General features: G+C 44.1%; 4 protein-coding genes across 7 annotated transcripts; all 4 read left to right on the top strand.

Moving 5' to 3' along the window:
- Nucleotides 1-14,646: 14,646 nt before the first annotated feature.
- Nucleotides 14,647-25,022, top strand: pnp6 (purine nucleoside phosphorylase 6). The gene is made up of 6 exons (XM_056282450.1): nt 14,647-14,834; nt 18,245-18,414; nt 18,611-18,714; nt 21,564-21,739; nt 23,755-23,945; nt 24,826-25,022. Exons 1-6 carry the CDS (start codon nt 14,647-14,649, stop codon nt 25,020-25,022), a joined length of 1,026 nt encoding a protein of 341 aa, XP_056138425.1.
- Nucleotides 25,023-40,641: 15,619 nt separating this feature from the next.
- Nucleotides 40,642-67,414, top strand: calb2a (calbindin 2a). Its single transcript, XM_056282037.1, has 11 exons — nt 40,642-40,860; nt 48,629-48,705; nt 48,801-48,890; nt 49,577-49,657; nt 53,639-53,695; nt 57,448-57,525; nt 59,945-60,000; nt 60,597-60,636; nt 60,984-61,037; nt 64,225-64,296; nt 65,725-67,414. The coding sequence occupies exons 1-11, from the start codon at nt 40,767-40,769 to the stop codon at nt 65,839-65,841; spliced, it is 816 nt and encodes a 271-aa protein (XP_056138012.1). The 5' UTR covers nt 40,642-40,766; the 3' UTR covers nt 65,842-67,414.
- A 10,389-nt stretch (nt 67,415-77,803) lies between these two features.
- Nucleotides 77,804-88,355, top strand: si:dkey-12e7.4 (uncharacterized protein LOC558132 homolog). 2 transcript variants are annotated; one of them, XM_056281915.1, is made up of 6 exons: nt 77,804-78,083; nt 78,599-78,650; nt 79,770-79,957; nt 82,989-83,162; nt 84,895-85,005; nt 86,579-88,355. In XM_056281915.1, exons 1-6 carry the CDS (start codon nt 77,931-77,933, stop codon nt 86,690-86,692), a joined length of 792 nt encoding a protein of 263 aa, XP_056137890.1. In that variant the 5' UTR covers nt 77,804-77,930; the 3' UTR covers nt 86,693-88,355. The 2 variants fall into 2 exon arrangements, with proteins under 2 accessions (XP_056137890.1, XP_056137891.1); XM_056281916.1 differs by lacking the exon at nt 78,599-78,650 and having other exon boundaries at nt 77,835-78,083.
- A 6,982-nt stretch (nt 88,356-95,337) lies between these two features.
- Nucleotides 95,338-106,226, top strand: syt19 (synaptotagmin XIX). 3 transcript variants are annotated; one of them, XM_056282289.1, is made up of 8 exons: nt 95,338-95,532; nt 101,241-101,311; nt 102,415-102,534; nt 103,211-103,396; nt 103,840-103,989; nt 104,388-104,507; nt 105,042-105,147; nt 105,273-106,226. In XM_056282289.1, the coding sequence occupies exons 1-8, from the start codon at nt 95,340-95,342 to the stop codon at nt 105,578-105,580; spliced, it is 1,254 nt and encodes a 417-aa protein (XP_056138264.1). In that variant the 5' UTR covers nt 95,338-95,339; the 3' UTR covers nt 105,581-106,226. The 3 variants fall into 3 exon arrangements, with proteins under 3 accessions (XP_056138264.1, XP_056138265.1, XP_056138263.1); XM_056282290.1 differs by having other exon boundaries at nt 103,208-103,396; nt 103,882-103,989; XM_056282288.1 differs by having other exon boundaries at nt 103,208-103,396.
- The last annotated feature ends 295 nt before the right edge of the window (nt 106,227-106,521 follow it).

The following is a 106,521-nucleotide window of genomic DNA, read 5'->3' as shown; positions in this document are numbered from 1 at the left end:
GTATTGTGTATATAACATATGAATCACTGTGTACATAGTCTATTTTTTTTTAGGATGCCGTGTCCTTGTGTCCCTTGTGTTAAGGCAGAGAGAGCCAGAGCACGAGAATTTCATTGTATTCTAAATACATATGACAATAAAGTTGAACTTGAACTTGAGCATGGTATGACAATAACTTACTGAGTACCTTTTAGTGAAACACTATGAAATACAATTTTCCTAGCATATCTTTGTCCTTCTTTTGAGTTGAGTAAAGTGCAAATGAATTAAATGTGCCTCCCACTTTCTTGATCTCTGTCCAAAGTTGGAACTGAGCAGAAAGGAAAATGGAGAACAAAAGACCAAGAATTGCTGAGCTGTGCACAACAAAATAGTTAAGTCAGATATTGATTTCAGTTTGCTCCAAGATGCCAAAGTAATTATTAGGGTGATCTGTCATTTGGGGCAGCATGTTTTAAAGGCTGATATGGTGACAAAAAGCAGGTCACAGGGGCTAGGTCCTAACTTACCCTTGAGAAATGGGTGGCTTTGAGGGTTTTTTTAACGAGCCATTTCAGTTTTGCATGAGGTTGCAAGTTACAATACAGCAAAATATATTATTGCATAATGCCTTAAAGTCTTCACAAGTAGCTAGCTTACACAGTAGGGCACACGCAGTAAAATATTCAAGGAAAGAAGTTTAATAAATGGTAAATGGACTGCATCTTATACAGCACTTTTCTTTCTAGCTGCAACAGCCCCTTAAAGCGCTTAAGAATTAATGAGTGCCTCACAATCACCCTAACAAACACACACACTGATGGTGGTGTCAGCCATGCAAGACAACAACCAGCTCATCAGGATCAGATAGGAGTAAGGTGTCTTGCTCAGCTACACCTCGACAAGGAGGCAAGGAGGAGCCGAGGATCGAACCAGCAACCCTCCGGTTGGATGACCTGCTCTGCCTCCTGAGCCACTGTCGCCCCATAAATAACTAAATCTGGGTCACTTAACTTACACGTTGGCCAGCTTTGGACATAGTGTTTCCTTTAAAAGACAAGTCAAAGGGTGAGTATGGAAAAGACCCTTACCCTTCTCAGCCTCTTCTCCTTCTGGACAGTTTTGTTATTCCATGGGAGAGCCACTTTGCCTTTTAACCACTTTGTCCTCAAATGATGGGGCATCTGAGCATTAGAGGCTGCCATTTTAATATAACTCTGTAGCAAACTGATCTTTAGGAGAATAGAATAGAACAAGAAAACACGTTAGCATGGGTTTAGCATCAAATGTTCTACTTCATTATTGATAAAGTACACCCAGCGTGACATAGCTAATATTTGTTTGTAATGTTTAATGTTAGGATATCACAACATATCAGTGAGACCAGTGTAGAATAAAACAGACAACCAAAAGTTCCCAAGCTACGTTCAGACGGTGTTATTTAGTAATAAATCTGATGTATATCAGTGGTCTTCACCCTTGTCCTGAGGCCCCACCAGTGCGGCAGGTTTTCTATTCGACCAGGTAAATTCATTACATTCACCTGTTGCTCCAGGTGAAAACCGGCAGAACTGGCGGTCTGTTGCAGTTCTGTGGTGGTTCTTTTCAAACGAGTTCAATTATTACTTCCGGTGTCAACGATTTTCCCCCTGCTGACTCTAACGTCAGCTGGAAAGTTAAGCTAGTGTTGAGCGACCACTTTCGCTTTAGTAAACGCAACTAACCCACCAAATTAAGATATTACAAACGTATTAATTTTGTTCTCCTCTGCTATTACAATAGTGTAAAGCCTCACCAATTTATCAAATGAATACGCGGCTGTCACGTTGTACTTGGCCTCAGTTACTCCAGCCGACAGACTTCTGTGGTTGTCTGGTTGCTATGGCAGCGTGTGAGCGGGCCTCTCTGAACAACCTGGCTTCTGATTGGTCTTTGGCGTTGTTGTTATGGCAACGCGTCCCCGCTCTCTCTCTCGCTCTCTCTCTTTCTCGCTCTCTCTCTCGCTTCAAATTCAAATGGCTTTATTGGCATGACGTAACGATGTACATATCGCCAAAGCAAGCGTTTAAACATTGAAAAAAGCTAAACATGAACTGGAAAACATTATTGAAAACAAAATTCTCTCTCTATCTCTATCTCTCTCTCTCTCTCTCTCTCTCTCTCTCTCTCTCTCTCTCTCTCTCTCTCTCTCTCTCTCTCTCTCTTTCAGCAGCCTGGTTTCTGACTGGCTTGCTGCTTTGGTCAGAGAGAAAACGAGCAAACGGGTAAGGGAGAGTTCAACCAGAGGGTATACATAATCTATGCACGAAATACGAAACATTCAAGTATTTCGTGCATAGGTGATGTTAATGCAGAGTCAGCTGCACGTACTATTTCAATTCTTCAGTTTTCATTATTCCAAAGCTTGCCCAGCGCTGCAAACTTTCAACGTAGTATGTCGGTCTCTAAGACGCATACCACAGTGTTGTTTGTATTGTGAACAGAAAACAGTTAAAAAAATGTTGGTTGTTGTGTGTGCGCGACTGCATGGTGTGGTTTATGTTTTTTCTCCTAGAGCCTGCCATTGAACCAAATCTTTGACGTGTGTCAAAATGTCGGGGAAATGACAGGACGCAGTTAGCAGCACAGCAGCCTGGAGTATTCTAAAACGAAAGGCTTGTCAGCGGTCCTTTGTGCACATTAGTTGCAACATAGTTGTTAGCATCGAATAATAAAATTCAAATAATTTAATGTGTGATTCCTCCCAAAGTGCTTGATGACGTTTAATTGTTCAGAATAGCTGATTCTTTTGTAGTTCTTGGTTCCTCATTCTGCACAACACAGTGATTGCAGCAAATGGCTCCAAGCAATGAACTAAGCCTGGACGTTGCTTAAGCATGTCATGTACGCCTTTTATGATTACTGCGGTAAACGGTACATTTCAGGGCGGAGGATGGCTTAACTCTAGGCTATGGCGTTCATTCATTCATAACTGATGCGAGTCTTAGCATTGCATTCATTTTGATATTGTACTGTCTAACTTTTTCCCCTCGGTGTTTTCGTTCTTTTTCTACGCTTTATCTCTTCATCTTTCTGTCTTCAGCAACACCAAATACTGTTGTATGCCTTTGTCGTTGTCGCCCCGCTCTCTCTTTCTCTCTCTCTCTCTGTCACATTCTTTCTCTCACTGCTCCTTCCGTTCCCAGCCCTGCCTCGTTCCTGCACAGCTCACCGAGCTGCCCAGTCTAGTAGAAAATTGGATTTAGAGAAGGCGAGCCGTTTTCATAGAGACCGGTGTTGGGTCACATTTTGTATCCCCTGTTAGAGCTTGAGCAGAACTCGGACGTATGGAAATGAAAACTAGCAACATGTAGATCGTATAACGGACTCTTTTACCATTCTTTGGATCATCAACATCGAAAGCAGAATATCGAAAGGAGTTGTTTTCTGGCTCCTCTGCGTCTTGTTTAAATTAACACAAAGTAGATTTCCATTGCTAACCATCGTATGGGTTCAAGATGTCGAGCAAATCACACCAGTACGACGGACCTGTCTAACCTTATTTTAATTCCTCACATCGAATTGAGAACGTCAGCTCCCAAGCAAATGCGTCTTTCATGTTAAAACCGAGATAATCGCGCGTCCGGGACACACGTTTCACATGGGATACAAAGAGGGCCAATACACCGGCAACGTCTCTCCGCCCCGCCCCCTTTGACATCCACTCCTCTCATGACGTATGTGCGCAGCGTGACCTGCCCTGACTCCCGTAACAGTCCGCCGCTACTAAACCTGTATCCGCCGCTAAAAAATAAATAAATAAAATAAACCAAGCGCTGTAAACCACGTACGGGAGCCGCGACGTCTAACAGTTTGCCATCGGTAGCTTCGTCTCACTCATCAGACATGGACGCGGCATCCTCCTCCTCCGATCACTGCAGGTAAGATAACGGTGTATGGTCGCCGGACATGCCGCGGGGCTGCTGGGACAGAAACGCTCTCCTCTGGTCTGCTTCACGGTTGTCAAAGTTACGCAGTGGTCAAATCAATTAATCAATCAATCAATCAGTCAGTCAGTCAAACTGTTGATCGAGCACATTTCGTACATTAAAACGTAACGCGACACGCCTCACAAGGAATGGAAGTGCACCGTTTAAGTGGAAACGACAAATCAAAGCATATGGGGTAGGATAAACTTGGCACACTATCTGCGTTTTGACTTTGTGTGTGTGTGTGTGTGTGTGTTTGTGTGTGTGAGTGTTTGTGTATCAATATCTTTAACGTCTTGTAAGGGTGGATGTGGGGGTCGGTGGGACCCTCCCCCCATCTTAAACCATAATCTGATCAACTCGGGGGAATAAATTACACCACCCTCTTCCGGAGATTACGTAATTTCGCGTCTTGCACGCGTTGAAACGTTAAATCAGATCATGCAGCGCGCTGTGGTGCCCGAGGAAAACCGAAATCCATCCCGCCCTTCTGAGTCATGCTGCAGCAGCCACATAGCCAGTGCGCACACCTAATGGCAAAGACTGGCGTACCATCTGCACGCAGAGCTGGGTTTTGGCGTACGTAACGTCGTGTTATGTGTACGCAGATTCGTGAGACCGGGGTTGAAACTAAAGCAGGGACGGGCTAAAGAGACGGTCCTGCTGTTACCGGTTCAAACCACATTCAGACTGGGGAAGAGGTCAAGACTCATTTATATTCCGGAGAGCTGCGTCTCTTCCAGAAAAAGCGGTGATTTAGCGTGTTGGCCCGGTTCAGGAACGCGGGGGAGGGGGAGGGGGAGCTGAATAGAAAGCGCTGATTCCAGCTGGACTACAGCACCACGGAGAGCTCCGCACGCGACCTCCGCCAACGCCAGCGAGACGAGCTGCGTGCAGCCCGCAGCGAGGCGCCTGCCTCTCGATTTACTTCCCTAAAACCTGTTTTTTATTTTCAAAAGCTCTATTAAGTGGTCTACAACAAATATCTTAGCATAGCTTTGATCGTCCTACAAAATAAGTTTGATATTATAATGCTTTTTTTCTTCCTTTCTTTTTCTTCTTTCTTACAAAGCTGTAACAACAAAACGTGATGGTGATGACAATTTTCCCTTTTTGGAGAAAAAGTTGGCCAAGTCTCAAACTTGCTAACCTGACTTGTTAGCTAGCGTACAATGTACACGGAATAAACGTGAATAACGTGAAATCTCTTATTTCTGAACTAAACTCCTCAGTTAGTAACTTGTGTGGTAATGACGCCTCATAAACATACTCTCAGATCAGGACATATAAACCTTACTTACATCTGTGGACATGAAGAAGCCACGCTTCTGCCGTGACTGCTCGTGCGCCTCTGGCGCTTCTCGTCTCCATGGCAACCACATTGTTGTTGTTTGAAAACCCCGTTGTTGCTATCTGCAGTGTTCGGTGTGACGGTGATGACAGACGTGTGAGGGGCGGCGATGTTTAACTCTTAAAAATATGTGCAAATCGCACATATATAAACCATATGAATATGAAATATGTATTTTTAAATTATCACGAGAACATTCAGAGTAACGCTTTAATGAAGTTAACCATTTGTATTACTTTATTATAGAGGGGAAGTTGGAACGTTAAACATATTACTTTATTAGAAAGGGGAAGTTAAAAAGTCTGGGTTGGGGACAAGCCAAAGACAGTGAAATTCCGGGACATTTGAATTTTCATCATACTGGAAAAGTATTAAAATAGCATCATTGAGACACAAATCTGCGGTGTTCTTGACACAGGAAAGTTCATTTCAATGTATACCGGTAATGGATTGGTACTCTTGGTCGTTTCTCCACAACTGGTGGCACAGACTGTTGTTCCCACCCATCGTCTGCACTCAACTCATCAAAATCCCAACTTGTTCCTACACAACAAGAGGAGGAATCCTCCCCCTGACTCAGCTGGGTTTGCTTTCCCTTGGTACCCAGCATCTGATTAACATGCCTCTTCACACAATTCCCATTCACCTCCACACTGTACGTTACTGGACCCAACACTTCACTTATAACTCCCTTCAGCCATTTCTCCCCTCCCCTGTAATTCTTTACTAACACCTGTTGACCAACCACCTTCGTAACATCCTGCCAGTAATGGCTCAGCTGGAAGGTTGGTGCAGAATCTTAAGAAATCATTAGCCAACAACAGAGCCATTGGTGGTATGACGCTTGAACACTGTGTGGCTAATTTTTTGTTTGGTTACAGAAACACAACCCATACATACTAAGACAGGGGAGACTCCAGCTGAGTTATTCCTGAGAAGACAGGTGCGAACCAGGTTGTCCCTGATCAAACCCCAGTTCTGTCAGAGAATGCAAAATGAAACAGAACCAAATCTTCCTCGTGTCAGGTCTTTCACGGTTGATCAACAGGTGTTGATAAAGAATTACAGGGGAAGGGAGAAATGGCGGAAGGGAGTTATAAGTGAAGTGTTGGGTCCAGTAACGTACAGTGTGGAGGTGAATGGAAATTGTGTGAAGAGGCATGTTAATCAGATGCTGGGTACCAAGGGAAAGCAAACCCAGCTGACTCAGGGAGAGGACTCCTGTTGTGTAGGAACATGTTGGGATTTTGATGAGTTGAGTGCAGACGATGAGTTGGAACAACAGTCTGTGCCACCAGTTGTGGAGAAACAACCAAGAGTACCACCGCCGCAGGTTGTGGAACTGAACTCTCGTCCAGTGAGGAACACACGCCCTCCTGAAAGACTAAACTTGTGATTGAGATGTCTGATTGAAAAAAAAAAAGAATTGTAAGAAGTGATGTCTGATGTATTGTTGAAGAATACATACGATTATCGGTTGCAAGAAAAGGGAATGTTTGGGCACCCTTAGTACAGATACATAAAAATTAAAAAAGAAGAAGTATGGGTTTACAGGGGAGGAGCTGTGGTGTTCTCAACACAGGAAAGTTAATTTGAATGTATACCAGTAATGGATTGGTGGTGGGGCTCACTCATTGGTTGATATGTGAGAGATAAATATGAAGTACATGCCTCTAACGGCGCACCCCAGCTCTCTGGCACCAGACAGGATAGACAGTGTGTGATCGTGTTCAATAAAAGTAACTTGAGTTTTCGCGAGTCTGCCGTGTGGACATTCCTGTTATTTACTCTAACCTATCGAACATATTGTGTTGTGCGACAAAATCTTTTTTTTTCATAGCTAACACAACCTAGCTCTAACAAATACAATAATTGTTTCTTAAAAAAATGTTTGTTTTTTTTTTCTTGAAAATTCACCCTGGGGACTTAAAAACTCCCTTTACTGAATGGTAAACGTAGCCCATGATGTACTGTAAAGTGGCTGGCATATAAAATCGCCTTTATGACTTTAGCGATATACACAGTGTCGTTATCGGTACGACTGCACTTACAATATGATTATAAAGTTAAGGTGGACTCAGTTGAAGCTACTTTGCAGAGTTTTTTTTAACTAAACCAACACAAGACTGCCTGTTTTTTTTTCTTTCCACTCAACTTAAAGTTTTACATATGATCCAAAAAAGTGAGTTTTGCATTAAATTTTCTAATCCACTTGCACTGTGGAAAAGCCATAATATCTGCTGCAAAGATGCAGTTTTCATAACCAAGCTAGGAGGGAAGTCCATCTGATGTAGGGACCAGAGGAGCAAGGATGGGGTCGAAAAGGGGTGGAAAGCCACATTTCACTTCTCACAAACTATGAAAGTCGTTGGGTTTCAGCAATGCATGACTTTGTCTAAGTCCCAGAGATGGAGAAATATGCCATGGAGATGGGGAGATGAGCCACGTTCACAGTTGGCAACGGATTAGATCTATTAGATTTCCCCCCAATTGTGAAATAGAAATATGAGACAAACTTGGACTTAAAGTACCATTTTATTCCCCTATTATCCACTCACCCACTGTGCAAAAAAGCCTTATATTATTCATAGCTGTACAGTAGTAATAAGAAGAGGTGAAAACTCATTTCAGATCTGGTTTGGTTTGAGACAAAATCAAGTTTTTTTTATGATGGAAATGTCTTAGTGCATGCTTAATAATCCAGACAAGAAAATCAAAGGTTGAATCAGTTCATCTGAACCAGACGAACTGATTCAACCTTCTTTGACAAGATGAGACTGGTTCGTCACTTCTGCCTGCATGGTCTGGGTCACTGGTTAATGTATGACTCGTTTAAAAAGGAAATGTAAGGTTATTTAGCTTACCTTAAAGCTTGCACCACACCTTTCACACACAGCATCCACAAACCAAAAGTTACACACCTCTTGCATTTCTGTGCTTCTGTGTGTGTGTGTGTGTGTGTGTGTGTGTGTGTGTGTGTGTGTGTGTGTGTGCGCATGTGTGTGTTTCTTTGAAGCTGTCATTGCTAGCTGTAGAATCTGGTATCTGTGTGAATGCCAGCTTTTGTAACTGACAGGATGGTCGTGGCATCCTGTCATACAGAAGGCCCGTGCCATCTTGGAGTTTGTATTCACCATTGTCACCGTGGTTACCAAGGGGTGGTGAAATTGTTTGAAATCCTCCATCCGGGTAGCGTAGTGGTCTATTCCGTTGCCTACCAATGCGGGGATCACTGGTTCAACTCCTCGTGTTACCTCTGGCTTAGTCGGGCGTCCCTACAGACACAATTCCCAGATAGCATCCGGATGCAGGCCACTTCAGGCATTGATACGGCACTGATGACCTTCTTCTGGCCCTGACAAAATGGATGTGAGCCTGAAGTGGCCCACATGTATAATAGCAAATATGCCAAATCAAATGTGGGCCTTTTTTGGCAAAGATGCGATGCTCTTGGCAACATGTAATCTGGATGTGACCGTGAAGTGGCCCGTGTGGTAAATGGTGAATGTGGCCCAAATATCACAAAACAAATATGGGCCACCTTTGGCAAATATGTGGCACATGCGGCATTGCTGGCTTGGTTCTGGCCCAGATCTGGCAAACAGGAGTGGACCGCCTAAGTGCCATCATTCCACGCAGTATGTGGGCTGGATGAAAGTGTTGGGTGTGGGACGGGTCCGGGTCACAGCCGTATCTGCAGGTGGGAAGTCGCTGCACTCAAATCCTCTGGTTGGTCGGGGTGCCTGTTCGGGGGGGAGGGGAAACTGGGGGGAATAGCGTGATCCTCCCAGGTGCTACGTCCCCCTGGTGAAACTCCTCACTGTCAGGTGAAAAGAAATGGCTGGCAACTCCACATGAATCGGAGGAGGCGTGTGGTAGTCTGCAGCCCTCCCTGGATCAGCAGAGGAGGTGGAGCAGCAACCAGGACGGCTCAGAAGAGTGGGGCAATTGGCTGGATACAACTGGGGAGAAAAGGGGGGGGATCCAAAAAAAAAAAGAAAGAAAGAAATCCTTCTCACCATAAAGATGTATTATCCCTGTTGGTAATATAGCCATTACTATGGAGAAAATCATGATTATGATTATGACTTTTTTGGGGGAAAAAAAGGTGCTAAATAATTTACCTGCTTATTTCAGTCTCCCTTGTTCTGCTTTGAATGAATTCCCCACTGGCTGCAAAGTAGTGCCTTTGTTGGCTGGAGGATAGCTGCAGCACTCTCCACTCTAGACGCCGACTTGAAATGCATATTTATCCGTTTCAACCCAAAGTCCCGGGGCAGATATAACCACAGGCACGTTGGGTTTCCACCTCTTTTTCATGCAGATTTTAAATAATAAACAGGAAAAGCTGTGGGACAGCTAAGACCCGAGGCTACTCCTACTCCGATAGACTCAGGTTTCAATGGACTTTGTAAAATGGGATTAAAGTTATCAGGTTAATCCCCGCTGCAGGCTGTGCAGCCGAAGTATAATCATTTATCACAACACGGCGCGTGTAGAAAGACCGAGCATTTACGGAGTTATAGCTTTACTAGATGTGTATATAACCGGGGTGTTACAGATTGACTGGTAGAGGTAATGTGTAATGTACAACAAATCCTCCAACCAATACGACCACATAGGCCGTTTGTCCTCTAATACGACCCACAGGAACGTTTCCTACATTAGCGGCCCCACCGGCGGCAGGAGATATGCCACAGATACTTTTCGCCTCTGCATTGTGGGTTTTTAAACAATATGAGAACAACAGAATATGTAGTCAGTGCGTTTTTGTGTTGTTTCCCCGTCTAGTATAGTAACTATGTCCCTTTCCACTACATGGTACCGGCTCGACTCGACTCGCTTCTGTGTCGTTTTCCATATCCGTAACAGTACCCCCTCAGTGTAGCTGGTCGTCATAGCGACGCCTGGCTTTCAATGTCAACATGAACTTTTAAGATAACTCCCATTCGACTGCTTCGGTATTTAAAAATGGTTGATGCTAGATCCAACGGGGTGTAGGCACCCCGGGTGATCTCCAATGCGCGCATTGATGACGCAGTGACGCAAAATTACGCAGTAAGGCGTTTCCCTGACCAATCAGACATCTGCATTGATTTTGGTACCCGCTCCAGTTTGTTTGTTTTTTTTTAAACCTCGACAAATGTGGTACCAGAACGGCTTATGTCCCTGAGTTTAAAATATTGTAACGATCACGGATGAATAGGCTCGGTAGCCCTTGGCTAACGGGTCGGACCCTTTAGTCGACTGGTTAACGTTGTCGCCCGCGGTGCGGGAGTTCCGAGTTCGCGTCCCTGCTGTGACGGTACGGCCGGGCTGCCCCCCGAATTCGTTTCAATAGCTATTTCCAAAAGAATATCTGACCAGTTATCAGTATATACAGCAGAAATAGTGGCAGTCATTATTGGGTTACAATGGGCTGAAGAGGTCAGACCTGATAGGGTGGTGATATGTACAGATTCAGAAGCAGTCTTGGAGAGTATACAGTCAACAAAAACTGCCAGAGAAGATTGAATTGTTGAAATTTACCATAATTTGTTAAGACTACACAGAGGTGGTATAGATGTACAGTTCTGTTGGGTACCAGCACATGAGGGACCGAAAGGGAATGAGTGTGCAGATAAACTAGCAAAAACGGCGTTGCAAAAAGAAATAACAGTATCAGTTCCAATGGGAAAAGGAGAAGGAAAAACAATGATTAAGAGGAAAGGTATGGAGATATGGCAGAAAATGTGGGAGGACGAGCAGAAAGGAAGGGGGTATTACAAAATACAAAAACCTGTCATAACAAAGAATTATAAAGAAAGGAACGGAAGAGATGACATCATAATAACAAGACCAAGATTGGCTCACACAGGATTAAATGGCACTTTGTTTATCATGGGGAAAAGGGACAGTGACAAGTGTGAGAACTGTGGAGTTAAAGAAAACGCTGAACATGCAATATTACATTGTAACATGTATAAAGTGGAACGAGAAAGGTTACAGGATAAAGCCCGAGAGGCGGGACGAGAGTGGAATCTGATGGGGATACCGGGAACAGAAGGAGAGGGAGAGGGGATTAAAATCACCAGGAAGGCATTGTTTTCTTTCTTAAGTGACACAGGGTTGATGGGTAGAATTCAATAGGGTAAAATTACATGACGTTACACACTCCTGTACAGCAGGTGGCGGTATATGTTACAGGCACGTTAAGTGTGTCAACCAGGTTGCCATGACGATATATCCGGTATGTGGGAATGCTGGGATTTTCAATAAAATACTTTGAGCTGAAACATGGTGACAGAAGCGGTTTAGCTACCAAATAAACTAACAAATCCACGCCATGGCGAGTAATAGCAGTACGGTGCGCAAATGTCCGGGGATTTAGCGAAGAACGGGAAGTTTTTCGAGCAGAATTCGGGGATTTCTTGCTAGCCGGAAGACGTGCCGGCAGCCTCGCTGAGACGGCTAATGGGTAACGAGCGCCGCCATATTTACATGCACAACCTCACGTTGACCGAGGATCAGAAGAAAGACCCAACTGCTATCTTGGGTGCGTTGGGGGATTACTTCGAGCCGGCGAAAAACATCATCTACGAGAGGTACGTGTTCGGGTGCTGCAAACAAGAAACGGATGAACCAATAGGCAGTTTTCTAACGAGGCTAAGGGAAAAAGCAGCGTCATGCGAGTTCAGAGGGCTAAAGGACGAACTGATTCGAGACAGGCTTGCTGCGCGAACGAGACCCGACGCTAACTGCAGCAGCTGAAATCTGTCGGCTTGCGGAACTGACGGAGAAATGCATGAAAATTATGGAGGGCCCACAAGTGCACACAGACAGTGTGAATGCCGTGGACAAAACTCAAGGAAAAGTGGTGGGGAGAGACCCACATTGGACCTGTAAATATTGTGGAAACGGTCACAAGCGGGGCAGAGAGCAATGCCCAGCCTATGGTAAGACATGCCGAGCATGCGGCGTTTCAAATCACTTTGCTGTAGTACGTCAGGCTAGTAGCAAGTCTTGACAAAATCAAAAAAGTGAATGTGCTTGAAGATATTGAACAAGGGGAAGGGGACTCATACTGATGATAGACTGTTCCTAGCCACTGAATGCATAAGCACTGTGAAATCCCAGGGGCTCAAATGGTTTGTGCACCTGTGTCTGAATAAGAAAAGGCAGGCATGTCAGATAGATACAGGCGCTGCTTGCAATGTTATGAGCAGCAGGATCAAGGAGAAGCTGTCACCCGGAACAGCCTTACACCCGAGCTCAACCAAGCTGAAACTGTATTCCGGGAAAATTATGCCATCACAGGGGAGATTCCACACAGATTGTGTCATTCGAGGAGAAAAGCACAACCTTGTCTTTGAGATAGTTGAAACCAAGCAAGAGCCTCTCCTCTCCAGGGCCACATGCGAATGTCGGGGCCTCATGAGCTTCACAATTCCAGATGAGCTGAATAAAGTAGAAGCAAGTCAGGGTGGGCCTCTTACAAAAGAACAGCTGTTAAAAGACTACAATGATGTCTTTAATGACCCAATCGAGTCAATCCCGGGCGAAACACACTTTGAGCTGGACCCTAATGTAACCCCAGTACAATGCGCACCTCGAAAGTTTCCTGTAGCTTTGATGGCAAGAGTCAAGGAAGAACTAGACAAACACATCAGAGTTGGCAGCATCACACTGGTGACCGAGCCTACTGCGTGGATAAGTAATATGGTAACTGTTGCAAAACCAGAAAAAATAAGACTGCATTGACACAAAACCCCTAAATCAAGCACTGTTGAGGTCTCACTATCATATGCCAACACTGGAAGACGTGTTGTACAAGCTGCCCAAGACTCGCTTATTCACAGTGGTGGATGCTCACGATGCCTTTCTACAGTGCAAGCTTGATGACAAAAGTAGCCGTCTGACGACCTTCTGGACACCGTGGGGCCGAATGAGATGGCTCAAACTCCCGTTCGGAGTCTCAGTAGCCCCAGAGATCTATCAATGCAAGCAACATGAACTGCTATCAGGCCTGGCTGGCATTGAACCAATAGCTGATGACATTCTGGTGGTTGGGTGTGGTGACATGGACGCAGAAGCGGAACTGGGCCATGACAACAACTTGTGCGCTTTCATGGAGCGATGCAGGGCCGTGAAGCTCAGGTTGAGTGAGCGCAAGCTGCAATTCAAACTCCAAGCTGTCCACTTCCACAGCCACATACTGTCCTCGGAAGGACTGAAAATCAACCCAGAGAAAACACGGGCTATGTTGGAGATGCCAACACCCACTGGTGTGAAGGCGGTGCAACGCTTCATTGGATTTGTGATGTACCTTGCCAAATTCCTGCCAAAGCTCTCAGAGGTCTGTGAGCCACTCCGCAGGCTCCTGGATAAGGACACTGAATGGCATTGGTTGCCCAAGCATGAGGATGCAGTGCGTGAAATAAAGCAGATGGTCTCTAGCACTCCTGTTCTCAAGTACTGTGATGTCACAAAGCCTGTTACGATCCAGAGTGATGCTAGCATGACGGGACTGGGGTGCTGCTTGTTCCAAGGGGGGGCAGCCTGTGGCCTTTGCCTCGAGAGTGCTGACACAGACGGAGCAAAACTATGCTCAAATAGAGAGAGTGCTTGAGCATAGTTTTCGCTTGCCAGAGATTCCACCAATACTTACATGGCAGGGAAACAGTCACTGCGGAAACGGACCACAAACCATTGATCACCATCTTCAAAAGCCCCTCCTGAGCGCACCGAAACATCTCCAGGGCATGTTGATGCAGCTGCAGTGTTACAACCTCGATGTTGTGTACAAGCCTGGGCCTGAAATGTACGTCAGCGATGCTTTAAGCAGGGCTACACCCCTGTGCTGCGGGTCAGACACCCCATACGTGCGACATGCAGTGTGTACCATGGACAGCACTCAGATCGAGTATTCAGAGCTAGACCAAGCACAGCACCTGGATGTTGCTGCTTTCACATTCCGCCAAATAGCACAGCACACAGAAATGGAAGATGTACTTCAAGAGCTGAAATCAGTGATCCTTGGTGGGTGGCCTGACTTCAAGGAGGACACTCCATTGGCAGTGCAGGAATACTGGCCCATTAGGGATGAGTTGAATGTGCAAAACGGGGTGCTGTACAGAGGGCAGTGCATCATTATTCCAAAGGCCTTGAGAGACGAACATACACACTAGCCACATTGGTAGTGAGGCCTGTTACAGATGGGTCAAGGATACGCTCTACTGGCCAAACATGAAAGCTGAAATAAAGGACTCTGTGGCGACCTGCTCCGCATGCAATGAATACACACGGACCCAGCGGAAGGAATCTATGATGTCACATGAGATACCAGCACATCCATGGCAAACGGTGAGCATGGACATCGACTCATATGCTGGCAAAGACTTTCTTATCCTTGTAGACCATTACTCAGATCACTGGGAAATCGACCAGCTGCCAGATCTATCAGCAAACACTCTCATCATGCTTGCAAAGCATTATGAACAGCCAGACAGCGTGATCACTGATAACGGCCTGCAGTTTGCTTGTGAGCAATTCAGGAGGTTTGCAGTGAGCTGGGGTTTTATCCATGTCACATCCTCACCCCAACATCCAAAGCGAATGGTAAGGCCGAGTCGGCCATGAAAATAGTAGTCTCTCTGCAAGCGAGCAAAAGTGGATGGTACAGATGCATGGATGGCCATCCTCCACTGGCACAACACACCCACAGAGGGGTTAGACGGCAGCCCAGCCCAACGCTTAATGTCACGTAGGCTCAAAACTTCTCTGCCAGTCACGGACAGCTTGCTTCTACCACATGTGGTCGGAGTGACAGAGAAGTTGTGGTGGAAACAGCGGATGGCAAAATCAACCTACAACAGATCTGCCATGGACCTCCCAGCACTGAATGTGGGAGATCATATAAGAATAAGGCCTCTACCTGGTGATCGCATGGGACGATGGCCTCTGAGACAATGCCTCCAGAAAGTCGCTCCTCGTTCATTCGTGGTGGATGTTGATGGCACACTCTACAGATGCAACCATGTAGATCTGAGTGTAGCAGAGCACTCAGCCCAAACACAGCACTTGGGAATGCCTGAGCAGAGCAGTCCTGAACAGGGACATGTCAACAGAAAGACCGCCTCAGCCGAGACAAGGAATGTCTCAGGTCAGGGCAAACCAAGTGAGGTGGTACCTCCTCACACACCAAGTGCACCAGCGCAAGGACAGTGCTCGACACCAGGAAAACCCAGTGGCACAACAGGCCAGGCTGTCTACTCATGTAGTGGCCCCCTGTCATGGCCACCACAAAGACTGAACTTGTGACTTTGAAGTGGCATTGAGAGAACATGGGCACTAGGGTGTAGGCGGATCGCTGCCCTTACAAAAGCCCACTCACACACACATACACATTTACAGTACATACACAAAGAAACTTCACAAAAGACCGTTGGACTGCTCCGTGTTCATTGTTTAAAAAAAAAAACGTGATTGTAGAGACAATGCATTATGTAATACTATGCCATTATGCTAAATGTGTAAGTTCAAAGTTAATTCACAGAATTGCCTTGCCTGTTATTAGTGTGAAATGCAATACAATTGGTGGGGTGTTTACATGCACCTCGGAGAAGTTGGAGGAAATTGTATTGAGCATTTGATTGTATTTATGTTCCAGAGGTAAAGGAAAGGAGATGTTACAGGTATGTTAAGTGCATTAACCAGGTTGCCATGACGATATAGCCGGTATGTGTGTGTGTGTGTGTGTGTGTGTGTATCCGGTATGTGGGGGTTCTGGGATTTTCAATAAAAAACTTTGAGCTGAACCAGTATGCACCTTAAAGTTGTTTGCGATCCGTCAGTAAACCGACAGAAAAGAAAAAGAAGAGGAAGTCGAAGTAGTACCAGAAAAGTGGTAACGGTTACCAAAATGCCAGTACTTTCCAGTAATGGAAAACGAAAAAAGTGCGAGTCGAGCCGGTACCATGTAGTGGGAAAGGGCTATAAGATTGCTATTGGCAGTATATTTACCTATGCTATGAATAACGTTATAAGAGCTAGCTTAACGTTAGCCAAAAGTTAGAAAGTCAGCTTGCATGGACATTATAACCGCTATGTGACATTAAACTTTGCTTTTATTAATATTCATTCTCGCGACAGCTTATGGGAGGAGATCGCTTATTGTTACAGGGAAAGTAAAGTATTATAATTACGGTGGTAGCTATAATTATATTTAATTAGCATGAATGCAATACGTAACATTTATTAGTCAGAGGAGATATCTGCAATGACGTAATTAGATTTCTGCGACGTCATTTCGCCTAGTCAAAACTCTAATTCAAGATATCTGTAATTACATTTTGAGTAGTTAGCTTCAAACTGCATTTGCCATACATGTGTATGTGGTTTCTCATTACAGATATCACAAATTCATTTGCAGATATCCCCAATTCACATTGCAGATATCTTCAAATGAATTATGACTAGCTGTAATTCCAGTTTCAGATATCTCCATTCAAGATATCTCTAATCCCCCACCCCATTCAAGATATCTGTATAGTCCTAGTCAAAATGACATTTGAGATATCCGCAACTTTCCTTCTGCCTAGTCAAAACTGAATTACAGATATCCTGAATGAGAGTCTTGACTAGATGAAATGACGTTTGAGTTATCTGTAATTACATCATTGCAGATATCTCGTCCAGCTAATAAATGTTAAAAGGGCTCGCCATAGACCGCGAGGAAGTAGCTTAAAACGTGACTATAGGTCGTAATACGCTGCTCGAACAAACGACCTATGGGGTCGTTTTTTGGTGGAGGACAGTCTTGTAATGTAGCACCTCTAGCTACAGCGCAAACCAACATTATTCAATAGTTATTCCATACACCCCAAATGGTGCATCCGTGGATCTGGTACAGAAGTTTTTAATCATTTTCATATTTCATTTCTCTTTTCCCTCTTGTTTCTGTGAGCCAGTCAAATTCCCTACTTACGTTTAACGTGGATGCTGTAAAATATTCAAGAACGTTATCAGAGAAATGAGGATTAGTCCAATTAAGCCTCGGGGAGCTTTGTCAGATTAGCGCAAAAAAAATGATAACATTTATTTAAGCAGGAATTCGTAGCTGTGCTAAAATGAAATGCTTTTTGGTATAGCTGCGTCCTTTTTTTCTGGTCATTTACAGAGACCAACATAACTGGTTGGTTGGCTCTGCGAATGTTGAATTAGTATTCGTGAATAACATGGGTTAAATGATGTGATTATCTGAGTTGATGTGCAATGGTTTGATTGGTTGATTAATTTACCTGTTGCTATCACAGAGATGACTTGATAAAGATAAACATGACTTGATTGGGCAGCATGGTGGCGCAGTGGTTAGCGCTGTCGCCTCACAGCAAGAAGGTCCTGGGTTCGAACCCCAGGGTTGTCCAACCTTGGGGGTCATCCCGGGTCATCCGTGTGTGGCGTTTGCCTGTTCACCCCGTATCTGCGGTGGGTTTTCTACGGGCGCTCCGGTTTCCCCCCACCATCAGGAAAGACATGCATGTTAGGGTTAGTACTCCTGTCTGTGCCCGTGAGCAAGGCAATGGAAAAGAACTGGAGTTGGTCCCCGGGTGCTGCAGCTGCCCACTGCTCCTGGCTACACAGCTAGGATGGGTTAAATGCAGAGCATAATTTCCATATGGGGATCAATAAAGTATTTCAAAATCAAAATAAAGACATGTAGGTCAGGTGAATTGGCCATATTAAATTGTCCCTAGGTATGAATGTGTGTGTGTGTACGCGTGCGTGTGTGTGTCAGCTCTGTGATGGCCTGGCAGCCTGTCCAGAGTGTCTCCCCGCCTGCCACCCAATGACTGCTGGGATAGGCTCCAGCATCCCCACGACCCTGAGAACAGGATAAGCTGTTCAGATAATGGATGGATGAATAAATAAAAACGTATTGACATTGTTCATTGTTTTGTTTTTGTAGCTACAGTTATGAGGACTACAAGGAGACAGCAGAGTGGTTGCTGGCCCACACTGAGCAGCGTCCTAAAGTGGCCATAATCTGTGGTTCGGGGCTGGGGGGTCTGGCCGACCTCCTGGATGACAAGATTGCCTTCCCTTACAAAGACATCCCACGCTTCCCCATTAGCACCGGTAGGGCCTGCACATGTGTGTGTGTGTGTGTGTGTGTGTGTGTGTGTGTGTAAGTGTGTGTGTACTGTGGATGTTGGAGGGAGGGTGTAGAGACAGAATAGAGAACCTTTGTTGTTGAAGTAGGAATTGTGTGAGTGTGTGTGTGTGTGTATGTTTCCACTGTTTCTAAACACCTGGCATTACGTGTGCATTACAGTGCCTGGCCACATGGGGAAGCTGGTTTTCGGGACGCTGCAGGGTCAGCAGTGTGTCTGCATGCAGGGACGTTTTCACTTCTATGAAGGTTACAACATACAAACGGTAAGCTAACTCTGCTCAGAAAAGAGCTGAGAGTGACTGTACCTATAGTATCTTTATGTAAAGGTTTTTATTGCACACCATTGTCTGCTGCAATGTATTTACGCTAACGTTGGCTAGCTTCCTCTGAGGATGTGCATATTGAAAGCTGGCCAACATTAGCATAAATGCAATGCATCATCTGCTGCATATTTACGCTAATGTTGGCCAGCTATCAATACTCACATCCTAAGAGGAAGTTAAATCATATATGCACTGTATATGAAGACTACTGTTTGCACAGTTAATCAGTATTATAGGCTCAATTAGGCCCTATTTGCTGTCAATCACTCTGCACATTCACGAGGCAGAAGTGAGGGGCGGATCCTTTTGCTGTAGTATGTTTTCAAAATATAGCTATTTCTTGCTAACTTGTGCCTACGATTGCTTACCCCCACTTTAACTTGGATTATTACAATCATAGAATGCAGGAATGTGGACACATTCAGCTAATCCATTGATTGTAAGTTAGCGATAATATTGAATAATAGAAATCTCTCATAGTAATTTGTATTTGGCAGCACGGTGGTCCAGTGGTTATCACTGTTGCCTCACATCAAGAAGGTCCTGGGTTCGAATCCCAGGCTGCCCCAGGTCCTTTCTGTGTGGAGTTGGCATGTTCTTCCCATGTCTGCATTGTTTCCTCCTACCATCAGAAACACGTGTGTTAGGGTTAATACTCCTGCCTGTGCCCCTCAGCAAGGCAATGGAAAAGAACTGGAGTTGGTCCCCGGGTGCTGCAGCTGCCCACTGCTCCTATACAATAGGATGAGTTAAATGCAGAAGACAAATTTCATTGTAACCTGCACAATGACAAAATTAAAGTGGCTCTTGGAGTGGCTTTTTTCTTTCATATGAGTAACTAAGAAGTCGGCACATGTAATTTTGCACTTACATAATTTATACATCGTAAGAAGCTCTGACTGCTTTTCCATTTTATACTGTTGAAAGCAGTTTTTTTAATTACTCGGTACAGTTCTTAAAGTACAGTCGAAAGAGCAACAAACTGCCTTCTTTTATATGTTTGCCCCTTGTTGAACTGAGAGACTGACGAGGCAGAATAACAGAATGAAAGATGGAGGATTTGTCCATCAGGTGGAGAAAGTTTTCTCAGTGTCCTTGATGCTCTAGTTTTTCAGCCTTAAATCAAAAACAGCAACAACGAAAACAAAAATCCATAAACGGACTAAGTGTCATTCCAGACACTGACCTTGTTTGTTCGGAGGGATTTAGAGAATTGATCAGGCAGAGGTGTCAATCAAGACCAAGTCCTGGTATGATGCAATATCATTCAGTCTCGAACTGCCTATTAGAACTGACACCATTTTAAAAATGCTGCGACCTTCAAATCTAAACCCAGATAGCAAAGAATCTTTGGCCCGAATGTGGCCCACATCTGCAGTTATCTTACGGCCCACATTTGGCCTTGAATAACAACCTCGACTCAGGCTGAGTGTGGCTGCCTCAACTCAGCCACAGGTCCACCTTATATGGCCCACATCTGGGGCACATAGTATGTGCTGTAACCCAAGTCCAAGCCCGGTTCATTACATTTGGGCCACGTCTGGCCCACACAACAGTTGCTAATGCCGTAACTGAGCCGTAAGTACCAAAAGTGCCCCAGATTAGGCCCAAATGTGTCTGCTCTCAGGGAATGCTTGAGTAAGCTCAAAATTTACAGTGTCTTCCTCAAACGCTTACACGATGCCATTGATATTATGTGAAATTTTGAATAAATGCATTAGAGCCCCCATGAGAATGTGTGTTTCAAAACAGACCAGAGCAACTCCTTTTACATAATGTGTCAGCAGGTGAATCACAGACCAGTCCATTGCATCTCACTGTCGACGCACGTCTGTCCTTTGGCCTCATGTAGATACCGCATGCTGTTTTTATGCTTTTACTAGCGTCAATGTGTTGTGGCTGCATAAAGTCGCCCATATAATCCCAACTGAATCAATATACAGAGCCTTGCCAGGTGACATATAAAATGTCTGTGAATAAATCCTCCTCGTAAAACTACCACACGTTAAATTCAATTCAAATATTGTTTTATGGTTTGTTTAAATTATACTCATAAAAAGTTGACACAACACCATCTTCATGAACTTTTTTAAGGCACCATGATGTATGTTCCACATCAAAAATTAAGATCTGGGTAGTTGTGATAACTTGGATATCTGAACTCTTTCTCTTTCTCTCTCACGCTCTCTCCCTCTCTCGCGCTCTCTGTATTAAAATGCACTACTAGAAACTCTCACTCAATATTTCCCTTAAATCTCTGTTATACTGGGGTGTCCAGGTAGCACAGCGATCTATTCCATTGCCTACCAACGTGGGGATCGGCGGTTCAAATCCCTGTGTTACCTCCGGCTTGGTTGGGCGTCCCTACAGACGCAACTGGCTGTGTCTGCGGGTGGGAAGCCGGATGTGGGTATGTGTCCTGGTCGCTGCACTAGCGCCTCCTGTTGTCAGTCGGGGCACCTGTTCGGGGGGGACGTAGCGCGTGGGAGGATCACGCGCTACGTCCCCCTGGCGAAACTCCTCACTGTCAGGTGAAAAGAAGTGGCTGGCGACTCCACATGTATTGGAGGAGGCACGTGGTAGTCTGCAGCCCTTCCTAGATCAGCAGAGGGGGTGGTGCAGTGACCGGGACAGCTCGGAAGAGTGGGGTAATTGCTACAAGTCCTCCAACGACCACATAGGTCGTATACCCTGATACGACCCACAGGAGCGTTTCCTAAGTATCCTGTCATTCACTCTGTATAATGGTGTTTTTCTCGGCTCATGGTGTGACATGCTGCTGTCTGCAGGTAACCTACCCAGTGCGAGTATTCTTCATGCTGGGCGTGGAGACCCTGATCGTGACAAATGCGGCGGGGGGCCTGAACAGCAGCTTCAGTGTCGGTGACATCATGCTCATTAAAGACCACATCAACATGCCCGGCTTCGCTGGACAGAACCCACTGTGTGGGCACAACGACGAGAGGTTAAGGGCACACTCTTGCATTTACATACTGATCACTTTGAGTGCTGTGTAATTGCACATGATCTCACAACGTGTTATTCATACTATACTGAGTTTTTACTGTTGTCACATGACACACAAATTTTGATCATTTCAACTCATATAGTATCATTTACTATCATTTCCAGATAGCATCTGGATGTGGGCCACTTCAGGCAATGATGCGGCACTAATGGCCTTCTTCTGGCCCTGACAAAATGGATGTGAGCCTGAAGTGGCCCACATGTATGATAGCAAATATGGCCCAAATACACCAAATCAAATGTGGGCCTTTTTCAGGCAAAGTTGCGGTGCTCTGGGCAACATGTAATCTGGATGTGACCCTGAAGTGGCCCGTGTGGTAAATGGTGAATATGGCCCAGATATCACAAAACAAATATGGGCCACCTTTGGCAAATATGTGGCACATGTGGCATTGCTATGGCTTGGTTCTGGCCCAGATCTGGCAAACAGGAGCGGACCGCTCAAGTCAAGTGCCATCATTCCACGCAGTATGTGGTGTCGGTGTGGGACGGGTCCGGGCCGCAGCAATTTTGCTATCTGGGTTTGAACTGACATGATCACTAGGATCTTCATTTGGAAAGGTCAGAATAAGAGTCAACTGAGTGCTTACACAGAAGCCAGCACAAGCTCAGAATAAGTTTGTGCTAGCCTTCTGAACAGTGGCAGCCACTGGGCTCCAAGTCTCCACAGTAGCCTCACACTACCTGATCTGCAGAAACAGTACCCTTGATATACTCTACCAGCCAGGTGATGCTGTCCATGTAAAATTACAAGTGCTTGTTTGCAAATGAAATTGCACCAGCAAAAGTGCAAGCAGGGTTCGAGTTATAATCTGAGCTTCTTTTTTTGGGGGGGGGGGCGGCTCTAAAATAATAACTAACGTTAGGGGAGGAGATAAATAAATAAATAAATAAATAATAGCCTAATGAAAGCCAGAGAGAGATTTCACTGCTCATTACCTGGTCCAAGAATCTCTCGTGTGGGTGTGTGGGTGTGGGTGTGTGTGTGGGTGTCCGGGTGCGGGCTAGCAGCCTTTTTTGGCGGCATGGTAGCTGGTCTATACTATCCATCCACCCATTATCCAAACCACTTATCCTGCTCTCAGGGTCGCGGGGATGCTGGAGCCTATCCCAGCAGTCATTGGGCAGCAGGTGGGGAGACACCCTAGACAGGCCGCCAGGCCATCTCACTCACACACACACACACACACACACACACACATACACACACCCACCCCTAGGGGCAATTTAGTACGGCCGATTCACCTGACCTACATGTCTTTGGACTGTGGGAGGAAACCGGAGCACCCTCAAGAAACCCACACAGACACGTGGAGAACATGCAAACTCCACACAGGGGGCGACCCAGGATGACCCCCAAGGTTGGACTACCCTGGGGCTCGAACCCAGGACCTTCTTGCTGTGAGGCAACTGCGCTAACCACTGCGCGTGCCACCGTAGTCTATACTACTACTTTCTATTCAGTATCATAAAGACAATGTTTGCTGATACATGTAGCGGCTTCTTTTTCTTCCAACATGTGTTCGAACATTTGTAGCTCATGCACGCTCAACAGGCATAGTTCGCGCAATATTCTACAGCGCCCCACGGTGGCTTGGTGGGGAAGTTCAGCCACACTGTCAATTCACGAGGGAATATGGTGCGTTTAGTTCTTTTGCAAAACATGTTTCTTTTGGCGTATTTATCTCGTTGATGTAAATAACACACATTACATTGAAAAATGCATTATTTGTGATTAGTACAATGTTTGTTGGTAATGTATAAACGACCCCCACAGATCTGTGATTTTATTGTTTTCATGGGAGCTCAGACCCTTCCTCATGGGACCTCAGCCCCCACATAACTCGAACCCTGAGTGCAGGGCGTATGCATAACGTGGGCCTTGCACAATGTTCTCAGTTGGGTTCGTGGGGCTATCTTATGTATCATTCATTGAATATTGTGTGTCCTCAGGTTTGGAGTAAGATTCCCTTGCATGTCAGATGCGTATGATCGCAAGCTGAGTGCCCTGGCTAAGCAGATAGCGGAGGACCAGGGCTGTGGCAGCTTCCTACAGGAAGGGGTTTATTGCATGCTGGCTGGACCAACGTTTGAGACCATTGCAGAGTGCAGAGCCCTGCAGCTACTGGGTGCTGATGCTGTGGGTTAGTATGCTTACCTCTTGCTTGTACTTAGAGGGTCACTGACACAGTTAGGGTTTTTTCTCAGTAATTTCAACACTCCTACAACTTCAGTAGCTTTGTGAAGCACACTTCTGGTGATAAAGATGACAGGGTTGCAACAATAATCAGCCATTCCTGACGAACTGAGTACCTGCATTAACATCCTTTTTCAAAAGATTAGAGACAAAGATGTTGTCTCTATTCAGACGCAATATTTGATTAGTCCTCTTGGAACATACCTAATATCTCCAAAATCATTTATTTTGACCACCCAATTACTAACAATGCCTATTAATAACATCCCGAAATTCAGGGTATTACTATTTTTGACAAGGAATTTAAAATTAGTCAATTTGCAGATGACACTTCCATTTTCTTAAGAAATTATCCTATAGAAAGAAAGCCCTTAATACAATTTCATTATTCTCTAAGGCATCAGGATTATCCGTTAATATTAAAAAAATGTGAATTACTTCCCATTCATCATGCACATATTCTCGAATTGCGTCAACTAGAGTTGAGTCTGCAGTTAAATATCTAGGAATAACAATATCTAAAAATGTCAGAAGAGAAGACATTAACATTTCTAATCGCATAACTGATATGAAAAAAAAATCTGTCACTGGCTAACCAGAGATCTTATTATTTTTGGTAGAGTCATCTTATCTAAAGCAGAAGGTACCTCCAAATTAATTTACTAATTTAATTGTTAAATGGTGTATTCTCCTGTTTTTTGTCATTGTTTTCATCAATGTGAAGCGCTTTGGGTGTCTAGAAAAGCGCTATATAAATGTAATGATTATTATTATTATTATTATTATAAAGTGATTTTTAAGTTTGTGCCTCTCCTCTGTCTGTGTAGGTATGAGTACAGTCCCAGAAGTCATCATGGCTCGCCACTGTGGCTTGCGTGTCCTGGGTCTGTCCCTTATCACCAACAAGGTGGTGACAGATTATGCCAGCGAGCTGAGGGCAAACCATGAAGAAGTGCTGGAGACTGGACGTTACAGAGCCCAGGACCTCCAGAGGCTCATCAGCCACCTCATAGCCAAGATCTAGCTAGACCTTTGTGGTGTTCATCCAACATATGCTTTTTTTTTTGGGGGGGGGGGGGGCAACAAAAAACACCAGAATCAGAATCAGAATACTTTATAACTAACGTGAAGATGTGAGAGCTGCCAATTCAGTGGTCAGTTAAATGTCGTACTACAGGTAAATTTATAGTAAGTACAGATGGTAATCTGCATCCCGTTTAAACAAACTTCTTCGCCTCTTTGCCCTCAAATACTGTCCTGAGAATAAGACGTGGTTTAGGTACAAGAGCGTAGTGGGTAAGTGGTAAAGAGAAAGGGCAGACAATATGCTGTGTTGCTGATGCTTCATGAAAATGTAAGAGTCCAAATTGCAAAAAGTGAAAAATTGGAGGCATTTGTCATAACTGAAAAAAGTTTCATATCTAGTTAGCAATCCTTTAACTGTCTCTTGATGAGAAACAAGTTTGAATTAATTTGGTTTCTGGTACGGTGTGAAATCTGTAGACCGTGTAGTCTCCTGGCTCAGATCTTGACCCTCTATATGAGTCCTGTGTTTGAACTGATCATATATGAGCTCATATCCATAAAAAGGCGAGACAGGAGGATGGTGGTTGCTACTGTGGAGCCTCATTCTACAATGACAATCGACACTGACACCAACATTCATCCTGTAGGCGTCCGGGTAGCATAGTGGTCTATTCCATTGCCTACCAACACGGGGGTCGCTGGTTCGAATCCCTGTGTTACCTCCGGCTTGGTTGGGCGTCCCTACAGACACAATTGGCTGTGTCTGTAGGTGGGAAGCCGGATGTGGGTATGTGTCCTTGTCGCTGCACTAGCGCCTCCTCTGGTCGGTCGGGATGCCTGTTCAGGGGGGAGGGAGAACAGGGGGGATAGCGTGATCCTCCCATGCACTACATCCCCCTGGTGAAACTCCTCACTGTCAGGTGAAAAGAAGCGGCTGGTGACTCCACATGTATTTGAGGAGGCATGTGGTAGTCTGCAGCCCTCCCCGGATCGGCAGAGTGGGTGGAGCAGCAACTGGGACGGCTCGGAAGAGTGGGGTAATTGGCCAAGTACAACTGGGGAGAAAACGGGGGGGGGGGGGGGGGATCCAAAAAAAAGAAAAAACATTCAACCTGTGTTAGCATAGAAAAACACTGTTGTGTTGTGAGTTTCTTAACAATGTGTTTTAGGGCTGCAACATCGGTACAGCAAGCATGTAAAGCGTGGGACCACTAATGTCTGCATATGCACGTCTATGTATTTCTAATCAGTTGTGCGATAAGTTCACAACATCTTCCTCTTACAAGCCTTAACAGCAGAGTCACTGTATCCTCACTTTGGTGCTTGTGGTTGGTTTTGAGACTAATATGATCGTATGGTTTCGTCATCAGACCCAGACAGCATCCGGATGTGGGCCACTTCAGGCAGTGATGCGGCACCGATGGCCTTCTTCTGGCCCTGACAAAATGGATGTGAGCCTGAAGTGGCCCACATGTATAATAGCAAATATGGCCCAAATATGCCAAATCACATGTGGGCCTTTTTCAGGCAAAGTCGCGGTGCTCTGGGCAACATGTAATCTGGATGTGACCCTGAAGTGGCCCGTGTGGTAAATGGTGAATATGGCCCGAATACCACAAAACAAATATGGACCACCTTTGGCAAATATGTGGCACACTCGGCATTGCTATGGCTTGGTTCTGGCCTAGATCTGGTATGTGGGCCAGATGAAAGAAAGATGAAAGTCGGGTGTGGGACGGGTCCAAGCCACAGCAATTTTGCTATCTGGGGATAGAATAGGAAGGTCTTGCCCGCTGTGATGACTCAGCAGCAGCTTATGCCGTGTGAAGCTCTTGGACAAAGGGTGGTGTGCCCGCACTTCTCAGCAGGACTTTGGTATTTGCCTTGGTTCACGTACTACCTCTACTTGATTCGACTCTAACGATGTCATCATGGTGCAGTGGTCACAGTCGCACACTTACACAGAGAGTAAACAGGTTTAAAGTCACTTGCTTGTCATAGGACAATACCATAGGACATCTGTTGTGCGAACAGAAAAGTCTCATTTGCCTGCCGAGAGAGTAGTAGACACTCTTACCACCATGAATGTAAGCCATTACAGGCAGGTCACACTATCTACCGTCTGTACTGTATCCGCTCTAAAGACTTTGTGCACTTGTGGACTGGTCTCCACGTGCTGCGGAGAGACTCCATTACATAGATAAGTCTATATTTGTTAGTATGTTCAATCCGTGTCTGAGAAATAAGTCCAGGATAATGAGATATTGTCAAAGAGAATATGGAATAACTCTTAATCATGCATGCCTCCTAATGTCAGGCCGGACGGGATTTGTAATGCCCGCACGTTGTTTATTCTTAGCCATAGATTAAATTTACACTATTTTAAAATCTAAATTATCTATTTTTGAAGTAGACTGGCTTAACCTGCCTTTTATAACTAATATATTTAATGATGAGAGTATATAAGAAAATGATAGCGATGCTGGGCACAAGGTGCTGAATGAGGATCCATCCTGATCTTCTGAGGCTGCTTGAAGATCTATTGGATCTCTATACTGTAACTGTTATATCACTTTTTATGATTTGTGAGGTGCATTAAACACTGTAATCAAAGGGAGTTGCTACTCAGGTCAAGCGGTGGTGTTGTGTGAAGGTCTTTCTGCGGTAGCTAGCCTTTGGGCTCTTTTCATACACCAGAAGGCAGCGAAGCAGTAACACAAAGCACAGTTGTTATACCTTAGCCTGCATTTCTTGCTATTTTCTGTACTTCTGCACTACCGCCTGCCTGTTTGTCCCAGACACCAAAAGGCCAAAGAGACTGCAGGTCAGCAGTCCACCTCTGGCTTCAGGGGAATTGTTCGTGTTCACTTTGACCAGACTCCCATAGACTGTAATAACGTCAATGTTGCCCCAAATTAGGTGGTATTAACCTTTAATGGTGGAGGCTGGAACCCGGTGCACTTGTAACCACTGCTCTAACTGTTGTATTAAAACAATGTATTATCAGATATTAAACAGCTCTAAAATAAAACCTTACTGATGACACTCTTCTTCTGTGTTATTCAATTGAGGTTCTGAATGTCTGTTGTTTGATGTGTGGACCCGAGTCCAAGTCATATGACTCGAGTCCAAGTCATGTGACCCGAGTCTGAGTCGTGTGGCCCAAGTCATGTGACTCGAATCCAAGTCATGTGGCCCGAGTACAAGTCATGTCACCCGAGTCCAAGTCATTTGACCTGAGTCCAAGTTACGTAACTTGAGTCCAAGTCATGTGAGTCGAGTATAAGTCATGTGACCCGAGTCTAAGTCATGTGACCCAAGTCCAAGTCATGTAACTCATGTCAAAGTCATGTGACCCAAGTCCACACCTCTGTTGACACACTTACCTCGTATATTTCACTTTTTCATCAGACATCCAAGTGTCCAGATTCACATCCGTTTGTCTTCTTGGCTCTTTCTTTCTTGCTCTCTTACTCTTTAAAACACACAAGCACCCTAACTCTTGGTCCCTCTCTCTCTTCCTCTTCCTCTCTACCATTCTCTACCACTCACACTACAGCACGTAGGCTCATCTGTCCATTGCCCATCTCTCTTTCTCTGCCATTCTCTACTGTCTTGCTCTACTCACTGTGTGTGTGTGTGTGTGTGTGTGTGTGTGTGTGTGTGTGTGCTTTCAAAGTCAAATATACCTCGACGGACGGGGATGTAGTGAGATTAAGCTGAGTGGAAATGGCTGTTCCCATGCCCCAGTCCTGTCCATTACATAATGCATGGGGGTGGAGCAGACATGAAATATTAACACGGCGAACCAGGCAGTCTGACAAAGGAAACAGCAACACCTATAGCAGCAGACTGCTCCTGAGTGATGCATTGTATGACCACTCTTGCATTCACACACACAGTTTATAGGAGAAAATCATCCTTAGGTGTAACACACAAGTAAGTGCATTTTTAACATCATTGCAAAAAAAAATTAAAGTTTGGTGAGATTTATGTTTTTTTGTTTTTTTTACCTGCGCTGTTGGCAGGCTCGGCATACAACACAAGGAATTTGCTTGCCGATGTGTCCTAGAAAGCATAAAAATACCAGACTACTTGTTTTAAATGAATGACAGGTGAGGAGAAGACGGGCGGATAGAAAGACGGAGGAGAGGAGGTGAAGTGAGTCAGAAGAACTAGAGCCTGGGTGATGGAGAGAGGAAGAGACAGCTTGAGGTAAGAGATACAGGCTAAGGTAAAAAAAAATAAATAACACAGTGGAGGATTTTGAAGAGAGAGCTTATCGTCACACCGGGGAGAGGCCGGAGCTGTAACAGAGACTTAGGAGGGGAGGAGAGATGTGCTTCTGCAGCGCCTTCACCAATCTGAGGTTAAGTCTTTACATCTGTGTGTGTGTGTGTGTGTGTGTGTGTGTGTGTGTGTGCAGACCCCGCAGGCTGGCGACAGTGCTTATCTTTTGAGCAGTGATGATCTATCTATGGCTGCAGGGCCTGCTGTGCTACTGTATTGATTATTATGGGGTGGCAAGAGCAGCTGAGGAGACGGAGACAGATGTGCTGAGTTAGCGCTCGCTCTCACACCGTGTCATGAACCTTCACAGCTTTATTGCCCCGCCGTGTCACACTCACACTGTCTCGTGCACTGTCACGCACTACAGCGCACTCCTTCACCAGGACACCCCAGCAGCACACATCCTGAGAGACAGATGGACAGACAGATAGATAGATAGGACAGACAGACAGACATAGCTATAGATAGATAGATAGATAAATAGATCGACAGATAGATACACACAGACAGACAGAGACAGACAGACAGACAGACAGACAGACAGACAGACAGACAGACAGACAGACAGACAGACAGACAGACAGACAGACAGACAGACAGACAGACAGACAGATGTGTATCTCCACCCAACTTTCTATGTGACAGTCATTTTGCAATAAATTGCACAGGCCTTAAAGAAGAAAGATACACCTGCGTTAGTGGAAAAGAGCCTCCCCATCAGAGACCATTCTGTGCTTAGGATTTTAGTGTTTTGCTCATTTCTCCATGACAGAAGGTATGACACTTCTGCTTAAGTCGACGTCTTTGCACCTGAGGGATCAATTTCCACCGCAAGTCGGGGGGGAGGTGGGATTTTTGAGTGACGTGTGATAGAGGAGCTTGTTTTTGAAGAGTTTTTGCAGGTGACAGTGGGCACGCTGGAAAAAAACAGATGGTGCCATCCAGTATAACCGTTTCTATGATGCTGTGATGGAGGAGGAGGGGGAGGAGAAGGAGGAGGAGATGGGGTTGGACAAACAGACTCTTGTACGTTTGCGGATGGCACGCCAGGCGGTCTCTGTTGGCAGCATTTACATACGTATGTCTGTGGTGTGTTGACCGAAATTGAAAGTGGACTCAGACTGACGAAGTCACTTAGACGACCGATGAAACATTTCTCCCACTAAACTTTGTGTCCACATGAACTGATTCAACTTTTCTGGGGTGTCCAGTGTGATGCCTGCAGGTTTCCCACAGCATCCACTATATCCACTCCCAGATAGCAAAGAATCTTTGGCCCAAATATGGCCCACATCTGCAGTTATCTTACAGCCCACATTTGGCCTTGAATAACGGCGTTGACTCGGTGAGTGTGGCTGCCTCAACTCAGCCACGGGTCCACTTGATGTGGCCCACATCTGGAGTTCTGCACATATGTCAATGGGCAGTTTACTTGGAGCTTGTGTACTTGGTGACGGCCTTGGTGCCCTCAGACACAGCAGTCTGGATCTCCCTTGGGGAGGAGCGCTTGTTGTAATGCGCCAGACAAGAAGCCTAACCGGCGATGCGCTCAAAGATGTCGTTAACAAAAGAGTTCATGATGCCCGTAGCCTTGGAGGAGATGCCGGTATCGGGGTGGGCCTGCTTCAGCACCTTGTACACATAGATTGCAAAGCTCTCCTCCCTGGACTTTCTGCACTTCTTCCCTCCCTTGCCGGCGGCCTTGGTCACGGCTTTCTTAGAACCCTTTTTGGGCGCTGACTTGGCAGGTTCCAGCATGATGCTAAACCTTTACTCCCACAAGAGTGTGATGAGAACATACTATGGGCACATAGTTCAGCACATACTATGTGGGCCACATCTGGCCCACATAGTATGTGCTGTAACCCAAGTCGAGCCCAGTTCATAACATTTGGGCCATGTCTGGCCCACACAACAGTTGCCAGTGCCGTAACTGAGCCGTGAGTACCAAAAGTTCCCCAGATTAGGCCCAAATGTGTCCGCAATTTGGGCTGTCCCTCCATGAATGCTGGATGTAATGTGGGTGTAAAGCACTGCAATAAACTGCAGGGCGCCTGATGGAGGTGTCCCGTGTCAAATTCAATAAAACATCTATAACTGAGCTGCACCCACCTGATAATGATGATGGCACACCTGCAGAATCTCTCTTGCCTCCAACTCAGACGCCAGCGCTCTACATGTGGTCATGATTAATACATACCCGTCGGAGTTGGTGTTCCTGACAAGATGATAAAGGATTCTCATTTAACTTGACTGATGTGGCAGCCCTCCAACCCCAACTTTGCACAACGCTGGTCTCGTAAGTGATTCTCTAGGATGGACCAAGTTTTAAGGAGGAGACTGGCCGGTACAAGACTCGTGTGTTTTACAACGGAAAGAAAGTCATCTCAGAAAAGAATTGTGCTGCAGGTTTTTCTCATTGCTAATTTTAATCACAACTACGGGATCATGAAACGGGCTCACGATTAATTCTGCCAAATCTGCATTCCTAAAAAGCTGACTTTTTGGAGATGGCCCATGGTGAAGAAATGCTTTTGGGGGAAATGTCCAATTGCTCATTATGGACTTATTAGTTTCTGATGAATAGTAATAGCTCTGGCAGTAAATGAGATGAAGAAATGCATGAGAATTTTTCATCAAAATCTTTTTAGTAAGACGTCTGTGCTTGCTACACGGCGTCTTGCACACCAGAATAGCCATTAATGATTTTTTTCCAGAAATAACATTTATTATGTAGGTTAATCAGTTTTAGCTGGAGGCTGTGTGGGAAAAGTGATTAGTGTTTGAGTACTAATTAACTCTGTGAAGCCCCTCGCCCTGGCAGTCAAGCTTGGGGAGCTGCACGCTTAGATACACACACAGATGCAGCACAAACTCGCTGAAGTCCACTCATGCACGCACACATGAAAAACACACATGCACACAATGCAAGCAGTCTACACACATAATAACAAACATGCACACACACACACACACACACACACACACACACACACACACACACACACACACTCCAAAGCACATAAGTCCATAAGACAATACCCATGGATATCCTAAAACACACGTGCACACGCACACAGCCAACACATCAACACTGCTGTGTGAGAAGACAGTGTAAAAGATCTATCTATCTATCTGTCTGTCTGTCCATCCATCCAATCTATCTGCTTATTTAGGCTACAACTTGGAAACACCCGTGGTACAGGTGCATGCGCACATGCCCCAAACCCCTATTTCTGTCTCTGTCTGTATGTCTGTCTTTCTCGCCCTCTCTCTGTCTGTCTCTCACTCTGTCTGTCTGTCTCTCCCTCTCTCTTTTGTTTGTCTCTCTCTCGCTCTGTCTACCTGTCTCTCTCTCTCTCTGTGTCTTTCTGTCTGTCTCCCTGTCTGTCTTTCTGTCTGTCTCTCACTCTGTGTCTCGCTCTCTCTCTCTCTCTCTGTCAAATTTCAAATGGCTTCATTGGCATGACGTAACGATGTACATACATACTGCCAAAGCAAGGGTTTAAGCACTGAAAAAGCTCAACGTTAATTGGAAAACATTATTGAAAACAAACAGACTACAGCAAAGACTCTTTGCTGTAGTCTGAGTTTGAGCAAAGATTCTGTGCACCCGTGGCACGAGTGCACGTGCACATGCCCCAAACCCCTTTCTCTCTCTCTCTCTCTCTCTCTCTCTCTCTCTCTCTCTCTGATTGTCTGTCTCTCCCTCTCTCTTTCCGCCTGTCTGTCTCTCATGTCTGTCTGTCTCTCTCTGTCTGTCTGTCTGTCTGTCTGTCTGTCTGTCTGTCTGTCTGTCTGTCTCTCAATTCAGTTCAATTCAATGGGCTTTATTGGCATGAAAGTTTTACAACAATGTTGCCAAAGCATCAAAACTACAGTCTGAACGGTACACAATAACACTAATAATGAACATCAACACAACACTGTAACGGTCAATAAAGAAACCATAACACAGCCATAACAACAGAGAAACAGAAGTATACTGCTCAAAAAAATAAAGGGAACACCTAAAAACAAAATATAGACCTCGATGAATGAAATATTTCAGCTGAAAATCTTTATTTATTAGACAGAGGAATGTGTTTAGAGCAAAATAACCTAAGAATGATCAATGGAAATCTAAATCATTAGCCCATTAAGGTCTGGATTCAGAATCATACTCAAAATCAAAGTGGAAAATGAGAACATAGGCTGATCCAACTTCTGTGGAAATTCTTCAAGACGATTCAAAATGAGGCTCAGTAGTGTGTGTGGCCTCCACGTGCCTGTATGCACTCCCTACAACGTCTGGGCATGCTCCGGATGAGACGACGGATGGTCTCCTGAGGGATCTCCTCCCAGACCTGGATCAGGGCATCGGTCAACTCCTGGACAGTCTGTGGTGCGACATCGCGTTGGCGGATGGTACAAGACATGATGTCCCAGAGGTGCTCGATTGGATTCAGGTCTGGGGAACGTGCAGGCCAGTCCATAGCATCAATGCCCTCGACATACAGGAACTGCTGACACACCCTGGCCACATGAGGACGAGCATTGTCATGCATGAGCAGGAACCCAGGGCCCACTGCACCAGCATATGGTCTGACAATGGGTCTGAGGATCTCATCCCGGTACCTAATGGCAGTCATGGTACTTCTGGCTAGCACGTAGAGGTCTGTGCGGCCCTCCAAGGATATGCCTCCCCAGACCATCACTGACCCACCGCCAAACCGGTCATGCTGGAGGAAGTTGCAGGCAGCAGAACGTTCTCCACAGCGTCTCCAGACTCTCTCACGTCTGTCACATGTGTTCAGTGTGAACCTGCTCTCATCTGTGAAGAGCACAGGGCGCCAATGGCGAATCTGCCAACCAAGATGTTCTCTGGCAAAGGTCAATCGGGCTGCACGGTGTTGGGCTGTGAGCACAGGCCCCAATTGTGGACGTCGGGCCCTCATACCATCCTCATGCATTCTGTTTCTCACTGTTTGAGCAGAAACCTGCACATTAGTGGCCTGTTGAAGGTCATTTTGTAGGGCTCCGGCAGTGCTCCTCCTGTTCCTCCTTGCACAAAGGACCAGATAGCGGTCCTGCTGCGGGGTTGTTGTCCTCCTGCGGCCCCCTCCACGTCTCCTGGTGTACTGGCCTGTCTCCTGGTACCTCCTCCATGCTCTGGACACTGTGCTGGGAGACACATCAAATCTTCTTGCCACAGCACGCATTGATGTGCCATCCTGGATGAGCTGCACTACCTGAGCAACTTCTGTAGGTTGCAGATACCGCCTCATGCCACCTCTAGTGGTGAGGGCACTAGCAAAATTAAAAACTAACCAAAGATCGGCCAGAAAAGATGAGGACAGGCAAATGGTCTGTGGCCACCACCTGCAAATCCATTTCCGGTGGAAATTAGACAATTTACCAACAGGTGAAATTGATTCACAAATCAGTGTTGCTTCCTAACTGGACAGGTTGATATCTCAAAAGTGTGATTGACTTGGAGCTACATTGCATTGCTTATGTGTTCCCTTTATTTTTTGAGCAGTGTAGATCAGAAGGTGGAGCATGGGTTGTGAGCAGACTACAGCTGTCATGTGTTGTGCTGCTTGTCTCTCAGGCTGTGACATGACCTGACATATCTTGCTGCATCTATGGCGCTGACACTGTTTCCCCAAGTACATGTTGCATTTTGGTCTGGGCAGAGAGTGTGTCCAAGTCTTGGAATTTACACTTAATTTTTGTGAAGAATTTTGTTCTTAAGTCTTCATATGTGCTACATTGTAGCAGGAAGTGTTGCTGTCTCCACCTGTCTGTCTGTCTCTCACTCTCTCTCCCTCTCTCTGTCTGTCTTGCTCTCTCTCTCTGTTTGTTTGTCTGTCTCTCTCGCTCTGTCTGTCTTCTCCCTCTCTGTCTGTCTGTCTCTCCTCTCTCTCTTTCCGCCTGTCTATCTCTCATGTCTGTCTGTCTCCCTGTCTGTCTGTCTCTCACTCTCTCTCCCTCTCTCTGTCTGTCTGTTTGCCCGTCTGTCTTCTCTCTCTCTCTGTCTCTCCTCTCTCTCTTTCTGCCTGTCTATCTCTCATGTCTGTCTGTCTCTCTCTCCGTCTGACTGTCTCTCTCTCTCTCTCTGCCTGTTTATCCGTCAATTCAATTCAATTCAAGATGTGTTTTAGTGGCATGACATACATGCACATATTGCCAAAGCATGTAAAACAACAACACAACACAACAATGATTATAATAGTAACAGCAACAACAACAACGATTATGATATTAAACAACAACAGTAGCAGTAGGTGCCGTCACCCACTGTCTCTCAGGTTGTGGCAGGAAAATATAAATCTTGCTGCAATGCTCGCCGCTGGCCCCCCTCCCAGGACCACCCGCAGCTTACCTGCGTCGTCCATTTCCTGCTACTCTGAAATCACATGCTCCAGCTCCTGGACAAAACCCCGTCGCTGTTTTTCAAGTTTTTCACATTTAAGGAGGAAGTGCACCTCTGTCTCCACCTCATCTGTCATGCACTGACCACATGTTCGATGCTCTTATGGCAACCACGTCTTTCTATGTCTCCCCTTTTCAGTGGCTCAACTGTGGTCACTGAGCCTGTATTTGGTGAGGATCTGTTGCTGCTTCCCGACTCTGACAGTTAAGAGGTATTCTTCCAAATCATAGTTTGTTTTTAGGGCCCGATAGACTTCTAGTTTGTTTTGAGTTTTGATTTCAGCGTTCCAATGTTTCAAATAATTGTTCTTGCTTTGTTTTATAGCTGATTTATCCTCATGTTTGTTTGTTTTATAGCTGATTTGTCCTCATGTTTGTTTGTTTTATAGCTGATTTATCCTCATGTTTGTTTGTTTTGTAGCTGATTTATCTTAAAGTTTGTTTGGAATGCAGTGCTGGCCTGAGGTTGGTTGGTCTTAGTATTTGTTAAAGGGTTAGTGAGTCTCAGAGCCAGCTGCTTCAGGGGACTCGTTTCGGGGTTCAGTTCTTGGGTTTTCAGAGCTTTAAAGTGCAATGTATTTGTTGGGCTTGTGTTTAAGTGCATCCAGAAATTTAGAGATCTTTTTTGTACATTTATCAATAATGGAAACCGGCCTAATTCTGCCCTACATGCATTGTTTGGTGTTTTCCTTTGTATTTTCAGAATCATTCTACAGAATTCAGCATGTAGGGTTTCTGCTGGATGCTTGTCCCATCTAGTGTAGCTGGAAAGACTGAGTGGACCCCATACCTCACTTCCATATAGCGCAATGGGCAGAATTTCACTATCAAACAGTTTGCACCAGATGGAGATTGGTATATCAATGTTAAAGAGTTTATTTTTAATTGCATATAGAGCTCTGCAAGCTTTTTGTTTTAGGTTATTCACTGCCCTACTGGAACTCCCCGATGCTGTAATAATTAGACCAAGATAAGTATACTGCATCGTACGCTCTAAGGTGATGCTACCTAGAGTTAACTGGTGTCTATTTTCCTGACATCTGGGCTTCTTCTGGAAGATCATTACTTTTGTCTTTTTTGGATTTATTGCCAGGGCCCAGTGCTGGCAATAGTTCTCAAGCAAGTCTAGTAGTTGTTGTAGCCCACCTGCAGTTGGTGACAACAAAACTAGATCATCTGCATAAAACAAAAATGTTACTTCCATGTCATACAGGGGGAGACCTGGGGCTGCACTGTTCCAGCTGCACCGCCAGTTCATTAATATATATATTAAACAGTGTCGGGCTAAGTCCACAGCCCTGTCTCACCCCTCTATTCTGAGTGAAGAACTCAGTGTGTTTGTCTCCAATCTTAACTGCACATTTGTTGTCTGAATACATTGACTTTATTATGTCATACACGTTACCCCCTACACCACTTTGTAAAAGTTTATAGTATAGTCCTTCATGCCACACAGAGTCGAAAGCTTTTTTGAAGTCAATAAAACAAGCAAATATTTTTCCATTTTTGGTTTGATTCACATTTTCATTTATGAGGGTGTGTAGGGTGTAAATATGGTCCATAGTCCGGTGATTTGAGAGGAAGCCAATTTGACCTTTGCTCAGGACATTGTGTTTGTTAAGGAGGGTTAGAATTCGATTGTTCAAAATGCTATTAAACAACTTCCCCCGACTACTGCTCACACAAATGCCTCTAAAATTATTCCAATTTGTCTCCATTTTTATGAATAGGAGTTATAAGCCCTTTGCTCCAGATGTCAGGAAAATATACTGAACTTAGAACGATGTTGAATAATTTGAGTACTGCCCTTTGCAGCTCAGGTGTGCTGTTTCTAAGCACCTCGCTTCTGATGCTGTCAAGACCACAAGCTTCATTGGGTTTTAAGGATTTGAGCTTCTGTGCCAATTCTTCTTGTGTTATTGGAAAATCCAGTGGGTTTTGGTTGTCTTTTATAGTGCATTCGAGCAACTGTAATTTTTGTTTGATCAGATTGTAATTGGAATTTGAGTGTTCTTGTTGGATTTCTGAATAGATATGTTCAAAATGATTTTTCCAAATTTGTCCATTTTGGATAGGCAGGTCTTGTGGTTTTGTAGCACTCAAATTATTCCTCATTTCCCAGAATTGGTTTTGATTCAGGGAATTTTCTATTTCCTGTAGGGTTCTATCTACATGGCTTCGTTTTTTCATTCTTAATGTGTGTTTAAATAGTTTTAATTTTTCGCTATATTTCTTTCTTATATCGATATCTTGAGGTTGGTAGTGTTTCAGGTTTGACAATTTACGCAGTTCTTTTCTTATACTTTTACAATCGTTGTCAAACCAGTTTTCATTTTTAGGTTGTTTCTTTTTTTTGTTGTTGGTCCTTGGTAGGGCCATGTTTGCTGCCGTCTGAAAGAAATAATTGATTTCATTGACAGCTTGGTTGGTATTGTCCTTATTAGTTTCAAACGGTTTGTTAATGAAGTTAGTAATCATATTAAGTAATTTGGATGCATTTAGGATATTGATAAATTTTTCTGCACTGTCTGGAGCCCATCTGTAGGTCTTATTAATTTTGAACAGCTTGCTGGGCTCCTCTATAGGCATTTGAGTCAGGTTGATAGTTTTGAGGAAAATCATAATTTGGTTATGGTCAGAAAGAGGAGTTTGTTGTCTGACCGTGAATGCGTTGAAGGAGGTGAGGTCCATGTCAGTTATTGCATAGTCAACTACACTAGCTCCAAGACCTGAACAACATGTGAACCTTCCCAAAGAGTCTCCTCTGATCCTACCGTTAAGCGTGTACAGGCCAGAGGCGCGACAGAGGTGCACTAGCTCCTTACCAGCCTTGTTCACAGTACAGTCGAGGGAGCTCCTTTTAATGAGGGTTGGTGAGAAGTACAGGGCATGTTGACCAAACACATGTCTGTTACCCTGAGGGTCAATGGTATCATTTATTGAACCTGTTCTTGCGTTAAAATCTCCACACAGCAGCACATTTACCTGGGCCTGGAAAAGGCTTACCTCTTCATGGAGGTTACTCAGGAGATCCTAATCATAATATGGAGATTCAACTGGGGGAGAATATAGAGCACAGAGATAGATATCTTTGTTTGATATGCCAATTTTATTGCTGAGTTTTAGCCAGCAGTGGGATGTTCCAATTTTAATTTTTGAAATGTGGTTGGCTAAATATCCTCTGTACCAAATCAAAATACCTCCGGAGTCTCGTCCACGCTGTACTGAGTTGAGTTTAGTCGACGGAATAATTATTTCATTGTAACCTGAGAGACAGTGGGTGATTATGTCTTCACGACACCAGGTTTGTCTGTCTGTCTGTCTGTCTTCTGTCTCTCTCGCGCCCTCTCTCTGTCTGTCTCTCCCTCTATGTCTGTCTGTCTGTCTATCTCTCCCATCTGTCTGTCTATCTCTCTCTCTGTCTGTCTGTGTTTGTCTTGCTCTCTCTGTTTGTTTGTCTGTCTTTCTCTCTCTCGCTATGTCTGTCTTCTCTCTGTCTGTCTGTCTCTCCCTCTCTCTCTTTCCACCTGTCTGTCTGTCTGTCTGTCTGTCTCTCCCTGTCTTTCTCACTCACTCTCTCGCTCCCTCTCTCTGTCTGTCTGTCTCTGTCTCTCCCTCTCTCTCTTTCCACCTGTCTGTCTCTCATGTCTGTCTGTCTGTCTCTCCCTGTCTTTCTCACTCACTCACTCTCGCTCCCTCTCTCTGTCTGTCTGTCCGTCTCTCTCGCTCTGTCTCGCCTCTTTCTGCCTGTCTATCTCTCATGTCTGTCTGTCTGTCTCTCCATCTGTCTGTCTCTCGCTCTCTCCCTCTCTGTCTGTCTGTCTCTCGTACTCTGTCTGTCTGTCGTGCTCTCTCTCTGCCTGTTTGTCTGTCTCTGTCTTTCTCTCGCGCGCCCTCTCCATGTCTCTGCCTCTGTCTGTCTGTCTATGCGTCTGTATGTCTCTCTCTCCCGTCTTTCTATGCGTCTGTATGTCTCTCTCTCCCCGTCTGTCTGTTTTCTCCCTCTGTCTGCCTGCCTGTCTGTCTGTCTGTCTGTCCTGCTCCCCCTCTCTCTCTTTCTGCCTGTCTGTCTCTCCCTGTCTCTCTCACTCCCTCTCTCCGTCTGTCTGTCTCTCTCGCTCTGTCTGTCTTCTCTCTCTGTTTGTCTCTCCTCTTTCTGCCTGTCTATCTCTCATGTCTGCCGGTCTCTCTCTCCATCTGTCTGTCTGTCTGTCTCTCGCTCTCTCCCTGTCTGTCTGTCGTGCTCTCTCTCTCTGCCTGTTTGTCTGTCTCTGTCTGTCTGTCTTTCTCTCGCACGCCCTCTGTCTGTCTGTCTGTCTGTCTGTATGTCTCTCTCTCCCGTCCGTCCGTCTGTCTGTCTCTCTCTCTCTGTCTGCCTGCCTGTCTGTCTGTCCATCTTCTCTTTCTCTGTCTGTCCCGCTCCCCCTCTCTGTCTGTCTCTCTCCCTGTCTCCATCGCTCTCTTTCTCCCTGTTAGTCTGTCAATCCAATTCAATCCAATTCAACTCAACAGGGCTTTATTGGCGTGACCATATTCTGTTACATAGTATTACCAAAGCACCAGGTGGAACAAAACAGTACAGTACACTTTATAACATGCAAACTACAATAGAAAACAATGTTGCTGTATTGCTAAAAACAATCAACCAACCACTTTAACAATATTTAGTAGTCCAACGTTAACTTCAACTGTCTGTTTGTCTGTCTCGCTCCATCTCTCTCTCGCTCTCTCACACACACACACACACACACACACACACACACACACACACACACACAAACTGAACAGGAAAACAAATAAATAAATAAACACTCGCACACGGTCCGATGAACGTCGGGCGGTGACAGTGCGCCTCCCGCGCGCGCACGGCGGAACTGCAGGACGCCGCGCGGAGGCTAAAAGCGCCGCGCCGCGCGCGCCGGGCGCACAGTGCGGCGCGTGTGAAGCGGGGAAAAAGTGTGTCCGGGATATTTTCTGGGTCGTCCAGCAAGCAGCAGGACCACCGCATCCTCCAGCCTCCCTCTCCGCCGAGACCATGGCAACCAAACCGCAGCAGCCTCCTCACCTCCACCTGGCCGAGGTCACCGCGTCCCAGTTCCTGGACATCTGGAAACACTTCGACACCGACGGTAGGCCACATAGTTTTACGGAGGGCAAAACAGGCGATAAAACCACCAGAAAGCAGCAGTCATGCGGATTAAGATTAGCTAAAGACGGTTTGAACTAACGGGGGCAGTTTGGCACGAGTGGATGACTTCCCATCCAGACCATGTCTAGTTTTAAAAAGCGCTGCCCTCGCGGCACGGCACGGCGCTCTGTCGCGGGGCAGCCCGACATCACAGCAGCGCGCGGGAAAGTTTGGCTCCCTTCCCCGGGCAATTATAACAGTTACCACCAGGCCATTATAACAGTTACCACCAGGCAATTATAACAGTTACCACCGGGCAATTATAACAGTTACCACCAGGCCATTATAACAGTTACCACCAGGCCATTATAACAGTTACCACCGGGCCATTATAACAGTTACCACCAGGCCATTATAACAGTTACCACCAGGCAATTATAATAGTTACCACCAGGCCATTATAACAGTTACCACCAGTCAATCATAAGTTACCAGAGTAAATCAAACGCGTCTCTCCAGTTGTTGTTAGTGTTGTAGCCTGTTTTGTCACGCACCATCTAATCCATGTGAAATGGTCTCCCTGTTGTTACATTTGCTTGTCGTTGATGGATACGTAGTCTACATTAATATAAAGAGTCTCCCCTTCGCGCGTTATTCCCATATCAAATTATAGGCTGTGCGGTGCGCGTGACGCACCTGCCCTGAAGTGATTCCAACGGGGGAAACGCGTCTTTAAACCCGCATCACCTCAGTACTTAGCCTGATCCGTCTCACACCTGACCAGCTTAAACCATCGCTTTAGTTACGCCATGCTACGGATGACAAGTACACGATGGGCAATTTTACTCCATTTCAATAGATAGATAGATAGATAGATAGATAGATAGATAGATAGATAGAGGGTTTTTTTTCTTGTCAACGGTGTTGACAAGTTTGTACTGCAATGTATTAAACGTTTTTTTCCTATATATATATATATTCACACACACACCTATATACTCTATGTCTATATATATATATACACACACACACTATACTATAAGAGAAAGAAAGTGATATGTATATATTTGTGATATATATATATATATATGTCACAAAATCTGCTTATCTATGCAAAAATATCAAATGTTGAACTGTTTGGTCATCAGTTTTCAATTAATCCTCCCTTAAATACTACAGATAAAGATAATATGGAGTTATTGCCCATGCAGCCCTACTGAGAGGCTCATATAGATTACTGTGTGCATATAGATTACTGTGTGTGTTATTTTGGATTATTACACAAATAAGTGGAGTTTCTGAGTGATGCATGTTCCATGACCCCCCCCCCCATTTTTTTGGGTCTAGTTTCTTTGTTTAAGCTAAAAGAGGCTGGTGACTGAAAAGGCGTATGTATATTTGCGCGTTGTTGACAAGCCATCGGTTTCTCTGAGCCCTGATGGTTCTACGGAGCGCCTCAGAGGAGGCGACTATGCATCAAAATCGTCTGACGGCTCAATTTAAAATTGTCTCAGATGAGCTAACGCAGGAAAGACATCTCTATTTATTCAAACCCTCCACTGTCTCTCTGCCTCTCTTCTCTCCTGCCATCTACCTGTCTCTCCACAGATGTCATTTCTCATTTTCCTTATTATATTTTCATTAGTTTGTGCGTCCGCATGAATATCCTGTGTGTGTGTGTTCCAGGTTTTTCTATCCTACTGGGGACCAAATGTCTCCGTCAGGGTAGAGAAACCTGACACCACCTACCTTGTGGGGACATTTTATGGGTCCCCATCAGGAAGAGGGTCTATTTTAGGGTTAGGATTTGGGTTTAGGGTTAAGGTTAGAATTAGGATTAGGTTAAAGTTAGGGTGAGGTTAAGGGCTCGGGAATGAATGTAGTCAATGAGGGGCCCCCACAAGTATAGGGCGACGTGGTGTGTGTGTGTGTGTGTGTGTGTGTGTGTGTGTGTGTGTGTGTGTGTGTGTGTCTCCATCAACGCTCTAGTGAGATATGAGATGTAATAATACTTGTTCCACGAAATGGCGCACACTGAATTTATATCATTTCCTTCCTTCTATACAACAAATGGCATCCAATTATAAATTGTATACATATTTTGCTCCCTGATTACTACTAGGTACCTAGAAGTAACAATCAAATTTTCCCCTATATAAAACATATCTGTGCTCAGGATTTGGAGGGTGGGATTAAGATTATGGTCAGTGTGTTGCACTTGGTTGGTGGTCATATTCTGGGGATTATCCTCTCATTGCTATCTGTTTTAAGGCCTGTAACTGTGCATAAAGGGACATTGCGGTGGAGTGAGGAGTCAGGCATGCACTTTTTTCCGGCGTTGGGTGGCTCGTCCAACGCTATCGTCGATGAAAATTGTGAGGGCGCTCATGTGAAAACACCATTTCAAATCCAGGTGTCGGAGCAGCCTAATCCTCCTGCACAGGGGATTTTACATATATCATGGTTTGCAACTACCTTAGTTTGCAAATCAAATGTAAGAAGTGCATCAGTGGATTTGGATATCGTGTTTGATTTCTTCATTCATGGCCAGGAGTGTCTTCAGGCTGAATAACAAGGGAGGAGGGAGGGAGGAGAGAGAGAGAGAGTGCGAGAGAGAGAGCTAATTTGTTTGTTCAGATGGAGTAAAACCTCTGTTGAGCTGCAGATCAAAATACACAGGGGGAGCGATGCACCCTGAGATGATGAAACCACATATTCCCCCTACTGGCCCCGGATCAGATCTCATCAGGACCGTCTCCTCCGCTCTGTTTGCTCCTCGTCTTCTCTATAAACTCACTCAGCAGTCGGTTATCTCCCTGTTTAATCAATTCCAAATGACATGGAATGGAAACTGCAATTTATTTGCATGTTGAGCATCATCATCCTTCTTTTTTAAGTTGTCTGTTGCAGCCCTCTACCAAAAATAAATCTGATTTAAATCTTGGAAAAGAGTTGCCTCCTGAATTGATTCAGCTGGAAGTGAGCTGAGACTGAAGCGAGCTGCCTCGCTGCCCAGACAGCATCCGGATGTGGGCCACTTCAGGCAGTGATGCGGCACTGATGGCCTTCTTCTGGCCCTGACAAAATGGATGTGAGCCTTAAGTGGCCCACATGTATAATAGCAAATATGGCCAAAATATGCCAAATCAAATGTGGGCCTTTTTTGGCAAAGAAGTGGTGCTCTCGGCAACATGTAGTCTGGATATGACCCTGAAGTGGCCCATGTGGTAAATGTTGAATATGGTCCAAATATCACAAAACAAATATAGGCCACCTTTGGCAAATATGTGGCACATGCGGCATTGCTATGGCTTGGTTCTGGCCCAGATCTGGCAAACAGGAGCGGACCGCCAAAGTGCCATCATTCCACGAGGTATGCGGGCCGGATGAAGTGTCGGGTGTGGGATGGATCCAGGCCACAGCAATTTTGATATCTGGATGAGCCTCCTGTATGATGGGGAGCAGGAGCACGGGCCACTTCTCCACAGCTTCCTGAATCAGTGTGAGAAGTCCAACCTTCTCCTAAACACCACCAAAACAAAGGAAATGTCCACCGATTTCAGAAAGCTGCAATCCCGCTAACCCAACCCAATGCAGCCTACAATACATATTACAAGTACACTGGGATTGCGCTCCACTATGAGCTTAAAATGGGACCTGTGGACTGACCTTATAAGCACTAAAATATGACAGAGAATGTATTTTTTAAAAGAAATTGTTATCCTTTAATGTCCACAGCAAAACGCTTCAAATGTTTTACTGGTTTTCTATTGAACGTGTTCTGGCCTTCTGCATCATCTGCTGGTTTGGCAATGCTACTGAGGGCCTCAGGAAAAGACTGCCGGGGAAACGGCAGCAACGTCCAGTAAACTGCTGCCAAGCATGGAATGCTTCTGCAGAGACAGAATGACCAATAAGACAAACAACACCGTGGGTGACAGGCACCCACTCGCATCCTCATTTGAACTGTTGCCATCTGGGCGATGATATTGCCCCCCGCTATTCACTAAAAACACATACAAATTTGTATTTGCTCCACAAGCCATTACGTTTTTAAACAGGTAATGCATATACTAACAAGCAGGATGTCCAGTTGATCTGGGCAGGAGTTGCCCAAATCCTCACCATCGTTCTCTCTCTCTTTTTTTTCTTCTTTTGCACCTAATCTGTTGCAAGGTGCGAGGTGTGTGCATGAGCATATGCAGGCGTATGTCTATTAGTGACTCTGTGCCGTTGTGATGAAATGTCTTGTGATTGTGCTGCAAACCCATTGCCCCACAGGGGGGAAATAAAATAAAAGTAGTAGTAGTAGCAGTAGTAATAGCATTAATGGTGGTAGTAGTAGTAGCAGTAGTAGTGGTGGTGGTGGTGGTAGCAGTAGTGGTAGTAGTAGTAGTAGTAGTAGCAGCAGCAGCAGAAGTAGTAGTAAGTGGTAGCAGCGGTAGCAGTAGTAGTAGCAATAGTGGTAGCAGTAGTCATAGTAGTCGTAGTAGTAGTCGTAGTAATAATAGTGGTAGCAGTAGTCATAGTAGTCGTAGTAGTAGTAGTAGTAAATTGTCCCCTAGCTGCAATGTAAGTTGCTGTATTTAGATAAAGAGGTTTCTGTGCATTTGTGCTTTGCAGCTCATTTAAAGTTTGCATTTGGTTTTGTTTTGTTTTGCCTAAAACAATTTAGGGCAATATTAGAAAAACCAAGAATGTGAAAAAACTAGAATTATGATAATTCATATTATAGAACATAGGGGACCTTAGTAAACATGGTTGTAGCTTACAGGCAATGTGTGGAACAGATAGCACTTAGCCTACAGTTGAATAAAACAACAAGTCCCCCAACCCATACGATCACATAGGTCGTTTGTCCTTTAATACGACCCACAGCAGCGTTTCCTAAGTTAGCGCCCCTACATGCGGCAGGAGATATGCCACAGATACCTTTCACCTCTGTGCATTGTGGGTTTTTAAAACAATTTGAGAACAGAATATTGTTTCGCCGTCTAGTGTAGTAACTAAGATTGCTATTCACAGTATGTTTACCTATGAACAACGTTATAAGAGCTAACTTAACGTTAGCCAAAAGTTAGCAAGTCAGCTAGCATGGACATTATAACCGCTATGGGACATTAAACTTTGCTTTTATTCATATTCGTTCTCGCGATAGCTTATGGAAGGAGATAGTTTATTGTTACAGGGAAAGTGACGTATTATAATGACGGAGGACCGCGAGGAAGGAGCTTTAAACGTACCTGTAGGTCGTAATAAGGTGCTTGTATAAATGACCTATGGGGTCGTTTCTTGGTGGAGGACAGTCTCCATCTGCTGGACCGCATGGAGCCATCACAGCTTTTATTGAACAAAAGTGACATTCTTCTGTCAGAGAATATACATTAATCTAATTCATGGTCACTGTATTCTCTCTGACTAGTCGTTAAGCATATCTAACTCGCTTGTAATTATCAAGCAGGCAGTTTATCTCCATCATGCTCATTTCGAGTAAATGTCAATAACACCCACAGGAGCGAGGCTGCATAGCAGAGAGGCCTTTCAACATCCCACTTATTGGGAAATGGGAGATGGTCACAGGGATTTTGGCCATACACACACACAAACACAATGTCGAAAGAACAAAGAAGCTAAAACAGAGGGACATCCAGAGAGAGAGAGAGAGAGAGAGAGAGAGAGAGTGAGTGAGAAAGCTAGAAAATGGCAAGACGGTGTTTACTCATCTTAGATGAAGCAGAACATCCTCTGGGAGTTTATTGAAGCAGCTTCACTTCCTTTAAAGCCATTTGTCCGACCATTCAGTGAGCTTCTTGATAAGTACCACACTGGGTGAGACACTGCATCAGACAATACCTCCTGAATACATAATGCAAGAGAAACGAAATGCTGAAAACGATGTGGACGACCGGGTTTACCAACTATCACTGTGGGGATCATTGATTTTTTTTATTATTCTACAATAACCCTGCTTTGCAAAAATGACCAGTAGTAGCTGAAACAATTCATATTTTGAAGGGTAGTCGGTAGCTTTAGTTCAATAAAGAATCCTAATCTTCTATATTTAAGGCATATAAGTAAACTGTAGATGATGATTTTGTCTCCCCCCCCTCAAAAAAAAAGATACCAACGGTTTTGAGAAAATATATTAAAAATATTCTCATCATCTCATCAGCCGCTTCTTTGGGGTCAGGTCGCAGTGGCAGCAAGCTAAGCAGGGCACTCCAGACGTCCCTCTCCCCAGCAACGCCCTTCAGCTCCTCCTGGGGGATCCCAAGACATTCCCAGGCCAGATTGGGACATGTAGTCCCTCCAGCGAATTCTGGGTCTACCCCGGGGTCTTCTCCCAGTTGGACGTGCCTGGAAAACCTTCAAAGGAAGGCGCCCAGGAGGCATCCTAATCAGATGCCTGAACCACCTCAACTGGCTCCTTTCGACGCGAAGGAGCAGCGGTTCTACTCCGAGCTCCCTCCGGATGTCCGAGCTCCTCACCCTATCTCTAAGGCCAAGCCCAGACACCCTACGGAGGAAACTCATTTCAAGCGCTTGTATCTGCAATCTCACCCTTTCGGTCACTACCCATAGGTGAGGATTGGAATGAAGATTGACTGGTAAATTGAGAAATTTGCCTTCTGGCTCAGCTTCCTCTTCACCACAATGGTCCGGTACAACGTCCGCATTACTGCTGATGCTGCACCAATCCGCCTGTCAATCTCCCACTCCACCCTACCCTCACCCGTGAACAAGACCCCGAGATACTTGAACTCCTTCACTTGAGGCAACAACTCATCCCCAACCCAGAGGGAGTAATATGGAATAATATATGAAATAATATGGAATATATTAAATAAATATTAAATATATTACATTTTCTGAACAGAGCACACTTGCTACCCATACGGATTCATCTTATTTGCCAGTCTCCATTCTTTCAGAAGGCAGTATTGATCATTTCTACCAAGTAAAGGACATTGTCCTTATAATCATTTACTTACTTATATCCCAACAGTAATGCATTACTTTTAGCAGTAACGAAGTAATGCAACACGTTTCTAATAGGATTTTGGTAACGTCATTACAGTTCGTATGTCAAGTAACGCGTTACCACCCGAAAAATACCAGGCACGGACATCTATATCATCACACTCCTGTTAATACAAGCTGTTTCAGGTCTACAGCTTCATTGGGCTATACAATATCACCCACCACTGTGTTTGTAATGAACTGCAATAAACTTGAGCTCCTGCGCTTTGATTACCCACTATGAAACATTACCCCCTTTCATTTTATAATACTTAAGTCGTACTTCTGCGATTAATTTGGTGAAAGTAACGCAAAAGTAGTGTAATCAGTAACGCATTACGCTACACAGACCGTAATAAGTAACGTATTAAGTATCATTACTTTCAAATGAAAGTAACTAGTAATATGTAATCTATTTCATTTTGAAAGTAACTTGCCCAATGCTGATCTCCAAGCGTGCAACAAAAAAAAAATCTACCCCAATGCAATCTCAGCGTGATTAGTTTGCATTTGTCCTTGTCAATAAGTTCATTATGACAGAAGGGCAGGAAGAGGGTTATTGGCAAAAGGCTTATGTTAAAGTCAATACACTGGCAGAGCCAAGACATATTAGTATCTGGTTATCACAGTAAGGAACGCTGAGGATGCCTCTATGCATCAAGTTCATACAATTTTAGCATGTCAGCAATTTACAGGTGATTTCGTCACTGTGTTGCTGTATATGTCATCATGGTGTGTCCGGCTTCTAGGTAATGGCTACATTGAAGGAAAGGAGCTGGAGAACTTCTTCAAGGAGCTGGAGATTGCCCGGAGAGGAGCAGGGGTGGTGAGTCCAGCCGGCAGGAGTCTTTCACAGAAAATCAAATTATAGCATTCGCTTGTCCATTATGTGCCCCTGTGAATTTTGTTATCCATCCATAGGATCCTACAAATCCCACGTTCAGAGAAAGGATGAAGGAGTTCATGCAAAAGTTTGACAAGAACAAAGATGGGCGAATTGAGATGTCAGAGGTAAGGCCTACAAGCCACTCTTGTTCTTATCTGTTTTTGTAATTTCGCAGTCAAATTATTTATACAGGCCCAGAAACAGCTGTGCAAAAGCTTCTCCTTTGAACGATGGGGGAATTAAACGTAGTGCTGCAGAAACAACAAAGCTAATTCTCCACAAGGGATCCAAAGCAATGCTACTCAGAGGAAGCAATGGCAGAATCAATATTCCATTCACTTCTACAAGCACATTCCCTGTCAGTCTTCGCAATGTCACTTTCTGCTGCTGCTTTTCATAACCCTCAATTTTAATTTCACACCCTCCATAAACAGCATTATTTAGGCCTGGCTGAAAAAGGACCGAGTGATTAGATTCCATCAGATGCATCGGTGACCCAAAAAAAAAACAAGTGCAGACTGAACATAAAAAAAACCCCAACAATTAAATCTGGGAATTAACTGTGGGTTCTGTAGATGTAATGGGCAGTCTGCTTTGTTGGCTTCACTTTGAACATTCAAGACTTTCTGCTGCAGCATAGCCCATCCTCTGAGGTTATGTCCCTCTATTATTCATACCTGAGTGTCCCATGAGAGGCTTTGTAGACAAAAACCGTCTTGTCTCTGACCCGTCTCTCCTCACTCATCAAATCCATCATCTTGTACCACCCACGCCCTCCACCTCTCTCTCTCTACTTTTCTCCCTCCTCTAGCTGGCCCAGATTCTCCCAACTGAAGAAAACTTCCTGCTCTGCTTCAGACAATTTGTTGGCTCCAGCGCTGAGTTTATGGCGGTGAGTGTGACTGAGTGTGTGTGTGTGTGTGTGTGTGTGTGTGTGTGTGTGTGTGTGTGTGTGTGTGTGTGTGTTCTTGCTCAGCTACATTTGTGAGGAACAAATTGAGTTTTCAACCACTGTTGTGACATTTTTTGCAAAGTGAGGACAATTTGGTTGATCCCCACTTCTCTTCTTCTCTTCCATTTCTGGGTTAGGACTTGGGTTCAGGGCTAGGGTTAGATTTAGGATTAGGTTGGCATCTGGGTAGCGTGGTGGTCTATTCCATTGCCTACCAACACGGGGATCGCCGGTTCAAATCCTCGTGTTACCTGTGACTTGGTTGGGCGTCCCTACAGACACAATTGACCGTGTCTGCGGGTGGGAAGCCGGATGTGGGTATGTGTCCTGGTCGCTGCACTAGCGCCTCCTCTGGTCGGTCGGGTCGCCTGTTCGGGGGGGGGGGGATAGCATGATCCTCCCTCCCGCTACATCCCACTGGTCAAACTCCTCACTGTCAGGTGAAAAGAAGCGGCTGGAGACTCCACATTTATCGGAGGAGGCATGTGGTAGTCTGCATCCCTCCCCGGATCGGCAGAGGGGGTGGAGCAGCGACCAGGACAGCTCGGAAGAATAGGGTAATTGGCCAGATACAATTAGAGAGAAAAGGGGGGGGGGTCCAAAAAAGAAAAAAAAGGATTAGGTTACGGTTAGGGACTAGGGAATGAAGGTACGTAGGGTCCTCACAAGTATAGAAAAGCAGCCGTGTGTGTTAGTTTATGTGCACCAATACAAGTGTAAGTATCCAAGGAAGTGCTGCCGTGTCCTTTTGAATGACCCTTTCAGTTAATTTACAAATTGCTCGTCACAAAAAGCAGCCTTACTTCAATGCAAAACCGTTTTCTTGCAAAAGCGTAAATGAATGACTGACTCGTGACTAAGATTTGCTTTCCCTTGTGCGAAATGTTGAATTTCGCAGCCTCCTTCATATGCTACATGCAACATGGCGGCAGAACTTTTGCCTCAACCATTCATCAAAGAAGTCATGAAAGACAAACAGCATTAAAGGGCTGTTGTTTCACAGCTATCATGCTGGGCAAGTCCCTGATTTGAATCTTTCAGTGTTTCGTTCAGCAGCTGGGGCCACTGCCAGCGGCATTGTAGTGGGGGGCGAAAAGGGGAAGGACCTACCAGGGCCCAGAAGGAGGGGGGGGGCCTTGGGAAGCCTGGAATTAAAAGTTTGTTTTGGTAGGCAAATTTCTATTTCTAAGTAATTAGTGTCATAACTTCAGTTAAAATTGGCTCAACACATCGGTTGAGGGACTTCAAGAAAATAGAAAATAGTCTCTGAGGCCCCTCTCACCCCTTACAAAAGGTGCAAAATGGTTTAGTTCACCCCTCAAGAGCGTCTCTCAATGCAGCTCATCTAGCCCTGTTGCGAGTGACTGCTGATACAAGCACAAGCAGAGTCATGTCTTTCCCAAAGAAAGCAAAATCTGGGGTCCAGGAAAGAAAAGAAAAAAGGAAAGGGAGAGAGCGCAAAGTGAGGGTAAACAACTGTTGATTAATTTCTTCCAAAAGAAAGGTGAGCTAGGAGCTTAAATAGGAGCTAGGAGCTTAAATAGATTAATGTACTGTGATTATAAATAATATACAGTATGCTAGAACTCAAAAAAGTGATGCGTGAGAGACTAAAGAGGAAAAGGGTCCACAGAGACTGCTTATGTACGGGGGCTCAGAATTTTGTGCGACACCCCTGGCCACTGCTTTAAATTTTCCCCTCCGCTACAGAAAAATTCAATGAACTTGAAAGTAAGCCCCATTTCTTCCTGAAAATGGGAATACATTAGGGGAGATGTTCAAACTTAAACCCTCTATCATGATAAAACCCCCAAATGAGAAGAGCAGGAACCTTTATCAAGATTTTATGGACCCCCCACCCCCACCCCAAACAGACTATCGTTGATTTTTTTTTAAAACACGGGGTCTCCATCTGACTGTCCCTACGAGTGCCATACTGTAAAATGTGAAATGGAAAGCGTTCATAACTTTTTAATGCCGACAGTCACGAAGAGAGATGGGCAGATACCCTCGTGGGTTAGCTGTGCCCTGTGAGCATGCATCTACCCCTGAGATGAACAATGACATATAGCCCTCAAACACAGAGGCTCCGGGCAGTGGCGCGGATGGCATTTGAAGGGCGCTGTAATTGGATGCCATTTATTCCATAACGTATTTCCAGAGCATGTGGGAAATGGCTGCCCAGTCAGATGGGCTGTCTGCTGTACGATGGCATCACAACCAATCACAAACCATCCATCCATTGTCTTAACCGCTTATCCTGCTCTCAGGGTCACGGGGATGCTGGAGCCTATTCCAGCAGTCATTGGGCGGCAGGCGGGGAGACAAAGAGGAGGAGGCTGTCATCCTCTGTTGAGTCACACCCAAGAGTTGGGATAATATGGAAGGAGGATGAGAGGAAGAGAGAATAAAAGTAAAGAGAAGGGGGGCGTCCGGGTGGTGTGACGGTCTATTCCATTGCCAACCAACACGGGGATCGCCGGTTCGAATCCCGGTGTTACCTCTGGCTTGGTCGGGCATCCCTATAGACACAATAGGCCGTGTCTGTGGGTGGGAAGCCGGATGTGGCTATGTGTCCTGGTCGCTGCACTAGCGCCTCCTCTGGTTGGTCAGGGAGGGGGAACTGGGGGAATAGTGTGATCCTCCCACACGCTACGTCCCCCTGGTGACACTCCTCAATGTCAGGTGAAAAGAAGCGGCTGGCGACTCCACGTGTATCGGAGGAGGCATGTGGTAGTCTGCAGCCCTCCCCGGATCACCAGAGGGGGTGGAGCAGCAACCGGGACGGCTCAGAGAGTGGGGCAATGGGCGAAGTACAACTGGGGAGAAAAAGGGGGGGAAATAAAAAAAAAGTAAGAGAGCGTGAGAAAGAATAAGAGCGAGTAAGAAAGAATAGAAAGCAAAGGAAAGAGACGTTGAAAAGGGAGAAAGATGCAGCGTGAGAAGTCAATGGGTGCACGATGGCCTTGGAAAGTACTCGTAGAGGATCAGAGAGAGAGAGCGAAAGAGAAGAGAGAGAGAGGTAATGGGAAACAAAAGAAAGACATTAAAAACAGAGAACGAGTGAGAAGTCAATGGGAGTAAGATGGAATAAGAAAGTATTGGTGGAGTATCAGAGCGAGTGAGAGTGCGAGAGAGCACGAGAGAGAGAGAGAGAAAGGTAATGGAAAACAAAAGAAAGACATTAAAAACAGAGAAGAATGCGTGAGAAGTCAATGGGAGCAAGATGGAATAAGAAAGTATTTGTACAGTATCAGAGAGAGCAAGAGAGAGAGGGGGGGAGTAATCAGTCTTTGTTGAGGAGTGAAGAGAGGAGGAAATGGGGGAGAGAGGTATTTAAAGGGTTAGAATAAGGAAGCAGGACCTTCTATTTCCAGCGTCATATATAATGGATAACACCACTGTAGCTCCGCTGAGCCCAGAGGAGGTGGAGGAGGGGGGAGTACAAGGAGAGGAGGGGGGGGGTTGGAAGGGGTCATCCATCTTTGATAAGGAGCCCTTCTTTAGACGGGGACAGCTGCAAGATTAAAACATTGATTAAAATGCCTCTCTCTCTCTCTCTCCATTGTGTGGGAGAGTGGGGTTGCGATGAAAACTGTTTGATCACAATGCGCCTTCAGGCTTTTGTAGGTATCCCCTCTAGAACCGGTCTCTCCGTCTCACCTCAGAGAAAATCAAACTGTTAGCACAGTTAAGGAGCCATGGGCCTGGCCCAGAAATAATGGATACGGGGGGGAGAAGTTTTAATCATCCCGGATTAAAGCATCTGCCACATACCAGAAATAGAAATGGGAAATGATTCAATTAAAAGTGTGTGTGTGTGTGTGTGTGCGTGTGTGCGTGTGTGTGTGTGTTTCACCATCAGGTCCTATTAGAGGGTGTACTGATAACCGGCGTTGAATGTTTTGGGTTGTTTTTCAGGCATGGCGGCGATACGACACAGACCGCAGTGGCTATATTGAAGCGAACGAACTGAAGGTATGTTTCAGTTTTGAGACGTCCTCTACAAATTGTGACAAATTATGCAGTTTATATAATCTTTAATAAGATTTACGAGTGGTCCCCTTTTTACTTCTCGCTGAGTACCACTGACTGGCCATCAATTCAATTTTTCTTTTTTGTTGCTGATCAGTAATTCAGATTTGCATTGGTATGGTCAGTGAATGGCGTAGAATAGTGATTGTGAATGGTTCTGACTGAGCCTTTAACAAAATAGTGTGGAGTTTGCATGTTCTCCCCGTGTCTGTGTGGGTTTCCTCCTGGTGCTCCGGTTTCCTCCCACCATCAAAAAGACATGCATGTTAGGGTTAATACGCCTGCCTGTGCCCCTGAGCAAGGCAATGGAAAGAAGAACTCTGGAGCTGGTCCCCGGGCAGCGCAGTTGCCCACTGCTCCTATACAATAGGATGGGTTACACGCAGAGAACAAATTCATTGTAAGAATAAAATGGTCACATGAAGTGGCTTTTTTCTTTCAGTGTAGTGCTTAGCGATATGGAAAATATCATCAACATATATCACAATATCTGCTTACACGTGCAAATACAACACAACACCACTGAAAGATCTATGGTAAACGATAATCCTGAATGTATTGCGCTGTCCTATGCAAGTGTGAACAAGAAGAAGAAGCAGAAGCAGGCCAAAGTACTGCTGTCAGTGTTGACGCTGCCAAAATTGAAGTCGGCTGTTGTGTCAAACAGATAATTAGTATTAAAATATTTTGTTTGGGGCGTCCGGGTAGCATAGCGGTCTATTTCATAGCCTATCAACACGGGGATCTCCGGTTTGAATCCCTGTGTTGCCTCCGTCTTGGTCAGCTGTTCCTACAAGCACAATTGGCCATGTCTGTGGGTGGGAAGCCGGATGTGGCTATGTGTCCTGGTTACTGCACTAGCGCCTCCTCTGGCCGGTCGGGGCGCCTGCTCAGGGAGCAGGGGGAACTGGGGGGGGGGGGGGGAATAGCGTGATCCTCCCACGCACCACATCCCCCTGGTGAAAAGCTTCACTGTCAGGTGAAAAGAAGTGGTTGGCGACGCCACATATATCAGAGGCGGCATGTGGTAGTATGCAGCCCTCCCCGGATCGACAGAAGGGGTGGAGCAGCGACCGGGACGGCTTGAAAGAGCGGGGTAATTGGCTGGATACAATTGGGGAGAAACCCCCCCCCCATATATGTTAGTTTGACGGACTGTCTGAGAACCTTTGCTGGCCTTTTGGGGAAATTGATAGCAGCATTCAGGCAGCTGCTTAACCTGTGGAAAGCGGTGCAAGAGAGCCTCTAATGCCCATGACTAGCGCAAGGTCTTATAAATGCTCTAAGATGATGTCTTGATGCATTACCCAGGTAAGAAAATCAAAGAAGGTTGAATCAGTTCCTCTGGATACAATGTTTATTGCAACAGTATTGCAGTGTCGTTTATAAGGCTGGGGTATCTGCAGTCAGTTGAGACCGAAGAGGTCACTCAGATGAGTGATGAAACCTACCTGTCGATAAATGCTGTGTCCCGAAGAACCGATTCAACCTTCTTGTCTTGGAGATGATGTAAACAGCCCGCGTCATTCTGTACCTCAGACTGTACATGGAACGTGGGTCACTCGGGGAGGGACGTGTTACGGGATCATCGAGTACATATTTCTAACGTTCACATGTTCAGATCCGGCTGTTATGGGATCACATTAATTCCATCTGACCGGCTGCAGATGAGTTACTCAGGTGTGCCGTTAGAAAAGCAGCTTGAACATTTCTGTGTTTCGCCAAGAGATTTGTGCATTTCCTTGATTCCGCTCAGGCTAAAAGGTACAGAGGAGATGTCATGCACACAGGATTCAGGTTACACTATACTGCTATATTCCCATCATGGATTTAGTCAGATTGTTGGGTTTAAGGAAGAAAAAAAAAACATTCCTGAAATTATGGATTTATCCAGATCTTCTGCTGTGAGATGGAATATTCCTCCTCTCACAAATTAGATCTGCAGCCGGAACTGTTAGTTGTTAAAGGTACGATCTGAAATGCATGCACATGGTGGCTCTCCACCACGCTGCTGCTGTTGTTTTGCTCGCACTTCCTAAACTTTGCTTTATTCCTTGCGAATGAGAAAACCAGGTGACGTCACATTGGGTTCAATTCCTTTTGAGGCTTTCAGTCGTCTCCATATCTCAAACAAATACGCAATATTGACTCCCTTTCCCCCCCTTAATGTATCCGGTCAATTACCCCACTCTTCCGAGCCATCCCAGTCGCTACTCCACCCCCTCTGGTGATCCGGGGAGGGCTGCAGACTACCACATGCCTCCTCCGATACATGTGGCATCGCCAGCCACTTCTTTTCACCTGAGAGTAAGGGTTTTCACCAGGGGGACATAGCGCATGGGAGGATCACACAATTCCCCCCGAGCCCCCCTCCCCCGAACAGGCGCCCCCACCGACCAGAGGAGGTGCTAGTGCAGCGACCAGGACACATACCCGCATCCGGCTTTCCACCCGCAGACACGGCCAATAGGGATGCCTGACCAAGCCGGAGGTACCACGCGGATTTGAACTGGCGAGCCCCGTGTTGGTAGGCAACGGAATAGACCGCTACGCTACCTGGATGCTACGTGGTGTTTCTTGTAATCAGAACCCTCGGGCTGTCACAGTACTCTACATAGCTGTGGATGTGCCATTACAGATTGCACCTTTAACGTCTTAGAGATATTAATAGATATCACAGGTTGTATCATCATAGCATGAGTGGACCGCATGATTTCAGAAAACTAATGTGAATGTTAGCAAAGCGTTTTCATGTTAAGCCTCTGTTACAATGGGTAACACTATAATAACGACACAAATGAAGCATTAGTTAAGTATTAGTATCTACTGAATTCATCATTTGTAAAGCATCTGTAAAGCAAGACATGCACCAATGGTTAGTGTGCTAATAGATGTTTTATAAATACTTATTAATACTGCAATTTGTTTTGGGTTTTTTTTAATCTATTTTTTTTCTTTTGTTTCCTTTTTCATGTTTATATTTAACCTATTGTAATGTGGTTTAATTCTGTTTCGAGAAGGGGCCTGCGGGAAGGGGTATGAGTAGATAGAGAGGAGCAGGATGTGGGTAAATGGGATTTGGGGATGTTAAAATTTAAAAAATATCAGTCTTTCAACTGTAATTGTTCAGTTCGATTTGTTTTTCTTGAAAAATAGAATTTTTTTTACGAAAACATACTGCAATTCATGGTTAATTCCGGTAGTTACTAGTTGTTAGTTAAGTATTTTGTATGACCTCATGTAAAGTGAGGACTATCTGTGCCTTACAAAGCATTTACACATGAGACTGAAAGGCCAGCAGCACCTTGAGACTCACAGAAGTCTAAAGGATCACAAGATCCTTTAGAAAGTGTAAACACATGATTAACAAACTATTTAGATGTACATTTGTGCATGAATTAATCACGAATTGCAGTATTAATAAGTATTTATAAAACATCTATTAACACACTAACCATTGGTGCATGTCTTGCTTTACAAACTCTTACAAATGCTTTATAAATGATGAATTCAGTAGTTACCAATACTTAACTAATGCTTCATTTGTGTCGTTATTACAGTGTTACCCACAATGCTTTCCATGGAGGGACATGTCTGTAATCCACACGCATGTTGTAAATAGAGGACCCTATATTCAAAATCACAGTATGTGCAGTACATGTGAAAGCTGTTTCTGCATCAATGTCTGTCCTCAGGGCTTCCTGTCAGACCTGCTTGAGAAAGCCAACAGACACTATGATGACCAGAAGCTCCAGGAGTACACACAGACTATAGTAAGACTGACTCTCTCTCTCTCTCTCTCTCTCTCTCTCTCTCTCTCTCTCTCTCTCCTCTCTCCCTCTCTCTCTCTCTCTCTCTCTCTCTCTCTCCCTCCCTCCCTCCCTCCCTCCCTCCCTCCCTCTCTCCCTCCCACACCCACACACTTTGCCCTAAAATGCCACTGTTCTCTTCATTGCTCAGTGATATTTAAAATCATATAGGATCTAAGGTTCTCGCTACAACGGCTGCAAACTCGTTCAAGTGTAGAGGCTCACACAAACTCTCGTCTCGAACACACACACACACACACACACACACACACACACACACACACACACACACACACACACACAGCATAAAGAACCCTTGACATTTCCTCTACACCGACACTGGAAGTGCTATTGCAAAATATGCACCTACTGTAAATTAATACTAGCCCAGAGGACTAAAACCACTCCATAATTATTAGAAAATCTAGATACGTATGCTGTCTTTGTCCTTACAAGAGGTAAGGTCTGGTCTTGTGTCTCTCTGGCGAGGAGGACAGAGGTCTATTGTGTTAGCGGCAGCAGCTGAGCGATCACAAGTAAACTGTGTTCTGCAAGCCGCACATTCATTCGAAGCCCAGATGTCTCAACATCTGCTTGATGCTGAAAACCCTACGAGCCCAACAGGGTTTGCTCAAGCAAGATATTCCACTAACCTTCGGCATCCTGAGACTTCACTGACAAAGTTGTTAATTGTGTCTCTCCTCGTTTGCATTGCCACAGATGCTAACGTCTATCCGAGCGACTGATGGGACAGTTTCTGTGAATGGCAAAGTGATTTGTGGAGTCTGACTCAAGAAGCACAACATAGATATTCTCAAACCTTTGAACACTGGGCGTCCGGGTAGCGTAGCAGTCTATTCTGTTGCCTACCAACACAGGGATCGCCGGTTTGAATCCTCGTGTTACCGCCGGCTTGGTCGGGCGTCCCTACAGACACAATTGGCCGTGTCTGCGGGTGGGAAGCCAGATGTGGGTATGTGTACTAGTCGCTGCACTAGCGCCTCCTCCCCAGATAGTGAAGAATCTTTGGCCCAAATATGGCCCACATTTGCAGTTATCTTATGACCCACATTTGGCCTTGAATGACAGCGTTGACTCAGGGTGAGTGTGGCTGCCTCAACTCAGCCACGCTTGGGCCACATTTGGGCCACATCTGGCCCACAAAGTATGTGCTGTAACCCAAGTCAGGCCCGATTCATGACATTTGGGCTACGTCTGGCCCCACAACAGTTACCAGTGCTGTAACTGAGCCGTAAGTGCCAAAAGTGCCCCAGATTAGGCCCAAATGCGTCTGCTATCTGGGACTGGTCGGTCGGGGCGCCTGTTCAGGGGGGGGGGCACTCAGGGGGAATAGCGTGATCCTCCCACGCGCTACGTCTCCCTGGCGAAACTCCTCACTGTCAGGTGATAAGAAGCGGCTGGCGACTCCACATGTATCGGAGGAGGCATGTGGTAGTCTGCAGCCCTCCCCGGATCGGCAGAGGGGGTGGAGCAGCGACCGGGTTGAATGGCCAGGTACAACTAGGGAGAAAAGGGGGGAGGGGGGGGGGGACGACAACAACATTTGAACACTTGGGAAAGCAGTCTCTTGTCCTGTTTTAAGGACGCATCAGCACTTTTTGCCAGTCTTCCATCCACAACAAGACATTATTCAGGTGAAGTTTGCAGAATTTCAGAAGCATGCCCCATTGATGGTTAATCCTACACCATTTTGGAGGGTTTTTTGTTGTTGTTGTTGTTGGTATCTGAATAATCGCCACTAGATTTATGTTCACATTTGTTTGTGACATTAGTGCAAAATACTCTGCATACTTTAATGGCTGCAATAGTACTGATGAGTGATAGAGAACCTGCATGTAATTTGGCGAATAATGGTTTCATGCATAATTTTCTATCGTTAACAGATGTCAGCAAATCAATTATCCAAACACAAATTCTATGTAATGAAAACATTTGTGAACTATTGTGTTGGAGGAGTGTGCTTTTTTGGGTTAACAAGCTGAAGTCTTTAAGTCTCAACCTTGAAAAATTTCCATTGCTTAAAGAGGAGATTCCAACAGAAAATAACGCGCTGGTTGAGATTCGGTGAGAGCCGATTATTTTTCCTGAGGTCCCATTGTTTATTCATTAAATGTGATATGGGCTCTCGAGGTGGGAGCGGTGTGATTCAATGACATTTTCAAATTGCTGAGGGTGAAATTGCCTTCCGTTAGCAGTCATTTCCCAACACCTCCACTGGAGACAGGGAATAATGGAAAACAATGTGAATGTTATTATCAGCACACAAAAAAAAAAAGACCTGCAGGCTCCGTTATCAGCTTTGGTGAGACTACTGTTTAATTTCTCTCTTTATGGTTCCTTGTTATGTCTCTGTTCCTCACAGCTCAGAATGTTTGATCTGAATGGAGATGGAAAGCTCGGCCTGTCAGAGATGGCAAGGTAATGTCCCAGGTAGCAAAATTGCTGTGGCCCAAACCCGTCCCACACCCGACACTTTCATCCGGCCCACATACTGCGTGGAATGATGGCACTTGGGCAGCCCACTCCTGTTTGCCGGATCTGGACCAGAACCAAGCCGTAGCAATGCCGCATGTGCCACATATTTGCCAAAGGTGGCCCATATTTGTTTTGTGATATTTGGGCCACATTCACCATTTACCACACGGGCCACTTCACGGTCACATCCAGATTACATGTTGCCCAGAGCACCGCATCTTTGCCAAAAAAGGCCCACATGTGATTTGGCATATTTGGGCCATATTTGCTATTATACACGTGGGCCACTTCAGGCTCACATCCATTTTGTCGGGGCCAGAAGAAGGCCATCAGTGCCGCATCAGTGCCTGAAGTGGCTCACATCTGGGAGCTATCTGGGGTACAATGCACTTCTTTCTGCATCCAAACCTCCTGTTACATGCTCCACAATGCTCACTCAGTTTTCAGCTTTGTTGTTTTTTACAAATGTAACTTGTTTTGAGGTAATTAGATAATTAAGCTGTATGTTACATTACTAAACCTGGCCTTCTTGCCCGCAGGCTTCTTCCTGTTCAAGAGAACTTCTTGTTGAAGTTCCAGGTAGGATACCCTGTTAAAATATAATGCTGATAAGTGGAATTTAGTCAACAATTTACATCACTTTTAAACAACACCTGATGAGCTGCATTAAAAAATTATGGTGCAATACAATATACGACACTGTAAAATGCTTAACAAGCTGTAGTTAAAAAAAAGCACTGATTTTAAGCAGCAGCTGTCTTATCATATATATATATATATATATATATATGCATTAAAATCCCTTTTCCTGTACCCTGTTGATATATATGTGTGTGTGTGTGTGTGTGTGTGTGTGTGTGTGTGTGTGTGTGTGTATTTGCAGTTTATGAATTTGAAGCCATGTAATTTACACTGTGTTTTCACAGGGTGTCAAGTTGACCACTGAGCAGTTCAACGCCATCTTTACATACTATGACAAAGTAAGTTTATCATTACCGCTTGGGTTCGAGTTACACTGAGGCTGCTGGGGATGCACAACTGCATTACGATAAACAACCAGCAGCAGTTTACCCATGACAGAAGCTACACTGACTAACATTATGGTGCTCACGTTATCATGTTTCTATCAGCAGTTTAGCCAAGTCCTTTTAGCAGACATTTTTATTTACTTATTCAAACTAAATATGAGGGCAATCGGTTCTACCACCCTAGACCCATACCAACATGTTTTTTTACAACAATCTAAAAAAAGAAAAAGAAAAAAGGTGTACCTCCTCTTTCAGATGTAGTTGGCGCTCTCCTGGTTGAGTTTATGGACTTAAGTGTAAGGCATGCCTTGCTGTCACATCTTCATCTCCTATGCTTTGTTTTATCTGTCATTTTCACTGCACTATCTCAGTATCTTCAGATATAGAAAATATAGATATAGAATAGATATAGATATCGATATAGAAGAGAGGGCATCCGGGTGGCGTGGCGGTCTATTCTGTTGCCTACCAACACAGGGATTGTCGGTTCAAATCCCCGTTACACCTCCGGCTTGGTCGGGTGTCCCTACAGAAACAACTGGCCGTGTCTGCGGATGGGAAGCCGGATGTGGGTATGTGTCCTGGTCGCTGCACTAGCTGGTTGGTCGGGGTGCCTGTTCGTGGGGGAGGGGGAACTGGGAGGAATAGCGTGATCCTCCCACGTGCTACGTCCCCCTGGTGAAACTCACTATCAGGCGAAAAGAAGTGGCTGGCGACGCCACATGTATCGGAGGAGGCATGTGGTAGTCTGCAGCCCTCCAGGATCAGCAGAGGGGGTGGAGCAGTGAACAGTACAGCTCGGAAAATAGGGTAATTGGCCGGATACGATTGGGGAGAAAACGCAGGGGGGGATAATAAATAAATAAATAAATAGCCAACCAACCAGATAAGAAAACATGACAAAACCACAATGGTTTGCACTTTATATGCATTATTTGTTTAGCAATAGTATTTGTTTTAGTTATACTATTGTAGTCAGACGTATGACCACACCTATGCAAATGACTGGTTTGGCCCTCTGCACAGACTAGGAAAATGAGTTTGGATTTGTGCACCTGTCCCTTTGTAAGCATATGGGGTTTGCTGAGGACCGGTCATGTTAAAGGGAAATTTCCCCGACGGTTTTGTGTATGTGTGATCGGTACTTATGAGTACTGTAGTTGACTGAAGCAGTAAAGTCCTCGCTGTGTACTATGCCGATGGAGAAATCAAGGTTGTCCTGCTTTCACACAATGCCTACATGTACCAGAATGCATTGCGCGTAAGCTTCTGTATCGTCGTCCATAAAATCTTCCACGCCAGTGTTATGGAACATCATTTCCACCATCGCACACAGTTTAGACGAAAGAAGGAGGACATGTTTGAACAGCGTGTTTAGTTAGAAACCCTGCTAGTGTTTCCGGCCGCCAAAATGACATCACGATACGTCATTTGGTTGCCGGAAAAAAAAGGGGTTTCAGCACCGCCCAAGAAATGTAGAAACGATCGGGAATAGCTACAGATGTTTTTCCTGTGCTATTCCCGTCACAGACAGACGGAGACAAGGTTTGATGGCAGTTTGAGCCACATTACTAGAGCTGTGTATTGGCGAGAATGTGGCGATACGATACATATCACGATAGAGGGGTTACAATCCAATATATTGCGATATATCGCGATACTGTCAGAAAGGCGATATATTGCGGTTTCATAGGCCTGTGTTCTTTGTGCTGATGCTACTTCCTGTCTCAGTTTGCGTTGTTGCGTTGGAGTGGAAGAGTCAAATGGCTGAAGATAGACTACAACACTGTTATCTAGCGGTCGTGGGGTTACACCCAACACAAAATGTTTGTCACGAAACTTTACATGTAAACAATAAAAAAAGCGACATAGTGGTTTTGAGAATCGATACAGTATCACAAATGATAATATCGCGATATTCGAGTGTACCGATATTTTCTTGAACCCCTATTGGACAGCAGTAACAGAGTGTAAAAGTAAAGAAATTAATCTAAAAAAAATAATCCTGACCAGATGGGGGTAATTTCATGTTATGTTGTTGATGGTAGACAAAGACCGAGAAGATGGCTGGATGTTCAATTATAGGTATCCCACTGCAGTCCGTTCACGTACACGCTCGGTGTAAGGAGGTGTAATGTAATTTTGCGTCCGTGTGTAATTCGTTTCAGCATTTTGTTTCGAGGCTGAGCCCGATCCAGCTGAAACACGTGCAGATGCTGTCGCTGCTGTTGAGGGATTGCCGGTAGAGAAGTGGCCAGACGGCAAAGTGTGGCAGGTCAACTGCACACTAACATGGCTGAAAGAATCAGAGCCAAAAATTGTGCAAAGCTATGAGAAATTTTTACAAAATGCATGTTGGCTGGGAACCAGTACAGCCAAACCTGACTAGTATGTGATGTTGTTCCACTCTTTCCGAGTCTGCAGCGTCTCATTACAATCAACCATAAAGTGAAAAAAGCACAATATTTTTTTTATTATTATTATTATTTATTATTAATAATTTATGTTTTAAGTTTATGAAATTTATGACAATTTATGAACTTATGACCCTGAGAAAGGATAAGTGGATTGGATAATGAATGAATGAATGAATGAATCTATGACAGCTCAGCCAAGGGTTGTGAATTTGAAATATAATTACTGAAGTTTCAAAAATAAGACAAATTAAGGAGCAAATGGTTCTTCTAGAGGCTGAGCCTAAATCAATGGAGAGTCATTTTGCGACTGTGCATAGGGAAATTTCCCATTGATTTGCACACATTTTCTAATTTAAAACTCTTATTACTATCATTAAATATGAATAAATAATCTATCGAGCCACTTTATTCTGGCTCTTGACATCAAAGATGAATCTCTGCATAGAACTTGAAGGGCTGAAAGAAAACCAACGTTGCTGGATTGTCATTTCACATGCCAAGAAACGAGGACATTGTCACAGTGAAAGAGCCCATTTAGTCAAATTTTACAACTCTGTTTGTTTACACCGTTTAGATATGTACTCATAATCACACACAAAAAAAACAGACTGAGATTGAAGGGAGGTCATTATGTTTGAGAACTGCAGCAGAATTCTTGATTTATCTTGCCTACCAATACGTTCTGTCTGCATATTTAAATGAGACTGTTTTGGCTTTTTTAGGATGGGAACGGCTACATCGATGAGCAGGAGTTGGACGCCCTGTTACGAGACCTTTACCAGAAGAACAAGAAGGTGAGGTGACATCTTCTAAGCTGTTGTCTCATGTTAGAAGGTGACTGATGGGTCAGTGTGGAGCGTCCATGGGCTGAGGCATATGGCATATGTACACGCCGTGAGTCTAAATCCAGTCCGTGGCGTTTGTCACATATCATCAACTCTCTCTCTGATCCTTCCTGTCACTCTCAGTTACGTACTTTCTGTTATCGAATAACGTGGAAGTGCCTTAAATTAATTTTTTTAAAAGTGCCGTCTTAGCATAGGGGACGGCGCTTACATAAAACACACCAGGAACATGCCAAGAAAGCTGGCCGCTAGCGAGTCAAAGCCAACGTGTGATTTAGACTGTCCCAGATTTCCGTGCCGCAGACGCTCAGATCAGAAGCTTTGACTTTCTTGGAAGTCTTCTGTTGCGTCTTTTAGCTGTAGTGATGCCAACACACACATCCTTTAAAATCTGTCAGGCACCAGTTTGGCATCTGGCCAGGATGCTGGTCCAAACAGGTATTAACATGAAAGCCAGTCTGCTGAGTACTTCCTTACAGTCTTCAGTTCATAAGATTTTTCACGTAAATCAACAAAGGATGTGAATTTGTAGGTTGCTCACGTGTGTAAATTATTTCTAGAGTAATAAATAAGATGGGGAAGTTGTATGAAAAATACGGTGAGTCTCTTCTATATAACATGCACACGGTCTCGAGCATGAATGAATATACCGATAGGCTGGGCTAATAACAAATCATATATATTTTAACATACATTGAGAAAATTGCCCAAATTTTGTGAGTTTGTAACACAGAAGAAAGCATAAATTAGACAAGTTGATTTAAAAATATCTCTCTGGTAGAAATACTATTCTTAATTAAAGAATATGCCCAGTTGTAATTTGACCTATTTAATACCACAGCTGTCTTTTCTGCTTGTGAGAACAGGACTTGAGATTAGGAAAACACTCACACAGATGGATGCTGTGGTGTTCTTCCAGCATGGACGACAGCTGCTGAATTAAAAGCTAACTGGCCTTAAAGCGGCTTGCAGCAATTTTAATTAAGAACACTTTTTATAATATTTACTCATACTCTTTCTGCATCTTCACAGCTATTAGGTAAGTAGATGTACTGGGGGAAAAAAATCTGGTCTCTGTGGCCGCCCGAGACACTATAAATGGAGACGGGTCATTTTCTCTGTACCCACTCCGAGATGAAAGCCGGCATCTCTATTGGTCCCTACTCGCTGTCAATCAGCTTTCACGAGGCTCTTATACAGTAGTGAGGGGGTGGATTCATTTGCAGTATGCTATCAAAATACAGCTAGCTTCCGCCCAGGATCAGTTACTGCCACTTCAGTCAAATTCTTCGAGGAATGTCATTTAGCGCGGTCATTTATCTTCATGGATGTCAATTCGCGCCTCCTGCTACCCTGACATAATTTTTCTTTGTTCAGGATGTGGACCTGAAGAACCTGACAGGCTACAAGCAAAGCATCATGGCCCTATCTGACGGAGGGAAGCTCTACCGCAGCGAGCTGGAAATTGTCCTCTGCAGGGAGCCGATGGTGTGACGCTTCCTCCCTCTTTTTCCATCTCTTATCTGTCCCGCCCTTCTCTCCTCAGACCACAACCACTTCCAGCTACCTGGTAGACATACCAGGTGCATGTGCTGGACACAGCCCCTCATGTTATAACTCCAGGATGAATGAAAAGTGCACCGACAGCACAAAGCAGCTCTTCCTTTTACAAATTCTGAAACTTGACCCCCCCCCCCCCATTCACTCTCTCTGGCTGGCCCTTACCCTCTACCCTGAACCTCTGCCATTCCACCTTCATGATGTAGCCCTTTAGACAGACCTGCCAGCTATTCACAATGATTCTGCAAACCTAAAACCAAACCCTGTTCAAACCAACCTCACCCCTTCAAACAACCTGACTCAAACTATACTTCTAACCTTTGTGTGTAAGAGAATCACAAAGGTTTTGTTTTTTGACAACGTGGGTCTTTTTTTCATACTTTCTTTTTCTGCCATCATGTATTTCGGTTATGATATCCAAAAACTCACTGGCTTCATATTGAAGATTTTAGACACAGGACCATCATTGGATTGATATGGATTTATAAGATGTATAAAAAGAAAATGGGTGGCACGGTGGCGCAGTGGTTAGCATGGTCGCCTCACAGCAAGAAGGTCCTGGGCTCAAACCCCAGGGTAGTCCAAACTTGGGGGTCGTCCCGGGGTCATCCTCTGTGTGGAGTTCGCATGTTTTCCCCGCGTCTGTGTGGGTTTCCTCCGGGTGCTTGGGTTTCCTCCCAATCAGCCATACTAAATTGTCTCTAGGTGTGAGTGTGTGCGTGCCCTGTGAAAGTTAAAAGTTATCATCCAAGTTGTCCAATATGATTAACAGTCAGTTGCATTGCTGAGCTACTTCCTGGTCCAACTTGTGGGAAGGACCAGCCTATACATACCATAGGTAGTAATAACCACCGATAAACTAAACTACCTGGGGAGTGCATTGGAGAAGTCAGATTATGGAAAATCACGTACACAGTCTAACTGAGGCACTAGAGTTTATTGTTGTTGAACGTTTTAAGGCTCGCTTTGTCTAGCTGTGGTCTTGTGTCCAAAATGCAGTCGGTGATTTTAAGTTATATTATAAATGATATGCATGATGGCAAAACCTACAAAAATAGGACCCAAAGTCATAAAAAACATCCCTTAACTTTGCCATCCATCCCTTCATCTCCCATTCTTACATCAAACTGCGTCCTTTAAACTTTGCCTGACCCCCAACCCCCCACCCCCCAGCCAAAACCCCAGTCTTAATCCTAGACCCCAGACTTGAACCCTTCAGAAATGACCCTTAATCCAGATAATAACTTTTCAACCATGACTTCGCTGTTCCCACGCCCTTCGACATCGCATCAGATTCTATAGATATAGTGAAATAACTCCAGATAACTGTGTTGAGTTTAACCTTTCTGTCAGTCAAAGTCTGTAATGGCGCCGATATGTATGTTTTGATTTTTTTTTCCAACCCCTTCTGTGCCCGAAGCCATCTCCTTTCATTCATTCTCAGCTCTACTGATATAATGTCATGATCTCATTTTCAAAAGTTAGTTTTTGGCTGATATAATCTAATGAAAACATCAATAAAATGTCTTAAGATTGAAATGCTGTGACGTTTGATGTTGTATCAATTTTTTTTAATTTTTTTTTTTTGGGTGGTTTAACGCCACATGATGGCTTGCTGCTCCAACAGGACAGCATCTCTCCTCACTGTATTGCTCCTAAAGGCATTTTAACAGTGCGCCATCGTGCCCTGTTGTTCTGCAAAGGTCACTTTTTCACTGTTTGTTTTATTTTGGGGATATTTTTGTTGCTTCTGATGGAAATCACATACTGTACAAGTAGCTTTATATCAATATAACGACAGAGTACAAAAGAGTATACCTATAAAACAAAGAAGAAAAAATCAGTCAAAGGTATGGAGAGATACTGACATTCTCCTCTGTTACTGAAAATCACTTAAAGCCATCTCTTTCATACAGTACTTTATTGCTTGTTTTGCAAAATTATGATGCACGAGATATTGCATATTGTACCAACCTAACAGTAAGAAGAGACAGCATGACAAACACATTCATTAACACGATGGCGATCAATACAGTATTATCTTGCTCACCTTGACCTTTCTTATTTCACATCTTCCCCGGCAGCACTCAGCTATTTATCAAGGCCAGCATACGGCAATGCTGTCCTCCCTACACAAAATGATAAGTGATTTAAGAAACAAAGGGGCCAATGGTCTCATTCCAGTTCACCGCCGTCCCTTTGAGTTACATGCCAAAACTTAACTGTTGCATCTTTACAAATGAAACGAATCAGTGCACAGCCAAATTGACAGTGGCAGATGCATACAAATTATATTTACAAACCTCCCATAGGTGTACTCAGTTAATACTGGCATAAAAAAATCAACATATCATCCATCCATTATCCAAGCCACTTATCTCAATCGGGGTCGCGGGAGACACCCTGGACAGGCCGCCAGTCCATCACAGGGCCGACACATTCACACCTAGGGAGAGGGGCGACACGGTGGCGCAGTGGTTAGCGCAGTCGCTTCACAGCAAAAAAGTCCTGGGTTCGAACCCTCGGGGTAGACCACCCTTGGGGGTCGTCCCGGGTCGTCCTCTGTGTGGAGTTTGCATGTTCTCCCTGTGTCTGCGTGGGTTTCTCTGGGTGCTCCAGTTTCCTCCCACAGTCCAACAACATGTAGGTCAGGTGAATCAACATATCCAACCAAATTTTTTCTCCGGTCCTTTTTTTTTTAGTCGTTGGTTGCAAAAAGAAATTATTTTGCCTACTATATATTGATCTACTTTGTTGATGGAGCTTCCTGACATTTTGTTTTTACCGTGCAAGTGAAAAACAGCGTCTGTTCATTTTTAATTCTATCGTGAGTCCCATTAAACACGTCTACCTTGCATTGCTTTTAGCAAGGAACAAGGCAGCTGCCACTTTTTCGCCATCATGGTGATGAATGACATTTCCCCTTCGACGCTCTTATCGTATATAAAAAAAAAAAGAGTTTGACATAATGTTTATGGCTGCCATGCCGGGTTGCTGCAGCTATCGACTTTGTGACAAAACATAAATACAATCGAACCACGCGATGAAACAAATCCCAGGTTTAAAAGGCCCGTGCTTGCTGCAGATGCCAAAATGAGCAATTGTTCGAAATCTGACCGATGTGGAAGATAAATATAGAAAGCATTAAGGCAGAGGGAATGTTCTATGTTTTACCGAGGCAATTTGCAATTCGAGGTGTCACTGACGGCTACTGACGTGATAAAACTGAGATGGAAAAAAATCTCAGAACCTAATGAATGTTGGTGGAAGGCGACCATTAAGGTTGTGCAAAATAAACATACAATTTCACTTTCGAAGACATGAACTATATCCACAGTCTAGAGCAAAGCGATATAAAACAGCTACCATATTTAACACGAAATCAAAACATATGAACCAAAAGACCACCAGACTTTATCTCCACAGGATGTTGCACAATAACTGTGACTCACTCTGCTTTTACAACAAGCCAGTTTAGACACAATCAATGTAATGACATATTGCAACAAATCATTAGAAGGTCTTTCAGCTATACCTTCACTTTAGTGTATGTGAGCGTTTGTGGCATGTTCCTAAACCGTGGAAATACAGTTTTACTCCTGAGGTAGCGGGATATGGTTGGGTAAGATAACTCCAGTAAAACCCCTTTAATTGGGTTGACATGCTTTTAAAACAGTCTGAATAATACAGCGAGCTCACCGGGTCCCATCCCACTGCAGAGCAGATGCAGTCCTACATCCCTTAACCAGAGGCATTTAAATCTTTATATGACACACACTTTGAGCGAAATATGTGCTACTCCTAATTCAAAAAGACGAAAGCTGATGAGGATTTCGTTGCAATGCTTTGGTCTAGAATACGATTCAACGCCAAGATGCAAGAGCTGGGTGATGAAGCTCGATGCGGAGGAGTAAGTGTACAGGGCATTGTTCCATCTCATAGTATTAACAACTTCAGACATGACCTTTATGTAAGAAGACTTGACAAGCGCATCCAGGCTTTCATCCCATTTGAGAAAATCAAACTACCGGCCTCCATCACTTCTGTCAGAGGACGTGTCACACTGAATTACCTCATATCTTTGCTTGTTTTGTTTTATGAGGTCTAATTCTGTCGCGTAGCCTTTAACGCTGCATATCATTTACACCTCAAAGACGAGAGAAAGAACATATTGTGGCGAGCTACGCCATGAATGAATTGATGACCAGAGACGAGCTTCCTTTTTAATGCCAACCCTGTGTCCCATGCGCCGCACGACCAACAGCAGTGGCTTTTATTTACCACACTTAGCATGCACAGAGAACCACAATGACCCCCCCCCCCAGGTCACAACAAGCGACATTAGTCTAAGTCACGGTCCTACAGTTTGTCAAGTCAGCCAGTAAACGGTCTTCTATTTAGTCCGAGTCAAACCCCCAAACAAACTGCACATCCCAACATGAACCAAACGCTTGAACATGTAAAAATGTAACATAAATCATAACAATTTCCCACCCCCATAATCCTTTCCGCAGAACAAGCGTGGCCCATCCCGTTGGGTCGCTACAGTATAATCTGAGTGGTGACACAAGTCTGTATTTACATATACACAACAGGTCTACATTTCAAATTCAGGTAATAGCAGTATGTATTAGACGCGAGCCTGATAAACGAATCACTTTAACAGGTAACTTTTGAAAAAATACAACCGTCAACCATTGCCACTGGCCAATATAGGGCATTAGGTCCACTTTAAGAGGACTGGGTTTAGTTCGTTTGAAAAGGACTATATGTGAAAACACCTAGTCCAGTCAATGGGTCAAGTCTTCAGGCGTAGTCTCCAATCCTGGGCACCCAAGTCTGTTCGTATTTTCACATTGTATACCACATATAAAGGCCTCTCACCTTCTGGTTTCTAGCTTGGTATGCTGGGCTAATAGAAGGGAGCAGATTTAACGCACAGGAAAATCACCAGGAATTCTCTGAACTCAGTGCAATAGAGAAGGCAAGAAGGATCTTTAATTACTCAGTACACAAATGTGGTACATACTTCAAAGTGCTGCCATTTGGCGACAGATAATAAACTCCTCACTTCTTAAAGACGGGATGGGCTTTGCCCTGGTAAGCTGGGAATTCACTCAAAGGACCGACTTGAGGACTAGTATTTTGGGCATGTTTGATGTGCAGTATAAAAGATATTCTGCTTTTGAGTGATAAATGGTTTAGAGTTTGTTAACCTGTAAGAGGATCGTGCTGCGATAAGCATGACTTACACTGCATTGCCTGTGCTGGCCAAGATAGACGAACCAGACTAAAACAATAATGAATACTGGCATTAACACTGAATGTGCACATGTTGTTTGATGTGGTGCCCACTTACTTGGTAAGTCAAACACTTCATTTTCTTGATGGGCATTAATGAACTGGACAAGCTAATATAAGCTAATGAAACCTGCATGCTATCCACTGTTACTAGGTTATTGTAAACACGTGCTTACATGTGTAGACTCAAAAACATAATACTTGATTCTTTTCAACAATTACAGGATATGGGCGAGTACTCCATGATATTATACTGTATATGTAGTGCACTGAAAACAACTACAGGATGCAAGGTATAATACTGGGTGCAGCGGAGAAAGAGAGAGTACAAGAAGATAACATCCATGATTTATTCATTGATGAAAGAAACCCTGGTATTTTATTTATAATCTCTTTAAATATAGCTCATGTGAATAAGTGATTGAAAATGGATGTCTCACCCTACATAGATTCTTGTGTGTCCCACACACCAAAGCATTCAAACACCCTCCACACACACACACACACACACACACACACACACACACACACACACACACACACACACACACACACACACACACACACAAGAATGTATATACTCGTTTTATCTGGTCTTAAATTTAGCTCCTGGCTGGACTTAAACACTTTCTTCATAATATGAATATGGTTTGTGACATGATTAATCAAAGGACCTGGGACAACATATCACCACTGAAACATACCTTCATAGACCTTTCATTTATCAACAAATTTACACATCTCAACTATGTAACATTATAAAGTGAACGGTTTCACAGAACTGAGTCTAAATGGTCAAAAACAAATGCACAACTGCAACAGGAAAGCAAGATTAATTGAGCAAATTAAAATCCAAATGTCACAAGAAGAATTGTCTCTCTTAAGCTCATTTGTTCATGTCAGCGAATAAACTCTTGTCCTCCGCTAAACAAATACGATTCACTTTAAATGCACTGAAGTGAAAAACTGTGGTTTTGCGTTTTCAACCATATGCAGTTTTTTCCTTTTGCTGCAAAAACGTGTGAAATCGAATTGATCAAACTGATACTTTAAGTCCAGATTTTACCTCAAGTAAGGAATGCATAAGTGAATAAAATGAAAATTGCATTCAGAGGTTAATTTGCATTTGAATTCTTAAACGAAACCTCGGTGTTTTTTGACAATTATAGATTCAAATCCAGAACCACCGGGACAGCTGTGCATAGTGTTACCTTTACTTTGTAGGAACCCTGTAAAGGATCTGATATTACATGTTGGTTTGAGTGGGCTCAAATGGCCCGTGTTTGTTCCTAATCACCGGAGACTTTAAAAGCCAGTGAAACTCAGTGTAGTTCAGGAAGACCATTCGAAAGAGGATCCTTGAGGGCTTCAGGAAACGGGAAGTATAACGACAACGAAGATGATCAATACTGCCTTTTTGATTGCAGCCAAATCGGCTGTAAGGACATGAAATCCACCATGTTTTGCTGGTGGGTGACATCTCCTCAGAGGATTACACAACTAGGCTTCACTTTGAAAGTCTCGTGTTGCATATGGGTGGACTCAACGCTACGCTGACCGAGTTGAAATGCTGACAGTCTCTTAAAGCGTCACAACATGTGCCAAGAATACCTTAAGCATATCTATTATAAAACTTCAGATTTCAGCTTTTCTTACCTCGTTGGTTTCCAGCTTATCATGTAAGACAGAGCACCTGTATGGCGTCCGGATAGCGTAGCGGTCTGTTCCGTTGCCTACCAACATGGGATCGCCGGGTCGAATCCCCGTGTTACCTCCGGCTTGGTCGGGCGTCCATACAGACACAATTGGCCGTGTCTGCGGGGGGGAAGTCGGATGGGGGTATGTGTCCTGGTCGCTGCACTGGCGCCTCCTCTGGTCGCTCGGGACGCCCCCCGGATCTGCGGAGATACGGTGAAGCAGCGAACAGGACGGCTCAAAAAGCGCAGGGTAATTGGCCAGATACAATTCGGGAGAAAAAGAAGGATTTTTTTTAAAGACATAGTAACTGTGTCATTTTGCCAGTTGAGCACAATTGCAGCATGGTCTGACAGTTAAACTGGTGATTTTAGATATATTGGAAATCCCAAATCCACCCTAAGAGCTAGTCGCAAAAACACAAATCCGTTAGCGAGCGTTATCATAGCCTAACACCAGCTCACATTAAGCTAACGCCAACTCAATTAAACAAACGGTAAGAAAATAGTTGTTTTAATTCCAAACTAGTTTAAGACACAAAACACAAGTCAATATTAGAAAATTACAAAACGAAGACTAACCTTGTGCCTCTTCGGGGGGTGCGAACACATCAAATGTTTCGCGCTTACGTTTCACCGTTTTTTCTTTCGACTCGCTCGCGACAGGAACTCGGTAGACGTCAGCGAGAAGTTTTCAAAATAAAAGCACCTCTAGTCAAAACCGGAAATAAGACACTATAAGCTTAAAACGGGTAAAATACGTAATAAAAGCAACGGAAATGACTGTTCAACAGGACTAGCGCTTCTTTAGAGCTAAAACACAAATTGGGTTATTTACGCTGATCCTTTTTTTGTTGCCATCATGGTTTTAAATCCAGCTCCTGACCTTTACCACAGGCTGCAAGGGGTAGGCGATCTTATCCAGAAAGGGCCGGTGTGGGTGCAGGTCTTTGTTCCAACCAAGCAGTTACACACCTGATCCCACTAATCAACCAGTAGAGTCTTTGCTGAGGAACTTCATTAGGAGACAATACTATGATTATAAAAACAGTTTGGCTGTGATCTGACTTGGCCTGAATGTTACACTACCCAAGAGTGGGTGATAATGGGTGGTTGTTAGATTTATGATTACGAAAAAGCTTTTCCAGACCCTCTTCGCTTTGTTCTTTCAAAACTACCAACATTGCTGTCTTCGTTCCAGTGGGTGCCAGTGTATCGTACTTGGTAAACACTTTTATACACGAAGGAATCATTTTTCTGCAGTATTATCACAGCTGGATTTAGAGAAAGCATACGACAGGGTGCTGAGAGGGGGTATGGTATGAGGAATTTGGGAGCAGCAGAGAAGTGTGTAGGAGTGGTGCGGGATGTGTATGAGGGCAGTGTGACAGTGGTGAGGTGTGCAGTAGGAATGACAGATGGGTTCAAGGTGGAGGTGAGATTACATCAAGGATCGGCTCTGAGCCCTTTCTTGTTTGCAATGGTGATGGACAGGTTGACAGATGAGATCAAGCAGGCATCTCCATGGACTATGATGTTTACAGATGACATTGTGATCCGTAATGAGAGTAGGGAGCAAGTTGAGGAGAGCCTGGAATGGTGGAGGTATGCACTGGAGAGAAGAATGAAAGTCAGTAGGAGCAAGATGGAATACCTATGCGTGAATGAGAGGGAGGACAGTGGAATGGTGAGGATGCAAGGAGTGGAGGTGACAAAGGTGGATGAGTTTAAATACTTGGGGTCAACTGTTCAAATTAATGGGGAGTGTGGAAGAGAGGTAAAGAAGAGAGTGCAGGCAGGGTGGAGTGGGTGTAGAAGAGTATCAGGAGTGATTTGTGACAGAAGGGTACCAGCAAGAGTTAAAGGGAAGTTTTACAAGATGGTTGTAAAACCAGCTATATTATATGGTTTGGAGACAGTGGCTCTGATGAAAAGACAGGAGGCGGAGCTGGAGGTGGCAAAGTTGAGGATGCTAAGCTTTTCACTGGGAGTGATGAAGAAGGACAGGATTAGGAACAAGTATATTAAGAAGCACAGCTCGGGTTGGACAGTTTGGAGGCAAAGCAAGAGAGGCAAGATTGAAATGGTTTGGACATGTGTGGAGGAGAGATGCTGGGTATATTGGGAGAAGGATGCTGAATATGGAGCTGCCAGGGAAGATGAAAGGGGGAAGACCATTGAGGAGGTTTATGGATATGGTGAGGGAGGATATGCAAGTGGTTGGCGTGACAGAAGAAGATGCAGAGGACAGGAAGAGATGGAAATGTATGATCCACTGTGGCGACCCCTAACAGGAGCAGCCGAAAGTAGTAATAGTAGTAGTAGTAGTAGTGGTAGTAGATTATCATAGCTGGGTATTTGTTCAGTTGGAATCATCTGAGAAAGCATCCAGTTGATGTTTGGCATACACCAGGAATATTCATGTAGTTGTGATGGTTTGACAGGGAAGTGATTTTCTGACTCAAACCTGGATATCAGTTTCCTGCCATGAGCTGGGTTAGTATCAGTCTCCATAATTTTATCTCCACATATCTCCATAAATAATTCACAAACACTTTCGTCTTTTTGTGTGTCTGCTTGTATACATATTGAGGATAAACAGGCCCATTAGTGGACCTTCCTCCCAGAGGCGGATCTACAGGGATGGCAAGGGGTGGCAGCTGCAACCTCTGGGACACAGTCTTGCCACCCCTGTTGCCACCCCATTTATAAATCAGATATGTTTTTAAAGTATATTTTATGTACATGCATGGTGAAGGTCAATGGGACCCGCACCAAACTCATCTCAAACAGAAGTCGCCGATTTAGAATCACCCTCCCCCTCACAGGTGCGGATCTACAGGGTGGCAAGGGGTGGCAGCTGCCACCTCTGGGACACAGTCTTGCCACCCCTTTGCCACCTCAGGAAAAAATCTCTAGATCCACCACTGCTTTCTCCACATACAGGGTATAGATGGAAATCTCTTGGTATGGGGAGGATTGATGGGGCACCAACCCCCTGGCCCCACCCTCAGGTGCCAAAGGCCATTATCAATATCAATTATCAATATCAATATACAGCAGTCAAGTAGGGTATAACATTTTAAGTGAAAATAGACCGTTCGGTTGGAGTTACGTTTCCTCCACATCATAGGTGTAGGGGTTTTTAATTTTAATACAGATGTTTAATTTTGGACCAAATCCCTCATGACCAGTTGAAACGGGTACTTCCATCTAGTTTATCACTGAATGTGACATGAGTTTTATTTCTTAATTTTTTGTTTGTTTGTTTTTTTCCCTCTCTTTCTCACTTGTTATTTTTATCTGTACAAGTCTAGTTAGCAAAAAATAGGTGAATTAGAGCAAGGGAGGGAAGGTGTATGGCTGTTTTATCTGTAGATATGTTTAAACTGATATACAATAATACTGACTTTACAACAACTAATGTTACCTATAAAAGGAAAATAGATAAATACATTTTCTGAAAAAGTGACATGAGTTAACATCCTCAAGGCCAGAGAAACAGATTAATAACAATGGGCTTCATTCATCAATCATATTCCTACGTACACATTTGTTCTTACACACCCATGGAATTTTTTTAGCCCTGACCTATCCAGGGTGTCTCCCTGCCTGCCGCCCAATGTCTGCTGGGATATAGGCTCCAGCATCTCGCGACCCTGAGAGCAGGATAAGCGGTTTGGATAGTGGATGGATGGTTTGTCTCAGAGACCACTGTAGAACGTGGGTAACCCCTGAATTTAGACACCAAATGACTAACACTGATGTCTTTGCAGGCCTGGATGATTGCTCGTTGCAAGAGGTAGACAATAGGGGGAGGAATTACAAATAACCATCAGGCTTTGCTACTGTCTGTCAGACCATCTTCAGAACTAAAATAAAAAAATAAAAATAAAATCCCATGGGTGCGTAAGAACAAATTTGTACACACAAATTTGTTTTTATGGACTGTGTCCAGAAAGATTTGGTATGTCTGGACACAATCCGGTGTGTGTCCAGACAGATCCCATTGAATATGTCTGTGAATGCTCTCATTCATCCAGGTCATGGTTATTCAAAGGAGTTGAATCAAGTGCAACTGGACTTGGTATATATCCGTGCAGACGTTTCGCCTCTCATTCAGCGACGGGCGTTGGTAAACATCGGGACACAAAGAGCCATGGACATCGATAGCTCTGACAACGACTCCAAGAGGATAAATTCTGAGTCTCATCACCAGCCAGTCAGACTAGCTTGGTCTAGTCAGAAAGGCACGAACCGAGGATGCCTCTTGGATGAGAGGCGAAACGTCTTCACGGATATATACCAAGTCCAGTTGCACTTGATTCAACTCCTTTGGATCCCATTGAATAGCATATTAGGAGATCAGAACGCCACCTATTGATGGAGACCCACTACTTAATTGTTGTTTATCTAACCGTTTAGTAGTCTTCCAACAGAGAATGTCTTGATGCATGCTCAATAATCCAGGTAAGAAAACCAAAGAAGGTTGAATCAGCTCATCTGGATACAACGTTTATTGACAGATACGTTTCATCATTCAACTAAGTGTAACGGGGGCAGTCCTACTAAACTGACTGCAGCTATCCCCACCCCTTACTTACCCCAATTGTATTGTTTATAAGGGGTGGGGGTACCTGCAATCAGTTTAGACTGAAGAGGCCACTTAGTTGAGTGATTAAACGTATCTGTCAATAAACGTTGTATCCAGATGAGCTGATTCAACCTTCTTTGGTTCCATTAAGGAGGTTTTACACCTGACACAATCGGTGAACGTAATGAACTACCTTACAAAATAGTAAACCAGCAGCGTGAGTGATACTCGAGAAACTGATCGCGACCCAATAGACTAATGTGGTGCAATGCTGCCACCTGTTGGCGGACCTTTAAACTGTCCGTCACACAACATTGTACGTCACACTCCATTTCGGAGCGAGGGAAGCGTATGGCGTGAGCAAGACGGACCCACGGACCGCAAACTACAAACATTATCTTAAAAATACAAGCAGACCCACAGAGACGTTAACGATGAGCGGCGTGATGAATTTTAAGAAATGTGGATCTGTTCTGGTAACGGGAGCCAGCCGGGGCCTCGGCCTGCAGATAGTGGAAAGCCTCGCGTCGGGCGCGTTCTCACCGGGGAAGATTATCGCCACCGCGCGCAACCCCGGCGGCGCGCAGGTACAGACGCGTAGTTTATAGATTCATGTCCTGCACGAATGTTACTTGTGGCGCTGCAGAAAACAGGGTTGTAGGAAACACAAACGTCTTCCAGGCGCAAACCAACGTACACACTACTACGTCCCTTCCACATTTGCGGGGGGCATATGTTACGCTAAACTCTGCCACCTTGTAAAATTATGACCACGGTTGACGCTAATCGCTGGATGTCCGTGCTGGAAGGGACGAGCGTCCTTCCTGACCGTAACCCCCACCTGTGTTTTAATTTAAGCAGCAGGGTGACGGAGTTGGTAGTGTCCGTGAGTCCGCCGCTAAACTCTTGGAGCGATCACCGGGTTTTGCGTAGTTATCTATGGTCACAATTTTCACACGTCACGGATATTGGCAGAACACCGGTGCGACGGCATTAGCAGTGCGTTTTGGATAAATAACACCAGGTGGTGCCTTTCTTCCTCATTTTCATTATTAATGCAATGCTGGTGCTGCTTGTTTTTGTTTCGTTTTTTGACATGCAGGAACTTCAGATGTTGGCAGATAAACATCCCAACGTCCATATAATTACCATGGGTAAGACAGGATAATACATTAAAGTGAAAGAGAGGAGCTGATTTGTTGGTGTTTGCAATTTAGGGCAACAAAGCAACAAAGGAAATGACGTGTTTAGATCTGAGTAAGTCAGCCAAGGTGATTCAAAGTTCTAAGGGATAAAGTGATCAAAACCAACTTTAATCGACTTAAGTAACTTGTATTAGTTAACGAGTATGCTCACTGTAATCAATAGGATTTTATTTTTTTAAATAGTATTTTATATTTCCTCATTTGGCAAATGCTTTTATCCAAAACAACTTACAAGAGTCAGCAATTATCAGTCGAATTCGAGTGTGAACAACATCCCAGATAGCAAATTTGCTGTGGCCCGGACCCGTCCCACACTGACACTTTCATCCGGCCCACATATATGGATGCAATGATGGCACTTGGGCGAAAAGCTCCTGTTTGCCAGATCTGGGCCAGAACCAAGCCATAGCAATGCCGCATGTGTCACATATTTGCCAAAGGTGGCCCATAATTTGTTTTGTGATATTTGGGCCATATTCACCATTTACCACACAGGCCACTTCAGGGTCACATCCAGATTACATGTTGCCGAGAGCACCACATCTTTGCCAAAAAAAGGCCCACATTTGATTTGGCATATTTGGGCCATATTTGCTATTGTACATGTGGGCCACTTCAGGCTCACATCCATTTTGTCAGGGCCAGAAGAAGGCCATCATTGCCTGAAGTGGCCCACATCCAGATGCTATCTGGGATGGAGCCCTGCATAGTAATCATATCATAATAGCACTGTATGAAGTAGTAGTAGCAGTAGTGGTAGTAGTAGTACATTTGCCTCACAGTAATCATATCATAGCCAAGAGTACATGTCATTTTGATTGTATTCTGTATGTGCCTTAGGCTAGATAGAGGCTGTGAATAGACGACTCAAAGTACAATGCAGATTTAGATTATCACATCAGTAAAACAAATGATCACCATAAAAGCATATTTCTTCTTTTTCATCAAGATTGGCATTTTAATGTCAATGGCATTTAAGGCTTTATGTGGCAATGACATGCAATTTCAGCAGGGGGTTTTTTTTGTGTGCCATTTTTAACATCCCTCTGCATTGCGTCCCTTCACCAGATGTAGTGAGCCAGAGCAGTATAGAGAAGGCCGTTGAAGAAGTGGACCACCTGGTACATGAAGAGGGTCTGGCCTGCTTAATCAACAATGCAGGGGTCAATGTTGTGGCCAACTTGGACACTGTAAACGCAGAAAAGATGATTGAGAATTTCCACGTCAACTCAGTGTCTCCTCTCATGATCACTAAGGTAAGTATTGGTGGAGCGGCCAGGTTTGTCTTTTTGCCGTTTAATTCACTTGCTGTTAATGGACAGGCTGACAGCGAATCCCAACAAAAATGACTCTATTTGGGTGGTCATAAGAAGGAAATGGCTCATCAGTAGGGCCGCAGATAACAATTACTTTAATAATTAATCTGTCAGTTATCTTTTTGATTAAACTATTAACCATTTAGTCTGTAAAATGTAAAAAATAATGAAAAACGCCGCTCAAGTTCCCAGAGCCTAAACTGATATCTTAAAGTGACAATCCATAGTGGCATTCCCTGCCATGGCTATGTAGAGTACCGCGACTACACGAGTGCCCTACTGACAACAAGAAATATGATGTATTTCTCCATCGGGTCAACATTGTGTATTTGTTTGAGAAATGGAGAGAAAGCGATGTGGCATCGGCGTTTTTCTTCATTCACAAGAGAACAACCTTTACAATGCCTCACCAAAACAACAGCACAAGTGGGGCAGGCAGCTGCTGTGTGCGCAATCGAGGATTGTACCTTCATAACTGTTTATTTAGTCTGACCAACACCCAAAAAAATCGTGGTAGTATTTATTTTATAATGACAAATCGAGAAAGGCAAGCAAGCAAGTCGTAGCATTTGCAAAGCTGTAACCTGTAAAATGTTTAGCATTTTTACTTCACAAATACTAAAACAATTTATCAATTACCAGAGCCTATAATCAATTCTTTCCCTGGATCGCCACCTTGGCGTGGTGGAGAAGCTTGTGTGTACCAATGATCCCAAGAGCTATGCCGTCCGGAGCTTGGCTCCTGATAGGATCACCCAAGGCAGACAGGTCAAGGGGGGGGTTCTGGATGAAGCGCGATCCAACAAAGACCTCAACGGCGGAACTGGTGGAAGATATCTCCAGGTCACAACGGCAGTGAAGGCTGCAACAGAGGGTGGGGTCCCCAATCATCTTGGTTCTCCATGCCATTGGACTCTGGCCACCTCCTTGCCAAGGACCGTGTGGTGGCTGCAGGCGCATCAGCCTCTCCATGTAAAAAGCTGTCACGTGCAGGCGTCAATCAAATAATTGACTAATCATTTCAGAGCACGACTTATCAGTCATCCAGAAGTATTTCATCAGCAACAAGTTGTCGTACTCCAACCAAGGATACCTACAAGGACCTAGAAGGAAGATAGTCATACTCGACCTCAAGTGACCGACGATGATAATAAATTAATTTTCATATCATTGATCAATCAAATAATTGACTAATAATTTCAGAGCACGACTATCAGTCATCCAGAAGTATTTCATCAGCAACAAGTTGTCATACTCCAACCAAATATTCTTTTGTAGACATGGATATCTACAAACATTTTGCAAGTGCTGTGTATTAAAAAAATGCGATGTAGTTGATGGATATACGTGTATGTAAAAAGGATCTTGATTATCATTGTCAGATTCCTCACCAACACTTCTTTCATACAAAAGCTCACCCAGTGGCTTGCTACTACTATTGCTACTACTGCTACTACTATTTTTGGCTGCTCCCGTTAGGGGTCGCCACAGCGGATCATCCGTTTCCATCGCTTCCTGTCCTCTGCATCTTCCTCTCTCAAACCAGCCACCTGCATGTCCTCCCTCACCACATCCATAAACCTCCTCTTTGGCCTTCCTCTTTTCCTCTTCCCTGGCAGCTCCATATTCAGCATCCTTCTCCCAATATACCCAGCATCTCTCCTCCACACATGTCCAAGCCATCTCAATCTTGCCTCTCTTGCTTTGTCTCCAAACCGTCCAACCTGAGCTGTCCTTCTAGGGTTTTTTTAGGGAGTTGTTCCTTATCCGATGAGAGGGTCTAAGGACAGGATGTTGTGTTGCTGTTAAGCCCACTGAGGCAAATTTGTAATTTGTGATATTGGGCTATACAAATAAAATTGATTTGATTTAATGTAATCGTTCCTAATCCTGTCCTTCTTCGTCACTCCCAGTGAAAATCTTAACATCTTCAACTCTGCCACCTCCAGCTCTGCCTCCTGTCTTTTCATCAGTGCCACTGTCTCCAAACCATATAACATGGCTGGTCTCACAACCATCTTGTAAACCTTCCCTTTAACTCCTGCTGGTACCCTTCTGTTGCAAACCACTCCTGACACACTTCTCCACCCACTCCACCCTGCCTGCACTCTCTTCCGCACTCCACGTTAATTTGAACAGTTTATCCCAAGTATTTAAACTCCTCCACCTTAATCACCTGTACTCCTTGCATCCTCACCATTCTGCTGTCCTCTCTGTTATTCATGCATATGTATTCCATCTTGCTCCTACTGACTTTCATCCTTCTTCTCTCCAGTACATACCTCCACCTTTCCAGGCTCTCCTCAACCTGCTCCCTACTCTCACTACTCTGTGGCTTGCTGCGTTCTGTAATAATTAATTGACACTTAGCTCATTTCTCCTTATTTGCTTTCTTCCGGTAAGGTCAGAGAAAAGGGTCAACTTCTGACACAGTCTAAATCAGGTTAGCCCCATCTTCGTCTTCTTCCAGAATTGCTCCTAAGCATGCTTTAGCTTGGCTTTCCAAACTTTACAGAAGAATTTTAGTGCCTGGAGGAAACTTTTAGTGTGAGAAAAGGGGCTAAATATAACTAGTGCCAAAACAAAGCCAAAGGTTAATTGTGACACTGTAATGAGAATATAAGATCTGAAATAGACTCTACACTGACAGGGAGGCTTGGGAATACTGCCGATATACTGTGTGATTTGGTTAAATACACACTGTTAAATTTTGAAAGAAATTCAGTACTAATACATTGCTTGGTCTCAATCTAACTTTCCAGCTCACTTGGTGTTTGGAGAACGTTTCTGAGAAAAGCTCTGATGTGAGATTTTCCAGGCTTTTGTTTGTTTGTATGTGTGTGTGTGTGTGGGGTAGTACTTTAGTACTTGCAGCTAAGTCTTGTGAAGATTATGCATGGCGTTTTAAGCCTCAACTTAAAAACCTCTAGGTCATAGGAGCTTAAGATGAGAATCTTTCTGTCCCTGCCAGGCCTTCCTGCCATTGCTGAAGCGGGCGGCGTCCAGAGGAGAGCCAGGCAGTACAGGGAGAATGGGCATCCATAAAGCGGCTGTTATTAACATGAGCTCTCTACTGGGCTCTGTTGAGCTGAACTGGGGGGACAGGGCCAACACCTTCAAATGGTACCCTTACAGGACATCCAAGGTACTAGTATGCATGGCAAAGCACTCCCAAGCACACTAAAGAGGGATGTCGCTTTTGTGGTTGTAAAGTAGAGTCAGCCCATGTTACAAAAAAAAAAAAATCTGCATGTACAACACAACCAAGTTATCAGTCTGGGATGCTTAAATACTCATTCTGTTCACACACTTAATTTGCTTTTATTCAAGTGCTTTGGTAAGGTCAAGCTCTGAGTCTACGCCCCTCCTTTTGCCTTTAGAGGGGAAATAGCTGGAAAATCAGTCATACCACTCATTGTAGTTCTTCAAGTCAGGGAAAAGGTAGTGGTATACATCATAATGACGTACATCACGTGCCCCTTGATTGCATTAAGTGTCCATAACCATTCTACTGACTGTCCCCCAGGTTAAGTCTGAGCAAACACCCTGACGATTGCTTTGTGTTTCATTGCTGTGGACTGGGTTGTATATTATAATGATAATATAATAATAAACATTTTATTTAAAGGTGCCTTTCATGACACTCAAGGTCATCTTATATCAAACAACAAAACAAAGCAGTAAAAACATTAGTGCAATCAACAATAAAACACTAAGCAAAAGAGCATACATCAGCAGGAGTTAAAAAAAAGAGATTAATTTGATGCTGTTAATGCTGTTAAAGTGAGTATGCTAGTTTAAAACGGTGGGTTTTAAGAGCAGTTTTGAAATCAAATCTGTAATGGAGTCCAGTAAGCAGATGTAACAAGGGGGTGGAGTTCCTGAGTTTGGGTGCAGCATAGGAGAAAGCCCTGGCACCCATTGTGCTGAGGTTGATAGTTGGTAGTGCCAATAGACATGCTGGTGAAGACCGCAGGGCGCAAGATGGGAGTGTAAGTCTGAAGGAGGTCTGTGAGATAAGCAGGGGATAGATTATGAAGATCTTTGAGTGTTAATAATAAATGTTTTAAGTTAATCCGCTGTGACACAAGAAGCCAGTGTAGTTCAATCAGCAGGGGAGCAACATTGTCAGTGGACTCTGAACGTGTAATAATCCGTGCTGCAGAATTCTGGACGAGTTGAAGTCAGTGAATAAGTTTGTTGGGGATGCCTGCCAGGATCGCACTGCAGTAGTCAATGTGTGATTTGACCAAAGCATAGACTAAGACTTCTGTGGAGTGTTGTGTTAAAACAGGGTGTAGTCTGGAGATGTTTCGCAAATGGAAAAAGGCAATCCGGGAGACATTGTTTATATGACTGGAAAAGGAAAGGGTACTATCTAGAATAACACCAATGCGCTTAGCCTGAGCGAAGACAGGTATGATGGCTCCAACAATGGGGAGTGAGCAAATATTAGTTTTTGAGAGTGTAGATTTAGTGCCAATGAGGAGTAGCTCAGTTTTACTACTGTTGAATTTCAGATAACTGTTAGTCATCCATATCTGTATATCATGGAGACAAGCGGTGAGGATACTTGAGGGGAGAGTGGAAGTGGGCTTTGTGGATACATAAAGTTGTGTATCATCAGCATGGTAGTGGAAATGGATACCATAGTGCCAGAAGATGCTGCCAAGAGGGAGGAGGCAAATAATAAACGGGAGTGACCCCAACACTGAACCCTGTGGAACTCCACGAGGAACTATCAAACTTTCTGACCAGTAATTCTGAATTTGTACAAAATGTGTCCTGTCTGTAAAGTAGGAAGTAAACCACTGATACACAGTGCCCCCAACTCCAATGCTAGCCATATTCAAACTTGCTTTGGGTGTTTTTCTCAGAGTGCCCTTAACATGGTGACCCGTTGCTTGGCAATCGATTTGGAGCCTGATGGGATCCTCTGCATGGCTCTGCACCCCGGCTGGGTCCGCACTGACATGGGTGGGCCTCAGGTAAGAGTATTCCTAGGATTCAAGGTTCCTGTAATGACTTAACTGTAATGATGAGAGAAAAGCATTAGGTTGAGATTAGCCTGACTGCTAAATAGAAATAGCCTCTTGTCTGCTTTGCCTTTTAAACAGTGAGTTGATGTCAGGAAATGGCAATGGAAACAAGAGGTTGTGCGTGATATCAAATTTGCTCTGTATATAATTGTAAAAAGTCAGTAGTGGTAGCTAGATTTTGTTTACTTGATATGGTTTTAAGATAGAGACATGGTAATGAACATGCATTATTGACTTTGCTACTTGTTTTGATAAAGCGTGCCATCACAGAGTCACTGTTTAAGTGACTTTGGATATATATCAGCCAGTGCTAATTTCCAGCTATGCATGTGTTTCAGTGTTCATATCATTCAATGTCCAGGACCTGAAAGCATGCAATAATAAATAATTGGGTCATGTAAACACAATCCAACTTGTTTTTAATCAGTATTGTAAACCAACAGTTAATTTAAATCAAGTCGTTAGTCAACAGCTTGACCAAAATGAGACAATGACCTTATCAAAAATTTTTATAGATAACAATTTAAAATTTTTCATATCACATACAACACATTATATACAACACAACATAAAGCCTTACTGCATTACACACATGTAGACACACCAACATATGACAATAATGGATTGGAGGAAGGGTAGGTCCTCTGAAGTGAGCTGAACACCCAGTTAGCCCTAAACCTCCCCGCAGCACCAAGCCACACCTTGCCCAGCATCTCCCACACACAGCATGCCTTGCCAGAGGAGTCTGAGAGTCCCTCCCCAAAGGAAGGCACAAGGGGAGGTACATCTAGCATGCCCCCCCCCCACACACACACAGCTACCCAGACGACCATCATGTATGTCCTGCCACTGCATAAGAGTCATCCAGGAACATATAGGGGGTGCCAAACTAGAGAAGGGGAAATAAAGTTTAAAAAGAAACACGATGGGGTACAGAGTATTATGTCAGGGGTTCAATATTTAATCAATTTACATAACATTAGTGTAAATATGAGGGGACGAGTATCATATTAGAGTACTTTTTTAGAGTACTTTTTTACCATATAGGATCTTGGATAGTCCCACGGTCCATCAAGTAGAATAACATACTTTTGGGGTACTGACACAGCCACCCGTTCCATTGATAATAAGTCCTTTAACCAATTCTCAGTGCTAAAAGTTTGCTTTATGTTCCTTCCAATTCATTAAAATGATCTGCTTGGCTGATAGAAAAGCCAGCGATAGTATCAAAACTTAACAAAATGAACAAATACTATGATGAAATCTAAATGGCATCGTATTCACTCATAGTTTTTGTTTACAATGGTGAGTCTTAAGTTAGTATTTGTTGTTTTTGTAAAAAAAAAAACCCTGCTAATGAAAGTTGCTTTTTTTTCTCTCTTTTTTTTTAATCAGTAAATTGTACAACAGTGATTGTAAGCAGTAGGTGGGTAGTACTAGATGTGTGCCAACCCGATTAGTGTATTGATGTGTAGCATGCACGGGTTGAGTGGATGTTCAGTGTTGCTGTCTCTTCCTCCAGGCACCACTGAGTCCAGAGGAAAGTGTTTCCAGCATCTTGTCTGTGATCGGTGGGCTAAAGGAAACGGACCACGGGTCATTTCTGCACTATACAGGAGAGCCATTGCCATGGTAAACATGATTAACCTGTAGATGAGCAGATTGATTTGGAGCACCGCTACCTTAAGTCTCTGGACATTTTGTCTCTGCACAAACTATCTCTGTTCAAAGATGTATTCAATTATGTCTTGAATGTTTTGTGCTCTGTGCTTCTTCTTCTGAGATTTCATATTCCTATCTGGGTAGCTATGTCAGTACCTCAAATTTAAAACCAACTGGATGTTTCAAATGTTTCAAAATGTCTTTCATATTCAAATCCTTAGGCCATCCAAATTCATAATTTGCCTTGCAGAGACATTTTGAATGGTGATCAAGTTTTCTAGATCATTGTGGATGATGGAGCCAAATGTCTGTAAAAATACAGTGTGAATGACTTGCCCAACCAGCGGGGATACATTGTTGTTCAAATAAAATTACTACATCAGATACTTTAGCATTCCACATTTCCAGTTTTGTTGGACTCCTCCCAAACAGTAGTGTTGCGTTAGCGTAGTTCCCGTTCACAATAATGCCGCTGCAGCAATGAGTTAAGCATTGCTTACTGAATGAACTTTGATTACACAGTGCATTTCATTGAATTTTCTCACAACGGTAAAATATGAGTTACCCAAAATGGGGGGGGGGGTCAAACTGAGATCTTTATAATAGTCTATGGTACTTCCATGACAAATCAGAATGGACAGAGGTTTTCAAAAGCATAAAACCAACCAGGAGCTGAACTACAAGATGAAGCTGACTTAAAATCATCACGTTACAGGAGTGCCTGTAAATGACAGAATCCTCCATTTCAGCTCATTTCACCAACAGACATTATTCACGTCTGCTTTCTCTGATACCCAGAGGGAAAGGCCAGGCCAGCTTGTGGCACACACCTGATGGGGTGCATTCTCCAGTTACTTTATGTTATGTGTTGCTACAGAGCAGGTGAATCCAGCTGCAGACACAGATGGAGACCAAAATAGGGTAAAATATATATTTATTGAAAGGCCAGGGAAGAAGGGGGGGCAGGTTAGGTTTAGCTCGGGCTGGTAGCTAAGCCATTAGTTGCTGTAGTTGCCCGGATTGGATGTAGAGGGCCACTGAAGAGAAGCTTGGGGGAATTCTTAACAATCTTCTAAGGTGCAGTGTTAGGAAGGTTGCTTTTGAAATGTAAAAGTTACAGATTACCAGTTACCCTGTTAAAAATGTAACGAGTAATGTAACTATATAATTACTCCAAATTAATGTAACTTATTACATTTAATTACTTTTTGATTACTTTTCTAACATGTTTTAAATTGGCCAGATAGTACAAACCATTGTCAGTATGTAGTAATTTACATGATATCCAACCATTTTTACATTTAATGTAAAGTAATATTGTCTCTAAGTTTGACAATTTAAACATTTTATTTCTTCAGTTGATAGTTCCATGGCAAAAAGTGATTTTTTTATATATTTGAAAGCTGTTTTCATACCAAAGGAATAATATACATGCAATAATGTGTGCATTGCTTTTCAATGGAAAAAGTTCCACTGTTTTACTATTCTGCCCATTCTATCATTTTAAGATCAAAACTACTGGGCTTTTTTTTAACCTGTATTTGCAGTTATTTATCAAGGTTTTAATGCTGAAAACATTGCTATAGCAAAAGTTATAGCATTTGCAGATTGAAATAGCAATAAAAGTAGGTAAAAATCTTGGGTGTCCACGTGTGTATTTTTTTCCAACAAATAACTATTTAATGACAGTTACAAAGTGCAGCAAATTCCTGCTCTATTTGTGATTCTTGGTATTTTCTATTTTAACAGGTATTTTCTATTTTAACATGTAACTATTTCAGTGTATCTGCAAATTTCAACCTGAGCTTTTGGAAACAAGGAAACGGGAAGTTTGGTCTAAAAGTAGTTTTTCTTCCTGATTCTTGGGGTGACCTGACAACTCATCTGCATCGTTGATATTTCATCTGTGATAAGGTCTGTTGTCCAAGTCATTACATCTTAACTTCCAAGCCCCCCCCCCCCAAGTTTCTGAATTACTATGCGAGGTAGTAGGCGTTGTAGTATCAAATAAAGTAGAAAGTACAGATATATTTAATATTTATATGAAAATGAATGAATCCGTAACACTTCTGAATTATGAAAATACAAGTATCTCTGGACGAAATTGCTCTTCATAACCTGTGAAAATGTTGTATAGCAGTAACTCCCCTGTAACTAACTGGTGAGTTGACTATATTGTGTCTTATCCTCAGCTAATTTGGGTACAGTCAAGATAATAAAACCGAAATTTTAGCAAGCAGGGCTAGCTGACGGAGGGCCTCGTTCACTTGCTCATCTTAAGTTCTTAAAATAATTTCACAATATATTGTTTTTTAAGGGTTATATAGCTAAACTCACACAAGCAGGTCCAAGTAGCATCTGTAATCTAAGCCACTAACATAAATCATTTTAAATTATTGACAGATTAACAGGGTTTTAAAAGGATTTCATTTTTATTTCACACAGGCAAAAAAAAGAAGAAAGGCAAAACATAACAAAACAAAAACATTTCTGCCTCCGAGTATAAAAAGACCATTGCAGCATCCATGGCAGGATTCAGTTTAAACTGATAGCAGACAGTAGACTAGAGGAGTGCACTCAGAGTGCAGATCCCTGCCAGGTGAAGGTACATAGCTCCCCTTATCCGTACACACACACGGACAGAAGAAACAGTATTTTTTCCCCCTGTCATTATAAGACTTTTGTGCATCGCCCAAGTCGATTGAACTGGAAATGTGGAGAAAAATAATTGCTATGCAGTGCTCAAGCTAACAAAGCTACCTAATGAAAACATGCTGTCTGTCAGTCTGTGGACGCGACCAAGACTAATATGACAAGAAATGACAGAGATCAGGCTATTATAATGTGGTGAGCCGGTGTGGAAAAATGGAGAGATAGGTCTCTTACTCGCATCACAACTCCCGTGTCCCATACACCGCATGACCCTGAGAATGCTGTTTATTCATTTATTTATTTTTTTGTTCTTGGATTTTCTCCCCAATTTTACCCGGCCAATTACCCCACTCTTCCGAGGTGTCCCGGTTGTTGCTCCACCCCCCTCTGCTGATCTGGGATGGGCTGCAGACTACCACATGTCTCCTCCAATACATGTGGAGTCGCCAGCTGCTTCTTTTCACCTGACAGTGAGGAGTTTCGCCACGGGGCCGTAGCGCGTGGAAGGATCACGCTACCCCCCCCCCCCCGAACGACCAGAGGAGGCGCTAGTGCAGCGACCAGGGCGCGCACACACATCCAGCTTCCCACCCGCAGGGACGCCCAACCAAGCCGGAGGTAACACAGGGATTCGAACCAGCGATCCCCATATTGGTAAGCAATGGAATAGACGGCAACACTACCCAGACGCCCCAGAGTGCTGTTTAATTTTAACACGCCGCCAGAACCCAACAGAACTGACATGAAAGGAGAAGCAAGGGGCAAAGGACTCAGTTAGAATGGCAGCTCCTGTGTCCCATACACCGTATGACTCCAGGAGTGCTCCTTTATTCTGCCCCTCCTCATGGTTGCCGAACAATGGCTTCCCCTAACGACGACACTCTGGAACACATTAATCTTGGGTCACGGTCCTACAGTCAGTAACATAGTCGTCTACTCAGTCAGTTCGAGTCAACCACCAGCTACCATTATCGGAACCGCTTATCCTGCTCTCAGGGTCGCGGGGATGCTGGAGCCTACTCCAGCAGTCATTGGGCGGCAGGCAGGGAGACACCCTGGACAGGCCGTCAGTCTATCATAGGGCCCACACACACACATTCATCATTCATACCTAGGGACAATTTAGCCAATTCACCCGACTTACATGTCTTTGGACTGTGGGAGGAAACTGGAGCCCCTGGAGGAAACTCACACAAACAAATGTAGCGGGCATAAGCTACACCTTGTAGGGGTAGTAGTAGTATTTATTTACCTTAAAAAATTAGGTTAATGAAGGGATCTGGGTCCCCATTCCCAATGCAATTAGTCTCGGTACCTACGTGCGTAAGTATGCGGCTGCCTATCCTGCTGAACAGAGGGGTTAGTACGTTACACCCTATAAGATATCGTGGGGTGGGCTTCACGCCAAGGTATCTGACACGGCGGCCCCTGACGTGTAGAGTGTATGCTGTGCTATGGGTCCAACTCAGCATAACCCTCCCTCTCCAGAACCAACAGGACAGTTGAGATGCCCCTACTCCAAGGTATGTACACAACTCCAAAATACTTATAAACCCTCGGGTAAGTATTGTAATAAGCCCTAAACTCCAAACACATTAAAGATGAATCAATAGGCAACAACAGTTTAGTATTAATTGAATTTAATACTATAGGATGACAATAGCAAAAAAATAAAATGCAAAAAAGCAGAGTTTGGCTTTCTTTGTATACACTATCTCTTGGTATACAGAACATCAACACAACCTCAAATGGGAAACTCACTCTAAATGTTGAGTATCAAAACCAATGAATGTTCAAACATAAACAGTTCAGTTCGTTTCTTTAACACAGTCTAGTAATGAGCAATAACGAAACTGACACAAATACCAGACTGATGGATCCTGGGCACACGAGATGAGCCGCTGGAGAGACGCCTATATGGCAGGGCAAACCACGTGACGTGCGTGTAGTCTACGTGACTCACTGTAGAAGATAGATGGCGTCAACAGCAATGCAAAGCGTTGAGTGTTCACACTACTCTTGAAATAACTTTCACTCAGACAAGCAAGCTTCCGTCACAAAACTAAAACACACGACTGTCCTCCGAGTCCTTTTCTCAGCATCCAACAGTTCGTCTGAACACGCGCTGTCCCAGTACCGAGAACTAACGAGCCACTCCGACCAGTGAGCTAGCTAGCTTCACTGACAAGTAGGCTAACGTTAGTACTATAAGCTTACCCAGTACGGTACTAAGCTAGTGCTGGAGAGAGTCCAATCACTAAACACTACTGTCTGTCTAGAATCCTCTTCGTGCCTCATACACACTACAACAATGACAAATGTTCCTCCGAAACTCACGGCACCGACGAAGCACTGACTCCCACCCCCCCAGTCCGTGGCCATTTCCAACAGTCCACTGCTAGTCGGGGGAATTCATGCTAGCTGGTGGTCACTCGCAGCCTCCAAGCAGGACACCTTCTCCGGCGCACCCCAGGAAACACGAATTCGTCCCAAAGGATTCTTGTAGACGGTAACACATCCACTCCACGTACAGTACGTGTCTGTCTGTCTCTCTCTAGATTTCGTATTTTTTTCTATTAGAAAAACAATTTGTTCGGATATCCACACACAGCCTCCAAGCTCTCGCACACCGCCTCTCTTTTTCTCCCCCCCCCTTCCCCAGTGTGTTAGAGAGCCTCACTCTGATTGGCTACAATGGAGGAGGCTTGCCTGATACTAACCCAATCATATACGACGACTATACTCCGAATAGTCGCATACCCTACACAAACAATATTCAGAACATGACACATTTTTAAAAGAACAAGGTCTGAACATGATCGTAAATCCCACAATTCCTTGCGCCCCCCCCCGCGCGTAGTATCGTCATCAGTCCCGCGACCGTCTTCCCCGACCGCTACAATAATTTCCAACACGAATGAAGGGGAATGATTGCTCTGCTGGTTGACTTTCAGTCACAAAGTAATGGTAAGAAAACATAGCTCAGCCACGGGAAATATTTTATTGTAGCTACTGGGATGATTTCCAGCTGTAACTCTTTAAATTGTATTTTTATGGTGGACTTTTAACATTGGACACCATGACACTTCCGCGTCGCGGCGAGGTGAATAATTTTTGGTTCTTCCCGTTCTCCTGTGCCGAGGTCAGCAGTGGATGATTTGCTGGCTTGCCAAATACGATCGACTACTCGTTTACTTTCAAGACTCGCACCCGAATACGTAATGTTTTAATTCCGACTGTCGCTGCCTGAGCCGATGTGAGTCGCGCATGCGCACGGTTGACTCCGATTGGGCAGCGACGGAAAGCAGCGTTGGTCGAGCGAGCTACGCGGTGAATGAGGAGAGGGAGAGACGATCGCGTGAACCATAGGCGTTTCTAGCCCATTTTTGGGGGTGCTGCAGCACCCCTAAATTGAACCCAGCACCCCTAAAATTGAAGAGATTTTTTATTTTTTACTGTATGTCCATGTTTAATAAGCTGAAGAAATGTCAAAACAATATCCAGTATATGGTTTAAACGTAATATTTTAACAACAAAAATACAGCACCCCCCATGCTTCGAAAATGGTTTGATCCACCCCCCCAAATTTATCTTGCCTGGCCGGCCAGCACTCTGGGTGCTCAGCACCCCTAAAGCTCTGATCCTAGAATCGCCCCTGGCGTGAACAAACGTTTTTTGAAGGATTTTAATCACTGCAACCATTAGAGGTGCTTCGTCATAAAGTACCAACTGCACAGTTAGTACTGTATGACGTACCCAGATGGCAAAGAATCTTTGGTCCAAATATGGCCCACATCTACAGTTATCTTATGGACCACATTTGGCCTTGAATGACGGCGTTGACTCAGGGTGAGTGTGGCTGCCTCAACTTTGCCACACTTGGGCCACATCTGGCCCATATAGTATGTGCTGTAACCCAAGTCAAGACCGGTTCATTACATCTGGGTCATGTCTGGCCCACACAACACTTGCTGTAACCCAAGTCAGGCCCGGTTTATGACATTTGGACACGTCTGGCCCACACCATAGTTGCCAGTGCTGTAACTGAGCCGTTCCAAAAGTGCCCCAGATTAGGCCCAAATGTGTCTACTATCTGGGTAGGTCCAGTAGTTTGCAAGATTAGCCACAGTGTGACCAAACGCACAATCCCCTCCAGGCTACCTATCACCTTGCAGAGATGGATTGACATGGGATAATGCCCTCTATTAAAACAAATATTGGCACACCTTCCTCCTATCGTTTGTGACGAGTCTGGGGAAAATGTTTCAGTTGACCAGATTCTGTTAAATTCGTTCAAATCGGGTTGGATACACTGGTATATGTCATATATCTGATATACATCTGGTATACGTCATAGTATATGTAAATGTTATCATAAGTCGTGAAGGAGGAAGAGAGAGGAAAGATGTTGGGGCAGGACCTGTCATTTCATTCTCATCCGACCAGTTTGCCCAGTGTGTAGGCTCAGTCAGGTGCAGGTGTGTGTGAGGTAGGCGGAAACTGAGAGAAAGACGGAAACTGAGAGAAAGACTGACAGACGAAGTGGATGTTTGCCTGCCAAAGCAACAGGTAACAGTGGGGCGGAAGAAACAGTTTTATGAGATATTTTGATATAGCATTTAAAGGCTGGTTTCCGATCGCAGCATGTCGTTTCATCCCCCACACAAAACAGACTACTGATGAATGGAAATTTGCTTTCTAGAGGTAAAGTTTATTTGGAATGAATTCGTGTGTAAAGAATGTTACGCTCAATATAGGAAAGATTAACTATCCACTTAACATCATTTTCAAACTTATTTCCCACAGCAAATAAATTGATATGCAATGTGTTGTATTTCAGCTTCGATTATACAATTCTGTGATATACAATATAAATTCTAAGTTGGTATACATGTTAAAAATATGCCATTGTAATATGCACTGTCACTATAACTAATCAATGAGTTACCCAAGTATTTGACAGTATTTTGCAACCTGCTCTTTTTGTAGCACTGTTATTTCACATATGAACTAATCTAAAGGCATTCGTTTCAATTCTTAATACAATGTGTCCATGTTCATACAATTATATGTATTTAGAAGTACTTGTAAGTATATGTAAGAATAGGAAAGTACATATTTCATTCTATAAGCTTCATTTTTACCTTCTTTCGATGTCTACTTTCATGTTCATATTATTTTAATTTTCACCATTTTTTTTTTTTGGACACGTCCCTGCAGCAGCTACATCTCCACAGGGCTCATGGAAACTCATCTGATTTGATATGATCAAGTCAAATGATTGTCTTGTTTACTCCTTTACTACTGGTTTTTCTTTTTCTTTTCTAATAGGCAGGCTATATGGCATCTCGGTGAATGTCCCCTTTCGAAATCCAACTTATTTTGCATAAATGGTGGCAGGATAAGAGCTATATTTGACTTTACTGTTTTTGATAGGCAAGCATGTCCTCCAGGCTGAGCCATATATAATAGATATCCCCCCCAATGTGGTTTACTTTAGCTGTAGTAGAAGCAGAATTGCTGTATTTGCCAGGTACATTTTCACACATACCCATAATTAGCCTACTGTGTTTCATCCATCCTATTAGGAGCATTAGGCTGCCAGTTTTCCTGCACTCAGGGACCAGCTCCAGATGTAAAGCCAGTGTCTAGGTCAAGGGCAATAGCAGGAGTATGCTTCTAACATGCATGTTTTTACTTTATAACGCAACTGTTGCTGCAAGGTCCTCAGGTTGTACAGTGCAAATACGGTATATAAGTTAAATATATACCGTATATACTTAACTTTTTCACTTTTCCATACCCTGTCTGCTTGTTGGCATATTTACATCGCTGTGTTGTTTAAGTTCATGTTATTTAAGTGGGTCACTTCCCGGTTCTCCAGTGTGATTCTGCTGCAGTACAACTCCCCCATCTGGCCCATCTCTGTTGTTACACAGATATGTGAGGATTCATGGAGGTGGGGGGTCATGTTGATGCCGATGGACTTCATCGTCCCTCAGCAGCTGTCTGCCTCTTCCGGGTTTCTGAGGATGCCCTTCTCAGACCAAGTCAAGTACAGCATTCTCAGCATCTCTGTGGCTTTCGTTCTGCTGGCCCTGGGTATCCTACTGTGGCAGGTGATCAGATGGTGCAGACAGTCACAAAGTATACAACATACCGGTGAGTACCAAGGCATACAATAAAATAGTACAGGATTGTATTTTTCAGTTTTAATGGTTTTTGGTTGAAAGCTGAAATCTGGGATTTTTCTGAATCTGGACCATGGGTTCAGGTTATATAATACTATCTGGCATTTCTACCATAGTTGAAGACATTCTCCATATCACTGTTCAGCTTAGGACGAACACCGGTTCAGCAGCAAACACAGGAAAAAGGATTGAAACACGATGATGTGGCAATGCTTCTGTTAGACCAGTGGTACTCAGACCATGCCTCGCATGTGGGTCTGCCTAGGAGGCTGCACATCCACAGACTGACAGGCAAAACGTTTTTATTAGGTAGATTATTTCTTTTCCATATTTCCCATTACATCGACTTGGGTGCTGCGCAAAAGTCATATAATGGCAGGGAAAACACTGGTTTTTCTGTCCGTGTGTATATCTGTCAGCCGCTAATCTGGCATACTATTACTGGGCCTGGCAGCCTAATAATTTGTGTGTACAGTTATGACTGTATGATCAAGGACATCTCGTGGTTGCGGTGATTCAAAACCTTTGAAAAACCTGTTTCCTGCCACAATTGAGTGCTAACACCTCAGCAAGTGCAAGCATCGGAGAAGGGGAAATACGCCTGGCGGGGATCTGCACTATGAGTGTATTCTTCAAGTTTGATATAGTTCGTAATACATTAGATTACTTGTGTTAGCTTTACTACGAGGATGCCATTTTAACAAGGGTGGGAACTGTTTACTGCTAAGCTGGCGGCACACAAGTGGCAGTCGCTTTGGCACCTCGTTTGTAGTTCGTGCTGCCAGAGGGAGGGACAGATCAGGGAAATCACAGATTTCAGCTTTAATCACACTTACATTGGTTATATCATTAGATTATATAGTCTCAGATGAGCTATGTTCAACTGCTATATCAATATGTGTTCAGTTAGGTTCTGTGGCAACAAAAGTTTGACCCCATAGGCCTCAAATGTATTACAGCTAGGATGAACCAATTCAAACCTGATTTGAAACTCTGTTGAGACCATCTCAGTGGTGAGAATACGACATGACTTGCATGTGTATCTGCGCTCTCTCCGTGCATGCATTTATGACTAAATACAAATTATTTAACAAAAATTGAACCTGAAGACTGAGGTTTCTTCCATAATAGAATAGAGTAGAATAGAATAGAATAGAATACTAGGCAGTGTTGTAGTACTCGAGTCCAGGACTCGGACTCGAGTTCGACTCGAGTCCTGATTTTCATGACTCGTGACTCGACTTGGACTTGAGCACTGATGACTCGGACTTGGACTCGGACTCGCGAATTTACTGCATTCGGACTCGGAAGTTGGAGACCCGGACTCTGACTTTTTAATTGATAAAGGCTGTTTTTGTTAGATTTTTTTTAATAATAGGCCCTATTAAAATATATTGATAGCTATATTAGTACTGTAACATTATTCAATTCCGTGTAAGGACAGGCACGTGTGTTCCACCTACATGCGGATTCACGTGGCGTGCATACCGTCATGTTCAGTAGCGCGAAGATGCCGAAAGAGACGCCCCGAATTGTGCGCTTTGCTTACACAGATTTTACAACAAATTCCAGCAAGATCACTGCTAGATGTTCGATATGTAAACGAACCATTGAGGAGAAGACCGGGACAACCTCAAACTTCAACAGACATCTGTCAAGGATGCATCCAGAAAAGTAAGTGATACGCAGTCAGTTGATGATATGGTTGGTGATCAGTTACCGTTAGCTAGCTAGCTATCTAGCTACGGTAACAATAGCCTCTGAAGTAACTCAACCACTGGTCCAAGATGTTCGGTTAGGTCGTGTGGCGGGTATATCATGTCACTAGAACCAAGTGAGATTGTATAAGTAAGTTAAGTAACGTTACTGTTAGAGTGCTAATGCAACATTGCACAGAAAAGTCACAGTACGGTTCGCTTTCGGTACGAGCGTGCCATCCATCTCACTAATGATGAGTTGGTAAGTAACACGCAGCGTCTTCGTGTTATAGGGAGATTAAAACTGATTTTTCCTATTTATCATTTAGCTAATTACCAAGTAGCATACACTTAACAGAAAAAAACACACCACTCTGAACTACCGTGTTAGCATTAATCTTAACTAGCAATAACAAATCCGCACATTGCAGGTCTCCACCATGAATATTCTCCACGTGCGGAGAAGGAAGAAGTCTAGCCTATATGCATTCACACATAATGTTGATAAAATGTGCACAACTTTACAATGCAAATAAAAATAATTGTAGGCTATTACTCGCCAAATGGACTAATTGAAGAAAGCTAATGTGGATGCCGCCATTGGTTTTCTTGAGAGCTGGAGACGGTACGAGATTTGACGGATGTGGCACCCCCCCCCCCCCCGATGTACCGAAAACTACCGAACCGTATCACGATTGGTGACACGGCATAGGCTACTGTAAATATGGGGATATTTTTCTTTGCATATATGCAGCATTGGGTGTGCCAAATTCTAAAAATAGACACGCGCGACGTAGCTTTTGAACAGTACTATGAACTGGCTCTGTCTTCTAACAAAGTCACACCCTCCCTGACCCATACAGAATAAACATACAGACTCACGGAGGATAGAGAGTTAAAGCTCAGCTAGGTAGCATGTAACATACTTAAATCAATAATTAAATGACTGGGTTTTGCTAATTAATCCCTGTCCTGTTTGTCTCATAAATTATGTATCTTTTCTCATACTTTTCATTTATCCAGCTAGCTTACATTAGTTAATCTACTAATATGGTAATGTTAGTTATATAGATAACTAAATATGTAACTTAACTGGATATGGTTCAAACAACTATGTGTATAATGTGTAACATTTGTATTGTTATTGCATATTGTTATAGCTATAACGTTACACATTTTTTGCTGTGAGAAAGATTACTTGAAACAGTTTGGCATCAGCAAGCTAAAGTGTGTATCCTATCTTCCCCTAGGTTTCAAGAATACCGTGCCTCCACTGCTTCAGATGTGATGCCAGCTGCTTCAGGTCAGAAGACTATCACATCATTTTTAAATGATGGACAGCAAAGGATGTACGACCTCAAACATCCACGTCAGAAGGCTATAAGTGATGCCCTTGTAAAAGATCTAATCATTAAGTGCTGCTTGCCACTCTCCATCGTTGACAACGAGGACTTCAAGCACTTCCTGCATGTCCTGGACCCTCAGTACCGGCCCATAGCAAGATCCACAATTTCCTCTGTGACCATTCCAGGAATGGTGGAAGTCAAGAAAGAACAGATAAAGAACCAGCTGGCAGAAGCATCGAGTGTTGCTGTTACCAGAGACATTTGGAGTGATCGAAAGATGCGGTCATTCCTTGGAGTGACAGCACACACAGTGGCAATGGATAAAAAAAACACGAACTCAGCCTTCAGTCATATCTTCTTTCCTGCAAAAGAGTGCATGGGAAACACTCAGGAGAGAAGATTGCAATGATGTTTGAATGCTGTGCTGAAGAATACCTGATTAAGGACAAGATCAACTTTGTCATAACTGACAATGCATCCAACATGAGAAAAGCTTTCCAGGCCAGCTTTCCCCTAGAGGATCCTTGTGATGCTGAAGCTCATGATCCCAGCACATTTGAGGAGGATGATGAAATATGGCAAGACCTGATGCCAGAAGATCAACAGACAGTCAATGACACTTTGGCTGAGAACTGTAAGATGCAGAGACTATCATGCTTCACACATTCACTGCAGTTGGTCATAAAAGATGGTCTGAAAGACACCAGTGGGCTGTCAAGCACCCTAGCAAAGCTATCCCGTGCAGCCAACCTCCTCCACAGTGGCACCTCGTTTAAAGACTGCTTTGAAGCGTGTTTTGGTGATGCAACAATTCCAACAGCGAATGCCACACGATGGAATTCCACTCTGAAGCAGGTGAAGGCTTATGTGCATTTAGACATGCAAAAGCTGTCCAGTGTGTTGGAATCAGAGGGGCACAAAAGCCTTATCTTATCCCCGTGAGAGTATGCTCAGCTTAAAGAACTGATCGAAGTTCTTGATCCGTTCTTAGAGGCAACCAACCTAACTCAGGGTGAGACTACTGTCACCGTCAGTGTGATTGTGCCCTGTGTCCTCACTCTGCGCTGTCACCTGCAGGAAATAAGAGGAAAAGCCAGATACTGTGGGCCTCTGGTGAGAGCTCTGGAGAGCTCCTTGAAAACAAGGTTTGCAGAGGTTTTCAGTGCAGTCAAGATACCAGGATGTGAGCCAGCTGAAGGAAGAGGCCCTACCAAATTTCCTTTCACCAATGCCTACTTCATAGCATCTGTGTTGGACCCAGCATTTGGCTTCCAGTGGCTAGAACATGATGTGCAGCTGGACAGTGACATCAGAGATGTGCTGAAGACTGAGATCAAAGGTGAGAAATGTTTTGATTAATGTTAGTTAAGTGATTAACTATTTGATTGTTGTGATGTTTATATCATTGAAGGTGCTACAATAAAGCACATAGACGTGTCATTTGTCATGAAGGCCTAGTCAATAACATATTTGTAATGAGTCCTCCATGCCCCCCTCTCATTTCAGAGTATATAAAGGCAGAGGGTGACAAGCAAGCGGTATCAACAGCAGATGCAGCGGAAGCAACAGGACCAGGGGAAGGTGAACTTTCAGAGTCTCCTCCTGAGAAGCAGTTGAGAATGTTCTCCCACTATAGGAGGATTCCCTCCTCCACCGAGAAGAAGCCGTCTGGCCAGGCTCAGTTGACTGCATACCTCAACTTGATTGCTGAGCAGGACTCTGACTCAGTCCCGTGCCTCAGGTTTTGGCAGCAAAACAAATCCAAATTCCCTACCCTCTATCAGATTGCCACACAGGTATTCTCTATCCCTGCCTCCAGTGCGCCCATTGAAAGGGTATTTAGTCATGGAGGCATTTTGATGAGGCCTCACCGTGCAAGGTTGAGTAGTTCCATGCTGTCAGATCTTATGTTTTTGAAATGCAACGTGTATGCTTAAAACTAGTGCCACCAGCCTTTTGTTCCTAACTATTCCTGAGAGACAATGTCTTTTGACTTGTTTTTATGAATGTATTGTATGCTGTGGAACTTACTTCTGTATACGGTTTCCACCATTTGCTAATATCATGCTATTTACAGCTATCAATGTGTTTTGAAGCACATCCAATGTTCAAAATGTCAAAGAAATTCAGACTGTTCTAAAAATGTGTGTGTGCGCGCATGCTTGCGCGTGCATGTGTGCGAGTGTGTGGGTGTGCATTTGTTTGGCTATCGTGTCACAAAGTAAATAAACTCCCTTTGTAATGGTGACAGATGTGTCATTTTTGTTTAATGTAGACCTTTTTTATTTGTATGTCAGATCTTTGACTGTGCCCGAGTGGATCACTGCAGCCATCTTGGAACTCGACTCAGACTCAACCTTGATGACTCGGACTCGGACTAGGGTAATAGGGACTCGACTCGGACTCAGGTAATGGGGACTCGACTCGGACTCGACTCGACTTTTCTTCGGTGACTCGGACTTGGACTCGGACTCGAACACTGGGGACTCGAGACTCGACTCGGACTCGAGGTTTAGTGACTCGACTACAACACTGATACTAGGATATGCACCTATACAGTATGCATGAAGACTTTCTTACAAAGAAAATGTTCACTGAATCCCCTGAGTTGATCTTGTATGTGAATCTCATTCCAGCAAATACTGGCCGGGTCTCCCGTCACAATTCCTTGACATCCGGGAACTACTCGGGAGCTCCAAGTACTAAAGTAAGCAGCTGGCAGAAATGAATTTGGCAGTCGAGCATGTGGTGTTAATGTGACAGTGCTTAAGCAGAATGTAATAGGTGGATCTGCACTTGCCCTGCACAGTGGATCATTCAACCCACATAAAAGCTGCAGCCCCTGCAGGTATACATTGGTCACCTTGGTCTTTTCTTTTTTCCCCCATTTTCTCCCTAATTGTACCCGGCCAATTACTCCACTCTTCTGAGTCATCCTGGTCACTGCTCTACCCTCTCTGCTGATCCGGGGAGGGCTGCAGACTACCACATGCCTCCTCCGATACATGTGGAGTCACCGGCCGTTTCTTTTCACCTGACTCGCCAGGGGGACGTAGTGCATGGGAGGATCACGCTATTCCCTCCAGTCGCCACCCCCCCACCCAAACAGGCGCCCTGACCGACCAGAGGAGGTGCTAGTGCAGCGACCAGGACACATACCCACATCTGGTTTCCCACCCGCAGACATGGCCAATTGTGTCTGTAGGGACACCCAACCAAGCCGGAGGTAACACAGGGATTTGAACTGGCGATCCCCATGTTGGTAGGCAATGGAATAGACTGCGATGCTACCCGGACACCCCTATTTTTATTTTCAGGGTAACAGTGTCAGTGAATTCAAAATACTTTAAAAACATATTGACGTGATCGCATCTCCGGCTGTATCAAAGCATATAACCCAAAGAAATGTCAGTGTGGCATAATCAATAAGTGACTACTCAGTTTCATGTTGTTGGGCCTTTCAGAAAGCCTGGTTACCAATGTGTGCCTTTACATTCAGGCTGGTAGAGTCCAAACACCGGGTGAAGTGTGTGTGTGTGTGTGTTTGTAAGTGAAATATAGGATGTAGGCAGGAGGCTCTGTGTTGGGAGAGCCGTGTGGATTCACGATTGTTTATACGAGGCAGAGTTGACACTTGTAGTCACAAGTCAAAGTCAAACAAACCAAGCATACCAGCTTGGTTTGTTTGATTTAATACATAGCATGATAAGCTGCTACCAGCATCATGGCCTGTTCGGGTCAATGGGGGAAAAAGAAAAAAAAACCGGATGGGGAGATGTCATGGGTCTGGTTGTGCATGTGCTCCCCCAGGTGGAGGATGTGGGCGTGGAGGCACGCAGGCTGAGTCGCTGGTTATCTCTGGGCTCCTTTCCCACTTCAGCAGCCACCCTGGCAGGAAGTGACCTGGAGGAACAGGCTGAACTTAAGACGGTAATAATCATTAAAATCCCTAATGATCTATGGAAGTCCTGTAACCCCGATTTACATACTGTTGTTCTTTTCTTCATTTTCTAATTGCAAATTGAAAGTTTGTGCGGTGCTTTAAAAATGCCATCCTAGAATGCATGAAACCCTTGCAAAACTCATTCTGTTAAATAGGGGGTGAGATAGAGGTAAATTTGAGTTTTTTTTAAGAATAAACTTAAATAATGAATAAATATATAATAGATAAATGTAAATAAATAAGTTCAATAATAAATAAGTAATTGCTATGTGAAATAAGTAAATAAATAAATTTGGGACATGTTTTTATTCTAACAACAGGGTCACTGCTTCATTAAAAAAAAAAAAAGCACAAAGCCAGTGACAGGATCCTTTTTTTTTCCCCTAGAAATTTGGTGGAGGATATTGTTTGCCAGCTCCCATTTTAATATAAGAGCAAAGCTGGACTAATATGATCAGTACTGACATCAGCACAAGCAAACATATCTAAACATTAAAGATGTATTGCAGTGAATATGAATTTGAATATGAATGTCTCTGCTGAAAACATAATTACAGAGGTTTTAATTGGTGAAATATCTTAATATCTTAGTTTTTGATATCTTAAACGAATCTATATTCATATCTAAAAAATAATATGGAGCTAAAATGTGACCTCCAGCAGGTCCATGGATGTCTTCATTTCTCGCTGTACTACGACCAGCTGCAGTCCCATCTGGTGGTCACAGTGCTGCAGGCTGAAGGACTTAAAGGGAGAAGCCAAAGCAACAGTCTCCATCCCTTCGTAAGACTGAGGCTGATGTCTGCAGGATCAAAAGAGGAGGAAATGGTGGCGTTTGTGAATGAGGAGGTAATTTTTGGCCAAGTTACCAGGATGGATGGATGAGTGGTTGGGTGGATGGGTGCCTATATAGTTCGTAGCTAGATAAATTCATAGTTAAACAAGTAGATAGATGGATAGATAGACAGGTCGATTCAGTTCAGCTGCCTGGGAGACTAATCATTTCAAATTTCACATTTATTGAAAGTAGATTACTGTGATGTAAACTTTAATAACTTTTCACTCATATTAATATACTTTACCTAGCAGTACACCTGTGATCCATTAATGAATATTAACATTACAAATCTAGAGTTGTAATTGGTTGGATCATACACTATATGTATAGTAGCTGGTTGTACAACATCACCACGAGGTTCTAAGTTAGCATTGTTAGAGTTTCTCATTTCAAAAAGAGGGCCTGCCCCGCTGTGCTGTGTAGCTCGTATGGATTACTGTTATGATCCTCCCAGGGTGAAGAAGGTTCGAGCCTCACTCTCTGGTCCGTGCTGCAGGAGTGGCGTACACGCATCGTGAAGGACAGCAGTAACCCTCTGTTTGGAGACCAGTTCAGCTACTGTCTGCTCCAGGAGGAACTGTCTCGAACCACCCTCAGGATGGAGGTACCACCGAGTGCAACATTAGCTCCACCTCTGCCATTAGAAAAAAAAACAAAAAACCCAAAGAAAACCCCATCTCAGACTGATTGCTGACAGACATTATCAGAGAAGGTACTTTCCCAGGAAGCACTGAAATGAGTCATAGATGCTCCCTGGTGGCACACACTGGCACACGCTGTCGATAATACATATACTGCTATGGTTAACTTGTTGAGAGGCAAACCAACTGCACAGGTTTGAAGTATACCACCATATTTTACATGAGGATGTTAGATGAACACCAACTATACTACTTTTATATACTTTTTTGTTGATGATGATGATGATATACTCACATGCTATATGTTTATCGAACATATAGATCATATGTACATAGTTGTTTTTTTCTGCCCGGGTTTTAGGTGAGAGACTTTGATAAGTTCTCCAGACACATGGTCCTTGGAGAGGTCAGGGTTCCTCTTCGGCAGCTCAAGCTCACATATCCTCTGGAGCTACAAGAAGACCTGCAGACACCTCAGAAGGTAGGACTCACACATGCACACACATCCATGCACATACACACACCCACACAAAGGTACACACTGGTAGTTTCCAGCCAACAGTGGCTCACAGAGACACAGACACGCACATAGTATTTAGAAAATCTCAACAGAGCATTGACCATGGTGTTATTAATGCCATGTGGTTGATGAGGGAAGTATATCCTGTGGCTTTCAGTCACTCTACTGACTCCTTCTCTCGTGGGCATAGAATGCTGCAGCGTGACGCTGTTGTGGTTCACAGATCCTGTAACCGTCTTTTAAGTTTTGAGGTTCTCTGTTTTGTTCTTTTGTTCATAATCCTTGTGTCTGTTTCTGGGTATCTTCTGTTTTTCCTGTAAATGAGGGTTTCGTGAACACGAAATTGCCCTTCGGGACACACATGCCTCATGTACGTTTCTTAGAAAGCATGTGCGCTGTGCATGTCAGCATTGATGCAATGCATACACCCATAAACACCCAGACTTTCCGGTATACATTTGACTTAGGTTTGCCCCCCCCCATCTCTCTCTTTAGGATCTGGTGGGGGAAGTACTTCTTTGCCTGAAATATCTTCCCACTTCCCAAAGGCTGGAGGTTGGAGTGCTGAAGCTCAGAACAGGGTTAACTGAGACCAGCTCAGGTCTGGGTAAATAACAGCTACAGATGTGCACACAGTTGCAAGCTATCAGACACGGCATATGCATGAATAACCCACCTGAAACTCTACCGTCATCTGCCTTCTCCAATGCTTGATGTCTTTCTCAGCCCTGTGTGCCAAGGTCAGTGTGCAGTGCAACCAGTGCAAGCGACGGCACCAGAAAACCTCTACAAAAGCCCGATGTCACGTGACTGTCTTCAATCAGGTCCTTGTGTTCCCCCTGCCTGAGTTCCCTCTTGAAGAGTGTATCATAACGGTCTCCGTGTATGAGAACCGCACCGCGAGAAGGTCGTCCAAGCATCTGATCGGCCAGCTGTCCGTGGGGAAGGGGAAGAGTTTTGAGGACCAACACTGGAGCCTGATGATGCGCTCAGTCCGCCAGCCTATTGCGAAGTGGCATGGGCTGTTTACCTGAGGGACACCTCAGACTAGAACAGAATCTATCTCGTTCATAGCCATGTATTAATCATCACGAAAAGGTTTCTTTTAGTTGTGCATTACAGGAGGTTGACTAAAGTGATGTTACCAGGCGGTGATAACCGGCTTGACTTGAACTCTCAGTGATGAACGTGAGAGAGAAACAATACTAACAATTAGCTGATTAAGTAGACACCTATATGCATCAACAGGCGGACAGACCAAAATGTTGATTATTATTTGGTCCGTCATCTGGCATTGAGCATTTTATATTGATCTGACTAGGAGATATTTCCAAAGATATTGCCAGTAAGTTGAGTACAGTGATATAGGTGAAGGAGACTTCAGTCTGTTGACTGCCTCAAGGCAGTGGTGTGGATGTTGGCAGGACGTCTCCCACACTGAGGGAAATTATTCTGAGATTATGGAACCCAAACTTCACAAATGAGGGTAATTCACCTTTACCCTAACTCGCCTAAGTCACCCCCCCACACACACACACAATTGGACTTTGAAGACGAACAATATTGTTGTCCAAAATCATGTACATTTAATTTGCAATGTCTGAGTTTTGTGTAGCATACAGTTTGATGTATTACATAACCTGCTGCATTATCATAATGGTATGACTCGTAATATTAAAAAGGTACAATATGTAAGTTTGTTTTTTTACCCCCCCCCCCCCCCCCCCCATTGTACTTGGCCAAGTACCCCACTCTTCGAAGCCGTCCCGGTCGCTGCTCCACCCCCTTTTGCCGATCCGGGGAGGGCTGCAAACTACCACAAACCATCTGACCAGGACAGACATTGTTTTGCACACAAACACAGGGAGAGCATCCACCAGCGAGCAACAGATAATGCTAAAACAGCTGATCAGGGTGTAACTTTGGCATGGAATGTGCTGGGATATGAGATGTTTTCTTTTTTTCTGAATCTCAA

Source organism: Lampris incognitus, chromosome 6 (assembly GCF_029633865.1).
Source record: "Lampris incognitus isolate fLamInc1 chromosome 6, fLamInc1.hap2, whole genome shotgun sequence".
Taxonomy (NCBI): domain Eukaryota; kingdom Metazoa; phylum Chordata; class Actinopteri; order Lampriformes; family Lampridae; genus Lampris; species Lampris incognitus.
Note: the sequence above shows the minus strand (reverse complement) of the source record. Positions and strands in the feature narration are given on the sequence as shown.

Excerpts from the sequence above, each read along its gene's own strand:
- pnp6 (XM_056282450.1), top strand. The coding sequence starts at position 14,647 with ATGGACATCGACTCATATGCTGGCAAAGACTTTCTTATCCTTGTAGAC. Across the intron at positions 14,835-18,244 it reads GCTTGTGAGCAATTCAGGAG|CTACAGTTATGAGGACTACA; the intron begins GTTTGCAGTGAG and ends TTGTTTTTGTAG. Across the intron at positions 18,715-21,563 it reads AAGGTTACAACATACAAACG|GTAACCTACCCAGTGCGAGT; the intron begins GTAAGCTAACTC and ends TGCTGTCTGCAG.
- calb2a (XM_056282037.1), top strand. The coding sequence starts at position 40,767 with ATGGCAACCAAACCGCAGCAGCCTCCTCACCTCCACCTGGCCGAGGTC. Across the intron at positions 49,658-53,638 it reads CCAGCGCTGAGTTTATGGCG|GCATGGCGGCGATACGACAC; the intron begins GTGAGTGTGACT and ends GTTGTTTTTCAG. Across the intron at positions 60,001-60,596 it reads GGCCTGTCAGAGATGGCAAG|GCTTCTTCCTGTTCAAGAGA; the intron begins GTAATGTCCCAG and ends TCTTGCCCGCAG.
- si:dkey-12e7.4 (XM_056281915.1), top strand. The coding sequence starts at position 77,931 with ATGAGCGGCGTGATGAATTTTAAGAAATGTGGATCTGTTCTGGTAACG. Across the intron at positions 78,651-79,769 it reads CGTCCATATAATTACCATGG|ATGTAGTGAGCCAGAGCAGT; the intron begins GTAAGACAGGAT and ends TCCCTTCACCAG. Across the intron at positions 79,958-82,988 it reads CTCCTCTCATGATCACTAAG|GCCTTCCTGCCATTGCTGAA; the intron begins GTAAGTATTGGT and ends TGTCCCTGCCAG.
- syt19 (XM_056282288.1), top strand. The coding sequence starts at position 95,340 with ATGTTGATGCCGATGGACTTCATCGTCCCTCAGCAGCTGTCTGCCTCT. Across the intron at positions 95,533-101,240 it reads ACAAAGTATACAACATACCG|CAAATACTGGCCGGGTCTCC; the intron begins GTGAGTACCAAG and ends ATCTCATTCCAG. Across the intron at positions 102,535-103,207 it reads AACAGGCTGAACTTAAGACG|CAGGTCCATGGATGTCTTCA; the intron begins GTAATAATCATT and ends TGTGACCTCCAG.